Here is a 101,977-nt window from a genome sequence, read left to right as displayed (position 1 = left end):
CTTAAAATTACAAACTAATCCCATTTGAAACACCATAGTCTCTAATATTCGAAAAAAACACACACACCAAGATCCAATCTCCCAAAAATAAAAATAAAAAATTTACATCAAAATAGTTTTTATTTTTTTCGTATTCAATTTTTGTGGGTTTTCATGGTTTGGGGAAAACGAAAAAGAGGGTAAGAGTTAAAGAAATTTCAGTTTTCAGAAACATCTTCAATGAAAAATATTTATATATATATATATATGTGTGTGTGTGTGTGTGTGTGTATCAGTTTGTCTTTTTCTTTCCAAATGTATATAAATGAACCCAGAAATTTGAAGCTTTTAAAATCCCCTTGCAAAAATAATCCTTCACTGCTCTGAACAGGTTAAAAAATAAAATAAAATAAATGCAGGCTTAATGAAGAGAAAAAATGGAAGAGAGAAGTACCGTAAAAAGACTTAAAATGCCCTCCAAAACGGGCTCAAGTGCAATAGGTATGCGTTTATGGGGTAAAAAATGATAGAAATGAACAAAAAGATAAACGGTGAACATTTTAATGAATTAGGGATGAATTTGAGGAAAAAAAATTTTAATTTGTAAATTTTATTATAGTTTAATGACCTAAAGTGATAATAACTCTATTATTATTATCATGATTTAAGAAAAAAAAAATATTAAATATGAGCATGAGTAATTTAGTAGAGTAATTAAAAGTAGGTAAAATCTAGGGAAGGGGGGAACTAGTAAAAAAAAGGGAGGGTAAAAGGGTAAGTGGGAATTATTTTTAATTTTTAAGAGTATAAGTAAAGATAATAATAAATAAATAAAATAGAAAGTAAGGGTTTCTTTGCTTCTCATTCACTCGTTAGTGGTCAGAAGTCAGTAAAGAATCCTGACCTGACAGCCTATGATAACATAAAATTTATAAAAGTTAAAAAAAAAAAAAAAAAAAGAAATAGAAAGGAACAATTTATTGTATTTAATTAGTGACGTATGCAAGTTTAAATAGGAAATGTCAGAATTGGGCCCCTCGTAAATTGGGCTTTCTTCTTCATCGACTCAGAACTCTGAAGGGTCGTACTTCCAAATAATTGCTCCCGGGTCACTCGCCGAGACTTATATTTGGTTGAAATTACCATGATACCCTTTCGCTTTCCGCCAAAAATTTATATGGGCGGGTAGGTTTTTCTATTTTGCCACCATGCGCATTTATATTATTGCGTAATCACAACAAACTGGTCCAAAGATTAATTACCCAAAAAAACAAACTAGTCCAAAGATTACGCAAATAAATTACTTAAGAGAACAAAAAAAAAAAAAAAAGTCCAAAGTTGCTTCTTCTATTTTTGAACATCAACCAACAAAGTTATGACTTTGGCTGGTAATAAATTAGCAATATAACTTTTTTATTTTTTATTTATTTTTTATTTTTTAGTGAATGAACAATTTAACAATATGATAATAGTTTACAAAAAGACATTTTTATTTTTTTCCTTTTGATTTGGAACTGAAAATTCAAACCTTAGATCATTTTAAAAAAAAAAAAATTATTAGGCTGTTTCCCAAAAAAAAGGGACAAAACTGTATTTTTATAACAACTGTAATTAAATAAATACAATTGTCGATTTGGTATTAGGAATGTCGAAAATATTTTCATGATTTTTGTTTTTCCCAGGAAAAAGGACCATGTAGATTTTACAAAATGAAGTCTAGATTTTACAAAATGAAGTCCTGAAGTGAAATAAAATACAGTGTTTGGTTTTGGAAAAGGAAACAAGGTGGAGGTAGGAAGGGTGAGTTTTGAGTTGGTTTTATATTTTATTATTATTATTATTTGAGTTATCTATGCAAAGTGAATATATATATATATATATATAAAATTAGGATGATTTAATGCTTGATATTAGATTTTTTTCATTTGTTTTGGATCATATCAAAATTATCATTTTAAAATTAAAATAATAAAAAAATTTTAAAATATATTAAAATTTATTTTTTTAAAAATTATTAATTAATAAATATAATTTTAATTTTAAATTTTTGATAAATTTGACAATATCCCTAATTTTAAAATCATGATGATTTTGCTTTCAAATTCAAGTCCACTTATGGGAACTTGAGCTGCTGATCAAAGAAAAACTGTTGGCAATTTGGTGAAGGTGTTTTGAGTTGGAGATACAGACGAATTAGCATTCAGAACCACCAGTAAACACCACCTTTCCTTGTATCTCGTGAACTCCTGTAGCGACACTCCATTTATTTATTTGTGGCCGGTTGGTTGTAATTTACTATCACACCCTCTACCTTTCTAAATTTTAATTACTCTTTTCTATAATATATTTTAAAAATATATATAAAAATTATACTTTTCTTGGCTGCTTCCACTGTTTTCTAACATTGCCTTATCCTACTTTGCTCATATCCCAAAGTCAACTTAAGAACCCCCAAGCCAAATCGAAAATAAAATTGGTGATAGAGTGGGCCAGTGCCCTTATTTACCTAAGCCCAAACACTGCCAACCATGGATTGGGCTAGTAGACACCAAAACGGGTCTGGGCTGGCATTTGTTGAAGAGACACCAACCTCTGCCAATACAAATCCTGTTGTTGTTAAGGCATGGTTTTCAAAATTAAAGCTTTTGCCTATTGGTAACCTTTTCGTGTCAACCTGACCCAAACCCACTTCGAAAATTTCCCCAAGAAACTCATGCATCAAACGTCAATGGTCAGTCAAGTTATGTATGGGAATGAAAAGAAAGTCATTTTTGCTTGCTGCCAATTCATAACAAAAACTCTCAAAAGTCCGATTAATCAAAGATAAGCCAAACTCAAGATGAAAAGGCAGGGCATTAAAGTGCCATAATACCTTTTTTTGGGTCCTCTCTGTAGGACACTTGGCATCAAACAAGTTTTTAACTAAATGAATTTTATTTTTGAATTCAAATTTTTGCATTAAATGCAAGTATAAAAAATGAAGAATGAATTTCATATAAACAATACAATGAGGGATTTGGGTAACTAATTACATCCTAACTTCCTATTTCAAAAAGTTAAATTAGTTGAGAACCTTTTTCTGGTCATTGACATAGAGTAACCCAGTAAATGCTTCCATCCAAAGTTAAAAACGTCTTATTATTGAACCTGCTCCAATTGAGCATTTCATTTTATTTTATTTTCCCCTCTTCTTTTCCCCCAAGTTATGGAGTAGCTGTCCTGAGCCAATCACACTAATTGTTGGATGAAGAGGTGAGGGCATCCACTCTGTTAGTTTTCCTAAATTTAAAGTTGAGTTGAAACAGCATCTGTTTGCTGAGAATGATGCTTCTCATATAAGTTAAATTGCCCCAGCATCGATATATCTTCAGGGGACAACATCAGTTTACCAGTACTCAAGTAGTGTCGAGCAACACGCTTCCTGTATTCAAACATCCCGAAACTACATTAAGTATTTGCAACATGATTTCCATTTGAAACAATGCAAACAGATCAACTTAAAGCCAAATACATACCTCCTTGTATTGTCGATGTTTTCTGATAAACGAGAAGCCTCAGATCTTGAAATGTTGCGCAGGGAAGAAAGATATTCATTAAATGCAACACCTTTCAGTGTCATGTATGATTTTGAAGGAACAGTGGACTGAATAATATCAAAAAGGCATGATTTGGCTTTACTGCAACGCAGACACATAAAGCATGACTTAGCAAATCATAAAGCAGCTGGAAACGCAAATTTAGGTTTATATAGGTTAAAAAAAAATTAAAAAAATAGTTGTATAACAAGGCAGTCAAGGCCTTACCTTTTCAATGAAATATCACTTTTTGGCAGGCTAGACTCTGAATTTCTTCCATTGCATGAACTTCGACTTCTTGGATGCTCTCCAACTACTTTACCCCATGCCATCATATCAGTTGTAGAACCCATCATTTCTGAGGCTAAATTCACCGTGCTTTCATAACCCATGATTGATCCCACAGCAAAAATGTCTTTTATGTAGAAGCAAAATCCATGTTGTGCAATTGTTGATGCCAACAACAATCGCTCATCATACAACCTATATGCATCTGACTCAGGCAGGATCACTGATGTTTCTAAAGAATCCTGCAGTCACATGTAATCCCATCATGAACTAAACATGCATCATATAATTAGCAAATGGGACCATAAGCTCCAACAACAAAATAGATGACACTTACAGTCGTTAATAGCTGGCAATTAGAGAGCAACAAGTCTGTGTCTGAGATTAGATCAGTCATACTCCAAGTTAACTGGACAAGTTGGGAGGCATGTTGCAGTTCTGATTCTGCATACCGTCGTAGATCTGTGTGACAGCTACGGAGCTTGTTCCATGATTTTTGTACTAAATCAGTTGCCACCAAGGATATTGGCTTCATAACTTTGAACCTTGAATTAGAACCCATGCGACTGAACTCATCCATCACCTGATACTCACTTGCAACAACCTCAACAAGGTCATTTTGAGAATCTTCCACCTTCTCTTGATGACAAAGTTGTCCAACTTCATGAGGAGTACTCGCCAATGTATCTGAATTTTCATCCATTCCTGGTTCAGATATAACATAGCTGATAGTTTCAACTGGTAACCAGTCACTCACAGAAACTCCATCAACTTTCATATCAACATGGCCAGATGATACTGTTCCTGATTGTAGCTCAATGCCATCATTAATTTCTGTCTCAGGAACAAATGATGATTCTGGCACACAGGATATATTGGCTGATCTGTTTGTGTCAGTTAAAAGTAAATCTGCAGTTTCTGAAAGTTCATAATTCTTTCCGTCAATATTAGCTTCTTCAAAACAAGGTAGCTTCACTTCAAAAAGTGCTTCATTATTAGTGTGTTTGTCTGAAACTTTAAAATTTTTATTTATGAAAAACTCATCTTCAGAGCCAGAAGATAGTACTACATCATACTTTCTTCGCACATTCCGCTTGCATGAAAATGGAGTGTCTGAATTATCGCAAAAGTCACTAGGCATATCAAATTGAGCTGCGAAGTCATCATGGTCATGAACAGAACCATTCCTGCTCAACATTGCTACCTTCTTGGCTTCTATACTCTCTGCCTCATTATTATGTATAACCAAACTGTGTTTTAATTCCTTATTGTCAGGGTATCGTTCCCGAACTACCTCCGTTAAGGTGTTTTCTTTCCTGGATAATGATTCAGTGATCTCCTTCGCAACTAGCTCCGATAATCTAGAAGGTGAATCCCAGGGTATCAATTTCGGCAGTATCTGGTGACTAGCTTCAAGATCAAAGAGCAGCAAGCCATATGTCTTTTCAATTTTCCTTGCTGCACAGTTAAATAGATTAATCTTTAGAAATTTTTTAAAAAATATTGACAGACAGGTAAGGATAAAAGAAAAAAAGAGGAACACATGCAAATAACAAACTTCAACTGAAAGTAGAACTTCTAGTGAGTTTTCATGCACTATGCATGTTTCAATTACTTCCTAAAAGTATTTGAAGACAAATAATTTCAAACTCCTGAAAGAAAGGAGAAGGCATTACGATGTGAAGCATCAGATTTAATTAATTAAATCATCATACTCAAAACAACTACACTGCCCCACATAAATATGAACAATAATAAGAATAAGAAAATAATAGGGGGAAAAAACATTATCCAAGATGAATAGATCACTATCCTGGTTCTTGAAAATCCCATTAATGAAACCTTTGACTGGAAGGAAGTAGATATATCATGAAAGATGACAAAGCAGAGAATAAGACACAAGGATACATGCGTACAACAATTACCTACTGCAAACCCAGGTGTCTCAATTTTCAACTAAATAGAGAAAGCAACTTCACTGGTTTTAGCATTGCCTGAGAAAACAGCTTGCACCTTTGCTTTCCTCCTTTAGCATTTATGTTACACTAGAAAATGCATCATTATAAATGTGCAGGTTGTGTATGCTAGTCCCTAAGGGCCAGTTTGGGTGGTAGAATGTAATCCCAAAATTCAATTCACCCATAATGCGGCTTCAGGAGCTACTTACTATGCAACAGAAAAGAAAACTAGAAAATATAATATCATGTAGTATTAGAACCAGTAACTCAAATACGGGCATTGGCTTGTGGTGAACCACATCTAACTTACCTTTCCTAGATCTTCTACCCTGACACCAGAACTGAAGCTGCATAAGAATTTTCCGAATATCACCCTGACAACATCCAATTAATTGCTCTAACAAATGAGGTTGAATCTTTATTCTCTCAGTAGCACAAACCTGCAGTGCAATAACAGAGTGAATTTGAAGGGCATACAGATTTCTCCATTGAACCAGTTGAGCAAAAACAAAATCATGCATTGCAAACACATACCATATATACATGGCAAAGCAGCTCCTCTGATGATGGCAGTGAAAAAGACACCTGTACTCTGTCTAAGTTATCAGGCAGGAGAGGTTTGGGACCTGGGATTTACCACAATAATAATGATGACTACTAACAAAGGAAAAAATTCAAAACACATAATTGCAAGTAAGAGCAGCCATTAAAATCAGAAAGCCTCTTACAATTGCTTGTCAATATAATGGGCTGTTTTGCTTTCTCAGCAATCTTCTTTACTGCAGCAATAAAACCATGATCTTCAACAAAAGTGACATCCACATCCTCTAACAGAATTAAATTTTTAACTTCCCGCTGACAACAGGAATTTCTACCCTCCTTATGACCAGAATTTTCAGATGCTCCAATCATATTATGAAGATTTTCATCTATCGAAGTTATCAGTTCAACCATCTCCTCATCCAACTCCTGGGGAGTCGAACCATTAGTGAAAGCTGAGGGGAATTTTGCAACATGCTTGTTCTGTGAACTCGAAGGATTAGATGGTAGCCTGAAGAAACATATTACTTTGTAAGGAATTATACGATTGATTTACAAGGTTTGGTCTTTACTGTGTGAAAACTCCTAAGCAGCAAGCAGAAATTTACTTAATAACTTCTAATAGCAGAGAAAAAGCACACTTGTAACCACAGAAAAAGAAGCTTGCACAAGAAAGCTAGAAAATATCCCAAAATCAATGAAGTATATCACATATGAAAGAAAATCTCCTAAAAAACACAATACCATTATTGACAACCATATTACTATAATTATCTAAATTAACTAATTTCACCAACTTAGTTAAATTGAGCCAACTAAAATTTAAGGCCAAAAAGCCCTTCTCCATTTCTGCCCCCTAGGGCAGGCAATGGATGTATTTCCTTTTCAATGACAATCATTAACACTATCAGCATCATGATAGTGATGTGCAACAATAGCATGTATTTCTTTAAACAAAGAGTCCTTAACATAGAATTTCTGTTTCAGAAATGCATGTGCACTTGGTAAGCGTATAGACACAGAAAACCACTCAGCCGTAGAATGTAGCAAAAGAAAGTGTAGCTGTTACTCCTAAGGATAAGTTGAAAAACCTTTCATATTGATATAATCCTGAATCCTCATTGATTTCACTCTTCAAAGCAGCTGCACTTCGCCAGTTTGATGTATTGACCTTGTACAAATATTTGAAAAAAAAAAAGTTCAATTTTAACATTACAGATAATTCTTCAAGTCCATCAATTAAAACCTAAAGCAGAGAATGGCTAAAATGACTCAAAAACCATTTAGCTAAGGCTTAAAGAATGAGTTTTCAATACTTTACAGGATAAGATCAAAAAATTTTAATACCGACAGAGTATTGCCTTCATCATAGAGAATATCATAATTTGATTACCTCTTTAACCTTATATCCTTGCTCTCGTGCACAAGCATAAATAGCGGCGGATTTTCCACTCTGCAACATGTGAGACATAGATCTAAGCCTCATAAATGAACTGGAAGCATTTGCATGATAAAATATGGAGAATGGATTAAACAAAACAAAGCCTATAACTATGTAACATGGATGGTTCAATAAGGAGCTATATATATCTGGGTATTGGTACTTCTCAAATAACCCCATTACATGTTTAATAGTTTCATAAACATATGAAAAAATACGTTTTTCTTGGATATCAAAACCTATTCAATACTTCCTTGGATGTTTATGGATACGTGTCAAATAAACCCAATGCTTTCTGATCTGATCATTTTTATTATTGAGAAGGGCTTGTAAGTCAAGACATAAAACAGGTTCATGAAAGACATGGTCACCATTGTGTGAACAAAAACTGCTTTTGTAAATATTCAATGAACTACGATGATAGAAAAATTAAGAGGAAACAAAGAAATCCAGAAACCTGCTCTATTTCAATGTTTCTTGCTTCCCATCTATGTCCAAATCTGATATTGTATTTTTTTCCCAGAAGATCTTATCAGCAGCTTTAGATTTTCTAGATCTTTGTTTAATTTGAATATTTTGTAATTTCCACACTAGTTGTGCTTAATTATAAAAGCAGCTCATGAGTCAAACTATACTTGGCATCCAATAGTCTACAGCATAAATTTTCTAAATTTCATTAGTCATTTTCCTTGTTAAGGAATTACACATACACCAGGAAAAGAAGGATCAGCAACTCAAAAAGAGATTGCTTAACCTAATTATCATTGCTGAAGATAATTAGGGATTTGACATTGCTCTTTACCAATTGATTGAATAAGAAACCTAGGATGTTCCTTTTTGAGGTTGTTTTGCCTTCCTTGTCATGATTGATCAGGAAACCTATCTTTTATCTCTTCCAAGGTATAACATGAATTGCTCAAGCATTAGATGAAAAATTTGTTCAGTACCCTACTAAAGACAAGAAAATAAAATGAAATAAACATGTATCCTCCTATGCATAGCAGAAATTTACACTGGAAATTCTAGAATATCACATATATATGTATATATATATATATATATATATACATACAAATAGATAGATGTTACATAAATGGAGCTTCCAACAAAACACCACTGACCATGAATGGTGCTACGTACTTCTAGATAAATATTTGCCATTTAGATAGAATATATTTGCACTTACCCCGGCTGGACCAGTAATTAAGAGGACATTCTTCATGCTAACCGCTTCATTTTTGCCCTCTGAATCGGAGTCATTTTCAGAACAGCTATAATCCTTATCTTGCATCTCATCTGAATGAGGAGCAGTATGATCCTTTCTGATTCGAAAACCTCTTACACGCCAAAGTCGTAGCCACTCATTCAAAAACTTCACAGATTCATCATTACCACATACCTGCATGTTACCAGGGAAAAGAAGGTTGCATATCTATAGGAAAGAAAGAGTGCAGAGATTTCAAAATGCATAAATTGTCATCCAAGATGCAATGAACACAAGATTTCAGACCTCAACAGCCTTCGTTGGCTGGTACTTAGCAGTCCATAGTCTATTCCCAGGCTGATTACCACAAACAAAATAGTACAACTTCATCCTGCAATAATGCAGCAATAAGCAAACAATCACGATGACAGCCAAAAGATATTGTGTATTAAGAATATAACATGCATATTGAGGGTGCAACTGCATGATAGCCCCACCACAAGAAAAAATCAGAAAACAAGATGCCAAAAATTATCTTATTTTAAACCTTCAACCTTTCATCAAGAAATCTACTTTGCTGCTCAATGTCTGACTTTCTTTTGCAACCAGTATGCCCATAGAAGGAATCAACTTTATTCACCTTGGACTCCTGGCAACAATCAATTTGCACAGCTTGAGAACCACATTAAATTTAAACTTACTATTAGAAAGAAAGGAAAATCGTGAGAGCATACTGCCACAGGGATAAGTTTCTTAGATGGAGAAAAATCTATATTCAGATAAACAACACATAACATACATCTGCTTCCTTCAAAGGTTGACAGCAGATCAATTGCTCATCATCTGACACATCTGAATCGATCGGTATTGTTGCAGATTGAGATTCTTCTTGGACAGAACACTGTTCTGAAGAAGTCTCATTCTGAAAATTTGATAAGGTAGAGGGATATGAAACAAAGGGAAGTTTATCAAAACTTAAGCATTGGACAGAGCCCTCAAAAATTGATGTGCACATGCTTTCTGGACCTTGGATGCGTTTCTCAAATCCTTCCTCACGAAAGTTCCAGGTTCCCCAATCAGGAGACACATCATCTTCCTGCATTGTGGAATTTTAATTTTAACCTAAGATGACAAACTTAAACATAAAGGTCAAAATTCAGTAACTACCAATGCATTGGCCATCCATGTGTAATCTATTGAAGCAGAGACGAAAGAAGCTTACCTGAATCCTTTCATATACATGAATTGGGCCACAGGTAATGTTTTTACCCTTTCTACCACCTGAGAATCTACTACCTTCATTTTTATTGCCTGATTTGCAAGATGATAAATAGGAAAACATTTGCCATCCTGCAAACTTCTGTGAATTTTCCTGATCAGAAAAGAAAGTTAGTTAGCGTTAAGAGACAAATATCAAGAGGCTAGCACAACTTAATCAAGTGTGTTTTCTAATTTGTTCACATACACAAAGTTTACGCACGAGCGACTGAAAAAAAAAAAAAAAAAAAAAACACAAAAAAACAAAAAGTGTTTCCGTAACAGAATCAAAAGCAACAATATGCATTGGGAGAACCTAATTAATAGTAGAAAGTAGGAAATCTCATTGACGGACCTGACTGTTCAGTTTTGCCTCTAACCCCAAAGTGGGCACTTCTACAGGAGCTGCAACTTCACTATCCATGTATATCAATTTTTTCTTCGGAGTGGTTTTCTTTGCACTAATTTTCTTCTTCGGAGTTGTTTTCTTTGGGGTAGTTGGAGTAGTTTTACCAGATCGCCTTTGTCGTATCTGCTATACGAAAAATTATAGAATTGATCCTTGAAACGGTTTCTCGGGAAACAAAAAAAAAAAAACACCCACAGCTCACTTAAACCAATTTGCTTATGAATTCAATCGAAACCAAAAAAAAAAGGGGTAAAAATTGACCTTCTTAGGAGCTCTTTCTAAAGGCATTGCTTTTCCTTTGGCCTTCCTTTTACTCTTGCTCTGACTCCCACAGCATTCTTCGTTTTCACCATTCTCGTCCCGATCGCAATCTCTCTCATCTCCCTCCTTATGGACCTTCTTCTCTTCGCGGTCTAACGGTGGTTTATGCGGGAAAAGCGTCGACTGCACCCATCTCCGGCGAATACCTTTCTGTTCCGGCGGCCGGAGTTCACTGGGACTGAGCTCCGGCTCGGGCTGTTCGATCTGTGCTGAATTATCCATTTAGAATTCGAATGGAATTTTTTATTTTTTATTTTTTTGTTTTTTAAGCTTTTGAAGAACTAGGGTTTTGAGAATTATAAAGGGGTTTTGGGTTTGGGGGTGATTTGGAGAGATTTTGATTTTCTTGTTCTGGAGTAATAAGGGGATTTTAAGAAAGTGAGAGAAGTCTGGAGGGAACTACGACTTTGTTCCCGCCTTTTTACAACTTCGGATTTTAAGGAACGAGGATTTTTCGTTTTCAGGGTCACCCGAAAATTAAAATAAAGTTAAAATCATTAATATTTATTTATTTATTTTTATATGGAGTCTTCGTTATTGGTTGCAACTCTATTTTTTTTTACCGATGCAATCGGTGGCCGGTGTTTCATAATATAAATTAAAAAAAAAAAAAGGATTTGTTTTTCAAATTATAATTTGTCTTGCACATTGTCGAAATAAAAAAACTATTTTAGATGGATTTTTTAATCTATTTGTCAGAAATATAATTTGAGAAGTATTCGTATATATAGCCAAAATGGTAAAACTTCTAAAAATATAAATATAAATATATATATATATTCAATTATAATGAGCTTCACATTGATAAAAAAAATATATATATATATATATATTTTTTCTTGTAGTTACTTTGAGCTCTTAAATTTATCAAAACTACCAAATTCCTTTCTTAAAAAAAAAAAAAAAAAAACTTGAGCCATATTTTTTTTCCTTTATTTGGGTGAATAACCGGAATCATATTTGTTATACTCAAACTCAATTTTCTAGCTTATTTTAATCGTATTTGAGTTTAACTATAAGATGGATTCCTACTCAAATTGGATTTTTTTTTTTAATTACAGTTAATGCTAGAATTTAAATAGAAAAGTTCAATCATTGTTTTGTACATTATATATATATATATATATATATTATATTGATTTAGTATTTAAGAACCAACTACTTATGTTAAATTTAATTATTTAATCAATTACCAAATAATTTAATTTATTTTTAAACATTAAATTTTACGTTCCAATGAATATTAGTAAGCAAATAATTATAAGTCAAAAATTTTGAGTATATATAGAAAGATATTTATCAATTTTTCAGTAACAAACAACGATCTGATATTATTTTATTGACTTTATCACATATATTTTTGCTCACATGTTAATTATTGGAATTTTTTTCATATTCGAGATTTCTTATTTTTCGGTGCTAAATTTGATTTCATTAAAAAAACTACAGAGAAGGTTTACAACCTTCTTTTAACAACAAAGAGCACAAAAGATTGGCAATTGATTAACATTTTCTTGGAACCTATTGTACATTATACGTATAATAACAACTAATTTTTATTTATTTGTTTATATATTTATTATTTATTTTTTATTTTTAGATACCATGCACCGCATAAATACATTCCTAGTGAGGATGGTCATTAACTTATAAGATTGCATTAATCACCAAGTTTCGTCCCCTTCAAAACCCATCTTCTTTCAATTTTTGAAAAACTGCAATATCGGCAATCCACTTTAAAAGCATAAAATTATGCAAATACACCATAAAAGTTTGAAATTTGATTGGACCACAATTAAAATGCATTTCTCTAACAGTCCCTGAGACCACTCCAGTAGCAGAAACATCTTCTTTAACAAAAGCGTCAGAGTTTAATTTAATGAAAACATGTTGAAAGGGAGCACCATTTCAACGTACATGTCACTTGAGACTTAGGAGACAACTTTTTGTCTTAAACTATTACTTAATAAAATTTATTTACACTACAATGTAGTAGAATATTTATGTCATGAACCAATCACGAGTATCATCCTTGAAAGCCACTTGGTTTCTGCTTCTACAAACTAATTCCATAGCTAAGGTGCCAAAAATGGTGAATGCCTTCTTCTTCTCTATTCCAAGAGAAAAGTACGGTGGCTCAAGAATGACACCAAAAAGAAAATCCATAAAAGAATTTAACTCCAATCCATCTAGCCTAGGAACCGTTTACTTCAAAACCATAGCATTTTCTCATAATCCCATCTAATATATTAATGCTATTAAGTTTCAAAATTCTGAAAAAGAATAGGGGCATTCATCGTTTAGATTAATGGTACACCTATTCAATGAAGTAGCCAAATCACCACATCAGAATGGAACTCATTTGGAGACAAAAATCTAGAGAAATTTGGTTACAAGCCGGTGATAGAAATTCAAAATTTTTTCACGCATTGACCATAGCCAATCGCAGGAAGCTACATATTGCAGCTTTGAAGAATGATTTAGGGGAGTGGATGATAACCAGGGAAGATATTGGTTATTTTCTTGTGACTAAATTCTCCAAGCTTTACAAAGATGATGGAGTGGAACATTGTCCTAATTTGGGCGATTTTTTTCAACCGTTGTGTCACCGATTGAGAACCAGACCATTTCGGCCCTTCCATCGGAGTTTGAAATCCTACAGACTTTAAAAAGCTTGAACCCCTTTAAAGCCCCAGGACTAGAAGAGATGCCAGCCATATTCTTCCAACAATTTTGGAATATTGTAGGGGGAGACGTTGTAAAAACCATTCAGGATATTTTTATTTATGGGCGCATCCTGGCTGCTTTAAATCGAACCACTGTCGTGCTCATTTCGAAAACACAGTCTGCGTTCCTTTTTAATCAACTACGCCCTATCAGTCTATGTAATATTGTTTATAAAATCTTTGCCAAAATTCTGGTTTCCCATATTCGACCTCTTCTTCTGAAGCTCATATCCCCAAACCAGGCAGCTTTCTCTCGAGGTCGATAGATTGGAGAGAACTCAATCCTCGTTAATGAAATAGTGCGTCACTTGAAGAACAAAAAAGGAGATACTGGTTATATTAGAATTAAGTTTGATTTACATAAAGCTTATGATAGGGTTAATTGGGCAGTTCTCAACGAGATTCTTATCCATTATGGGTTTTTTAGATAGGGTGGTCTCTCAATGAGATTCTTATACATGTAAGCTAAGCGTTATAGTTTGCTTTACTAGAAAAAAATATATATATATATATTTATATGTATAATAAAATGAATGTAATAAATATTAATTTGTTCGTTATTTTAAATTGTAATAGAAGAGAGATTTTGTTTGCATATACAATAACACCCAATATAAAATAACACAGTTTCTAATATATTTGCACACATAAAATAAATCATCTTTGTTTTTTCTTTATATATACATAAATATATATATATTTGGACTGTAAGTTATATCTTCTAATAATTTAAAATTCTATAAATGGATAGTTGAAAATGAAAAATATATACAACATTTGCATGATTGTAAGGGGAAAATGTTATATGGGGATCATATAGCTTAATGCAAATTTCTATCGATCCATAATTTTTGTTTCCATGCATTCCAAGGATTACAAATTTTTTTCTTTGTTTCTCTTGTGTTTAAAGATTAAAATTGTTAGAAAGATTGTTATGGTATATTAATAACTGTTAGTTTTATGTGGAGAATGATTCAATAGTTTGATATTTGATAGTTTTTGTTATTCAATTTTTCTATGGAAAAAGATATTTAACATATGTGATTATTACATGTTTCCCTTGGAAAGTTACTAATTGATCTTATTAATCTCTTTAATTATACTACTTTTTTTTTTTAAATAAAATTATATGAATGCATGTATAAAAATACATCATAATAATAATAAAAAAATTGAAGTCAAAATTAGATGTTAATGGTTTATATAGTAATTTAAACTGTAATTTGAAATGTATCATAAATAAGTATATGTGGTTATGAGTAAATAAATTTATTTTAAACATGATTACTATCAAATACGAGTTATGTCTAATGAATAAAGATGATAAATTCTGTTATTTTATTATATTTGTATCAAGCTGTTTATTAATTATGTTGAAATTATTAAATTTAAATCCATTCAATATATTAATTATGTTAGAAATTTTTATTCGAATACAATCAATTTAATAAACAAATAATCTAATATAATCTGTGTAACCCATTTACTGTGTCATTATCTAAATTGCAGTCTACTCTAAAACTGCAGGGAAATTTGTATAATTTACTCTCTAATAATGGACGAGGGTCGTCTAGCTGTGTGTCAAGCAAAATCGTTCAATTCGGCTATGTTAGCGTTGCTACTCTCTAGCTCCAATTGTTAAATCCACACGCGACAGACTAAGGTAAACAAAAAAATTAAAAACAAATTATTTATCCAATGAAGTAAAAGCGTGTACCACACATTCAAAAACTTGGCGTGGGGAAAAAAAAACGAAGAAGAAGAAAATCTCATTCCATATCCAACCAGCAAGAAAACCGGAAATACTTTCCCGCATGTCCGAAAAGCAGACGATAAAAGCCCCATAAAAGAGTCCAACGTGGGGTACACTTGGATGCCCCATGATTCTCAAAAAAGCAAAAAAGCACAATTACCAAAAAACACCTCCATCTGGACCATCCACAACAGTCTAAAAAGCCAGTAAAACCCAAGGGCAAGCCGGTAAAAATAGAGAGCATCGTCGATTCTTATGCCAAAGGGAAGATTCCAACGACGCCGTTTTATACTCGGAAACAATAAAACATCGCTTTCCCAGAGGCAAGTAAAATGTAGGTTTGACGAGGACAAATTAGTCCAACGGAAAGTTGTTGTTCTAGACTCGAAGCTCAAGGATCTGACCAGTGTCTGTTCACTCTCTATGCAATACAATTTTCTGCTATTTCTTCAGCTTTTTTATTTTACTTTATTTTATTTTTTGGCTTTTCCTGAAGCTTTCTTTTCCTTTCCTCTCTTCTCTGTCTCTTTCAGTTTTCTTGATCTCTCTGTGAAGAGCTTCAGCGAGCTTCCCCTCTCCTTCGAAATTTTGAATAATAGTGTTATTTTCTATGGCGCCCAAATTCATTCATTAATTTTTGGATCCATTTTTGCTATTTTTTTGTCTAGTTAGGTGGGGAAAATCAGTGGAGAAGCTAAACAACAGACAAAAAAACCAGAAATAAACCCTAAAACCCCACTACAGTCTGTTCCATTACCAAAGCAGAGACACATTTTCTAAAGACTTAAAAGCTTCATTATTGTTACCCATTTGATCCTCTTTCTCTTTCTTTTTTCTCTGAAAGTTTTGAGCTTCTTCTCAGTGTGGGTTGCAAAAACCCACATTGCTACCACTCTGTTTGAGAGAGAGAAAAAAGGAGCAGAAACCCAGACATGCCAAATCAAAAACCCTTTTGGAACAAAATCCTGTTCTTCTTCTTCTTCTTCGTGCTATCTGTCTATGTCAATGTAGCTCCAGTGAGCTCCAAATCCACGATCGAGCCCTGTTCCAACTCCGACTCGTGCAACGCTCTGCTGGGTTACACCGTTTACACCGAGCTCAAGGTCTCCGAGGTGGCTTCCCTCTTTCAAATCGACCCCATTGGTATCCTCACCGCCAATGCTATCGACATTTCGTACCCCGACGTTGAGAATCACATCCTCCCCTCCCAGCTCTTCTTGAAAATACCCATTACCTGCTCCTGTGTTGACGGAATTCGGAAATCGGTTTCGACCCATTACAAGACCCGGCCTTCCGATACACTTGCATCCATCGCCGACTCGATATATTCGGGTTTGGTGTCCGCGGATCAAATCCGGGAGGCGAATTCGATATCCGACCCAACGGTTCTCGATGTGGGTCAGACCCTCGTTGTGCCTCTTCCTTGTACCTGCTTCAATGGGACCGATAATTCGCTGCCTGCTATCTACTTGTCGTACGTGGTGCAGCCGGTGGATTCCTTAACCGCGATTGCGGGAAGATATTCGACGACCATTACTGATTTGATGAATGTTAATGCCATGGGGAGTACGGCTATTAAGGCTGGTGATATCCTTGCGGTTCCATTGCCAGGTAATCTTTACTTAGTGTTTTTTGTATATGAAGTTTTTGAATATCTTATTTTGAGAATCTTTGAGCCAAGTGTTAATTGTGGATTTCGTCTCAGTATGTTAACTTCTTTTGGGTTTATTTCATATAGTCTTATGTTGAGCTGGATGACATTGTGTTTTTAATCTTTAAGCAGAATGATAATGTGGTTGCTTAGTGAAATATTCTTTAATTTGACTGTCAGTTTATGAAGTTTGGATTTCTAGTGTAGCAGTCTGTGTAGTTTTATGACCTTCTTCATATTTACAAATTATTTGAATTATTTGTGGGGCTTCTAATTTGAATTAATTTACACTAGTGATAATTGTAGCTCGTATTGTGTGCTTTCAGATAAAAGTAAACGTGGGCTTTGCTAATGAATTGTTATTTAACATCTTTAACTGTTCTTGAGTCTTGATTCATGTACTAATCTGCTTGATCGACAGACAAGCTTTATTTTTACATGGCCATAGTTTTTACTTCGTTATTCATTGCCTTGCAGCCTGTGCGTCGAATTTCCCTCGATATGCCTCAGATTTTGGCTTAATTGTGCCTAATGGGAGCTATGCCATTACAGCAAGTCACTGTGTGCAATGCAGTTGTGGGCCAGGAAATCTCAAGTAATAGAAGAACTTATTTCTATTTCTTTTGCTGTTAATGTTTATCTTGTTGAATTTGAATGTCTTTCAGGGATAAGTAAACCAGCTTCATTGTGTATTTTGCACAGTTTGTACTGCATGCCTGCTTCTTTAGCAGTTTCCTGTTCGAGCATGCAATGCAAAAACAGTAATCTCATGGTGGGGAATACTACGGCACAGAAGAGTGGTGGTGGTTGCAACGTCACTACTTGTAGCTATGGTGGCTTTGTGAATGGCACCATAATCACAGCGTATGGTTATCCTTCCTTTTAATGTTTTTCAGTCATTTAATATTGTATGGATTTCAATCTGCGAGATTAAACTCATTAAGACCTACTCTCCAGGTTGTCAACATCCCTTCAACCCCGCTGCCCAGGTAAAAATTCCTTAGATGCTATTTACTTGTGATGATTTCAAACGTGCTTGAATAAGTTTTCTGACATTAGCTTGTGAATGTTATGTGGTTTTCTTACTTTCCCAAAATAAATCTCTTGTTCATTTTCCCTGTAAAGATTTGCTGCATGCTTCATATCCTACCTTTTTTATGCTGATGTCGGTGTTGCTAAATTGCTAAATTGCTAATTTGCAAAACGGAGTGGTTTGTTCATAATTATTGTGTTAGATGGTTGTCATGTTTCAAAGTATTTCGCATATCATGTCAATTGTTTCAATGAAATATTGAAATTAATGAATTGAAAAGAATTAACAAGCAGCTACTTCACTTTATGTTGCTCTTTGATTATGGATCTAGATGCCATAGTTGAGTAGTTGTATTTTCATTTGATATCTGGACATAATTTAGTGATATAAGCTATAAAGCTTTACTGTCTTCATTCTGTAACTGGTAATAACTTCGTGGGTTTCATGCGTTTCAAATTATGATGCAGGGGCACAGCAATTTCCTCCGCTTATAGCCCCACCATCTTCAGTAATCAGGGAGTCTATTTATGCACCAGCACCTTCACCTCGGTCAGATGGTGCTGGCACACTAAGTCCCAAATCTCCTCTTGTGCCTACAACATCTGGATCGCATCCTGGATTGCCCTTGCCCCCTGAAAGTGGCCCTAGTGGAAGTGCTTCTGATGCTTCCCCGGTGAATCCTTTAGCTACTTTGACAAGTGCATCTTTGTTATTTTGCTTTGTTAAGTTCATAATGGCTATATTGTAATAGTTTTGCTTATCAACTGTGCGCGGTGCGCTTAAGAGGTAGGGTTTTGCCATGGGGGGTTTGTTTTGTTTTTTTGACAGGTTCTTCTACTTGTCTATTGTATTTAACCTTATATTTATTTGGACTGTTAAACTGATTTATGGTTGTGGCAAACCATGAGCTGTGAAGTTGTTATTAGTATTTTGTTTAGTCAAATGTCCTTTCTGCAATCTATTCCTGATACTATTCCCCGGAAGCTTTGAGATATATTGCCGGGGTGATTTAACTGCCTTTGCTGGATTTCTGTGATAGCAGTCTAGCAGGTGTTGCATTTTCTTCTCTTCTTTGACAGTTTTATTTTGTTCTTTTTTCTGATATTCTCGTTATTGTTTTCTTGCTTTCTTCTGGTTTGATGGCTCCAATTACAAATTGCTCTGGCTTATTAGCATGGCCTCATTTGTCAGCGGTTCGATCAAACATCGCTGCAAAGCCGTTAGCCTGAGCTGGGGAACCTGACTTGCTCTATCTGAATTTTCTTGTCCTTCTCTTATCCTTCTTAATGTTCTATCATCATTCAGATTGCTTCAAAGGTGGAAATGAATACGTGCAAGTTGGCAATCGTATAATGGGAAAAAAGAGATAAAGGAAGAAGCAAACTAACGAGTGCCCGCCATTAAAATTAAAAAAATGCAACTGCTTTATTCTGTATTTGTTGAAAAGGGGAAACGACTGCATTTGTGTTTAGCTACAGAATTTCAGAACTTGGGTTGGAATGTTAAGAAATAATTAAAAATTTCTACCAAAAAGAAAATACAAATAAAATGAACATTGTAATTTTGTAATAAACCAAGCGATTTTACCAATGTGTATGTCGTTTTCATTTCAAGTAACATAAATCTGTAAAATGCTCAGATTATACCACAATATAATCCATCAAATTAAGATTGACGCCAAACAATATTTCAAATAGTAATATGGTGATTTTTCAAACTTACTAACAAAATGACATGCTAGTTTTAATGTAATATATTTCTCAAACTATATATATATATATATAATGGATATTAGTTTCTCTTTTTGATATTTTCTCTTTTTGATATTTTCTCTTTCATTTAAATATAATCTATTTAACGGAAATGCTATTTCTTCATATTTATAAAGAAAAACTCATTCTGGAAATTATTAAAAAAAAAAAAAAGAACCAAAAAAACTAATTATGGAATTTTATAAAAATTAATTGAAATTATTTTAGAATTTTAATTTTTACTAAGAGAGGCTTGGGGGTGGGGGCTTACTTGGACAAGCTCGGTGATGTGGTCGTCTGGTCCAAATGAACGTTGCCTCCAAAAATAGAGCGCAAATTGAGAGGTGAAACCGAGGAGCAATGAATTCTGTAGCTCCGAAGCTGTATGCCGATGATGTCAGCCTTGTCATGGTAGTGTTGGACACCAATCCATTCTTCTGGACCACCTCCTCTCTTCCATTCTCCAAGTTCCTCTCCCATGTAATCTCTCTTTCTTTCTCTACTCCAAAACCCTAAATTTGTTTTTTCAACAAAATCCTAGCAAATAGCATTTCTGGACTTTTTTTTTTTTCTTTTTTCTTTTTTGGATTTTATCTTGTGGTTTTTTATGTACAGGTACTTTCGTTTTTGAACTCGATAATGTTGCTCAATCAGTTCAATCAAGTGGTGGTTATTGCTACCGGATATAATTCCTGCGACTACATCTACGATTCTTCTCTGGCTACCGACCATGGCTCTGAGAATGGAAAAATGCCCGCGCTTTGCTCCAACTTGTTGCAGAAACTGGAGGAATTCGTGATCAGAGACCAGCAACTGCGCAAGGATGGCTCGGGTGAAGGGCTTCCTTCTTCACTGGTTTCGGGCTCCTTGTCCATGGCTCTTTGTTGTATCCTTCCTTTTTGTTCTGTATGTTAACAGTTTTTGGTGATCTTGATCTTATTCTGGAAAAAAGCTCAATTGGGTTTTAATAATACTTTGCCAACAAAAACATGGTATACATGTACAAGTAGTGTCTTTCAAGGTTTGAATGACGTATTGGCACAATTTTGGATGTGGGAAATGTTTGGAACATTTATAAATCAAACTGGAGCTGTCTGATCTTCGAGGGACACTGAAATGGAACATTTGAAAGTTTGTTTGACTTGATTTATTGCGTAGATATACAGAAGGTTTTTCGATCAGGACCACTCCATCCGCAACCACGGGTGAGGTTTCACTATTTTATTCTCTGTTTGTTCACTGTTTTATCCTATAATTACATGAATGATGAACCTTGGTATGCATTATGGATTCATGAGTTGGTATTGCTAAATCTACCTTCAATCTTTCCTGAATGAGTTACAAACAGTTACATGCTATAAGTTTGTAGCTGCGTCACTGTATTTGAAATGCTTTTGTATAATGGAGTTGTGACTACTTTTCCCTTGTGTATATAATTTGGCTTGCCGTGGTCGGTGTCAATACACAAGCAATATTCAAGAATTTTGTTGCCAAAAATCTTTATGTGCAATTTGATAAATCGTGCTTTAGGAGCGGGATTATTTGCTGTAAGGGCTACTCGTTAGCATGCAAGATGATATGGCTTTTAGCTATTGTTATTTTTCAATCAACACGTGTCTGTTTTTTTTGTTTGTTGTCTATAGAACCTGTCTAGCGCCTAACATTGGATTTTAGAGAATTTTCTTTCTGTTTGCTTCTGTTTCATCATGTTCCATGTTGTCTTTTCACTATTTGGACTGGAATATATTTTAATAGCTTTACTAATACATGTGCAGATTTTATGCTTGCAAGGATCCCCAGATGGACCTGAACAGTATGTTTCCATAATCTTTCTCATTTTTTTTTTTTTTTTTTTTAATTAGTGAATCTTTTGTATTTCTTATTTTCTTTTCTGTCAAGCTCTTTGATTATAAACTTTTCTGATTACCTTCCAGGTATGTTGCAATCATGAATGCAATATTCTCTGCACAACGTTTGATGGTATGCTTTTACATTTTCTTCGTTTCTTTTCCAGTTAAATTTGAATAGATCTTTGTATTTGTCCGCTATCCTCAATGCATGTGGTATAATTATTGTTCTCATATTAGTCATTTCCAAACAAATGATTATTGGCTTTATATGGTAAGAATCTTTATTGGAAGTTAATATTTGAATGCCATATGCTTCAGTTTTCTTAACTATTTTGAGGGTAGATGAGAATGAGTTACCCATCATTACAACTTATTAAATTGGGCCCCCTTTTTTACTACTTCTTGTATGTCAAAGTTAACTATTTTCAATCAGCATGTTTAGGATGGCATTACCATAGTTATTAACCAATACTATTTCTTAATTAGAAATAAAAGGTGTAATGTCTCCTTTTTGGAAGTGGTGCTATTTATTTTCTTCCTTGATGTATCTGCCTCCTATAAACATACGATTCATGATTTGAAGATTAAAAAACTTTTCTGTGCCACTGATTTGATCCTTTCTTCAGGTTCCTATAGATTCATGCTATATAGGTTCTAATAATTCTGCATTTCTGCAGCAGGTAATATAACTGTCCCTGTCTGAGCAATATATATTTGTTGCAGATATGATGTTTCAATAGAATTGTGTTTTAAGGGTTTCTAATGGATGTGTGACAGGCATCGTACATAACAGGCGGTGTGTATCTGAAGCCTCAACAACTTGATGGTTTGTTTCAATATCTATCCGTAAGTTGAGAACTTAATTGGGTTTTTATCATATATATGATATATCCTAATTATGTGATTTATAATTTGTATTTTAAGCCACTTATTTTGATTTAATATATCTTCAAGCCTGTTTAATCATTTATGTTTTAACTTGTTGATGCTAATATGATGTTTTCCCTATTTGCAGACAGTTTTTGCAACTGATTTACACTCTCGAAGATTTTTACAGCTTCCTAAGTCTGTTGGTGTGGATTTTCGTGCCTCGTATGTCAACTATTCATGTTTTTTCTATCAGTTTAAGTTTAGTTTTCATGACATATATATTTTTTTCCTGTTCTGTATAATATATGTTTAATTACCAATTTTGTATTGTATACATTGAGCTTATGCCTGTCATAGGAAGCATGGATAAAGGGGGAAGGAGAGGTTGTCTTTAAATTGCCCCTTTATATTGAGCTACATAAATATTTCAGAGAAAATGTAATTTCACTTTCGAATACATCAGCTTTCACAATATTGTGATTAGATTAGAGTCTAGGTCTACTCATATATTTTAAAGAAAATTGCCCTTGGACAACCTTCAATACTTCAACCACTTTCTTCGAAGGGTCTAAAAATTTTGTGTAAAGTATCAACATGAAACTCAGAGTCAAGGCTGTAACTTTCTTAGCAGACTGTAATGTTTTTCTGCATCTTCTTGGAAAGGATCACTTTAACTTCCATTCAATTGATAAGTGCGATATGCTGCATGAATGCTTGTTTGTCAAAATAGGCATTTATTGATAATTGTCTTCAGCACTAGTATTTGCGATCTATTTCCTTGTGAAATCAGGTTTTCTAAATCAAGCATAACTTTGATTTGTTCCTCTGTCTTTTGTCAACATATATGTATTATCTCTTAACTTCTATATTTTTCCTCTAATTCTCTACATCATGCATGATCTGTTTATGTACTGCAAACTTATATAGATATAAACTTATGAGATATTCAAACCCTACTAACTAACATAGAATTTCATTTGAATAAGTATTGGCATCAATATATTCATTCATATCTTTAGTCTAGTAATTATGTTTTTGTTAAATTTAAATTGCCTATGCACTTTATAAGAAGTTTGAATTTTCAGGTGTTTTTGCCATAAAAAAACAATCGACATGGGCTATGTGTGTTCTGTTTGCTTGTCCATATTCTGCAAGCATCACAAGAAATGTTCCACTTGTGGGTAAGTAGAATTTTATTTAATTTATTTTTTATTATTAATTATGTTATTTATTGTAGTGGAAGTGTTGAGAAAATTTCCCTCTTCTGAATTCACCTTTAATCTGTTTGTCACTGAGGATGGATATGGCTTTTCAATAGAAATATGAAAGCTTGAGCAAAGCTGATTGCCATTTACGGGGTCATCTAAATGGTTGTGTTCTTTCAAAGTGTGAGAAGAAGAGGAAGCCTTTTTTCTCGTGGTCAATAATCTAATTCAACTTCCTTTCCCTGAAGAGGAGAATAGACTAGGGACTAACAAAAGCAAACATCTTTTGTCTTATTGGTGAGTGAGGTTAAAAAATTTAATGTAAGAAAGCTGTCGTTGGTCCGATGTTTATAAGAGTAGATCTGAACCGGTATTTTGCTTGCCATTTTAAGGGGCAAAGGATGGCATAATTCTTTGTACATCTTTTGTGGTTGTTAGGCAATATATAAACATCATGCAGGGTTCAAGACGGTAGGAGGCCTAAGATTCTTTAGATTTCTGAAGGGAAGTCCAGAAAAAGGTATTGAGAAGTACTGTGATAGGATGACAAAGATATGCGTCAATTGAGTATGACATCGATACTAGGTTTTTAAAACTTGGGATCATGGAAAAGTTGTTCAACCTTATTTAATTGTCTGTCATTGAAAGCTAAGGAATTTCAGTTGCTGCTAATTTTGTCCTTTATAATTAACTTTGTGATTTTATTATTGCAAATTATCAGTTAACTAATATAAAGTGCTAAGAGTAAAATTTTCATTAAATGGGCGTGCATTTTGTATGGCACTGCTCTTCTCTTCTATTTTAGCTGTAGCTGTGGCTTTGGCATCATGCAGGTCAGTATTTGGTCAGGCCCAGGCAGATGCATCTGGATCTAGTCGAAAGAGAAAGATTTCAGAGACATGATCTAACTTTTTGTTAGATGCAAGATCTGGTATGTTTAATTAACTGCTTTTTATACTCTTTTCATGCTGTTGTTCGATATGATTGTTGTTCGATATGATTGTGCTTTTAATTTTTCTTTTTTTGTATTATGCCAGTAGGTTATTTATATCTTCTGGTCTCTCTTGTAGCTGTTCTGCAACATATTTCTTTGGAGACAATCTACAACCCATACTGAAGAGTTTGATTCACTTAGTCCACTGTTGGGGCCGCACAAGAATTTTTTCATTGTGAAGTAATATTTCAAATGTTATCTTCAAAGCTTTAGCTGTTTTGTTGAGGAGAAATAGATCATGTGCACATGAGCAGGCTGATTGAACGGTGTGAGATCTGGTAGTATTTGGTCTTCCTTTCTGCCCATGGTCTTCCTTTGTAACCATTGTCATATTCCCTTTCTGAAGGAGAGCGTTTGGTTGTCCCCAAGGGATGCCTCTGTTCAGTGTTCAAACAATTTTCGCCCTTTTTTTTTTTTTTTGGGGGGGGGGGTCTTTCTTTAAACCCTAACTTGAGTTAACTGGATATATTATTTTTGTGCTTGGTTAGATTTTTGTATCCCTTTTGATGATTTCAACATTTTTGCTGCTTGAAAGTTTTGCTTATTTTGGCATTTTGCCAAAATCATTCATGTTGTATAGCTCTTAAACTTTGCCTCATTAGGTGAGGGGGTTGGGTAGGGTGATGTTTTCATAGGGCTTTACTATTGTTCTCACCGAAGAAAACAAGAGTCAAAAGAAAATAAAACACGAATTAAAGATTTAATCTCTAATCAATCATAAAGGTCATTTGAAATAGGTATGATTGTTTTTGGTTTATAGGATTTAGAGAAAATAATATGCTCCCTGTAATAAATACAGAATCTCATATTTTTCTTGTTATGGATATAATAGCATCAATGATATCCAATCCAAGTGTGCTCGGAGTGTGGTCTGATAATTTTCAGAAGGAAACTTTCAAGCGATGAGATGTACTAGGTTGAAAAATTCAGGCCGATTATCATCATTTTCTTGAGTACGTGCGCCTGCATTTGTAGCTTTTACATTTCTCTTGCATGCAAAGTTAGCATTCTATCAACAAGATAATGAAATCAATCAAACAATTTATTGATAAACGTACTGTAAATACAAATGCAAGCGCTATTTACAAATTACAATCATTTACATGAATTATGAGCCGGCGATAGAGTTTTTGGGCTTTGGAAAAGCACATTAAATGTAGTTCCATAGCAATTCAAATCGTTGACAGTAGAAAGGAACATCAATCTTTATAGTGCCCTCAAAACCACTTTGCTAGTTTTGTGAACACCCCTTGCAGCAAGTTTCAATGCAGCACGGCTCTTATACAACCTGCAAAATCCAAAAGTCAAAAATTTCAAACAATAATCATCCATTTTGTTTTTGTTCTTATTGTGTTATTGGGGGCATAGCAGTTGAATTGGGCAAAACGACTTATATCAATAATATTAGTTTGCAAGTGCTTCCTGCTTAGGACAGATTTTTATAATTATATGTATATTAGCTAATCAGAGTATATATGCAGTTGCAAACAGAATAACTCCAATTCCAAAGAAGAACATATGTTTTTTACCATACTCGCATTCAATACTTCAACCTCTAAACGAAAGGGAAGCAAATCCTTAAACGTTGAGTCATTATAAATCATGCTGTATTCAAACCAGTGGATATAATAAAAACTAGTAATGTTAGATCAGTCAAAGTGCCAATTTATTAAATAGTGCTAGTTAGACCTAAAATGGAAATAGAATTGTTTATATTGTGTATTTTCATGGCCAAGAAAGCAGCAGATGATTGTGGTTAATATTCTAAAGAGATTCAACAAAAAGCAAGTTGGCTTAGAAAAACTCACCCAACCAGAGCAAGTCCCCAAGTGGACAGAGTATAAAACATCATCCCAGCATGCCATAAATCTAACGTCTTCTCCAATTTACTCACACCATCCAAGGCTTTCACCATAGCTGCATATTTTTTAACATTCCCAAATAAGTGATAAAGACTATTAATCTCTACCCCCAAAAGGTAATAAAACAAAGGGACTATACAGCTCATGATCCATTAAACCAGAGAAGCATATGGTTGTTTAAAAAGTCACCCACAATAGATCATAACTACAAGTATCAAAATGTACCGATATCAAAAAATCAAACTCAGAAACAAACATCACAAAAATGATTGAATTTACTAGTTCATTTTATCTCACCAAGCATAAGATCTGAACGAAATCTAATTACAATGCTGTTAATATATGGTTATTCCCAGATATAACAAAACTTATTAATGACAATGTAATAAACAATCAGCTCCATAAGCTTACCCAATCAAGTGAGCAAATATAGCAAAACTTAACAAGCTTTTGGCTCGAAAAAGAATTCAAAATATGTAAAGATTATGCCAGAAACTTACTCTTTTGCATCTCCTCAGGGGTCAATTTCTGCAATTTCAGGAAAAAAGCAAATCACATGAGACAAACGAAAATATAAATAATAATAATAATATAAGCCGAATATTCCATTAGATGTTAACCTGAGCTTTAGGGTTTGACACAATGCACTTAGCCATGAAGTTTGCAATACCATCCACGACATGCTCCTCGCTAACAACCACATAACTATCATCATCAATTCCACTCCACTCCTCAACATTGCTAGGAACCATTTCTTCAGTCACCCATACCCACCAACTTGGTTCTTCTTGGTTAACATTGATTAGAAGTTCAGCCGTCCGCAAATCAGCTACTAATAAATAAAAAAAAAGAAAAAAAAGAAAAAAAAAGAAAAATCAAATAAATAATAATAATATGACAGAAGATAGCAGCATTGAATTATACATAGTAAACACCAGTTTAATGGGATTATTAGATTATCAACCTTCAGCTTCCTTGAAAGGAAATTGATTGCCAGTTCCATCTACCGATGCCTGCTGGAGAGATTTGATTCGGGGCAAAAAGTTCTTGGAATCGACAGTGGCAACTAGACGAGCACACAACTTTATTTGGGGGGGAAAAAAGGCACAAAAATTCCAACTTCAGCTTAAAATTCATGCTTGAAAAAAAAAAAAAAAAAAAAAACTCCAAAAATACCTATACTTAAAGTTGCCTCTTTTTCACATAATAACAAACAAATCGCTATAGAAACAATAACACGATGAGATAAAAATACAGGAGATAGACTTTGATTAGGTCACGATTGTGCATCTAAACCTTTCAATTACTCGCACTAAGGTCGAAATTTTGTTCCCAAATTACATGATAATTCTGGTTAAATTTGATAAAATTGTTAGAGAGAAATCCTTGTACCCGAAATTCCAAAGGTGTTGGAATAAACGTAAGGCGGAACACAAGGTTTCGTGTCGATGAAAGAACATGGAACAGAGAGAGAACCAAAAAAAAAAAAAAAAAAGGAAAAAAGCGTACGCACATCAGGAGGGCAATCTTTCAAAAAAGCAGGGGACTCGGAGAGATTGTGGAGAAGCTTGAGGTTGTTCTGGAGCAAGTTCCGGAGACGCTGATTCTCCAATCGTAAGGACTCTAATTCCTCATCGGGGGACGTGAAATTGGGGGAGTCGTGGTCCTCCTGATCGTGTTGTTGTTGGTGGTGGTGGTGGCATTCCACGGCGGTCCAAGCCACATCGGCGACCTCCATTACCGTCTTGGCCACCTCCAAAGCGCCGCGACCGCCCATGTTTCTCTTGTCTCTCCGGACCTGGTTGCGTTTGGTTTGGAACACTGATTAGGCTGAGGCCTCAGGGTCTGCTTTTTCTCGCCGTTGACGGTTTTTGGCGTTCGCGTAGTTCACCAATCAGGATCACCACGGGCCCTCCCAATTTTTTTTGCTCCTTCCTGGGCCTGATTCTTTATTTTACCAAAATACCCTTCATTCTATATAATATATATATATATATATATTGTTTTTGATTTGAAAAAAAAAAAAAAAAAAGTTATCCCAAAATCCTACTTATTTTTTCTCAAATTAAAAAAAAAAATAAAAAAAATAAATGAGCCCTCCTTATTTTAGTCTCCTTATGAAGAAAAAGAAGGAAATCTCATCGGGATGGCCGTGCGTTTTCGTCAAACTCATGGATCAAACCCTCTCAACAAGAAAAGAAGAATCAAGAAGCAGAAGAAAGATTACACCACGATTTCTAGGTGAACTTGTTCGGTCATTATACTCCAGATTAACAGTTTTTTTTATATTTTTTTATTGTTTTTTTTCGCTTTCAAACGCTTTATTGGGTCTGTGTCTAATCCTAACCTGATCAGTTTTGTGAAACAAACAAATTCGCCAAAAAAATCTTCAATGCAATGGGTGTATATACACCCTCACTCACGTAGATTATACGATTATAAAATATAGGATGCTATAACGTCCTACATTCTATACGAATGAAGTATTTTACTTTCTATACGAATGTAGGTGTATATATATATATATATTTATAATGGGACGATTCCATGTGGATCAATATTAAAATTAATATTTATTTTAAAAATTAGTATTAAAATTGATGTTTTAAAAAATCATCGATTTTATTGTTATACAATAAAATTAATATATACATATATTTTTTTAAATATTGACTTTGGTGTTGGTTTGTAATCTCGCCTTTTATATATATATATGTTGTACTAAAATTTCTCTTATGGTTTTTTAAAACTTTTGGTTTTTAAAATGTTATGATTCAAAAAATTTTGTTGTTGATTGGGGGTTATAGGAATATTGATTCATTTGCTTCCTTGGTCTGGTATTTTGGAAGGTTGGTAAGGAAGCTGTAAGTAGAGATTGGAAAGTTATTGTTAATTATGTTTACAGGGAGAGTAACAAATTAATTGATTTTCTTACTTATTTGTAGTCTGCATTTTAGTATAGTAGTCCATTATTTTTTTAAAAAAGCTGCTGTTGGTTTGGTGTATTGATGCTTGCTGATTGTATAAGCGTTTGTAATGATGTAGTTGTTTTGGTTTGGGATTTATCCCCTGTTATTAACTAAACAAAATATATATATATATATATAAATATTTGATTTTTTTAAAAAAATATTTCAATACACGATATAGAAAGCAAACATTTAATTTTAAACCATCCAGAAGCTATATTTCACTACGTCTACTATATCAAAACGTTGCTTTTACTATATTTTCAATACTATTTTTTTTTTTTTGTCTCATAATTCATTTCATATTTTAAATTTAATATATATATATATTTGTTTTCAATAAATAATTTTTTTTAACCATGGGAAAACAAATATGTTACATATGTATATTTGACAAAAGTGGCTAATATGATTTATTTTTTTTCTTCCCTTTTGAAAGGCTAATGTAATTTATTGACTGAATAAAACATTTAAGGTATCACTAAAAAAAAAATATTATATGAGAAAAAAATATAAAGGCGAAATTTAAAAAAAAAAAAAGAAAAAGAAAAAAAAAACCTTGTGTACAACCATATTGTGTGCAAATAATTTATTTTAATTTTTTTTGTTATGAAAAATTTGATATCACAGTTTTTTATTTTTATTTTTTTTTAATGAATGAAAATATGATGTCACAGTTGTACTCAAGTGTTTTTGACTTTTTCGTAATTGGAAAGAGAAATGCGGTGGGTATCGGGTACAATGATAATTTTATTTTATTTTATTATTTTTTTTGGATAACAATAATCCATATACCATGTAGTATTAAAATAAACAAAAAAAACAAACGAAGATCATGGTTTCTATGTTAGCAGAATGGATTTTATCATTTATGTTATGGGAGCATAACTAGGATATTAGGGATTCGAGGTAATATATAATTTTAAAAAATATATTATAAAAAAAAAAACTATGTACGTATAGTTTTTTTTTTATTTATTTTTTTATAAGAAAATATACGTATGAGGTTAAAGTCCGAAATTCTGTTTGATGATAAAATTAATAAATATCGACGGTCCACGATCAACATTAAAATTATTGAAAAAGGTTAATAATTAAAATACGAGGAAATACACCCTAAAAAAACCCTTTCACACTCACTCCGTTTTCTCACAGGTATTTTATAGACTTCAAAAGAGAGAGCACAAATTTGGAAAAGGAAAAAACCAGCAACAAGAAGAAGAAGAAGTAGACAGCGACTTCCGCAAGTTCGAACTCACCAAAAAAAACAAAAAAAAAAAAATAAATAAAAAAAAAATGGCGGAGCAAGAGGCGCAAGATAGCGAGAGCCTTCCAAAAGATGTGAAAGAAGAGGCGCAAGATATCGAGTCGCAGATTAACTCCGCTATGCTCTCCCGTGTCGGCCATTTCAAGGAACAAGCAGAGTACTGCCCTATCTCTCTCTCTCTCTCTCTCTCTCTCTTTCTCTCTCTATGTATATATATATGTATGTATATATTCCGTATAATTAGCTTCTATTTTTGATATTTTTTTCAATATTCAAATTCGTTTTTTGGGAGGGAAACACTTTGTTGTTATGATCTGCAAAATACGTGACTGGATATTTGGAGAAAAACGCCATCTAGTTGTTAATTTGAATTTAAAATCTGTACTTGGTTCTAATTCCGTGCGTTTTCCAGGAAAAATTCGCTATATAGATGAAATTTTGGTAGTGTATAATTTGTAGTATACAGTACCTCTGAATGTGTTCTTTTAATACGTCTCCTAGAAATTTTCTGACTTCTGGTCTTTCCGGGCTTAGTTTGGGTAGAAGAAGAAGTGACTTCCCACCAAAAAAAAAAAAAAAAAAAAAAAAGGAAGGAAAAAAAGTTAGAAACTGTTTTTGCTACCAAAGGTGTTAATGGTGATTTTACAAATGCATTAACCAAATTCGCTAGTTGTCCCACGTCCATGTTTTATGAAACTGGAAGTGATTATTTAGTTCAAGTTACCCTGTTAGTTAAAACTGACGATTTGGCTCTAGTTAACTCGCAGTGGTAGCTTGAATTTGGGTACACAGCTTAACGACTATGATTTCGTGTTTTAATCTGCAATTACATGCTGCTTGTTTTTCTGTTGGTGGGTTTGAGTGCCTGGGTTTACTAAGAGCTCCATTATGAAAATCAGAAAGAAAAAGAATACCCTTATTGAATAATTGATCATAATGTGCTTGTATTTGCAGTTCGTTGACTTTTGAAGGGGTTCGAAGATTGTTGGAGAAGGATTTGGGGATGGAAATTTATACATTGGATGTGCACAAGAGATTTATCAAGCAGCTTTTGCTGAAGGTATATATGCACATATGCATGTATAGTTTGGTGCAAAATATGTTACATCCAATTTACTCTTCCTTTGAATTATACTTTCTTGATTTTCATGAGATAACATTTCATTTGATTTTTGTGGTTATTTACCTGGCAGCTATCTTTTTCTTATGGGTTGTATTGCAGAGCATTGTTGTCAAAAATATATTGGAACAATTGTTTTGTGAAAAAGCGTATTGTGTGTCCTAATACATTGCATCTAAGATTCCCTTTGTAACTCTAATATATTAAAATATGTATTTATGTGTACATATATGCTGTACATACTTTTGTGTCTTTATGATGTGTATATATATGTTATATATAGTTATGTGTTCATGGTATTTCCAAAACATGCTACTGTATACTTTTTAAACATAAATAAAAGCATTGATAATGTAAACTTAGAATTTATTTTCTAATTCAATATGTTATATATAGTTATGTGTTCATGGTATTTCCAAAACATGGTATTGTATACTTTTTAAACATAAATAAAAGCATTGATAATGTAAACTTAGAATTTATTTTCTAATTCAATATAAAAGTTCCAAAAACTTCCTCAACAATCAATCAATCGTATTTCAACCATTAATTTGATTTTTGGTGGCATTATCTTTAGATGGCAATAAATTTCCACTTGCTATTTTTGACAAACAGTGTGGATCTGTCTTACTCAGATTCTCCACTTTATTATACCATACCCATGTCAGAAACTCGGACACCAATAATTGTACAGTTGTTGGACACTCTTAATACATGGAAAAAACTTTGGAAAACAAATAGATTCAACACTTAAACATGTAACCACACCTGAAGCTTGTACACGAGTCCAAACAACATAGATGTAGATTTATAATAATAAACCTACTGTATTTACACAAAAAGACATTCTTCTCATAAACTTTTGCATATTGTATGCTTTAGGTATTGTATGTTACATGAAGCATTTCATGTTAGATGATATGTTGCAATTTCCAATACACTTATGTTACATTTGGTTTCCCATATGAAACAATATTATCATGTATTCTATGATTCTAACAAGCATGTTGTAGGGTCCCATGTCATTTATAGATTATGTCCTTCCGTGATACCTTTATTGGTTTGAATACCTTATGTATGATCATGTCATTTAGTTTTCTTATTATATGAAATCTTCATTTTCTCGTATAATTTTGTAATTTTTACTGTTGAAAGTTTAAAGAAGTCTTTATGAGCGAATATGCTTGGTTCTTGTTGCTGTTTGAGCATTTATTATAATTAATTCATTTTGATTTTGGTGAAAAGTTCTCACTCGTTATCATTTTCCACTAATTTTTTTAAATCAATTACTGCATTAACTTTGTTTTAATGCTAGTGCATAGAAGGTGCCAATGATGAAGATGACTCCAAGAATTCTGGGGAGGCTAAGGAAGAAAGTGTAAGAGGAAATGCAGCAGAGTTACCTGAAGGACATCAACCAAAGAAAGATGTGAAGGAATCTTTCTCTGAAGATGAGGACAAAATGGAAGACTCCCCTGTATTGGGCCTTCTGACAGGACATAAAACAAATAAATCTGAAACTGATGGCTCTAAAGGGAACACTAAAAGAAAAGCTCCAAGTGAGAGCACAATAAAGTCAGCCCTTGTAAAGAGAGCTCCGTACATCACAGCTAATTCCGAGTATGTGACTTTATTCTTAGAATTGCTTATCATTTTGTTGCTTTCTGTAACACTGTTATAGTGTCCAATCATTGTATATTCTTTCCCATTTTGCTTATTATATTTATTGATATCTGGTTGATATGTTCCTTTGATGTTTATTTTCATGTGATTGAGGCCAAAGGAACTAGAACCTATCATTTACTTGGTTTTTTATATGTTTTTTACTGCATCCAGTAAAGTTACTATGGCTGACCTTCGGCGTCTACTGGAGGAAGATCTTGGACTTAAAAAAAATACCCTTGATCCTTATAAGAAGTTCATTAGTCAGCAATTAGATCGGGTGAGTAGAATTGTTTAGACATTATCAACTTCTATAAGTACCATTTACTATTCAAGTAATGATTTTCTCCATTATTAGGTATTAAATTCTAGTGAAGTTTCAGAACCTGCTTCTAATGCCAAAAAAAGTGTTGTTAAGAAAAACTCTCAAAAAACTGTACCTAAAAAGGCTCGCATTGTAGAGAGTTCTGATTCTTCAGATACTGAGAGTGATGAGGAAGAAGATGAACTGAAAATTAGGAAGAAAAGAGCTCCAAAGGGAAAGATGCAGAACTTTGATGGGGTTAAAAAGCGGAAAACCCCTTCAAAGGATCTGAACATCTCTGGGAAGAAGAGGATTAAGTCTGCAGAAGCAATGAAGGAGAACCATAGTGATGCAGAAGATGGTGGAAGTGTCTCTGAAGATGGGAACTCTCAATCATCCGCTGAAAAACCTACGAAGGTAAATTTAAATTTATTAACATTTGCAATTTCTAGAAGTTCTTCAAGTGAATATATCTCTTCGTATCATATGCTTATTTGAAATTTAGAAGAAAGAGGTTTCAGCTCCTGCATATGGCAAACGTGTAGAGAGTCTAAAATCAGTCATTAAAGCTTGTGGGATGAGGTATTATTTCTTAGAATCTCTACTTATGAGCTCAAATCTTTGTTAAAGCTGTCAGCTTTGGAGTTAATTTTCTTTTTTCAGTGTCCCCCCTGCAATTTACAAGAAAGTCAAGCAGGTGCCTGAGAACAAACGTGAAGACCAACTGATAAAGGAGTTAGAGGAGATACTGGCCAAAGAAGGATTATCTGCAAATCCCTCTGAAAAAGGTAAAACCGTGAAGCATAACCTCTGTCTGGTATTGGTTGTTGGAGTATTGATTATTGACAAAGAGTTTATTTGGTTTAAGCATAAAGATATTATATGAGGTAGGAAATTATTGGTTATACATAAGTATTTTGGGTGGAAAAAAGGAGTAGTATAACAAAACAGCATCCCTTAATTCTAGCATTGATCCAATACTTTTTTCCTCTCTCTCTCTCTCTCTCTCTCTCTCTCTCCCCCCCTCTCCCCCCCGGCATTATGCTCCAATAACATAGGTTAACCCCCCGCTGGAGTAAGGGAAACTTTGCCGACTGTTTACAAGTGAGCAGGTTGTTTATTAAATTGTCACTGGGTTTTTAGTTTTTGAGGTTGTGGATATTTCCTTGTTTCCTTCATCTGTGATTTTTCTGGGCTAAGGATTGAACCGTCTTATAAATGACTTATCCATTGTGTCCCTCCAACTGGTTGAGTAAATTTTTGCCTTGGATTTAGTAAGGACTCATATGTAAGGTTTGAGCTCTAGATTTTTACAGTTGCTTTCTATATAGATTATGGAATAATAATAATGAGTGTGCTTTTTTTTTTTTTTTTTTTCTTTCTTTTATCTTCCTTAGAGTAAGGTCTTATAGTCCAACATGCAGGGTGTGTTTAACGATTAATGTATTTTAATTTCTTGTGTTTAGAAATCAAAGAAGTTAGAAAGAAAAAGGAACGAGCAAAAGAACTTGAGGGTATTGACACAAGCAATATTGTATCAAGTTCACGTAGAAGGTCAACAACCGGTTTTGTCGCTCCTCCAAAGCCCAAAATACCAATTGAGAGTGATGATGGAGACACTGATGATGATGAAGATGATGACGATGATGATGATGAAGATGATGACGATGATGATGATGATGATGATGACAATGATCATAATGAGGATAATGGTAACAGTGATGACAGCCAGAGCGAAGAGTCTAATGAAGGTATGTGTTAATGTCAGATATGTTTGTTTTCAAGTTGCTCATATTGTTAGGTATGTTATAGAATTGGAGTTGGATGTTATGAATACGATAACATAGGTTCTGATGTATTTGCTTCTGCTTGGTAACTTCGGTTTTTTGTTGTTTATGCTATGCCTTTGGTTCCATTGAAGGTACCCTGTCAGATTTTGTTTTTGGGTCTCTACAAGGGGAAAACAAAATTGTTGCTGGACTTTTACATTGCCCTAATGATTGATATAAAACATAAATCTATCCTCTGTCAATTTGTAGATATGGTTTTGCTGTGCCAATATACTGTGAAAATTTAGCAACGTCGAAAACCCATATGGATATTCATAAAGATCAATTGAAGATGCTGGACTTCATATTCTAATTTGATAATACACAAGATGAGATTATTTCACTTCCTGCTATTATGACATTTCTTATCAATTGAAGTATGTTCGGTGCTACATTTTTGCTTCTTCTCTGTGTTGGTGGAATTGCTGAATTGTCTATGTTGTTGCTTCTTCAGTAGCTGTTGTTAAATCTTTTAGTCTGATTCTTTTAACTACCATTTCATTTCCCTGACAAGATCCTCTTTTTATGCAGATGATGATGACAGTGAATGAATCCATAAGTAGACTGCCGAGATTACTGATCTGGAAACTTCAATAATTTATCATCATGGTGTAAAATGTAGCTTAGTTTCCGCTTTCATCGTTTTATGTATTATTATTAGTTTATCATGGCTAAATTTTCTTCTCGGTGTGCGAACAGAACATGATGCAGAATTTCTTGCGTCGAGCAGTTTTAAGTACATCAGTATACCTCTTCTGAAGGGAAATAGATTTAGTTACCTGCAGCTTGATTTATGTTGTCTTTAATGTAACATGTGAAAATGTAAAGTCTAGGTAAAACTACAATAACACCCCTGTTTTGCTAGTTTTGTAGAAATGCCTTTGTTATTATTTTGGAAATTACAAAAACATCTCTCACATTTCATTTTTGTTGCAAATATTACCCTTTTCTTGTATGCATTTTTTGAATCTTCACCTTTAAACTGTCAAAAGTATCATGTATATACAATTATTAAATTCGAAATTTACATTTGTGCATTCTTCTTCACTCAAATTTACAAGTAAAATTCAAAAAGGTTGTATCAGTAAAGGTGATATTATAATAAAAATGAAATGTGAGATGATGTATTGAATTTAAAAAAAAAAAAAAAAAAAAAAAAAAAACAAAAAACAAAGACATGCCTAATATATTGTTAAAACAACGGAGTATTATTGTAATTTTTCCCATGTATCCACTGTTGTGGCCCTGTCTTGGCTGGTCTTAAATTCACCAAAACAGATCCCTACACACCAGTTAGCAGAGCCATTGTTGCTCTCATTAAACTAATTTACTGGTTCTTTATCGTCTATTCAATTTCACTCTTCAATCTTCATATTAGGTGCTTAAACATCGACGGTAAAACTTTTTTGGTTGCATTGAATGGTTAAAACTTAGCATGCAAACTTTCTAATCCAAAAGATGTATCTCTTTAAAGTTTGTTAGTTTGTTTGCCTCCTAACAGGAATTTTTTTTTTTTTTTTGAACTTCTGATTTATTTAAAGTAATTAAGATGTGGCATGTCACTTGACATCTAGAAAATTTTTCATTAAATAAATAGTTTAGAAACCAAAGCCACTGGATTCATAGGGAAGTTTGAATCTTATGGTGCTGTAATTCAGTGTAACATGCTCGAGACGTCTTTATGTTCGTCAGCGGATATACTTTTCCCAACCAGGACCAAAACAAGATTCCGAAAAGGATGGACTTAATATTTCAAAGACCAATAAATATTTAGATAGATATTATTCAAAGTCATGAAAAATATTCAGTCTACAAATTTGCACGTATATATTTCAATAGTTAAGACTTTCTACTTCCAAGTCTACTTTGATTTTTATACTGACTTGGAAAAAATTCCTACCAGCAGATACATTTTTCAGTCCATAGATAAGGGATGGTGAACCTTACAGAAAACAAAAATAAAAGACAAGAAAGGAAAATGTCCATCCCTAAAATAATTTTCCTGGAGTCTATTCTTGCTAGCTGACACGTCTTGCTACGAGCAAGAATGCCCTTAAAATTTAACAGAAAAGGCTTGCATCACCTAGTTCCACAATTGTTTCTCAAAACCCAATAACTTTCAAAAGTTTTGAGAACTTGTCAAAATAGTTTGCCTGCTTTGCATAGGATTATGAGGAAGTCAGCTCCGTCTCCGCAAGTATACGTCTCACTTCACCAGCAAGATCTATTACATGTTTGTCTTTGCAACCTGGACAAAGAAAAGAAATAAAATGAAAGAAGAATGTTTTCAATAAGAAAAAAGAAAGAGAAGAGAGTGAAGAACAACTTGAAATTTATTAATTCAAGAGGACTTGAAAGAACTTGCCAAATTGGAGAAGAGCTTTTTCAAGCTGAAAAAGGTAGTCCCTATTGGGTCCTGAGGGGCCTTCAGCTTGAACAATTTGTCTACAGAATGGCAGAAATGAAAATATCAGGATCGACTTATAACTTTTCAAAAAGATACACATTTAGCAGAGGCTATATATATGCTCACTTTTTTATAATCCAGCAAGAAATGGGAAAATAACAAGCTGATGCCAAAATCATCAGGACTTTAGGATACATAAATTTAATTGTCTATGATAAGAAAGTAATTTAAAAGCATAATCCTGATTTGCCAGATTTTTAAATGCATTCATTAACTAGGGGTGACTATAAAATCATGTCTCTCTTCCTAGCATATCAGTGGCAAATTATAACAAGGTGCTCCATATATTTCTATAGCGTCTATAGGTCTTAGAGTACTGACATGTCAGAATGCAAAAGAGATATGTACAGAATGAACAATGAAGAATCATACTTAGCGATCTCCTCGATGGATGCGGGCCCCAAATAGTTCACGTTGGTTTTCTTGTCTGGAGAGGCAATGTATCTAAAAGTGAAACTGTCAGTTCTAAACTGATTGGATTACAGAATAGAACATGAATGAAAATTGTAGGAACTTCCTTGGTGGTTTCTCCAACTTACACCATTACTCCTGAAATAGCTGGAGTAGTAGCCATAGATTCCTGAATAAAAATTAAAATGAATTAACTTGCAGAATTGATAAACCTACAACATTTTTGGTACATCATACACATACAGGGTTCTTTAGCTAAAAAACTTACAGTGAAAAAATCAAGGTAAGCCTTCTTGTCATATTGCTTCTCCCTTACTTCTAAATGCTGTAACATAACACCAAAAAATGAGTTAGAAGACAATTTGGAAGCTCTAACTGATAATTGGTTGCGATGTTGCACTAGAGGCTTTAAATTTACAGATGCAAAATTTGGCAAAGAATGTCCTTTCAGTGCCATTGGCTTGACATATCTTCATGCTAAGGAGGGCAAGATGCAATCCAATATGTTGCACCAACAAACCACGGTGCAATGATAATTAAGCAGGACTGAAAAAAATGGAAGAATTCCAAGAAGAAAACCACTCATATCAGGGGTCAACAAGAAAGGAATTTTGGTTTGATGTGCATCTTTGTAAGCACATCAGGTAATGGAGTTTGAAAATACAGTGAAGTGTTCCTACAGAGTGTGCTTACAGAAGCATTGTCAAGAGAGTAAATATCAAGGGGGTTAATTTTGATGATTGTAAACTTTAGTTACTGAAAATTAAAAGAAAAATAAAAGAGGTTGCAGAAACACGCTTTTATGCATAGAATTTTGTAGATGTCGAGAAACAAAGTGAATGGGCAATCAGTATGCATTTCCACATAAAAAGTTGGTATAAAGAATTTTAGACATGACAGTTTAACATGCCACATAAAGAGAATCATGTAATAATTTCAGGTGACGAGGTCAACTTCAGTTTTTATGCTCCAACAAATTAAGTTATAACTATAAGTTATAACTTCAGTTTTTATGCTCCAACAAATTAAGTTATACTAAGGCTGTGAAAGATGACATTTTAAACCAAAAGAAATAAAAACAGACGTTTTAAAAAAGCGAGGACAGGCGATGTTTGAGTTTGCATGTGATGCCTCATAAATCATACTATTAGCATTTCATAGACTTCCTGGTTTCTATAAGAGCTCCTAGTCTACTACCATATTTTGCTATCCAGTTTTTAGGACATAACTCAGAACCGCAAGCCTTGAATCCTCATGTAAAAGAAACAAGGTATTGTCACTATGTCATGGTTAGGACCTATGATTTAGGAAATAGGAACTTTACCGTTAGTGCAATTTCTTCATCTTCCTTCTTGGAGATTTTGTAGGCAACCCCCCACTATTACCTCACAAAAAAATAAAGAATTGTCTTATAAACTCTAATATGATGATTATTTCAAAATCATAACAAAGTATTCAAACCAACTTGATTAGTAGCAGACCCTAAAGAGAGAAAAATGAACAAGATAAAAAATATTGTGATATGCAACAACATTGACAATGCCATTCTCTCTCTTCACCATTCAACTCCAATTATGCATCGCTATCGAGAAAAACCTGACACTCTGTGCCGTAATTTCCTATACAAACTTGAAAACAGCTAGCATCTACAAACTTTTCATTAAAATGTCATAAGCTCTAAGTCAAAATGTGCTTGTTAATACAAATTAATATAACTGAAATGAAAAAAAAAATTAAACCAATTACAAAGTTGACTAATTTAACGAAGTGGGTTCTTGAAAATTTTAAAGAGCAAACTTACACAGACTTCCCCATCTGCAGGCTCCAATGTCACCGTACGTCCTGGGTACTCTGGTGTTCCTCTGTGGTCGGTACTGCCTAGTAACAGAATACCCGACGAATACAAATCAGAAACGAATCGTTGCAACAAGAAAAATCAAAACAAACACGCCTAAAAGAGTAAAAGCCAGAGAGACGACCTTGATAGAAGACACGGCGATAGCCTTTGATGAAACCCACAAGGCTTTCATCGTACTTAAAGCCGGTTTTCCATATAAGAGAGCCATACCCAAATACCCACATCACCATTTTCGAAATCCTTCCCGCACGGAATCTCTCTTTTCCCTCTCTACTTATACCTGAAGGATGCAAACTAGAGAGAGAGAGAGAGAGAGAGCTGTGCGATAGGCTAGCAGTGAACAGAGGAGCCAGAGGAATAGAATGATAACCCAAATCCGCGGCAGAAATTAAATCACAAAGACGGCAGTCGGACCACCACTAGCCACCGAGCTGACGTTGTAGGCCGAACCAATAGAATCAGGTCAACCATTATATGTTGACATTGACATCAATTCCGAGGATGAAAGGCCGAGCATTTTGTTTGACTTCCAATATTAACATGCCACGTCAGCACTGGTCCTTATGCTGGATCAACTGTGTTTTCACTTTTTTTTTTTTTTGGGGTTTATGGTTAATTTTTGCATAATTTGATTCTAGGTATAATTTTTGATTTGGAAATAGTTACAAAAATAACCATCATGCATATGTGTATTATATTATGTATATATATATATGTGAACTCAATTTCATTGCACTCTTAACATAAATATTTATTCAATACCATGATGTAATTCGAGGGCAATATATTTCTTAGTAGTAAAAACCGAATTAGTATATGACTCAAAGTACAATGGTGACTTCATTCATCAAAGAAGTACAATGGTGATTTTTGTATTACTCTTTACCTTGTTTCACAATTTCTTTCTTTTTTTTTTTTTAAATAAAAAAAGAAAGAAAAGTAATTCAACAATTTCTTAAAAATCCAAAAAGAGATTCTTCCATTTATTAAAAAAGAAAACTAAAAACTTTAAAGACCTACAGGAGAGAATTAATACTTTCATCAAATAGCCCAAAAAAAAAAAAAAAAAAGATAAGTAAGATCATTATCCAAACTAGTGTCACATTAAACAATAATATTGACTCGAAGTTTACGTAGTATTAGAAACAAGTTAATTGGCTGCCTCTCCAAATTTGGAAATCTTAAATGAGATTTTTAATAATTGGATCATTCAGATTAGGACAAAAGTTTATCTTAAAAATTAAGCATACCAAAAAGGAAAGTAACCCAAAATGAGTAAGGCATTAGGAATTGTTGATTAGAAAGTGATTGTTAATCAAGCAAGAATTAAGACTTTTTTTGCCTTTTTTTTTTGTTTTGGGCGAAAAGTAAGGATTAACACTCGAGAGCTCATTTTTACTATTATCATTTCAATTTTAATTTTAGTTCCTTTCCATTTTATTTTAAATTCAAGCAGTTACATTTTCATTTAATTTTTCAGTCTCTATTTCAATTCTGGTAATAAGCTTTTTTATTTTATGTCATTTGTCGTTCTCTATTTCTACTCCTTGAATAGAAAAAAACAACTTCCCAATTATATATGAGATTGACATCAATATGCAATTAATCTTTTTTTTTTTTGGGACTTTACTCTTAATTTAGAGAATATGCATTATTAAATTTAATTTGGGAAATACTAAACACCATATAATTATAACGTATTACCCAAAAAAAAAAAAAAAAAAGAAAAAGAAAAAGAAAAAGAAAAAGAAAAAGAAAAAGAAAAAAATAATACAATGGGAAATGGAGTAAACAAAGAGAAAATTGAAGTGGTTGAATTCCATTTCAGTATGACAATGGTAAACAGTAAACCAACCGAGACGAACATCTCAACTTTTTTCAAGAAGGACGCACACAAGCGGTAAAATACTTTACCCCTCCGAATTCTCAAAGCTACATAAAAAGAAAGAAAAGGAAACAAAAAGAAAAACTCTTAAAAGAAAGTTACTTAATAGCCACTATCAAGGTATGTGCATAAAACTTTTCCCAAGCCCTTTGGAATTTAATGATAAAACCTCCACTAAAATCTTTGTTCATGAGTGGAATATGTTTCATTACTCCTGAGGCATAGGAGTATCCATGGTACACACATCTTCATTAGGCCCAGTTGATATGATGGTCAGCATTCAGTAATTTTGGTGGATGATTTAGTACTACTAGTGATTGTGACAGGCAATTCCAGACTCACACTACTAGTTGTCTCATCAAGTGGATCCTCCGAGGCTGCCAAACCTTTTGGATCTTTGCTTTTGCCCCACACCAGAGAATAAAGACCAAACACTATGATAATGGCTCCAATCAGGCTGAGGAAAAAAAAAAAAAAAATTCAAACTATGTGAGCATAAATAGGTCATTTTTTGTTTTTGGGCATTATAAATTTTAGATAACCAAAGATGGCAATTTATAGCAGTGTTTAACATTGAGTGTATTATCTAATATACATGCAATTAATATTACACAACAACTTGGAGTAAAAACTTGGAGAGGAGAACCAAAAAGAATATTAGTGAATAATCTTGTTTTTAGTATTTAGTTAGGAATTAATTTTAATTTTGTACCTTCCAAGGTGGACTTGCTCGGCTAAAACTATGGCACCGAGCGCCGCCGTGATGATCATGCATAGAGGACTGAAAGCGGTAACAAAAACTGGACCTCTCTCCTTCATCACCTTGCCTTGCATATAATATGCTATTCCAGAACAAACCACACCCTGTTTTTTACCAACACATAAAAACTTTGCAAATCAATTTCATTTTCCAAAAATACCCTTTTTGGAATATATCTCTCTAATAAACCTTATATATATATATATATATACTTTTACAATGATAGAAAACTATTTAATACTCACAGAGTAAGCAGCGGCGAGAAGCCTCGAGTCCAAGCCTATGGCCCAGACTCCGGTGTCACGTTCCATGACAAGTGTGACAACTGCACCTTCCAATGCACCCATGAAGCATATCCACGCTGTTAGAGAAAGCTCCGCCGGATATTTCTTCAATGTAAATGACTGAGACCCACATGGTTATACATATAAATTTTAGGGATAACAAATAATAATAATAATAATCTACCAAACTTTGTAATTAAGTTGTAATATATAAAAATATATAGGTAGTGACCTGCAAAACAAAGAAGCTGGACCAACCGCCGCATCTGGCAAGGAGCATTAAGGTGCCGGTGACCCAGTGCTCGTCGGAGGAGGTGGTGGTGGTGGTGTGGTGGAGTTGTCGTCCTTGTCCATGGAATTGGAATATGTCCAGGCTCGGACCTTTGTACATAGTTGTCACTACTGCTCCTGCCACGGTCACCGTGGTTCCAATAACCTTTGCTACGCTGTGTATGTTCTTGAAGTTGACACTTTCTAACCTGATTAATTAATTAAATTAATCACACAAATATATTAATTACATCATTAATTATAAATTTTATTTGTCTTCTCTAATACTTAAAAAAGTGTATGCCGTTATTATTATACGAAAAGTGAAAAACATGTATACTCGAAAACGCACTCTATAGATGTATATATATATATATATATATATTTGTAAAATGATTGTGGAAATGAGCTCGTCTCTGAGCATGACGTGACATGGCACATAATTAATCTCTGGATTAGTGGAACTGATAAATTAAGTACCCTTCAATTGGATAACAACTTACAACAATTTAACACTATTTATTTATTTATTTTATTTAAAAAATTAAAATGTATAGATCAATTATAATTGGTAATTATAAAATGATTAATCAAACATTTAATCAATTAAATACCTGAAAATAAGAGCCAATATGAAGGTAATGGCAGGAAGGATATTAACAGTGGCTGACGCAAATGTTGCTGAGGTGTACTTCATTCCCACATTGTATAAATTCTGAGCAAACACTGGCCTGATAAAACAAATATTAGAATATACTATTAATACATTTAAAATAATATATTTACCCAAAAATATAAAACCACATACATTAATATCATGGGACTAGGAGTGGGCCTCTCAATTTGTCCTTTTTTTTTTTTTTGGGGCCCGTAACCAACTTAATTTGCCCTTATTGATAAAAAAAAAAAAAAGGTAAAAAACACTCAATTTGTCCTTAGTACAGAATTATTTTTTGTGGATTGAGTACGGAATCAATACTATATATGATAGTGATCATATATGTATATGTATGTATGTATAAAACCGGTAACCATGAAGTACCATTAAATATTTGATAATCATGGCTAGCTAATACATATGTAATATATAATAAGTGACATTAATTTTTTATATACGTCATGTGAATTGGGTTTGTTTAATATCCTTAAAATATTAGAGGGTAAGATTAAACCCTAAATTGCACCTTCTTTTCTATATACAGAAATAGCTTTCTGTATTATGAAATTTAGGAAAATTAATGATGTAAGAAAATACAATTATAAAGGAGAGTGAGAAGGGATCAGAAGAAAGAAACTGAAAGTATGGATTAGAGAGGAGCTAGCAATGGGATAGAGAAATTAAGGTGTAGGAATTAATAATTAACTTGTTAAATATCTAATTTCCCATGAACTTAATTAAAATATATCCCAATGTAATTATCAGCAGAGGCAAGTGGTTATTAAATTGGTTTATATTTTGAGTAGCATGCCTGCGTAGAAGAAAGAAGAGAACTGAATTATGATAATTTATGTGCTATTTGTTTCAATCAAAGGATGGGCCTACTCATGGTCATGCATGCATGCCATCTTCAACTAATTAATTCATCATATATTATCGAATAACATAACCCCATGCATGCATAAGAGTAGTGCTCACAACGAGTACTTGTTATATGGATGTATCTGATATAAATATATACGTGCACGCTAATACATACAAAAGCACATGTACATACATACATACATACATACATACATACATACATACATACATACATACATACATACACTTATACATGATATAAATGCATGCATATGCACGCTTAGTTTAGAGCATTACTCTAGAAAACCAAGCAGCATTATTCTCAGGAAGATTGGTAGAGTCATCTTTGGCCTTATTTTCCTGCAAAAAGAGTAGGAAAAGCAGACAGTAGAGTATGATTAATTAGTAGGCGACGTAAAAGGGATAATGATAGTAGGCAAAGTAAAAGGGATAATGATACATAAAAGAATACAGAGAGAGAAATGGAAATGGATATGTAAATGTAGCAACCTTTCTAGAACGAAGGCAAAGGGAGCGATGACGAGAACCGCAATGATATGGCGGTACACAGAGAGTACATAGTGATTCATGCCATGATTCAAGGAGACTAAGCTGATGACATACATCCCAGCATATCCAAATTGCAGGGAGACCATAGCCAAGTAAGGTTTCATTTTGTTCATTCCCTGAATCAACTTGTCACATGGACTTTTTGGGTCTTCCATTTTCCTTCCCAAAGATTTTCTATAACCTCTCTCAATCACCACTCTATTAGCTACCTCAAATATTACTCCTTTTTCTGCCTGTCCTTGCCTTGTCTAAGGTGAGAAACTGATCACCTTCTTATATACATGTTATGACTTGCATACACTTGCATATTTCTTACGATTTGGTCCCTCGATTTAACTCGATATACATATTGAACCCCCCAAACTTCATTAATATATTGAAAGTGACCCGTTTCTATATACATTATTCTTACATGAATTAAAGTTTTATGTGAAAATAAAAAAATATATATATATATATATATATATTCCTATTCACCAAAGGAGAACGTACATATTCCATATCATCCTAATAAATATACATGGAATTTTTGTTTTTTTACCTTTTTTACTTTTTAATTATATATATATATATATATATATTTGCAAAAGAGAACATATACTTGCTAACAAAGTTGAATTATCATTCCTTCCAATTGAAGTAATTTATTAGGAGGTGAATTATCATTATGCTTATGTTAAAATAGCACTCTTTCATAGGTAAGTCCAAAAATCTTTTTATGCTCAAATATAGCCCATTTATCTCTTGGGCGAAACCAAACATTACTTGTGTTTTTGGTATACTAGTTTTCAAATTTTGAACACATGGTTTGTTATATCAATTTTTTGTTGATACAAGTTAAATTATCATTTCTTTTTTACAAAAATTATGTAAGTCATAAATTTTTTTATATTATCTTTAACAAGGTAACAATTCAAATGGATTATAATAACTATTTTTGTGTGATATCTTATCAGGATTCGATAAAACTTATTTAAATAACTTTCACACCTAACTTGACTAATACATGTCAAAAAAAGAAAAGAAGAACATATATAACTACAAATCTTACTCATATTCATAACTCTCATAGTAATTTTTTCGATAGTATAATTGCTTGTACGCGTTGTACTGACTTGATATGCATATAAAATAGTCTTCTCTTTAACAATTAAAAGCTCTATATACGTCATCAACAGTGATATATATAATTAATCGAAGAACATAGCAAGTCATAGAAAGAAGCATGAACAGTATTTGCTTATCTTCTAACAAAGAGACTATATGCACCCATAATCCAATCAAGTATCATCGTCATTTAAGTGTCAGAATCGATTACATGAACATTTTCAGAGGAGAGAAAGAGTTTTCGTGTATCACTTTGAAAACAATATTTTCCTTCTTTTCTGTTATATGTTTTATGGGAAGTGGGGATTCGATTCATTGAGGTTTTCCAATAACATTTAGGTTTAGTGGTGAGGAATGACATATGCGTGGCTCTTGTGTCCTAAGATTAGGTGCTATGAAGACTAGTGGACACCACTTAAAGTAAATATAAATTAAATAAAAAAAGGAAAGAAAGAGGCAAAGTTAATTCAATCACTCATATTATTCATTAATTGTGGATTTTACATGTGGTTTACTTCAATGATCTCCAATCGACCAAGTAAATTAAAGCTAGCTTGCTACTTGATTATGATGGTGCATTTAATTAAGTGAATATAACCGAGTTAGATAAAAGGAGTAGTAAGTAAATATGATTAAGTACATTGAAACCGTGAATCTATATTTGCATATAATGAATTTAATTTATTCTCTCAGTTTTCTTGTTGAATTTTATTTTAGCTTTCTTGATCAGTAGACAAGTAGATTTTTTTTTTCTTTTTTTTTTTTTTAAATGGAAACTTTAGTAGTGGACTTGTTTGATGAATTAAACATATATATAATTTTTTTCAAAACTTTCACAAATATTCATTCTCATGTGGTCTATTGCCAAATGTATTAGGAAAAATGTAAATAGATTTATTTTTTAGCGTACAATCTTTATGATTACTGTATGGAATACACTAAAAGAAAAGAAAATAAAAACTAAAATCTTAGTTTATCATGAAAATATAAATTTTATTATGTATAGATGTTCTCTGTAATTTTGTTTTAACCAAATAATGGAAAACTAATTTCTTTCTCCTTTTCTACTCCGCATTCCAAACAGTAGTATTAGTACCAATTATAAGAACATGCACATGGTATTAGCTTCCAATGTTGACCAATATGTGTATATATATATATATATATACAGAGAAGAATTCGCTAATTTTTTCATTTTAACTTTTCTTATTAATTTTTGAATTGTTATAAAAATTGAGATTTTGATGATTATCTTATCAGGATTTTCTAATAAAAGATTGACTGTTGGTATATATATATATATATCTGTTAGCATTTTTTTATTTGTGAGAAAATATTACATATAATTGTTATATCATATTATATTTTTAATGTTCAAAATTATGTGCAATGTAAATGGAACAATTTATAACTTTAGTACAATATTAAAATAAAATACATGGATCCTATAGAAATACAATAATGAAGTTTTTGTTATAAATGGCTTGGTATAAACAATTAAGATTGACCCAGTAGCATATCTCTCACCACACCATTTAAATCGTGAATTTGAATAATGCTTCCTAGGCTTTGGATTAAATAATTATGATTTGTTATAGCACATAATGATTGCACATAAAACTTTTTTGCTATATATAACACCAAATCCTTACCACATAAATATATACGTGCCACAACTACTCTAATATCTAGGGCAAGAAATAAAATGAAGAATTTAAAATTTTCAAAGGACTTGGAAAATTTCCGTTCGGTACGGATTGGTGCAAAACACATACGGTTTTCACCTGTTTGTCCTTAGCTTGTCAGACAATTACAAACCGGGGTTTAATTTATGCAACTCTCAAATTTTCTTTATGATTTGCTAATCTATTACAATTTTAATGATATAATACAATCAAATTTTCTTTCTTATTTGCTAATCTATTACAATTTAATGATATAATACAAACATCCCCGTCGTTAGTTGTATACAGCCCATTCATGATACATATAGAATGCCTATGTATCATAAATTATAAATTCACAATGATTTTTCCTATTTACAACTTTATGTGTTGTGTGATTCCTATTTATTATCCAATAAACCAAACCATGGTAGCAGACCTGTGGGTGGCTTTGTTTTGATAAGACATGCCTTCACTTATAGTTACATACTATACCATGGGCTGTTAATTAACAAAATAATATATAATTTATAAATAAGAAAAAAAATAGCTAGGTTTGTTGTTTTATGCAATAAAAATAGTAATATTTGGTATCTAGAATAAAACACATGGTGCAACAAAAAGTCCAAACCCCAATAATAAAGTTGGTGCTTTCCTGTATGGAATCCAACGAATATTCAGGTGCAGGTGGAATCCACGTTAAAGAAAAATGGGGTGCACTAAAAAGAAATAAGCTTGGTAGGTATGAAGCAAGCATAAGAAAGTTAAATCCTTTTTTTTTTTTTTAATTTTTTTTTTATACTTTTGGGAAATATTGTGGTCTATAATTATTGAGGTTATTATTGTTTTTGGGAAAGAATACGAAATTAGGTTAGATTAGGAATATTATCATAGATTGTTTGTTCGATTATATACTAACTAAAAAATCTTTGTTTTTGTTTTAAAAATTAAAAAATTTGTTTTACTGTACGTTGAATATATTTTTTTATTTTTATTTTTATATATATCAAATAGGAACTAATCGTTATTTTGGATTTATAATTATTAATTTTAAGATAATTAATTACTTTTATTGCACTATATATAGATAAATTGAATTTCATAGAAGTGGATATTTATATGTATTAAAATTGAGAGGCGAGTCTTTTTTTTTTTTTTTTTTTTTTTTTTGTCCTTGTGTGAGAACAAAGGGAAGTTAGATAAAAACTAGTTGAAAGTAAGGTGAGATATAAAGCTCCCATCCAATATGAACAAGGTGTCAAAGTAGGAGGAAAAAAAGTTGATGGGAGTTGGGTGATGATGGATTATCGAGATATAGATATAGATATATATATATATATATAGATGTTATAATTTACAAAATTAATTAATTATTCTGTCTTTCTTTCTTCGGCATCAGCTTTCCACCGCATATTCAAATATATAAGTGGAAATCAAGAACAAAGTGGTGGTGACGCACATAAATGAGGCATCACGTCTTGGTCGTCCTTGATGTGTACTTGAAATAAAAAAAATTGGAATACAAAGAAAGAAATGGCAACACCACCTATATAGCTTATCCCCAAGCATGCATTCTTCATGTGCACGTATACATAATTCATTTCAATTCAAACTCCATAAGAAAGTATTTATTTTTAGTTTCTTCTATAGTTATCTACTCCTTCCTAATCAATCCATTTCTCTTCCTAATCAAACTCCATAATAAGTGTTTCCTTCCTCACTATCCTACTAAAAATTTTAGAAGTAATATAGATGCCATATGTGTCAATTGTTGAATTAACCCACAAGGCACGGCATGCATTGGAATTTGATAGATTAAGGAGTATTTAAAGGGATTTTTGTTTTGTTTTTATATTGTTAAGTAAAGCTATTTTTCATTATCCATCATAGTCTTATGCAGATATAAAAGTACTTGAACATATCTGTTTAATTCACAAAAGATTGAGCACGAGGTGAGTAATTTTCTAAAATATTGGTATATATGCTAAAGTTAGGCTGACAGGGGAAAGGGATGGATTGGGGTTTAAGCTAGCTAATAACACTTTTCACCTAACTAATCGTATGAATATTGATCACATGATAAGTTAAAAGATTGATGCTAATTAATTAAAGAATAAGAAACAGTATACAAATATAATTCTACTAGAAGTATTATATAAAAAATATATAATTGTGGCATAGTGAGAGAATACCAAATTATAGTTCCATTGGAAGGAAAACGAAGCAAAAGATAAGAGGTTGTAAGTTGAAACACAACAACAACAACAACAACAATCATAATGTTGTAGTAATTGGATAAAATGTAGGATGACACTTTTATTTGTTGTGGACCACAGACCACATTGCAGTTACGTCAGAAATTGGTATTTGGCAACAGCCTATCCTCTTTCTACAACTTCCTTGGAAAAAATGTGAGCCACACCCTTCCTCCAACTCCCACTACTTCCTTACCACTTCACTTATCACGACAAAAACATTGAAGATTTTTTATTTTTTAATTTTCGTGGCACTCTTTTTCTTTTCTATTCTTTACTTTCTTATGCTGTCAAGCACAATAATTATACTAGAGTGAATGTTCCTCGTATTTTTTTTTTTCTTGTTGGTTTTCATTTATTTATTCGGCTTAAAAATCCAATTTCATTTTTTTTTAACTTTTTCTATTTTTAATTTGTTCGACGTTTTTCAAATGCAAGAAACAGATATGAAATATTAGCGCAAATTTTCCATTGTTTCTCGCCTCAAGATAAGGTTTTGATCAGTAAATATATTGGAAAGTCATATATATTTATATATATTAAAAAAAATATTTATCATTGGTGATGTGGTAGTTAGCTGATTTATAGATTTTATTTTTAAAAAGTTGTATATAAAAGATTTAATTAAAAACTTTTTCCTTTTGGGTTTAACCAAATATATATGCTATGGTATTTACAATTAAGATTTTTTAAAAATTAGAAAAGTAAGGTGCATTCAAATAAAATTAACTTTTATAGATTTTTGTGAATATTGGACTTTTACAGACTTTTAAATTAAAAATAAAATATTTGTTTTAAAATTTCTCCGGCCTTCACCTCCAAAATTGTTGTAGACTTTTGAATTTTTTTTAAAATAAATTCAATTGAAATTAATTATATATTATTTTTAAAACCTCCTCTCTCCTGTTACCCTTAACCACCATAAAAGGCTCTGATGATTATATTCAATTTTTTAACCTCGTCTTCTTTATCTCATGTGAAAGAAAATGACATAAAATGAACAATTTTTCCTATACTTTTTTTCTTGGTCTTGGTATGCTATTATTATAGCATGATTTCTTTCATGCTACCTATCAAATTTTAATAAACTAGTAATAAAAAATATATATATTAAAATAAAAGTAATTCAAATATATCATAAGAAATCATTATGAATTTTCAGTAGTGCTAGTTTTTGTAGATAAATTTTCCTTTTTGATGTAATTTATTTATTTTTTTGCTTTTTTTAAAAAATAATTATTGATATGAGTTTTAAAAAATATGAAAATTTATAAAAACTCATAAAAATCTTTTCTAATTTTGTAAGCTCTATAAAAATTCATTAAAAACTAGGAAGATAAATTCTATAAAAATCTTTGCTAATCTAAAATGTCTGTTTAAAAATTCCTTATTTTTAGTCGAAGATATGGATTTTATGTTGTTATTGTTTATTTATATAGATTTAATTAATTAATTGAATTATTATTGCCTTTTGACTTTCCACTCATCAATTGATATAGCCAATATTAGAAGTTGTTTGCTAATATGATTAGTGGTTCGTGGGGTGAATGATAGTTTTGATTTTTGATTTTACTTATATTTAATGAAAAGTTTAATCTCAAAGTTGCTAAAAAGTTTTGTAGTTGGTCTAAATCAGTATGGAGTTTGGAGTTCATCTTTAACTAATTGGCTGTATTTGAAGTTTGCAAGAAAATCACCAATCATGCGTGCATTTACATCTTGGTAGACGGTAAACTTCTTATAAAGCAAAGGAAATACTAAAAAAGAAAAGCAAAAGATGAAAAGAGGTTGAGCAAGTACCACCTGGACTTATTACGAAACAAAAAGTACTTCCTGGATTCCTGACTTTTAACAGAAACACAGCAGCAATACGTAACCATTCAATTGGCCTAGAATGGATATAAATGAACCTAGTATTATGTTGTTGTTGTTGTTGTTTTTTTTTTTTTTTTTTACTTGTGTTCAAATAACTGGACCTGACAGAACACAAAAGCAATACGTAACCATTCAATTGGCCTGGCATAATTCAATAAAGTGAAAAATTAGTTACCCGTAGTTCTTTTAGGAACAGTCTCAAAAGATAATCATGCTCCCACTTTTAGATTAAAAAAAATGTAGTTACCCTTACGAAGATATTCATACCAAAATAAAAATGTTCAAACTAAAAAAAAAAAAAAAGGCACTTTTACCATGATATGTTTGTTTCCATGTAGGAGAAAGTACCTCATGTATCATGCATATTGAAAAGTCAACATATCCCACATGTTAATTACTAATTAGAGCATCTAGACTAAGATGAGTATTGTGAAAAAATAACATGCCATATAAGTAGTTATGGATATTGTTTATAAAAAAAATAAATAAATAAAATTCATCTTCAATGTTAAGGTGTGAAATAAATATGAAAATGATGTGACATAAACATTATTAAAGTAAATATGAGTAACTATATCAGACATTGTAAATTTATACAAATTTTTTTTTTAAAATAATACATGTAATTGATTAATGGTTTTTTATTATTATTTATTTTTAATACATAATAGCATTGGAGAATAAATTTTAAATTGGCAATCAACATTAAACATCATGCCACCAAATATTAACACCATAAAATTTTGTCATTGACAATAATCCAACGTCTTGTACTGGCCGTCCTCTAGAAATAAAAAAAAGTGGCATCACTTGGCAATATAATTGTTACATAAGATATATTGTTCTCTAAATAGACCATAATATCTAACAAGAAGGAGCCACTAGATAAAGCATAAGTAATTTGAACACCATATAAAATGAACAATATATACGTTTTCAACTCTATATAATTCTCTAATCTCTAGATAAAATTTTGTTGGGGAAAAAAAAAAAAAATTCTCTAGAAAAAATATTAGTAATGCGTGCAAGAGGGAAAGAAAGCTAACGCCGAGTCTACGAGAGAATACAGTAAAAAGAACAAGCCCAAACTTTGTTGGTTTGAAATATTGGGCTTTAGCAGTGGGGGCCTATATAAAAGGGAGGAGAATAAGGAAATGGCCGGGGTCTGGCCCTGAGATCAGCTTTCCCTAATTTTTTGTTTTGTTTTGTAATTTTTTTTTTTCCCCTCCTTCTTGGCAAGAGAGATCAGCTTTCCTTGATGAAGAGAATTACAACGACCACGGCAAGTCAAATTATAAGGAAATATAGTAACCAAAAAAAAGAAAAAAAAAAAAAGAAAAGAGAATCATAGGGAAAATGTATTTTTACCAAAAAAGTTTATTGGGAGATATCATCGTGGGAAAGATAAATCAATAGTTGGCATGACTTATTTACACCGGTACTATACTACTTTCCCATGATTTAAAAAAAAAAAAAAAAGTACTTTGATTTTATGATATAGAATTTAATCAAGAGATTCTTTTAACTTGTCTTGCAACGATAATTAAACATACAGTGTTATGAAAGTCAGAAAGGAAAAAAAAAAATATATATATATATATATATATGAAGTGTTATGGTTGGTTGAGAATGTGTTCCAAATATAAAGTAGAAACGCGCTCACAAGTTAAATGCATAAGGCCACCATATGTTATTTAGATGGTTTATTCATATATATATATATATATATACCCTCCTATATACCATAAGGAGGTTTAAGTAGTAATATATTTGGAAATGTCCTTTGGTTTCTAAATCGTAGATAGCTTCTTAATTACTAGTCGTTTGTGCCACCTTTCATTTTAGCAATATTAATTTTGCCATTAATTGATAATATAACCAAATTAGACAACAAGTTACATGTATTTTAAAATTAATTAAAAATTAGAGTTAGCTAACCAAGAGTTGGGGGGGGGGAGGGAATTGTGGGGGAGGGGAATGAAAACAGCTTTAATCCCTATGTGAATTACTATCTTTGTGATAAGTTGGAGGGACTTCTAGTTTATGATACATGACTGTTTACTTGATACTTAACACAAAAAATGCATTTCAACAATTCTGTTTAAATTTTAATTAAGCAATGATGTGCATATATAATATATCCATCTATGAATTCTTTTAAAAAAAATTATTGACAAGGATTGTTTTGCAATGGTCACTTTAAGAGTGTCAATTATTTTTTTACCAGATCAACTTAATAGAATTTTTTAATAGAGCCATTTGAGATTTTTTTTTTTTAATAAATCTATATTTCTAATGTAGTAAAAAATTAGCGATCAATAAATTTATTAGAAATACTCTAAGATTCTATGCTTACCTTTGTGTTGTCTTCTTCAATTTATTTAATTGGCAAAACAATGTTGATTATAAAATATCAATCATGATATATATATATATAATTGAGAATTTTTCAATGCAGACATCTTCATTTTATTTAAATGTAAACGTCACTTTACACGATAATTTTTCTTAAAAATCTTTGTTTGAAATGCTATTATGATGACAGTTTTTCTGAAAATAGTTGCCTAAAACCATGTCTGCAATGTGTATATATTTATTTATTTATTTATTTTTGGACAAAAATGAGAGTTTTTTTTTTTTTTCAAAAAAATGGAAATAATAAATTTTGGGAAGGGATATATGGGTTAACACAATGACCATTGCCATCTAAAACAATTTTAGAAATGATTCAAAATATTGGCTGGTGGTCATTCAACTAATTTTTTTTTTTTTTTTTTTTTTAAAGTCAAAACTTGGGAAAGTGGGGATTTTCATGTAAACTATCAAAAAGATATTAATAATGATGATTCGATGATAGAAACATATCTGTTTATATATATAAATTGTTGGGGCTTATAGTTATACATTTCGGCATTAAAAGTACATAATATTTATTTGGGTGTGATTATTGGGCTTTAGAATGAGGAGAATTTGGCCTATTGTTCCTGTTGGAGCCCTCTCAAGGACGTATGCCTACTCGTTCAGGAATATTTTTGTTTTGTCCTCTTTTTTTTAAATATTCCTAAACTACCCTTCATATAAAAAACAAATTAAATGAAAAGCGTTTGCTTTTTTTTTTTTTTTTTTTTTTCACTTCCCTTCAAATTCCACACCTTCAAAATCTTCGCCAGCTCTCCCCTTCTCCTTCCTCACCCTTCCACTAGCAAACACATAGCAAAAAATAAAAAAAAATAAAAAAATAAGAAATAAAAAAAGCTTACTAGAGGATGCTTTTTGAGAGAGAAGATTGAAAGCCAAGAGTAAAAACAGAGGGAAGAAATGAATGATTTTCACTTGTATTGAATAAAAAAGGAACGGATGAATATTGGATGAAAAATTGGATTTTTGTTTTTTTGAGTGGAAAAGTTTCAAAAAAATATGGTGGCATTTTTGTGGAAATGGGACCAAAGGAAAAGTAAAATAAAAGGATGTGTATGTCTTTTATAAGTTTTTTTTAAGGTATAATCGATATTAAAATATAAAATAAAAAAAAAACCAAAATTGTGGGTAGATTTCCTTAAAAGGGCTCCAACAGGGGTAATGGGCCAAATTCCCCAAATACACGGGGTGTAACACCCCGTCCCAAAGTACAACGGAAATTTTTCAACTTTGACCGAGGTTGACCGTTGACCGTTGTTTTTGACTTTGGCCGTTGACCGAAGGGTTAAAAGTTGATTTTTTGACTCGGATGGAATTCTAGGTTGACTGAGGTACCGTTACGAAGTACACATTGGCACGAGTTCGTAGACGAGTAGCACGTCGAAAACGGAGCTACAATTTGAAAGTTATGGGCAAAACAAGTTGAGATTCAAACTGTCCAAAAGGTGCCGGGAGTTGACTTTTTATGGTTGTAGAATTTTTCTTTGAATTTTGTATGGTTGTAAAGTGCTCGTCGATACGAGTTCATAGACTAGCGGCACGCTTAAATTGGACATCTGGCTAAAAAGTTATGGACGTGTGAAGTTTTCCGACTACCGTAATATTTTAATATTTTTGAATTGGTGAACAGTGAAATGCCATGTGTCGACATCTGAGAGGTCCATGTGGGTGAACAGTGTCACCCACGGTGGCTTTTATTTTGGCGAAACGAGGGAGAGGAGAGAGGAAGAGAGAGAGGAGAGAGAGAGAGAGAGAGAGAGCTAGAGAGAGAAACACCGGCCACCACCGGTTGGCCATCGTCCGGCCATCGGAGGGCCACACGCGCCACCCCACTGCCTCCGCCTCCTCAATTCCGACCGGCCACCCAAATCTCGCGGCCAACCGACCGGTAACGCGCCGGGATCGGAGCGTTTTCCGGCGATGGCAATTTTTCCCCTCCACCACCGGCCACCTCAAGCCACACGTGCCTGACCGGTCTCTCACCCGTGGGAATTTCGGCCTACCCACCAAATTTCACGGCCACTGGACCTTCGACGGGCTGGGATCGGAGTATTTCCGACGAGGGGCCGAAAATCTTCAAATCCAGATCTCTTCACCGTCCGGCCTCCGTTTGCCTCACCGCTGGTCCCGTTGGAACCCTCTCCTCTTGATCTACAAAACCCCCAAAAATCTCAGCCATCGGCCACCGGACGCGCTGCCGGCAACGACGGTTGCCGGTGACCGCGGCGGCTAGTCGGAAAATCCAGTTCCGGCGAGTATCTAGTTGCACCGCCGGTCCCTCCCCACTAATTCCAACCCCCTAAATCCAATCCGGTATCCTTTTTCTCCAATTTGAGACGGTTTGGGAGAATCGAAGAGTTGAATCCCGAAAGCTTTCCGGCGAGATTCTGACCACCTTGGATCCGATCTCCGGGAAGTAAGACCGGATTCGTAATCCTCGTCACTCAAGCTTCGATTCGGTATATTACTCGTCAATTTTGGTTAACGTTTGTGTTTAACCCCCCGGGTACCGGGTATTATTTATTCGAATAAAATATTATTTTATTTGAGTTGTGTAATATTGTTGTTTTAGGAGCACGGATGCGTCGTGGAATTGATCCCATAGAAGATCTTGGTTTAATTGCATGCTCCAGGTGAGTAACCCACCTTTAAAACTATTTTGGGATGATCAATTATATTTATGCTGTGTTAAATTGATATCTGGAATTATGCTCATGTGGTGGAAATTTAATTATAATTTTAGAAAAATATTATTTTATAAGTACGTATATGTTTATTGCTGCTAAATGAAAATTTGGTTTATTAATGGATTTTCGAATATTATTATGATTTAATTGTATTTATTACACATGAGTAAGGTATTTTTATTAATTAATTGTGTCTGGATTTTAATATTATTTTTGGGCATAATTGATTTAAATATTTTAAGGAAAATATTTGTTTAAATTGGTGGTTTCAAATTTGGTAATTATGCCCGTGGAATATTATTTGATGGACTTTGTGATAAGAGAAAATTATTGGTATATCGTTATCGATGGTTTCGTACCGGAAATGTTAAAGGAAAATGTGGGATGGTGAATTTGAAAATTGGTATATTTTCTACGGTAATTTTTGAAAAATCGGTATGGTAATAAGAAATTTAATAATTGGTTTTAGACGCACTCATACAGTATTGGTGTTCTGGTTGTATATATGGATTAGCGTGCAAGTTATTATGTCTCCTGTGAGTTGCCATTGGACCGAGGGCAGGCAAGTTTGATATTGGCCATAGCCGCCCCCCTCCATGGCCGGGATGACGGTTTTAGCAGCGGCACTGTCGGGACGCCGAAGCGTCGTATGCAAGTTTCTCTCTTTAACCTCCCCACCAGTCGATGCTCGGGACGCTGCGTATCGGAGGGCATCACTGGTATATGGTGTGGTGCGCCAAGTATAAACTTTCAGATAGAAATTTCAAACCCCAAAGTGGTCAAAAATTATTTATTGTATTTTATTATAATTTATTTATATTTGGGTGATTTAATTATTATTTATTAAATTAATTGATTCTTTGTTTTTCTGGAAATACGAATAACGGGTTTTGTGAAAATGTTTTAAAATGGGAACATTTCCAACGGAGTGAATAGTGAGGGTTTTGAGAGAAAATATTACTTTCAAATGTTTATTATTTATTTATTTATTTAATTGTTGGTATTAATTAAGTTCCTCTATTTGTTATATTATTAATATTAAAAGTGTACAGTAGATAGGGTCACTCACTGAGATGATTAGCATCTCACGTTTTTAAATTCCGTTCTCCTAGGTCCAAGTTGGGAGACGTTGATCATCCGGGGCGAGCCCGACGTCTCAGCTCATTGCCGAAAGTCCAAGGAGCATTTTCTTCCCTTTATCCTCTTCATCTTGTATTGCTTCCTTACCTGTTATTGTATTAATTTTCACATTTATTTGTATGACGCTCTGTATACTGTATTGAACGCATTTTATTAAATACTGCATTAATTCCCTGTTATTCTTTTGGAGTGCTGCAAATTTGTGGAATTATATTTATTAACGTGGGAGTAATAAGGGGATGTTTATAGAAGTATGTTTTCAGTGCAGGAAATTGTGGTAAGTCCAATCCTTAGGGGAGGTTCTGCCGGATTTTCCATTGGAGGGTCCGATAGAATTTCCCTAGGATCAGGACTTGTCTAGGGTTCCGGTGAGGAATTTTGGACGGGTCCTGACACGGGGAATTTGGCTCATTGCCAAAGTTGGAGCTCTGTTAAGGATATATATCCACTCGTTTAGGAATTTTTTTATTTTGTCATTTCTTTTTTTAAATATTCCTAAAGTACCATTGATATCAAAAACAAATTAAATGGAAAGGGTCTTTTTTTTTTTTTTTCCCCCTTTCTTTCACTTCCCTGAGAAGTTCACCCTTTCAAAATCTTCGCCGGCTCTTCTTTCTCCTTCCTCACCCTTCCCCTTAAAGCCCCAAAACTGACTATTCTCTTCTCTTTCCTCATCCTTCTGTCAGGACCTGTCCAAAATCCCTCATCGGAACCCTGGACAAGCCCTGATTCTAGGAAAATACCACCGAACCTTCCAATGGAAAATCCGACAGCATATCCCCTAAGGGAAAGACTTACCACAAAATTTACCTGCACAAAGATACACTCCTATATGGTACCACCTTATCCCTCCCACATTACTACAATAATTTCCACAATGATAGCACTTTGATAACAATTACATATATAAAACACATACGTATATATATATATATATATATATGCAATAGGAATAATCAACTAAATAAACAACCAATTATACCTTTAATCATTCACATCCACCCATACCACCCACTGATTGCCGTACATTTCAAATATTGTGTTACAAAATATACCGATGCGTAATATAAGAAGAAAAATAACACAATCATCACATCAACAACAATAATAATAATAGCAATCGTTTTCATGATAAAAATAGTACTAATATCATCTGTCATATTTATTCGAAGATAATTACTTGTCTAAGAACTATCATATAATCACAGCCGTCCCAAGGACTATCTGACCTGTCCAAAGACTACCACTTGTCCAAGGACTATTATACTTGCCCAATGCTATCTTTCTTGCCCGTAGGCTGTGATACCTGTTCGGATATATCATATGCTAATAATAATAATAGAAATAATAAAAATAAAAATAAATAATGGCAATAATAAAAAATAATAATAATAATCATAATGATGATGATAATATTAGTAATAATGAAAATAATTGTAAACAAAATTCTGATAAATAATAATTGTAATATTAATAATGAGAATAATATTAATAATAATAATGACAATAAAAGCAATTAAATATAATGCTAGAAAATCAGGTTATGAATAGATAGAATAATACGAAATCAAATAATAATTTAAAATTCAAAAAAATTTATTATCAAATATACACTTGTATCAGGGGTACAAACGATACCCTCCAACATGTTGCGCAATCCATAATTCCAGATGTCGCCAGTACCCTACTATCAATACAGTCCGGAATGGTTACCTAGATTGGCCGTTCAATCTCTTGGACTCGTAGGTAACATAAATACGAGGCTAGTTCTTCATAGACCACATTGGATCGCTGTCCCTGTACGATGTGATACATACAAATATAATATATATATATATATATACAAAAGATACTTGATGTACATACTATATACCAGTGGTGTCCTATGGTGCCCAGTGTCCCAAAGCATCATCTGACGGGAAGGTTAAAGAGAAAAACTGGCATACGGTCGCGTGGCGTCCTATCGCGCCGCTGCTTAAACCGTCATCCAGGGCGATGGAGGGGGGCGACTATGGCCAATATCAAACTTCCCTGCCCTCGGGCCAATGACAACAAACGAGAGACATTACAACCTTCGTGCTAATCACATCCACATCCATTTGCACACTAATCACATCCACAACTACAGAACACCGGTACGTGTATGGTGCATCGTAAACAATTAAAAAATATTTTACAATATTATATATATATTTTTTAAATATAATATAATATTATAAAATTTGAATTTTTATATGATACACTTAAATTTATGCACTTTTACCAAATTCACAAAATTTCATGCATAAATAAATAATTAAACACATAAGTATAGTTTCGATCACAATAATTCAATATAATCAATTCCGCAAACCTTCAAATTAATTCATACTAAATGTCAATAGAACCACATACAATTCCACAAATAATTAAGCATACAAAGATACATTCTAATAGCTGTCATAATTTCACAGTAACCTCACAGTAAAGGTAATTATAATTTAACAACAGTTTAAAATCTACAGCTTTCCAAATTTAAGAAACTTTAATTGAACCCATATTTATGCAATTCAACACAATTGGACATCATCGATATAAATAGCAATTATTTAAACATCAAACATACATTTTTCAGATTACCACATTAAAATAATATTATTTTATCAAAAAATGGCATCTTTCAAAATACTCAATCACAATTCACAAATGAGGTGCCAAATGAAAGCTAAGGAGACGATGAGTGTAAAACCAACCTTCATTTGGCTTGGAATCGTTGAAGTCGGTCGGAAAATGGCCGGCAAATTTCGGCCGGACTCTCCCTCCACTCATCTCACCAATGGCTTGGAATATGGGCAAATGGATGTCATTTTTGGAATCACGGAGTCGAAAACTAAGGGGAGGGACCAACCTCGGGACCGGTGGCTGCTAGAAAACCGACCACCTACCACCTCACCGACTGTTGGCTTTGGTGTCCATCCCGACACGTTTTCTGGCCAACCAACGGGTGACTCGACGTCCGGGCTCGTCCATCCGTGGGCCACCACGTCATCCGGTGCGTGTGGCCGTGCAACGATCGAAAGAGGTGCAGCAGAGAGAGAGAGGGACCAGCGAGAGTGAGAGGGAAGGAAGAAAGAAGAAGGAATCGGAGGGGGAGGGGGGTTGTGTCTTTTTTCTTCCCACGTGGGGAAGAAGAAAAAAGAGAAAAACAAAAAGAAAATAAATAAATAAATATATAAAATAATAATAATATAATATAATAAAACAATAATAATAATAATAAAATAATATAATATTTAATTGTCTGAAATGTGGCATTTCCTTGTCGTGACACATGGCACCTTTTTATAATGCTACACGTGGCGTCGCTGTTCACGCACACTTACATATCGATGAATAGTAATAGCTGTCTCGGAAAAACTTCATAGGTCCGTAACTTTCCAACCATATGTTCAAATCGGTCATGCCGCTAGTCTACAAGCTCATATCTACGAGTACTTCACAACCATATATAAGTTAAAGCTCAATTTTACAAGAATAAAAAGTCAACTCTAGCTCCCTCGGACAGTTCGGACCTTAACTTGTTTTACTCATAACTTTCAAACTGTAGCTTCGTTTTTTATGTTCTACTAGTCTACAGACTCGGGTTGAAGCGTACTTCGCAATGGTATCTCGGTTAACTTAGAATTCTTATTGAGTCAAAAAGTCAAAATTTGACACCTCTCGGTCAATGACGGTCAACTTAAGAAATTTTCGATGTACTTCGGGACGGGGTGTTACACTTCTCCCAGCAAACACACAGCCTAAAAAAAAAAAAAAAAAAACTTACCTAAAGATGCTTTTTGAGGGAGAAGACTGAAAGCTAAGAGTAAAAACAAAAGGAAGAAATGAATGACTTTTACTTGTATTGAATAAAAAAGGAATGAGGAATACTGGATGAAAAAGTGCATTTTTGTTTTTTAAGTGGAAAAGTTTCAAAAAAATACGGTGATGTTTTTGTAGAAATTGGACTAAGGGAAAAGTAAAATAAAAGGATATGCATGTCTTTTGTAAGTTTTTTAAAAGTATAATCGATATTAAAAGGTAAAATAAAAAAATTCCAAAATTATGGTTAGATTTCCTTAAAAGGGTTCCAACATTGGCAATGGGCCAAATTCCCCAAATTGCCAATGTTGGAGCTTTGTTAAGGATATATACCCACTTGTTCAGAAATTTTTTTATTTTGCCCTCTATTTTTTGAATATTCCTAAAGTACCATTGATATAAAATACAAATTAAATGAAAATGGTTTACTTTTTTTTTTTTTTTTATTTCTTTCACTTCCTTTCGAAGTCCACTCATTCAAAATCTTCGCTGGCTCTTCTCTTCTTCTTCCTCACCCTTCCCCCAAAAACCCAAGAGCTAGCCGTCTCTTCTCTTCTCATTCCTTACCTTTCCCCTAGAAAACACATTGTAAAAAAATAAAAAAAAGCTTACTTGAGAATGCTTTTTGAGGGAGAAGACTGAAAGCCAAGAGTAAAAACAGAGGGAAGAAATGAATGATTTTTACTTGTATTGAATAAAAAAGGAATGAGGATTATTGGATGAAAAAGTGGATTTTTGTTTTTTTGGGTAGAAAAGTTTCAAAAAAAAATATGGTGGTGTTTTTATGGAAATTGGACCAAGGAAAAAGTAAAATAAAAGGATATGCATGTCCTTTGTAAGTTTTTTAAAGATATAATCGATATGAAATGGTAAAATAAAAAGCATCATAAAATTATGGGTAAATATATCCTTAAAATGGCTCCAACAGAGGCAATGGGTCAAATTCCCCTTAGGGGAAGGGTAATTAAAGCCCAATGTTTGATCGATTTATGATAGAAATTAAATCGCTAGCTAGCTTCTGTAATAATTCCCTTGTCTTGGTCAAGCTTCTAAATTTCATGTTTTTCATTGCAACCTATCCTTCTTCTAAGCACCAATCTCTTTCTTGATAGGGTGAGGTCGGTTGGATTTAGACGTTTCTACTTTCTTCTTCCCTGCTATATCCTCCGGGCTATATATGGACCTGATTTTTAAATTATTAGCTTACTAATATATTTCTGTCTACGTTTAGTTCAAAAGTATTTTGCATATGTACTTTCTTTAGAAAATACTTGGAAAAATACTATATACAAACTTTTGATATATTTATAGGTGCATAGTACCAATAACTTGTAATCAATAAAAAGCTCCTCACAAAGTCCTGGACGATTAGCTTCTTTTCTATTGCGCCAATTACTACTTTAAGAAACCCTCCAAGCGAATTAGACAAATTCCCATTTATATTTTTCAACATTCAAATTGCAACTTTAATATTGTTAAAATATATAATTCAATCTGATCTAATTATCTTTCAAAAGTTTGAGCTTTTAAAAATAATAGTTCTGTTAAAGAGTATTTTTAACCGACACATGAAAAAAATGTTAAAAGTGCAATTATAGTCCACCTTTCACCCATTTTTTTGATAATCATATTTCCAATTATCTTATAGACTTTGTTTAGTCATATCAAAGTTTGAATATGGTTTGGGAATAGTTTGGTTTTTAATTTGGCAAAATACCAAATCAAACTAAACTAATTCAGTTCAAACCATTCATCAAATAATAACCAATCCAATATAAATTAAATTAGTTCAGTTTGTTTTGGTTTGGTAGGTTGGAACTTACATCTTAGTATATTATTGTATTTATTAAAAGGTAAAAAATTGAATCTCAACTTTAAAATTCTATTAGCATAGGCTTTGAAAATTATTTTAGATTTAAAATAATTAAAACATTTTCATATTTAAGCCTTTTAATGACTTTGAACTTCTATATTACATCTCAAAATTGAACAATTAAATATGTATTATATATTAAATATGTATTTATTCACCAGAAAAAAAATATATCAAATACATATGTTTATATTTAAGCTAATATATTTATATTTAAGCAAACATAAAATATAAATATTGTATTAATAAAATAAAATATAAATATCAGAAAATGGCAATATAAACAAAAAATATATAGTTAATTCTTTTAAAAAATATTTTTAAAAATTTTAATTAATAATTCGATGGATTGGGTTGGAAAAGTCTTAACACCGACCAAACCGATCTGTTATGGGTTATTTATTTATTTAGTTTTATTTTTAATTCCTTATATACCAAATTGCTTCATGTAAGAAAGCCAATCTAAATCGAACAAATTGGTTCGATTTGGACGATTTTTAAATTTGGTTAGGTTTTTGCCTATCCATTGTAATTAGTTTTTTTATTATTATATTGTATAGTTTTTAAATTTAAAATTATTATTTAATCAAGAATTGCTTCGTAATAAAATTAATGAAAGAATAATATTCAGTACATGAACAAACAAATTCTTAATAAATTATTCTTTGAATATTATTCTTATGGCTGACATCAATAGGTGATGAGATGCAATATTCTTTCCTTTTCTAAACACATATATGAATATTTCATATTTAATTAAGTTGAAATTTGATCCTTTAATTTGTGCTGTACGTAGTGGAACAACTTTTTAATTAGCTAATTTCTTCAATTCTAGTTTACAAAGATCGAGCGAATGTGAAGTCAAAATCCATAGACAAGTCGAGAACCAAAATAATTAGTCACATTTCATATTTTCAATTCAACCCCCAATCAAGCATCTCAAATAAAGTGGGAGAAGAATATAAAACAAATCTTAAACAAAGGGACAGGGCTATAGTACTGAATAATGATATATTACTTTTTTTTTTCTTATTTTTTATTTTGAGAATAACTGGTAACGATTGAAGTTTTCCTTTTTTTCTTAATATATATATATATATATATATATTTTAGGAACGTGTCCAATATTACCAAGTATTTGATTCTTTTTTTTTTTTTTTTCCCCCTTTTCGGATGCCTTGTTAAATTAGTCAGATCGTTCTTTTTTTTATCAACCTGGCCACTGAATGTGATACATATCCTTGACGCAAACCAAACACATAATTATCAATGTATATGCATATGTAAATATATTTATAGAATATTCGATATAGTGACATTGACGCCATATGGATAGTAACAAATAACGTGACATTGCTAAGCTTGGTCGGTATTTATTCTAGTCTTTTTTTTTCTTTTTTTCTTGGTTGCTTTTCAGGTGTACTCAGTCGGTTCACTAGGTATAATATAAATCCTTGTCATAAAAGGAAACTAATTAATTTAATATATATAAAACCAAAAGAACATTTTTGAAAAACATAAATAAGCAACAAAAAAGGAAAATGGCAAAATATATTTTAATTTATCCGAATTAACTCTAAAAGGAACATCAAAAAAGGTAACTTTCAAACAGTCGATCAGGATTTGGAGAGAGATAAATCCTTTTAAGCTAGGAGATGATCATGTATATATGTATATACATAATCTTTAATTCCCAGCCTCATTTTTTTTTTCTTGGTTTTGAAAGGAAAAAGTAAATCAGCAACACCCCTCAAGTGGGAATTTTAGATAGTTAGAGGGATATCTTTTTTCATGGAATTTGAGACGTAGGAATTTTGGACATCTCTGTAGTTCCATTGGTGGTGGTAGCAGTGACTTTAGCAGCAGTGATTGGCAATTGATCATGGGCCCCACTTTTCTCATCTACCAACAATGGTGATGTTGAACCAACTGGATCTTTGCTTTTTCCCCACACGACTGTGTAGAGACCCATTACTATGAGAATTGCTCCAACCACACTGTCAAATACAAAACCCAAAAACAATATTAGCCATAAGAATATACATATAACACAAGGTCCTAACTTGAGAATATATATATATATATATATATTCAGCAAAAAAAAAAAAAAAAAGAGAATATATATATATATATGTACCTTCCAAGGTGGACTTGCTCCGCCAAGACGATAGCACCGAGAGCGGCGGTGATGATCATGCAGAGAGGGCTGAAGGAAGTGACAAAAACGGGGCCTCGTTCCCTATTCACCATACCTTGTACGTAATATGCCATTCCAGAACAAACCACTCCCTGTTAATTACAACATTAACTTAATTAATTCATTAATTAATCAACCATATAATAATGACACGCACATGGATTCATGTGCAAAAAGTACTTTTCTAAGAGCTATTTAAAAAAAAAAAAAAAAAAAAAAAAAAAAAAAGAAGACAAATCTTCTAAACCCCATTAAAAAAAAGGGTCTAATGGATTTCCATTATATATATATATATAAAAGAAACAAATATCGGGTGGGATATCAAAAAGTTGATAGCAACGTAAACTCACAGAGTAAACAGCAGCGAGGAGCCTGGAATCCCAGCCAATAACCCAGACGCTCATTTTCCTCTCCATAGCGAGTGTGACAACTCCACCTTCCAATATACCAAGTAAGCATATCCAAGCTGTGAGAGAGAGCTCTGCTGGGTACATCTTCAAAGTGAATGACTGACAGACACCCATTTCACCAAGATTATGTTAGACAATTAAAATACAAACATTTTAATTAATTAATGAATCATTAGAATGGAATGGATGGTCATTTAAATGGAATTACTTGCAAAATGAAGAAACCAGCCCAGCCACCGCAACTGGCAATGAGCATAATGGTGCCGGTGACCCAGTGCTGTTCGGAGGGGGTGGAAATGGTGGATTCGTCGTGGGAATTGTGGTGATGTCCGTTTACACGCAGAAATTCAAGGATTGGACCTTTGTAAAGTGTCATCACCATTGCCCCTGTTACTGTGATTCCCGTTCCTATCACCTTTGCTAGGCTCTGAAACTTCCTCACGTTCACCTTCTCTAACCTATATATTAAATTATTTGCCCCCCACCAAAAAAAAATAAATAAATAAATAAATAATTAATTAATTAATTAATCAACAATATTATATGATATAATTTGATGGGGATTTTTTTTTTTTTTTTTTTTTATTCTTTCTTGTACAAATATCAACGTCCAATTATATAATATTATTACATCATCATTCCCATGACATTAAAGTTTCGATTAAGAAAATAATGTCCCACTAAAGTTGAGACAGGTATAACTCTTAGGAATCGCACTTGGGTTGTCATGTCGTAACAAAACTATGACGTGGAATTATATGATTGGCAATCATATATGTAATAATTATTTTGTGGCTGCAAGTGCCTTTCCATTTGATTCCACTTTATATATGTATATATCAATACAGTACGGAACTTGAAGAAATCATGCTAAAATAAAAGTTTTTAATTTAATTAATTAATTACCTGAAAATTAGAGCCATTACGAAGGTAATGGCAGGAAGAACATTGACCATGGCGGCACCAAATGTTGCTGACGTAGCCTTCATTCCCATATTATATAAGTTCTGATCAAGCACTGGCCTGCAAAGTAATTTCACACTAATTTATTAATTCATATTTGTACATATGATTGGTTTAAGGGTTTATGTAGGATGTAACTAAAATTAATTAATCAATTAAAGTTCTGACATAAATTAATTTTTTTTCTAAACATAATTAATTAGTAGGAGGAAACCATGCATGCATATAAGTTTGTAACAATTAACTAATAGAACTATCGGACAGGCTGCTTTTTGATAAAGTACTCTAAATATCCGAGAATATTAAAATTAATTTCCTGATTTTGCTCCAACTTCCCTTACAATTTAAAAGTTACGTACGTCAGAATTGAGACATGACCGTGATTTAGGAGATAGGACACAAATTAGGGGGCATTTAACTTTGTTGTCAGAGAAAGTTACCAATTGACCTTTATTCTCTAAAGCTTAAAATTTAAGCTTCTTATTTATTTTTATCGTTATAATAAAATTATAAATCCTGAATAATAATTTTTTTGCAGAAGCTTCTTATTTATTTTTGTCGTTATAATAAAATTATAAATCCTGAATAATAATTTTTTTGCAGAAGTTAACTCACTCCTAAGTTGGGGGATGGTTCTGCAAAAAGTTATAAGAAATTATATATTGCCCATAAATATATTAGTCATACTCATATACATATATATATATGGAAGAATGAAACAAAAGTATAAGATATATAAATGATGGGCTTCATGGATTTTCAGTCATTGATAAACCTAGTTAGAGCTAGCAATGATGAAGAACATATGTGTAGTGTAGGTGGTGTATCCGAATATGCATTACTACGTAGTTAGGGATATACAAAATTTGGAACTCCATAAAGACTCACATATATGATACTAGATAAAAATTTTAATTTTTACATATATGTCGTAGCTAGTCAAAATATATAATATTCCAAAGTATATATATATATTATAAAGAAGGGATGCTAGCTAGCTAGCACGCAGAACAAAAGTTATAGGACATTACTCAAGAAAACCAAGCGCCAACAATCTCAAGAAGACAGGGAGTGTCATCTTTGGCCTTATTTTCCTGCCAAAAAAAAAAAAAGAAAAAAAAAAAGGAACAATCTCAACAAATTTTCCGGGAAAAGCAATGTTGAAAGAGAAAATAGCTAGGTAGGTATGGACCTTTCAAGAACAAGGGCAAAGGGAGCGATGAGGACCAGAGCAACAACATGGCGGTAGACAGAAAGAACATAATGACTCATACCATGTTTAAAAGAGACCATGCTTATGATGTACATCCCTGAATACCCAAATTGCAGGGAGACCATGGCCAAGTAAGGTTTCATCTTGTTCATTACCTTACTAAATGTCCCAAGTGGACTACTATGGTCTCCCATTTCTCTCTCTTTCTCTCTCTCTCTCTCTCTCTGATCTCTACCACAAACTTACACACTCTCTCTCTAAATATTCACTTCTCTCTTGGGTTGCCGTCACTAAATTGAGAAATAGCCCTTCTTATAGGCATAGAAAAGCTAAAAAAGCTAAAAAAACTAAAAAAAGACAAGCACATTTTTAAGTAATACACGTCCAAGGCACTCATTCTCTCTCTCTCTCTCTCTCTCTCTCTCTCTCTCTTCTATGTCTCAATATGATTCTCTTATCCATTAGCTCAAAATACCATACATATTCACAATAGCAACTAGAATCCCCCACTTATTAGAATTATTACACAAATCAAATTTTTTTTTTTTTAAAAAAAAAAAGAAAGACGAGAGTTTATGTTCGTTGATCTCTTTCAAGAAAGAAAAAAAGTAAAATCATGCTTTTATTTTTTTAATTAAAAAAGTAAATTAATTTATTTGATTTGTTTTATGAGGAAGTGGGGATTTGATTCATTGACTATCGAATGTCTTTTAGGTTTAGTGCTCTAGCATGATATATGCATGGCTTATGTGGTGTTTATAAAAAGTGGGTGCAATGAAGAGTGGCCACCACTTGAAAAAAAAAAAAAAAAAGAAAAAAAAAAAAAACAAATCTAAGGTGAATTTACTGATTAATTTAGTTGCGAGATTTTTTTACTTTTGTTTACTTCAATCATACGGCAATCATGATCAAGTTAAAGCTAGTGCGAATGACATGGATCTTAGTAATTTTCCAAGCTCTTTTTTTATTTTATTTTAAAAGGATATTCACATGTTCAACTTTGTCTAAATGCATCCAAAACAATGTAGACAGTATCCACAATTAATTTACTTCCATTTATGCCTTTTATATATATGGTGCTTACTTTGTTGTGAATAATATTTGTAGCCACTACTCTAATCCTTTAGGTCGGAAAAAAAAAGTGAAAATAAATATTGAGATTTTTATCAAGAATTAAGATTTTTCAGCTCTGAGGTGATAGTGATATAACCAGACCGTTAATTTATTTTAAATAATTGACAAGTTGTGTATAAAAATAGTAATAATTAAGGACAGAGTAACTGATTTTGTATGTCAATTGCAAAATCCATTCAGCAGGCAATTTTATATATTACTCATTTTATCCATTATCCATATGAATGATTCTCAACCAAGCGATCGAGTTTTATCTTTCTCTGACCAAATTAATTTCTTAAGTAATTTCCTTCTGAGCATCCTAAACCCTTTATCGATTTAATTTTGCTACCCTTAGATACTATTGAAAATATTATCTTTGGATCCTATAAAATTTGCATTAATTACAATTTAATTTTTAAAGTTTTAAAAATTACAATTAGCACTTTTGAAAAGGTGTGAATAATGTTATTTCAGAGAATGTAAATAAAAAAATTGAAGAAAGATGATAACTTCTTTGAATTTAAAAGAAAATTGATCATCTTTTTAAAACTAAAAAAAATTAATTTAATAATTTCCATTTATGCATGCCTGTTATATGCTTACTTTGTTAATAGTAATAATAATAATAATAAATTGTTGCAAATTATAAATTAATATTATAGTCACTTCACTAATCCCTTACGTCCCCCAAAAAATTAAAAATAATAATAATAAAATAAAATAACAAAATAAAGGTGAAATTTTTATTATACTATGTCATTTAGATTTTTTATGTTTATAGTGATGTAACAAGAATGTTATTTATTACATGTTTAATTTATTTTAATTAGTTATTTGACAAGTTATCTGTAAAAATAGCAATAAAGACTGTGTAAATAATTTTGTATGTTTAATTGGACATCCACTCTGCAGGCAATATTTTTATATATCATTCATACTACATATCCGTATGGATATGATTCTCAACCCACCGAGGTTTTACTTTTCTCTCCAAAATGCAAGAAAATTACCATAATTTCTTAATTAATATTTCCTTCTGATTCTCAAAAATGTCTAGTTTTCTATTTAATTTCCTGATACTATTCAACGAATCAACATCGCCTACGTAGCCTCAACTAGCACACAATTAAATAGCTGCTTTAATTTATTCAAATTTTTTTTTTTCGGTGGAAAAATGTCGTCTAATGTAATTACTATGTCCCTCAGCATTTTAATGCTCTGTATACTTCCTACTTATACAAAAACAACATTTTATATCTCTGCAACCCTACTTGTATACTTATTGCTGTATATATTATATTTGTGTATAGCCATAAAAACAAATTAAACGTTTCTAAGCTTGTATTAAGTCTAATATACACTCAATGATAGAATTTATTTTTTCTCCTAATGAGCATAAAACACATGGGGGACAAAATTGAAAGAAATAAAGTTGGTGCTTTCGTGTTTGGATTCCATCGAAAAAAAAAATCATCAGGCTGGTGGAATCCCACCCTTAAAATGGGGTACACTAAAAAAGACATGTATCAAAGCCAATTTGCTAGCAACTGCTAGTAGTAGTATAGGTATAACCATTAAAAATTAATTTTTGTTGCTGTATATTTTGGGAATAATGTGGCCTAGGAATTTCTTCTGAAAAAAAAGAAGAGAATATATATAAATATCTATATATATATATTGAAGAAAAGCAAAACAACATATATTCATGTTGGATCCTTTCATATGCTATAATATCATCATGTTTAATTTTTATTTTCGTTATATATATATATATATATATTTCTTTTTATTGTTTTTCTTATAATGGCACACATCAGCAAAAAGATGTCGATTAATAATTAGGAGGCACTCCATTAACTTTCTCGTATTCAATTTTTCATTAGCTTAAATGTTTTTTTTTTTTTTCCCCCTTTTCTTCTAGGAAGAATGGTAATTCATCTAATGTTGGAACAAATATAAAAAGCCTAATCAAATCCACGCGGTCCAATATAATTAATCGTTTATCCAGTGTTGACAGATATAGCTAAAAGGAATGCTGAGTTAATTCTTATCCCTTCTATAAAGAAAGTACTTTCTTCCATCAATGAGCTTTGATAGTCATGATAAAATTTAGTTTGATGAAGATGTACATCGATCTTATTCAATTTATGTAGAAAATGGAAGGATGAGAGAAAAGAAAAGAAAGGAAAAGAAAAGAAAAGAAAGTTTTGATTATGAGACTTACAATATTATGTCACGCCATTAAAGCTCAAAAGCGTGCACCAATGGCCATTGCATGCATGCATCGAGCTTTCTGTGATTTGGTTGCAACATGGACAATTTTATTCATATTCTTCAGGCTATAACCAAATTAAAGACAAAGCCAAGAAATTCATAGATATTGATAAGCCATGTCAAATCAGGGTTGACATTTACCAACACTCTACTCTCTTTGTTCTTTCCGGTCCAATATAAGCACTTCAAATTGCATCTGAATTCTTTTTTTCTTTTTTTCTTTTTTTTTGGGTTTTTGTTTTTAGTGCTGATTACAAAAATGGCATAAATCTTGTTGTTTAATCATCTTTGCTCACTTTTATTGGAATAAGCTACTCTTAAATTTTTAAGTAGATAAGAAACTGATTGAAAAAACAAGTTCCTTTATTCGGACAACATGCATATATGTTTTGAGAACATAAAATTTCAGCTCATGGAAGGGCAGAGAATCATGTTCACCTGCCATTTCATCAATTATTTTCATCTTTTTTTATTTTATTTTATTTTTTTTTTCAACATAGTGAAATATGATGACTATATATAAAGTTAATTCTTTTAAGTTACAAAGAATGTCTTGGCATGAAAACTTAAATTCAAAGATAGACACTCATATATTCTTAACTATCCATAAGGAAACTCCAGCCGTAATTTAATTAAGAATATGATGACATCTTTTTGTTCTCATTAGAATACGATTACTTTTGACATCTAAACTAACAATGAATTATGATTAATAAATTACTCATTTTACAAAGCTAATTAACGATATTTTTCATCTGAAAGTTAATGTTAGAGTACTCTAAAACGTAATGAAAAGAGAAAAAGTGGGAAAAAAACGGAAAGTGATGTTGTTTACAGGTCTGTGAGTTGCTTGCAAGACTTAAAAAATTGTGTCGTGAACGGAATATTTATAAATTCTCCTTTAATAAGAGAACTAAAGAAAAAGATACATATTGCTGACTAAATGTAAAAGAATTTGAACCAAAAAAAAGAAAAAAGAAAAAAGAAGATATAGATTACAAGCTATGACAGATCAAATTTTTATCTATTCTCTGTTTTGGAAAGAAATTGATGGCTCACTTTACAGGGCATTTATTATCAACTTAAAGTGAATTAATTATTGAGCGCAGATGGCACACATTATAAGGTTTCAGACGCTGCACGTCTAACCTTTTGAACCAATTAATAACGTTAAGCTTTTTTCTGGCTTTTATTCAAGAGCACAGTTCAATGTTCTCACCCCAAGTTCAATCGCTGATGGTGTAATTGAACATCTAATCGTTAGCCACAAAGATATGGTTTTTGCTGATGTAGGCAAAATATAAATATATAAATAAATAAGCCAAAATAGAAATTGTTGGAAAACATCAAGCACTAGCTATCTAGCAATTCAACCAGGTGAGGGCCCTGCTTGATATTTTCTAGCAAAGCAGACACTTTTTCTGCCTCGACCAAATTGGAATTGGTTGTCATACTCGCACACACGGCAATGCAGCTATCTATCAATGATCTATGACGTCATTGCCATTGAAAAAATTACTTCTTTTTTTTTTTTTTTCAATTTATTTTAATTTCTCGATTGACATTAATTTTCATCCATGATTGGCCAAAAAGACTAATATTATTTATTGGAATACCAAATAAGAGAAACAAGTGGGTTTGATGTTAAGATAGTTTTTAAGCACAAAATGAAAAGAAAAGAGTAGCAGTGGGGAACAAACATATCAGCCACTTCTTTTCCTTTATGATTTGAGCACTATATTTGGAACATTTACTGATTTTTCAGTTTGCTGCTGGTCGCTATTGTTTCCGGCAAAATCTACAATTTTAGCTCCATTTGGTGAAGTGAGTGGAAGTTCTTGAGGTTCACCACCCTTTGGAATGGTTGTTGTTGATGACGATGATGGTGGAGGTGGTACTGAATCAGAATAATCTTTGCTTTTACCCCACACGACAGAATAAAGACCCACTGCGATTATAATGGCTCCAATAATACTAAATTTCACAAAAAAGGACAAAAAATAATTAGCATTTTTAAGAGTTAGTAAAGATAAAGTTTAAGCATCAATGGTAATATATTATAATTTAGGTAAGATTTCCTAATAAATTGTTAATACCTTGTAATTACAAGTTTGTTCTGTGGTAGGAGGGGAAAAAAAAAATGAATATTACATAAAAATGTTCCCCCAAAATGTAACTGGACTTATGTACAAAAAAGCTAGCTAGCTAGGTGGGATATTCTTCATTATCACTTTTTATTTTTATTTATTTATTTATTTATGTATTTATTTTTTTGATGAATTCTTCATTATCACTTGAGAATGAGAATTTTGTCAGGTGGGGGATCAATAGAATGTGATCCTTCTGTCTCCTAGGCATACCAAAGTGAAAGTTATATCTATTTTAATTGGTTTTCATTTTAGATTACAAAATTATGAAAAGCTGCTTTATATATTAGAAAAAAATAATGAAAAGAAAAATTAAAAAACACCTCTTTTTTATAGATTAGATTTACCGATTAAATTAAAATTATTTGCTGAAATGAAGTATATAAATGTCATACTAATATAATGCATCTACTCTATACTTCTTTTTAAAACATACTTAGGCTGCTATTGGGCCCGTATTTATTTGAGCTTACGAATCTAATTGCAAGAATATTTGAAGCCCATGAAAATCGCGATTATTATTATTATTATTATTATTATGTTTCTGAATCTAAAAATTTATTTAATTAAATTTGATATAGAAAGAATTATTCTCCCCCTTTTATGCAAAGAATCTAATTTTACTTTACTATCGCCTAATTGATAGACAGAACTTTAGCTTATGTAACATTATATTATCTGTTTGGATTTAATTTTGAAACTTTAATATTACATATGAGCTTCATTATTAAATTTAAAAATACTACTGGTATGTGGGTATATTACTTTGAAATAATTTAACGAAAAGGCATAAAATAAAAGCAGAAAAAAAGAAAAAAAAAAGAAAAAAAGAATTACCTTCCCAGGTGGATTGTCTCAGCTAGAATGCAAGATCCCAAGACAGCGACAATGACCATGCAAAGAGGATTAAATGCCGTAACGAACACTGGGCCTCTGCTTTTCATTACTGCGCCTTGCACGTAATATGCAATTCCGGAGTTAACTACTCCCTAACACGTTCAATTAAACAAAAAAAAAAACTATTCAGTACATATGGTCGGTCCATTGTAGACCCATTTTACCAAACACATCTGGGATAATTGGATTAAGCAAGCAAGCACACAATGTGTTTGTGAATAGGTCTAAGTGAGTAATTTTTTTTAAAAGTTAATAGTAATTAATTACCGCATAGACAGCCGCAAGTAGCTTAGAGTCCCAGCCAAGTTTCCAAGCACTGGCATTATGCTCTACAGCTACTGCTAGTACTCCACCTTGCACCGTCGCCGCCGCGCATATCAACGCCGACAGTGACAGCGCCGCTGGGTATTTCTTCAACATTATCGACTGCTCAAACGCACAAAGTCAGATTTACGATGTTATATAATTAACCACAACTTTGCTTTATCACGCACAAACACATAATACATATCGTAAAATAAATTTCAAAGATTTAGTAGTAATACTTACTTGCATGACATAGAAACTGGACCAAGCAGTGCAGGAAATGAGGATAAAAATTGTACCCAAGAGCCAGTGTTTGCCGGTTTCGTCGCCGCTGCTACTTCCATTATAATTTGATTTGCTTGAGGTAAAGAGATCGACAACAGGGCCTTTGTAGATGGTCATCAGCAAAGTCCCTGAAAAGGTTACCATTGTGCCTATAATCTTGGCTTGACTGCGTCTTTCCTTCATCTTTACCTTTTCTAACCTGAAAAATAAAAATAAAAATAATATATAAATAAAAAATAATATTATTGCTTCCATTTTCAATTTAATTGTTCAAAAAAGTGATGATTTTTTTTTTTTCGTTTACTATTTTCTGCTTTAGTACTACTACAGCTACAGCGATTTTAACTAATATAATAATAAGTTTAGACGTGTAGACGAATTTGCTTAACATAGGCCAAACATTTGTTTAGAAAGCGACTTGGCATAGTTTTTTCATATATTTATTGCCCACCATGGATGATGAGGTAAATAATTCAATCTTTTTTATTATTATTATCATTATTATTTATGTATCTAAGTTTTAAATCAACGTGACATGGCTTTGATGCATGTATTTAATTATTGATAAGATATATGAGAAAGGGGTATCGGGTCTATTCCAATGAGAACTAAAGTAGTAAGGTAGTGCTAATCTGAATAAGATAATTAATAATTAATTATATATTTATATATATATATATATATATGGAAATTTTATGGTGAGGACGGTCCGTATGAGGACCACAGTATTAGTGATAGTTTTTTATAATATTAACGACGATTTTTTAGAAAATCGTCACCAATACTATGAAAAACCGTCACCAATACTGTGGTCCGCATGAGAACCGTCCGCACCATAGACAGACTGTATATATATATATACACACAAAATTATCTATAAAAGTGGAAAATGTAATTACCGAAAAATAAGAGCGATTACGAAAGTGATAGATGGAACGGCATTCATAAGAGCTGACGTAAATGATGTGGATGTGTATTTCATTCCCAAGTATGAGAAGCCTTGATCGAGGATTGGCCTGGCAATATTTATATCATATTGATCAAATGTGAATTATCAAGAAATTAAATAACCAACCCAAAAAAAAAAGGTGTATATGCACCTTAATTCGATTAGTCGAACTAATATAGTTAAAAACTTCAAATTACTTTTTATTTTATTAAGTAGTGGGTAATTGGGCAAATAAACTAATGAAGATTATCTTGTTTTGCAAACAACAAGGAATTTAAAGAAACTAGCTGTAGCTTATTATAGCTTTCTGATATTTTGCATGGCCTAAACAGACACATAACTAGTATGGTAATTTCATTTGCGTGGAACATTAATCAACGAGTATATGAATACAGAGATCGTTACTCTGTAAATCCAAGGACCATTATCTGCAAAAAGATCGGGATTGTCATCTTCGGTCTTGTTTTCCTGTAAAAACAACGTGGAAATGAATATTAAAAAAAATAATAATAATTATAAAAAATTAAATAAAAACAAAGCACAAAAGGGCTAGTTCTTAATTCCACATCTTTACCAAATGCTACTACGATACTGATCGATTAGTTACCATCCAACATTTTGAACAAATTAAAAAGATTTTAGATGTGGAACCCAGTTTTGCATTTCCACTTTTTAACCTTTTTTTTTTTTTTTTTTGGACGAAAAGTTTGCCTTGTATTGAATGCTATATATATATATATATATATATATAGCTATTGGAAAATGGAACATCATTAATTATGTCCAACTCATTGCTTAAAATATTTAATTAATAATGTTATAACATAGTTTTATAATATCCTGAATTAAAGAAAGAGTTTAAAGTAAGCATCGTTTAGCTATAATTATTAGTTTTTTTCTTTATTTATTTATGAACATATGGAATTAGCTTATCAACTAGCCTAGGGCTGTATATATATACACATTATATATTTATATAAAAAAGAGTAGACCTTTCGAGTAAAAGGGCAAAAGGAGCAAGTGATAGAGCAGCGAAAGCATTGCGATACACAACGAGAACGTATTGATTCATGCCATGGTTAAGAGTACTCTTGCTGACGATATACATCCCTGCAAATCCAAACTGCAAACCCACCATTAAAAGATAAGGCTTTGCACTTTTCATCACTTTTACCACCTTTCCATGACTGCTGCTTTCTTCATCTGCCATGGCTATAATATCTCTCTCTCTCTCTCTCTCTCTCTCTCTCTCTAAATTAGATTCCCCACCTGTTTATCTCCACGTTTTTATTTTTTTCCTGTGTTTGATATGAAATGTGTATGCCTTGATTCGTATTTATACACATATAATTAAACAGAGCGAAAAGTGACGATTACATATTATATAACACGCACTTCAAGAAAACGTACCAGCAGGCTTAGCTCGAAGTCTTTATCGTTAGGGCCTTGTAATGTTCCATTATGTATTAAATATTCCTTTTTTAAGGTTTTTATTTTTATTTTTTATTTCTTTGCTTTTCATTGTTTCAGTGGGAGACAATTTCATTAATTAAGCACCATATTAGAAGTCAAGGGTTAGGTAGCTCGCTCCTGATTCTTCTATGCTGTATTAAAGGAAAATATTGCTTGCATAGCTTAGATGTTACATACATTTTGAACCAGCTCTATATATCCAAATATATAATATTTATATATTTTGATAATGACCGTTCACTTGCCATCAATATCCCAAATATTTAAGCTATTGAGATATCTTAATGGTTTGCAATATTAACTAGTTATAGTAAGTGTATTCACATAAACCGATCGAATTAATCCTTAATTTGGTAGGAGGGAAGGTCTTAATCTTTAATTTTCATATGCTATGATTAGTTACTACATTTTAAGTGGCTTACTGCGTACCTCCACAACGGTTTACTCAAAAAGTTGTACGGAATTGCCATAATGAGTCAGATTATCACATTGCTCAAATACGAAGTACTAAGCACACAATTTATCGAAGCTGAAAAGAAGATGCAAAAAATTGCACCTGAGTAGCATCATTTGCTTGTAAAGGACATTATTGAGAAGAAAAAAAATGATAATTACGCACAGATTTGTTTAACGTGTCGTCTAAGAAATCAAACTCTCTTTTTTTCTTGGCGGGGGAATGTTGGAGGCAGCTATTAGCATACAAGCAGAGCACAAATAATAAATTAATCAAAATGCAAGCTGTTGAGACTTCCATGAAGATTATTGGATGTTGTGGAAGCAATTAAATATAATTAATAATATCATATGCTATCAGGGTTTGTGATTTTTCCTTATTAATTTTCATTTTGCGTGGTCTATAATTTTCATGGTATGAGACATTGAAACGTGTGGCTAGCTTTTTCTCACTCCTTGTTTTCTTCTTTTAATTTCATACCGCGGATTTGGTTAAAAGATCTCATCTTAAGCAACTTTATAAAGAGTCAAAAACAAAAATATGCATAAGATGGAAAATGGATTTTCTAGTGCACGAAATTTGGCAGAAAGCAATTCCAAAATAATGTTATACGAAATGGTAATGGAGTCACTAAACCATTTTAGTAATATAAGAAAACAAAAGCAAAAGCCAAAATAGAGATGGTGGTGGTATATTGTATCGTCATTGTTGCTTAATTAATGATTAATTAGAAAATGCCATCCTTTATCAACTACATGAGCAGCCAGGGCACTCAATGTTCTTTTTTTCTTTTCTTTTTTTCCCTTTATTTCTGTGAACTTCATGTTCAATTTTGTTGCTTCTAAGCTTGATAATAATTTCGTGGTCAATAACTCACTCAATAAAAGATTTAATTAAGGACACAAAAATTCTAGAGATCTTGAAATGAACTTAATTTGCCCATATAAAGAATAGTAAAGTGCATTTAACCCTTAATTTTAATTTTACTTATATTTTTAATTATTAGGTGAACTGAATTCAGTATAAATCTTATACGAGGAAGGAAGGGAGGTCGCCATCATAGACTTGATTACTCATATAGTTTGTAGTACAAAGCTGATTCGAAGCTGATTAGAAGCTGATTAGATGAGTTGTTTCAAGTCTCTAAAATAATGATGGTTCTGGCTAATAAATCATTAAATTATTAATGTCACAGCTTCATAATTTATATGCCGATATAGTTGCTTTCCATTCAGCAAGCATAATGAGCGTATTGGTCATAGACCTGGAATGTAAATCCTATCCTTCCTTACGTACTTTAATTTTTGATGTATTACCTTACTCTTTAATTAGTCCAGACATTACACAACTTTATATACAATTATATATATAATTTGATTCCTATAATGTTGATTTGATAGTTTTACCATTAGAATTTTTATTTTAGCTCTTGAATCATTTTAATGATTAATATTAAAAAATCCACTTTTAATTATTATTATTATCTAGCTTCATATATGGCTTACTTTACTCAATAAAATTTTAGTATATCAGTAAATTTATATTTGGTCGATCATTTAATTTTAAATTTTAATCTTTCACATTATCTAAGGCTAATAATAGAAAATTTAATGTTAAAACTATCATATCAATTTGATGTGGACCTAACTTATATATATATATATATATATGAATTACCAAAAGATAAACTAATCAATAAATTACATCAAAGAGGAAATAATGGTAGTAATAATAATAATCTATATTGTTTGGTTAACTTCATGATTATTTATTATGCATGAGAATTATGAATTACAATATACTAAAACTAATCAAAATGTTCACCAAATTTATTGATCAAATGACGTGGCAGATTATGTGTTAATATTTAATTAGTTTATTTTTTAATTCACTTTTCTATTTAAGGGTTCGCTCATATATATTTATCAGGTTATATGAATATAACAACTAATAACATTTTAATATATATTATTTGGTAAACAAATTTGATAAATATTTTGGTATCTATAGAATTATTGACCATTGTTTACATTCTAAAATATAAATTAATTACAGATAAGTGCAAAAGCAAAGTGTTGTTGGAGGTTAGAAAACACTTGAGAAGAAAATATCTTTCAAAAAGAATGACTCAAGGTGTTATTCAATAAATAAATAAGATTATAATGGCTAAATACAAACCTAAGAACTAAAACTATTCTGTGTGATGGAAGTCCACGAAAGCTAAAAAAATGCATACACTAGGATTAAAAGCCTAAGTTAACTAACAAACTCTCTTGTAAACTAATCACACATGTAATTAGTCGGCTAAGGTTCTATTAATTAAACATGACTTTTAAAAAGTTGCCCCTTTTTAGCTTTTCAAGTTTAAAGTAGCTTGAAGGAATGTTTGAACAATTTTGATTGAGTTTGAACCTCTGGAAGAGTTTCTAGCCAAAACTAGTCACTAGCAAAATATGATTTTTTAGGTTAATTGCATTTTAATATTTTGATTTTTAGAATTTTTGCAATTTGATCTTAACTTTTCGATTTAGCAATTTAGGTCGATTTTTCATTTTATTACAATTTAAGCCTTTTGTGACTTTTAACTAGCAAGGCTTAGTAGTTGTTTTATCACAATTGATATTAAACTGTATCAAATTTTAAATTAAATATACTAAAGTGCAAAATTTTAAAACTAGTTTTAAAAATCTATATTTTCAATATCTTATTGTTTGAAATTTAATATAGTTTGATACTCATCAAAAGACCTATATCAACTTCTTTTTAATAATAAAGATACTAAAGTGCAAATTTAAAAAATACTTTTAATATTATGTATTTAAGTATCATTAAGTTTGAAATTTGATATAGTTTAATACCAATCATGCAAAATAGTCATTAAACCTTGTAGTTAAAATTAAATAAGACCCAAATTATAACAAAATGAAAAAAAAAAAAAGGTAATAGTCTAAATTGCAGAATGGAATAGTTAAAGACTTAAATTATAAAATTTTGAAAATTAAAAATACTTAAATTCAGTTAACCCTTCTTGGTAGACAAGAAAAAAAAATTTTTTTTTTTTTTAATTTTAATGAAACTTTCATATAATTTCAATTTTACCCTTTTATTACTTAAGAACAAAAGTAAATACCATATAATTATTCTTCTTAAACATGACCATAAAGTATTCCATTAAAGCTCTTTTTACAAAAATTTATATATCAAACACTAGCTATTAGCTACAAAATTCTAGTTTTACTTCCCTTTTACAAGATAGAAGGGGGTTTTAACACTAAATCCGAAACAAACCAACCTACTTAAATAGTTAAGACTTTATCACCAATGATCATTGTCAAATTAAGCTGTCATCAAGGTGACTTTCAAAGTCCTGACACTCTTCTACCTTAATAAACAAATAAAGAAAACAATTAATTACATTTTGGTACTTTTAATTTTCAGGATTTTATAATTAAGGGCATTAACTTTTTTACTCAGGAATTTCGGCATTTGATTTTGTAATTTATTACAATTTGGGCCTTTCTAACTTTTGACTAATAATACTTAATAGCCATTTTAAGTGATTGATAATAAATTATTTCAAATTTCAAACTAGAAAATATTAAAGTGTAAAATTTTAAAATTAGTTTTAAAAATATGCATTTTTAGTATCTTTTAGTTTAAAATCTGATATAATTTAATACCAAACGTGTAACTTTTCCTCTTTTTTTATATAATAAAGGGTACTAAATTCAAAATTTTAAAAATAATTGTAATATTTTGCTCTTTAATATCTTTTAATTTGAAAATTATTACCTTTTAATATTAGTTATATGGGATAGCTGTTAAACCCTTTAATTAAACGTCAAATAAGGCTTAAATTGCAACAAATTGAAAAAGGACCTAAATTATAAAATTTTGAAAGTTGAACATATCAAAATGCAATTAATCTTAAATAAAATCAAAGTTTACTTAGGATTCTGTTGAGAATATTTTTTAATAAAAGTGGTTTTTACATTGTAACATTCTTTATCTTTAATATTTTAATTAACTAGGACTTCACTAAGAAATAGTTAGATGCTTTTTTAAAATTAGTAATAAGTGTAATTAGAAATATCTCTCAGCGGAAAAAAAGAAAAAAAGAAAAAAGTGAAAGTAGAAATATCAGTGGCCTTCCATAATTTAAATTAAAGAATAAACCACACCGATTAGGTGTTATCATATTTAAAACTTTTCCTAATATCTCATAAACACCATATATTATATATTATTTTCCAATAAATTCTCTAGTTAGAGATTTATCGACATTAGTAAAGGATGATTATGCAGTAAGTGTTGAGTGTTACCATATTGGATATGAGACTTTAAATTTAAATTCAAATATTAATTATTATTTTATTTAATGGTTAAGTTTTTGCCACATAATTGTAATTTATTTAACAAAGTCAAATGCACTCTGATAAGAACTAGTATAGCTGATAAAAATAAAAATTTTGTTTGTAGAGCTTTCATAATATATTTTTTTAAAAAAAAGAAAAAAAGAGGTTCATTAAAAAGTTGATTACTATTTGGTTGTTAGTTAAAAAAGTATTGTGAATATTCAATTGAGTTGTTTGACAACAAAACTATAAAAGTGATTTCGTCTTCAAATATGTACAAATATTGTTTTTTTTATTATACATTCAATATTTTTTATATGAGTAGTGATAATTAAAAAATATATAACATCAATAAAAATTAAGAAGAATAAAATTCATGTGGCAAATATTATTGTTTATAAATTATATTATTTTAATTTTAGTTTTTAGATTTTAGCTTATATATTTAGGTCTTTAAATATATATGTATATATATATATACGAAGTAAAAAACAAAAAATAATATTTAGAAAGCAAAAGAAAATAAATTTTAACAATTGAATCTTTATATAGGGTTTAATTAGAATATCTATTGGTATTTTATTAAAATAACCAAGGAAAAATGTTAATTAATAAAAGTTTTTGGCAATTATGTTACGTAACAAAGTGGTAATTGGTTTCTTGAATCTTATAGTAGAGCATTTTTAGAAAAATTTAAAATTTAGATTTCTTTAAAACAATTTAAAAAAACTAGAATTGATCATCAAAGAATTTAAATATATTTTAATAGGGTGTTTGGTAAAAGAAAAATTATTGAAGGAAACTGATTCTTGGAAATCAGTTTTTTAGAATTCAATTTCCTGAAAATGAGTTTTCTTGGAATTTTTTTTTTATAGTGTTTGGTTAATTATAGAAGAAAATAGAAATTACAAGTAATTAAATAAATTTATATATTAAAAGTAAAAGATAAAATTGTATTGAAAAAAATATGTAAAATCAGTTTTTCAAAAAATTTTCAAATGACATATTTTTAATAGGATCCATTTTCCTTGTCAGTTTTCCATATTATGATATTTATTTTCCATTCGAAACCACAAATTTATTCTCTTAAAAAATTTTCAAACAAAAAAAAAATTACTTTCTTAAAAAATTTTAGATTCCCACTAACTTTACCATTACCCAAACATCCCATAAGTATTTGATAAAATTTAAAAAATTTGATTTTACAAAAATCTATATTCTTTAGCAGCTGTTTTTTAAAAACAATAACATATTAATTTTTGAGATTCTAATTTTAGCTTCTCTAAACATCCATAATTAATATACCAATTTTAACCTTTATTAAAAAGTTAATATCTTTTTTGTTCTAGATTTATTGATATTCTACTAAATAGAATTATCATCAATATTATTTATTATTTATTATCATTATTATTTTACTATAGTCTTTTTTGGATCAATATTTATTATAGTTGTAGTAAAAAAAAATTGTGTTGATATTTAGTAATATATTTTACATATAATAATAAAAATATTATATTACAAATAAAAAGATGATAATAAATAATGTACTTTTTAATATTTATTTATTATAACAACAATTAAATACTATTATTTATCAAATATTCAAATATTTATTTTAAATTATACAATAATTATGAAATAATAATATATTAAATATTTAACTAATTATTTATGCAACTGATTTTTCTGTAGCATATTTAAAATTGATTTTCTTATAAGTTATAGCAATATCCAACTAAGCATACTTTTTTATAAAAAAAAAAAAAAAAAGAGATTTTGACTTTCAATTAGAACTTTTTGACTTTAAAAAAAAAAAAAAAAAAAAAAAAAGAGGGAAAACTTTACCTAACACATGCATAATCTTATTTTTCATACCATGGACCCTTTAGTTTTACAAAAAAAATTAAGCACTCTCAATTAATGGGCTTAGATCAAATAGCACTTCACTAAGAATTTTGACTGTGGCACCGTCGGCATGAATCATTGGCGAACAAATAATAATAATAATAAGAATAATAGTTAAATAAGATATCGATATCCGATGGTAGAATGTGTACGCAAATACACGTGTCACCAATGTGGCATCCAGATAAGGAATGATCAGTATCAAATTTGATTTGACATCTTTGACCCTCCAGATGTTACATTTTTATTTCATTTCCTAATTAATTAAATATGTAAAATGGTTTCGTAAACCACAATTATAAACATTCATCTACAACTTGCTTCATTCTCCTTCCGCATAAAATCCTGGTTTTGATACTGAATTAATGGATTATTACAAGTATCACGTTTCAATATTGTTCATATATCCTATAACAATAAAGTGAACGATTATTTTCTTTTATTTTATGTTTGATAAAATGGAAGTGAAGGAATTTTTTTTTTTTTTGGTTTCCTCATCACATTTCAATATTTTTTTGGGGCAAATATCACGTTTCAATATTGTTCAATATTACCCTATATATATATATATATATTATATTGTTCAGTTGTATAGATGGGCATATAAACAATGCACCCCATACTGTGATTAATTAATTAAGAACAATTAAGTGAACAATTATTCTATTTTATATTGATGAAATGAAAGTGATGGAATTTATTTATTTATTTATTTATTTTATTATTATTATTATTATTATTTTTCACTAAAAGGAAGTGGAGGAAGTTAAACATATATTGGCAACCCAAACCTTATCCAGACCAGTGTGACGGACCTACATAAGGCCCAAGGAGGTCATGTGGCCCCCTCAAAATTAAAAGATGTGCCCCTCTCATTTTTCTCACACACACACGCTAATGCAGTTTCACCCCACTTTTTTTTTTTTTTTTCCTACTTTTTGTCAGTTTTAATACTTTTTTTTTTCTTATTTATCTTATTTTTATTCTTCTCCTATCATTTAAAGTCATAATTACTTAATAATAGTTATAATATATATATATATATCTACTCTTTTTTTGCTGTATAATATTTATAATTACAATTTTAAAAGTAATAATTGTTTAGAGTTACATTGATTTAATACAATTAGTTAATAACACAAGAATTATATAATTACAACAAAAAAATATACTTGTTTATAAAATAATTTTCATTTAATTATTATTTCGTTTTGTTCTAATAGAGCTTTTTTTTCCTGATAAATTTAGTCATAGAGTTATCAATTATTCATTTTAATTACTGTTTTTTGCTTTTTTTTTTAATAGTTTTATATTTATTTCAGTTGATTAAAATCTAACAAAAACTGAAAATAATTTTCCTTTTTTGCTTAATTACAATGTATTTATTATGAATGTAAAATCATTGCCAAAATATTGAAATCGTATACCTTTCCAAAAAGAATTATAGAAAAAACATTTATTTAATTTAGTAAAATAGTATACTTAGTGGGATTAGATGCAATATAACAAAATTTGTTATATTTATATATATATATATATATATAAAGAGTGTTCAATGTATTACAATATTTAAAAAATCATACAAAAAAATGTCTAAACAATTTCAAAAAGAAAAAAATTGTCAATATATAACAATGCCCCCGCCCCTTTGGAAAAAATTCCGCCACTCACTTACTATTAGTATTGTTTAATTTAGTTACTATTTTGGATAATGATTTAATTTAGTAATTCCTTGAGTGTATATATATATATATTGTAGTACAAAAAAACAAAAAGCACAATCAGCCTAATCTAATAATATCTCATTAGATTATTTTATCCATCAAAATTATGTGTTTCTTCATGCGTTATAAAGTTATAGTGCATTAATATATGCATATACTAATTAAAATTAATTTGTTTTCAAGTTCATTTCTTGTTCATATGTATTTATAAGTTTAGTTTAATGTAAAATCATTGAAAATATGCTTCCAACTTTACGGTTTAAAACTCAAATACATGAAAATCCTTCCTTCCCAAATTGTACAAAAAACAAAAAATAAAAAATAAAAAAAAAAAATTAATGGACTGACGTATTGGCAATTCCATATATAATATAAAGCACTTAATCATGTGAAGTGACTAAGACACTTTAAATGAGCAGCTCATGAAAAATATTAGTCATGGCGAAGTTAATTTGACCCTTATAATTATCAGAAAACTATATAATTAAAATAAAAAGATATACTTCCAATGAAATTGATATAAAGTAAGTTATTAAAGTGATAAAAATCTGTCTCCTTTGTGGAAAAGAGAGAGGGATCCTTAAAGTGGAGAAAACTTTAACGTATATAAAATACTCTCCATTTTTTTATTTTTTTTTTTCATGAACAATTGAAAGTGAAAGATCAATTTAATTTTGGGACCATTTTACTTAAAGATCTGCTTTTCCTTTTCGTTTTGTAGTGAAACAAAGTGTGTCTGGCACGTCGCTTTTTGTAATTAAAAACCCACAAATTATTATTCCAACACGTTCAACGGAGAAGATCAAAGAGAAAAAAAAAGGAAACAAAATTATAAATAATTGATCTGAGAGTGGCTTTAGTTTAATTCCGTGTTTGATTAACCAAATAAACATCTGGAGCTGACAGAAACGCAACCATCTCTACCAAATCAGCGCATCGCAAATTAAAGTGAAAAAGCTTTTTATTTTTTAATTGTTTCAGAAAAGCAATTTGCATAATCAAATTGATTAATTAATTAATTATGTGGTCAAAGTAGATCAAAATGCACCAAGATTTGCATTTCCTCAGTAATTAATAGATGTATTTTATAGATGGGACTTTTCAGATGGAAAGCCTCTATGTATGATTTGTAGCAGGTAAGGCCACATAACTGGTGGGCCTTCTGACCAACTACACCCTAGCTAAATGCATATAGTGGTGTTTTATTCTTATAATACACAAGGGTCTGTCTTCTTGATCATGTTAGCTTTGCCATGCATTAATGATAAATAAAAAACCAAATAACCATTATCTGATCTTTTTCTCTTTTGGTTAAGAGCCTATGAGCTATATCAAAGATCAATTAATCACTATTATTTAGAGAAAAAGCAAGTAATCTTAATTGTTTTTCCTTCTTTTTTTTTGTTTTTTTGTCTCTTACCAAAACAAAAAACACAATTCTTCTCCTTGATAAGTAATGCTGTTATTTTAGTGTTGAAGATATATAAGAGCACGCTCTATGTAATGCTTTTTTTTTTTTTTTTATGGAAGTTGTGCAACTTATTCCATGAAGCTGGGGATGCAAATGAAAAATAATTTAAGCTATCTTCTTCAACTGCATTAAAAGTGTTTTAAAGCATGCATGCATGTTTGTGGGGACTGAAAGTATTTTGGTACAGAGATGGAGCAATATGACCAATCACCCAAACACGTTGCCTTATTTTACAGGAACAAAAAGTACTGTTTTTGGTCAATCTGACAGAACTATTCCACCAAGTTAGAAATCAAACAGATTGCTGCTGCTTTTATTGTTTGCTGACCACATGATATGCAATTTATGTGCATTATAGCTAGAAAGTGCATGCCATGCAGGCTTCACTCTCATGCTGTTCAAACTGAGCAGCATATCTGCCTATCTACCACCAAAATTATATTATTCGATTACCACTTGTATTCCATTGTTGTACGAGTAATGTGATGCAACAGGATACTTATAATCAAATAAATAACAATTGTATTTTTTAACAATTATTGGTATATAAGATTTACATGTTTTATTTTAGAAAGTATTTACTATGAAATCAGTTTTATGGTAAGATCGATAATAATGATATATAAAATGTAAAACATAGTTTATAAATTTGGTAATATTAAAGCATAAAATGAGTAATATTTAGAATATTAATTATTTTATGGTTAAAAGTTATAAATATTTCACTGTAGAAATTTCCTTTATTTTACTGCTATGAATGATTAGTATGCCGCTTATGATTATTAAGCGTTCAACAAATGATGTGATGTTGACTAATAGTAAGTTTACGTAAATGGTTAGAGGATTAAACATGTGAAATGGAGTACTGGTACCACGGGGACTAGGAAACTCCTTTCCCTTATAACATTTTCTATGGGATGTCATCGTGGCTTTACATTGTCAAATTATACCATATAAGCATCTTTTTTTTGCTTTTTCAATTGAAAGTGGCAAATTTTATCAATGCAATTATTGGTGTCAATACAATTCGTCAAATTTACCATTGGGCTCCATTTTCATAAAATATGTATGTCCTATGCCATTTAATGAATTAATTAATATTATTTTTGTTTTTAATTGTTAAAAAGTAATGAAATGTAAACCCCATTACTATTTGACAGAATTTAAAATATGACATTGCTATTTTTTAGCACTTACAATTTGAGCATAAATAATAAAATTTATTATTGATATTTATTATTAAAGAACTCATATCAATACCAAATTATAAAATTGACAATACTAAAATGATATTTACCATTAAAAATGCTCTTATTTTTTGAAATTTGCAACCCACCAAAATAAAGAAAAAACGATATTCATGCCTGTTTTCCACTGCTTGTCATTTCTCACAATGAATTAACCATGTTAAGAATTTTTTTTTTCTTTTCTTTTTTTGGTGAATGAATTAATCATATTAAGATAAAAACAAGAATTGGTAACCTGTTTCCCTCTTTTGATTGAATTGGGAACTTTTTCCACCTTTTGATCTTTAAGCCACTTTGCAAGTGTCTCCAAATGGTCAATTATTGTAAAGAAACAAGAGAAAAAGGCAACGAAAAACTGTCCAACTTATACACGTTGATCAATGTCAATCAAAATTTTTCTATTGGAAATGACACTGTCAAATGTTGTAGAAACACATGGCAGAACCAGAAAAAAACAAGGCTGTAGGAAAAAAGAACATTAATTAAGTTGCTGTCTAATCATAATTATACATTATATTTACTCTTCAGGTTTAAGAAATCTATTCAATCTGACCTAAAAATAAAAGGAGGCTCTATAACTCATTATTTCTGAGGGCCGTAGCTATTTTCTTCTGTATGCGCTCCACACCGAGTCGAGGAGATAATCTAGGTAAGGTTTCCTGAAACACATACAAATATTGTGTAGAGAAAAAGAAAACTTAAAAATGTGATCTGTACCAAAACCATTATTCAAATTTTAAATTTTTTCATTTGTAAAAGTGATGGACCAAACATATTGAGGGGAAACGAAAAGCAGATCAGTCTTGCAATACTTGAAAATAATCCAGCCTTGCACGAAAGAAACAGAACCAAAAAGGTTGGAAAATGAAAAAGTTTCCAGTATGATAGGCTGCTTTTATGCAATGTAAACAAATTGTTGAATAAAGCTAGTACGTGATTCAATTGTCAACTGGAGTTCCAACTTTTTAAGCAAATTTTTTCATCAATAAGGATCCATCTTGATCAATCACTAAAAGCAAACTTTGACCAAAGACCACCAATTGAAACCAGATCCAACAATAATAGACAACAAAAAAATGTATCTTTACAATTATGGACAGACTGGAATCTTTGAATAGAAAAAGGAATGAACATGCTTGAATTATTCATCGAAAAGGGAATCTGGATCTGTTCAAAGATACTGTTAAAAGAGCTTTCATAAAAAAGATACTCTTACAAGAGAGTACTTTAACATGGCAGATACAATCAGCATAGATTATCATATTACAGTTTACATAAGCCAGAGCTTTTCCAATTTTAGTCTGTGATAATAGAGTATATACAAGAATTGCATGATCAGCATGACCTAGAGCAAAAACATTTGTTGGACCAGTCACACGACACAAATAGAAGTTATGGGCCGTACTTAAGCATTCCTAGGCAGCATTGAGTCATTCACCACTGGCCATAACCTCAGCCCAACTCAAACTTAATAAAGTCCTCGTTGCTTAACTATCTGGGCCAGGCTACGTTGAAACCCATGACATCATTGTCTCCAATTCAACATGGCTTTTCTAAAAAACTTCCCATGCAATTCTTTCATTAGAGAACTTAACAAGCCCACAATCCTAACGTTTATCATTTTTACATGGTACTAAACATTGATATACTCATTATGTCTACAAACTCCATCATGTACAACATGCAAGTGTGTTTTAGCAAGATGAAGAAGGCACCAGCATCCTATCTGACTTTCAAAAGTTATTAGCATTTCATTTAAGCCTTCTCTAATCAGGTAGCTCATCGTTAAGCCAATCAAGCAAGCAAGCAAGGCTATTCAAAACAGTTCATTCGTGCTATATGTACTTAAACTATTTCCAAATGTACAACCACTCAAGCTAATTTATAGTGATGGTCATCAAATGCTTGAAACTTAAGCCTTCTTATTGGAAATATATGGTAGCAGAACCTACATTTTTCTGTTGTCTCTAACCTTGAACTGCAAGAGCAGTGGCTACGATTAAGAAAAGGAAACCTAGAACCAGAAAGAAAATTATTCAATTTCAAATATTCTTCGCAATTTATGACAGAGATGATTTATAATTTCAAGAAGAAATGTATAAATGTCCAACACAACCTTGTTCAGATTAACAAACCTTGGCCACACTATAGCTATTTACTTGATATTGGTTAAATGATGAAATATAGAAATCATCTAATAATTCTAAAGAAACATAAAACTGAGCTCTATAAATTCCTACTGGTAATGATGGGATTCATATATCCCTAGATGTGGAACCAAGTCGTGACACATACATGGGAAAAATTGTAGATGTGTCCTAGAACTGCAAACTTTATTCCTCTTCTTTTTTTCTTTTTTTTTCTTTCTTTTTTTTTTTTTTTTTTTTTTTTTTTTTTTTTTTTTTTTTTTTTGGGCAGTGAAATCTTATACCTCTTTTACCCTCAAAATGGAAATGTTCATTTATGACCGGCCATGAAATCACTATTAAGTAGCTCATCCAAACAATCAGAATAAAAATTTCTAAGGATCAACGATAAACATAATATATGATAACTAATGAAAACCATATTTATCAAAAGATATTAAGTTTATAATAATTCCTTTCAGAAAATTCAACTTTAAGCTCAAATTATAAGCTTTGCAACATTAAGTAATTATTTAACTTCACATGGGCTCAGAGTCATGAATGTAACAGATCACATAGCAAAGAATTGAAGGACATTTTTCTAGACAGAAACAAATTTTCAAACTGAATGTATGCAGTAAACGAAAAAGTAATTTTTCAATTACTGACGTGTATTATCCATATTCCATACACCAATACAATCTATATATCGAAACCTTTAAGATGAAACTAACAAAGCTTTTTTAAGTGAGCCTTCTATAACTTTTTAAATCTTTAATTTTTGGCTGCTGGTATCTAGCTTTAGAAGAAATATTTCATCCTCCAAACATAACAAAATCCTCTTTACATATTTTTCACAGAATCCTATACCTATCATTTTCCCCAAACTAGCCTATACTTATTTTTCTGATGTTCTGCAAAAAAACTAAGATATGATCTGTCCTTGGTCAATAGTTGCTACACTGATCATCAAATGTAGCAGATTCATCTGATCAGAGATGTAGACCGGAAACTAGTAGTTAAGGTGGTAACTTTTCTCTGTAAGCAAACTCGATTGATTATCAAGATTTCCCAAATAAAATGCACATGATCTATGCAGTAAAGTTGACAACATCAGAATGTGGACCAACAGAGAAATAAGTAACTTCTTCTAGTGTAGATCCTCTAGTATAATCCTAAAGCAAATGCAGCTGAATATAGGGAGTGAGACAGATTAGCAACCATTGCGCACAGCAAGGAAATCAATCCAAATTAATCTATCCGTTATCCATGAAAAGCAAATTCAATATCAGCAAAACCGAAGGATTCAAGTCAGAGAGTGAGAAAGTATGATCTTTTTTAGCAAACTAAGTTCTACATTGCATATATGTTCAAGAAAGAAAAAATTTCAATTAGACAATGGGAGCACAAATTAAGAACCACTGTGAAAGAAAATGAATTGTGTCAATTACATTCCAGATGAACAAAACAGAACTACAGGGTTTTAAGGTAGTGGCTGTAGTGGCTGCCATATTCAACGCATATAGAAAGGCTAGAGGCTGCTATAGTTTATTATAATTTTGGTTTGTTTGCCAGAACTACAAAATGCCTATCAAATGGAAGGGGAGAGTGAAGTAGTGAACTTCCCATTGCTTGTGGGAGCTGACAACAAACCTACATGCTTGTTCAATATCTATGATAACTTGTCCTTGATTGGTCAAAAGATGCACTAGTATTCCTGAAATGAATCCTTGTGATTAAATCATCAAACCAGATGAAACTATTTATGTGTTAGGTGCGCCTGTTTAACCAAAAACTGCAATGGGCCAAACAACCATCAAAAGCATTAAAGTTTGATCCATTTTTGACATAAAAATATAGTGCAGAAATGCCCATAATCTAATACAGGAAAACAGTGTCTCAGATTCACCCTTTGATCAACAGAAAAGCTAACAAAAACCTACAAATGCACTACCTATAGGCTCATTGCAATTGCAATAACTATAGCAATAACAATAAACTAACTCTGCATTAGATTGCAACACAAGAAACTAGGGGTTTTTTCATTTACTTTGCTAAGATTTTCCAAATTGTTGAAGTTATTATTTTGGTGAACAGCTTGCCACCGGTTCTTCTCTTGCTTTTGGATTACAGGCTTCGCAGCAAATTGGCTAACGGTGTTTCTTCAATGGAAGCTAAATATGGGAATACAATGTCAAAACAGAATGTTCAGGCTGAGTGGTTTACAGGCATTTATTAACATGTGAATTTCTTAGTCATAGATTCATAGGACCCCTCATAATGTACCTCAACAATAAGATACTAAAATTCTCAAGGCTCTTGATACGGTTCTAAATTACTCAAAACTGTAGCCTTTTTCCCAATTCCCAATAGAAAAGTATCACATAAATCGAATAAGAGTTGAAATTTATGAAAACCCAAAAACCCAGAATGGATTCTAACCTCTGTGCCATCGGAAAGCACTTTCGCCAACACTGGTATCTCATATTGGTAAGCTCTTTCCCACTCAGGATTGCTGGTAATATCCCTTATCTGTGTGAGAGAGAGAGAGAGAGAGAGAGAGAGAGAGAGAGAGAGAGAGAACAACGCCACAAATTGAAGTTACACAAACAAACATCCAAAGACATAAGGAAACAAAGAAGATAGAAGGGAAAGGGTACCTGTAGATCAACGTCGTGAAGGGAATCAGGGCCAGAGAGCAAAAAAGCAGCCTGAAGTTTCTCTTTGAGGCCATCGCACAAACAGCAACCGGGCTTTGAGTAAAGGACGAGCTTTCTTGATGGCAAAGCAGAGGAAGAAGAAGAAAAAGCCAAAGGAGTAAAAACCCACCGAGATTTTTGTGTGGTGAGAAGTATTCGCGATGTTGGCCTTGCCACGGCCGCTGCAGCCGCCATTGCCATTGCCATTCTATTTCTTCCTACCGCTACTCTGCCACCTCCACCTCTCTCTCAGCTACTCTTCATTCTAGCGTATCTAATCAACGATTTTTGGAAGATCCCGATCTGATCTCGCCACGTCGTTGGACCCACTCTTTGATGTCCATTTCTCGTGACGTGTTGAAAGATGAACATAATCCTACCAAATTATTTTGGCGCTCGATCTATGTTGTCATTTTTTATTTTTTATTTTATGGATTCGGACCGGTTTATCCTAGTTACAATTGAAATTTCAAAATGAATAATTTTTCTGAAGTAAAATTATTGGTTTATCACGAAAAAATGATCGCCCTCATAGTTTTTTCTTTGTATAATTATTATTATTATTTTTTTTTGCAAACAATGTCATTATGATATCTCTCATAAGTTTCAAACAATCTTAACCAGTTTCATATAATTTTTCATGTCATTGCTTTGAAGGAGACCAACATTCTTTTTTTTTTTTTTTTTTTTTTCCTGAAATACATGGGACTATAGTCTACCACCACTTTCGTTCAAAAAAAAAAAAAAAAAGGCGAAAAGTCCACCACCACTATTTATCTTTGTTCATTCCATGTGCACCAGATAATTCACTGTACCCATAAAAAATTATAAAAAATTAAAAATTATAAAAAAAAAAAAAAAAAAAGAGTAAAAAAAGCCTATTCATTATAAAGGATGGATTTATTAGCCAACCACTGCTCCATCCTCACATACTGTTTCCAACTTTCCACATGGGATCATGAGCCAATTAGTTAATGATACATGGTTTATTTGATGCTTAAAAGATAATATTGAAAAGTGAAGCGTTCAAGGCGTCATAAGTAATGGGTAAAGTGACACCACATAGCAATATGACTATTATAAAGATACTTTTTTTTTCATCCTGAAAAGGAATGAGAATGGGAAACGGGAGAAACACTGTTTCTCTTAGTGTGTCCAAGACATGAAAGACCAGGGTAGTTTAGTACAATCTGAAGTAAGAAACAAATCTGTAAGAAAGAGTAATTTCCTTGAGACCTCAAAATTAAGGATGTGGATTCTCGTCCAGTCGTAAGAAATCAGTATTTTGGCTAACATTTGTTTTTGGAGAAAAAATCCCACCCCTCAAAATATGGAATAAAAAGCTAGGATACAAGTAGCATTTGTTTCTCTTCTCCAAAACTCACCCCAACACCTAATAAAATAAAAAAATAGAAAATAAAAACAACAGCTGTATATGGCACAACAAGAAAACATGAGCTCCAGCATTTCCCTTCATCAGACAAAGGGTAAGATCTGTGTACCAGGAAATACGAGGACTATAATCTTAGATAAGCTTCTTCTTTTGGAAGTACCGCGTCAAGTGCCACAACTGCAAACTTGAAACCACGATGCAAACACCGAGGGACATGATACTGAACCATGCAACTCTTGCGTTGGTTCTTTCACTCACTTCCCTCATCTCTGCTTCTCTATGTGAATATCAGAAATAAAAAAGAATTATTAGTTCTAATTGCAACTATGTTTGTTCTTCCTCATCAACCTAATCTTCTAGAATAATAAGAAGAAACACAATGAAGCAAATACAATCATTACATTACAAGTTGAACTTGCTCCACTAAAGAAAAAGGAACTATGAAATTACCTTGTCTTCAAATAAAGTAGGTTCTCATGGATAGCTTGTACAGCTCCTTCGAGTTTCCTTAGCTCAAGTTCAACACCCTATAAACCACACGCACCTCTAAAATTAGAACACAAAGAAAATGGAAACATACAGTGCAACAATATGAAGAAGATTTAACAATCAAGGCTAGCAAGCATCAACGGATCTTACCTCAATTTTTTCCTTCTTTGCAACTGACTCCCAGTCCCGGGCCGCAATTCCTGTTCTCCAGTCTAGGCTAACACTTAGGGACGATCCTTCTCGAGGGTTTCCATCCACCCAGAAACACGCTAAGTAGTTTCCAGTCTCCGTGGTGGTAAATGCAAACTGACCATGAGTTACATTCTCAGTGTGGTGAAGATTGTTTCCATATGGGGATGTTACCTGCAACATGAAAAGAAATTAAAGTTTGAGGGAGAAGAGAAAACAAGATTTCCAGCTTAAAGGCTTTGCACATCAAATTGCATTACATTTGTCTCTGTGTTTGCGCGAATGGAGGAACTATTTGCACCCAAGACAAAGTCATCTTATACTCCCCCTTCAGAACTTACTTTTTTTTCTCTTTTTTTTTTTTTTTTTTTCAATTAATAAAATCACCCCCTAATTAACAGAATCACCTTAAAAAATAAATATGTTGTGATTTTTAAAAACTTTCATATATTTCTCTGTTTTTCTTTTTCTTTTTTTGACTACTAATCCCTATATTTCCAGTTAACACAAACCTCTCTCTTAACACCAAGATTTGACGATTTCCCACCAATTGCATCAATGATAATTGCAAATTTGTATTAAATGTTTAATAAGCCATGATTCACACCGCAATGAGCAATTCATAATCACTGATAATTTGTTCTCAAAACAAACCTGTCCTTTCTTCTTTTAGAATCCAAAGTTTTGAACCCATATAACCCCTTTTACAAGATAGACCTAAAGTAAAGAAAGATAAACAACAATGGGATTTTATTAAATTAAGAAAATTAGAGAATAAACCCAAAAAAAAAAAATCATTTTTAAAGGAAAAATAAGGTAATTCATGAAATTAACCTAATTGTTCAATTAGAGTACTAATTTCAATGGGTTTAACAGCTACAAAGCGAAATCAATTACTCTCTACAAATCCTAATTGAAATTTCTTTTCTTTAGGCAATAATTACGATCTAAAAATTCGGCTCCTACTACAATTATCTCCAAAGATTAACATCCCAACAACTACGTTAAATCTTTCTTCTTTTCATTTGACATTTCAAAAGTGAAACAGGACCAGGAAGTTCTAATCTTACTTCTTAAAAGTTAGAAAGTTAAATGATTTATCTGGGTTTCCTTAGAACTACCAAAATCGACTAGTTCGTTGTGCATTATTCAAAAAAAAAAAAAAAAAGGAGAGAGCAGAAAAGCAGAATTGAAAAATAAGCACAAAACCCCAGGAGGAAGAAGAAGAAGAAGAATTGGAAATACACGCACCCGAACAGAGATGGTGGGGATGTGTTGGTGATTGTCTACAGAATCATCTATGACGTAGTAATCAGCCAATACGACGACGTTGGTCTGAATTTCCTCAGAGACGCACTTGGTTCCGGAGCTTGGAAGGGTTAACCATATGGCGTTTGCCGAAGGAACAAGAAAACCCATAAACGAAAACAGCACGACTAACAACAACAACAACAACATCTCCGATCGAGCGCTTCGGAAAATTTTCTGCGACATCTTCTGAGTTCCCAAACAGAGTCAGATTTCGGCGGCGGCAGATCTCGGTCCCGTTCTCTTCTACTCTCCCAACTCTAATTTCTATTTCTACCTCGTTTCCTTCGCGTTGAATCGGCCAAAAGAAATCTTGAAAAAAAAAAAAAAAAAAACAATAATAATAAATAACTTTTTACAATTCTGCGTGGATTCAAAGGCGCGTGATGTTATGAAATCTGTGACGCATTTTTACTACAGGTGTCTATCGTTTATCCAATCAAAATTGAGAGAGAATTCCAACTAGGACTAGAATGGCCAAGTCTCAAGTGATTTACCCACGCTCACCTCTCTCGTGTGATAATTCGCTTATCTACCCGGCGACTATTAAATGCTGGTATGGAAAATTGAAAATCAACACGCGTCACGAATCCAATAAGTTTTTCATGGAAATTTAAAGAAATATAAAGTTTCAATTTTTTTTTTTTTTTAAATTGATACAAAGTTTCAATTTATTAATGGAAATTTCGCCCAAAAAAATTTATTAATGGATGTTTAGCATCAGCCACCCTTCAATTATTAAGCTTTTATACCTTCTTAAATTTATTTTTCACTCCTTTAACTCTCTAAATTATATTTTTTGTTACATTTTTAATCCTTAAACCATTTTTCATATATATATATATATATATATATATTTGTCCAAAATTTGTATTTCTATAACATCTTTTGTTGAACTTTTTTTTTTTTTTCTTTTTGGTCCCTTTTTTGTTAGAACATTTCCTTTTCTACAACTAATTCCTCTTCCTTTTTTAAGGTTGCACAAGTACGACAATTGAATCCAATTTACTTTTCTTCATTTTCTCTTCCTTATCAAACCAGATTTCATCCTCTCTTTCATACCTACATAAGGATCTTTGGATGGCGTATGGGTTGAAAAAAGTTGTTATAGGAATACAAGGTTTTAGGCGAAAGTGTTATGAGAGTTTATAAAAATGGGATGCATATAGGGAGATGATATTATGGAATTGAAGAGATTTGAAAAAGTTTGATATGATATTTATTATATGTATCATTTTTTATAATATTTATTACATATATTCATTAAAAATCCAATCAAATAATTTATGGGATGTGAATTCTCCATTTATCATTTTCTATCACATTTTTTTTTCTTTTTTTATAAAAATTTTCCATCGCATTTGTTGATTGAGAAGGATTACCTACATTTTTAGACATCTTCTACCAAAAAAACATAAGTGAGAATAGCATGTATCAATTATTTAACTCACCAATTTAAAAGTTCTAATAATATATAAAAAAATAAGTAAGCAGTCATTAGCAACCAGTTTTTGTTGTTCTTTCTTCTATACCAATCTATTACTCGAACCTAATTATTGGAACTTGTGAAAAGTGACCAATGCTAAAGAGTTGAGCAATTTATCTATCATTAGTAATCAGTTTGCAATGTGCACATTGAGCTTTTATTTTCTTTAATATTTCCATGATAGTACGCATTATTATATATTGTCGTAATCAATTAATGTATATAAACTATTGTCAATTAAGATCTAACAGAAAACTAAATGCCAAGAATAACAAAACATTGTTGTCAAACAAAAAAGGATTGCACTTAATCATTTATGCACATACTTAAGAAAAAAGACTATTTATATTGCCCAATAAAAAAAGACCATACAACAAAATATTTTATATGAGAAGAAGAAAAAATATATAAAAAGTAAAATAAAAAAAATGAAAATGATAGACAAAGAATAAAAAAATGAAGCCACCAGATCTTGGAGAAGCGGTCCAAATTGTAGAAACCATCCAAATGGGATACGTTCGATATAAAAATTAAACCTAATTGGAATAACCTAGAGTAATTATAAAATAAAATAGGGTTGTTTTAGATATTTCAATATTTAATTAATGCATTGATGCTTTCCTAATTTTTTTTTTTTAATCAAAAGTATTTATTTGAAAAAGTATCAATATCAGATGGCGAAAAAATATTTTTCATATTTATATCAAACATAATTACATATGTTTATTTTCTATTGGCAACATTTATTAAGTACGAAAAGCACCTCCAAATGAATCCAGACCGATGAAAAAAAATTCAAAACCATGCCCCAAAAAAAAAAAAAAAAAAACATATATGAAAAGCGAAAATTTTCAAAAAATATTAATAATCATAAAAGATTATCAGAATGATTAGTTAAATAGGACATCCTATCTAGATGCCAAACCAATTTATCAAAAAGAAAAAATTTGACACAAGAATAATAAATAAAAAGAAGATAGAAAAACAGCTTGAAACAACTCGACGACCAACAAAAAAAAAAAAAAAAAAAACTGTGTAAAAAAGACATTTTAAAATTAGAAATAATAATAAAACCTAGCTTCTAAACTATTAAAAATTACAAAGTAATAATAATAATAAAAATTCTTCAGCCCATCAAAATCACCGCATTCTCCAACTGTTATCATTTTTCTTCTTCTCCTCTTCAGGTATCTTAACTTTCTCTGTAAGAGTTAAGAAAGCTAGTCTAAATTTTTCCTCTTGTCTCTACCACTTTGGTGGCTTTTAAATAACATTTCCCAGTGCCTCACGCTTAGGGAGGAGAAGTTGCTAATCTAATTAAGAAACGGAATTCTTTATACCAAAAAGCATCTTAATTTGTCATATACGTTGAGCAAAACTTTCACAAGCAACCCACATAAAACGCTTGTAAGCAGCTCAGGCTTTTTTATGAATGATATTTTTTAATGACAATAATAATATAGCACTTAAACATGTCTCTAAAGACAAAATTTATGTCTTCACAAGTCCAAATTGCCTTCTTCTTTTTTTTGTGTAAGTGGGAATGCCATAAATTTTAAGGAAGTTGTTTATGGTTTAAAAATTACCCGTGCTTATGAGATGGGAGAGATGTATTAGAGCATTCTAAGAAAATTCTTTCAAAATAAAGAGTAACTTTTGTCTAATAAAAAATATTTTTATGTTTAAAGAGTTAAATTTTAAAATTTCCTCCAACAACATTTTTTATATTATATTTTTTATTTTTATTTTTTCAAAAAATATTTATTGTTATGTTTTTTTCTTTTTCTTTTTTTTGAGATTTTTTACCAGAATTCCCTCTTAATTATTTTATTATTTCCTTTAATTTTTCTTCATATATATACAACCAAATCATTATATATATCAATATAGTGATTTTAGAATTTGATAATCATTAAATAATAAAGAATATTTTTAACTTTACAAATTTAAAGAGTTAAATCCATTCTGTATTTTAACTTTTTAAAATACAAAATGGATTATAAATTGTTTTTACATATTGGCTCTTTAAAATAAAAATATAAAAAATCTCTTGGGATACTTTTATGGGCATTTATAATTCCGAATTATGAAAGATGATGACTTAATGCGGTAGAATTTAAAATTATTGGTAGTAAAGTATAATTATTCTTAATGTTGCACTTCTTAGTTATTTTAATTTTTACATAATGCAATT

At 31.6% G+C, this 101,977-nt stretch overlaps 11 protein-coding genes and 1 long non-coding RNA gene across 28 annotated transcripts; 3 read left to right on the top strand and 9 right to left on the bottom strand.

Annotated features, from left to right (window-relative positions):
• Positions 1-2,950: 2,950 nt before the first annotated feature.
• Positions 2,951-11,455, bottom strand: LOC107421034 (uncharacterized). 2 transcript variants are annotated; one of them, XM_048476160.2, is made up of 16 exons: positions 10,913-11,455; positions 10,598-10,774; positions 10,208-10,357; positions 9,785-10,081; positions 9,540-9,634; positions 9,292-9,376; positions 8,968-9,180; positions 7,734-7,793; positions 7,432-7,511; positions 6,529-6,851; positions 6,335-6,426; positions 6,111-6,240; positions 4,180-5,300; positions 3,783-4,084; positions 3,495-3,656; positions 2,951-3,400 (listed from the first exon to the last, which is right to left on the bottom strand). In XM_048476160.2, exons 1-16 carry the CDS (start codon positions 11,192-11,194, stop codon positions 3,265-3,267), a joined length of 3,705 nt encoding a protein of 1,234 aa, XP_048332117.2. In that variant the 5' UTR covers positions 11,195-11,455; the 3' UTR covers positions 2,951-3,264. The 2 variants fall into 2 exon arrangements, with proteins under 2 accessions (XP_048332117.2, XP_048332118.2); XM_048476161.2 differs by lacking the exon at positions 10,913-11,455 and having other exon boundaries at positions 9,785-9,907; positions 10,012-10,081; positions 10,598-10,737.
• Positions 11,456-15,865: 4,410 nt separating this feature from the next.
• LOC107404630 (lysM domain-containing GPI-anchored protein 1) lies at positions 15,866-19,118 on the top strand. Its single transcript, XM_016030177.4, has 5 exons — positions 15,866-17,062; positions 17,580-17,697; positions 17,805-17,966; positions 18,060-18,091; positions 18,603-19,118. The coding sequence occupies exons 1-5, from the start codon at positions 16,384-16,386 to the stop codon at positions 18,881-18,883; spliced, it is 1,272 nt and encodes a 423-aa protein (XP_015885663.2). The 5' UTR covers positions 15,866-16,383; the 3' UTR covers positions 18,884-19,118.
• A 1,019-nt stretch (positions 19,119-20,137) lies between these two features.
• On the top strand, positions 20,138-25,379 carry LOC107404633 (general transcription and DNA repair factor IIH subunit TFB4). 6 transcript variants are annotated; one of them, XR_003054037.3, is made up of 11 exons: positions 20,138-20,366; positions 20,502-20,772; positions 21,045-21,091; positions 21,662-21,699; positions 21,821-21,866; positions 22,363-22,416; positions 22,514-22,582; positions 22,752-22,828; positions 23,692-23,787; positions 24,617-24,742; positions 24,882-25,379. XR_003054037.3 is itself a non-coding variant. In XM_016011610.4 (11 exons), exons 1-10 carry the CDS (start codon positions 20,247-20,249, stop codon positions 24,712-24,714), a joined length of 888 nt encoding a protein of 295 aa, XP_015867096.3. In that variant the 5' UTR covers positions 20,139-20,246; the 3' UTR covers positions 24,715-24,742; positions 24,882-25,379. The 6 variants fall into 6 exon arrangements, 3 of the variants coding, with proteins under 3 accessions (XP_015867096.3, XP_015867095.3, XP_015867094.3); XR_003054036.3 differs by having other exon boundaries at positions 24,852-25,379; XR_003054035.3 differs by having other exon boundaries at positions 24,849-25,379.
• A 450-nt stretch (positions 25,380-25,829) lies between these two features.
• LOC107404634 (uncharacterized) lies at positions 25,830-28,583 on the bottom strand. Of its 2 annotated transcripts, none has more exons than XM_016011611.4 (6): positions 28,181-28,583; positions 27,632-27,749; positions 27,288-27,499; positions 27,168-27,195; positions 26,614-26,722; positions 25,830-26,093 (listed from the first exon to the last, which is right to left on the bottom strand). In XM_016011611.4, exons 1-6 carry the CDS (start codon positions 28,442-28,444, stop codon positions 26,012-26,014), a joined length of 813 nt encoding a protein of 270 aa, XP_015867097.2. In that variant the 5' UTR covers positions 28,445-28,583; the 3' UTR covers positions 25,830-26,011. The 2 variants fall into 2 exon arrangements, with proteins under 2 accessions (XP_015867097.2, XP_015867098.2); XM_016011612.4 differs by having other exon boundaries at positions 27,288-27,496.
• Positions 28,584-28,738: 155 nt separating this feature from the next.
• On the top strand, positions 28,739-36,742 carry LOC107404639 (uncharacterized). 3 transcript variants are annotated; one of them, XM_060816947.1, is made up of 11 exons: positions 28,739-28,908; positions 30,792-31,060; positions 31,858-31,963; positions 33,339-33,643; positions 33,860-33,965; positions 34,044-34,406; positions 34,495-34,571; positions 34,653-34,777; positions 35,456-35,645; positions 35,676-35,740; positions 36,350-36,742. In XM_060816947.1, the coding sequence occupies exons 2-11, from the start codon at positions 30,933-30,935 to the stop codon at positions 36,367-36,369; spliced, it is 1,485 nt and encodes a 494-aa protein (XP_060672930.1). In that variant the 5' UTR covers positions 28,739-28,908; positions 30,792-30,932; the 3' UTR covers positions 36,370-36,742. The 3 variants fall into 3 exon arrangements, with proteins under 3 accessions (XP_060672930.1, XP_015867105.2, XP_015867103.2); XM_016011619.4 differs by having other exon boundaries at positions 34,498-34,571; positions 35,456-35,740; XM_016011617.4 differs by having other exon boundaries at positions 35,456-35,740.
• Positions 36,743-37,568: 826 nt separating this feature from the next.
• Positions 37,569-40,932, bottom strand: LOC107404632 (gamma-glutamylcyclotransferase 2-3). Of its 3 annotated transcripts, none has more exons than XM_060816909.1 (8): positions 40,676-40,930; positions 40,498-40,574; positions 40,021-40,074; positions 38,965-39,021; positions 38,825-38,865; positions 38,658-38,729; positions 38,145-38,263; positions 37,569-38,066 (listed from the first exon to the last, which is right to left on the bottom strand). In XM_060816909.1, the coding sequence occupies exons 1-7, from the start codon at positions 40,782-40,784 to the stop codon at positions 38,155-38,157; spliced, it is 519 nt and encodes a 172-aa protein (XP_060672892.1). In that variant the 5' UTR covers positions 40,785-40,930; the 3' UTR covers positions 37,569-38,066; positions 38,145-38,154. The 3 variants fall into 3 exon arrangements, with proteins under 3 accessions (XP_060672892.1, XP_015867092.2, XP_048330940.1); XM_016011606.4 differs by having other exon boundaries at positions 38,184-38,263; XM_048474983.2 differs by lacking the exon at positions 40,021-40,074 and having other exon boundaries at positions 38,184-38,263; positions 40,676-40,932.
• Positions 40,933-42,337: 1,405 nt separating this feature from the next.
• LOC107404635 (WAT1-related protein At1g21890) lies at positions 42,338-46,079 on the bottom strand. Its single transcript, XM_016011614.4, has 7 exons — positions 45,786-46,079; positions 45,573-45,635; positions 44,368-44,484; positions 43,716-43,962; positions 43,445-43,603; positions 43,152-43,303; positions 42,338-42,896 (listed from the first exon to the last, which is right to left on the bottom strand). Exons 1-7 carry the CDS (start codon positions 45,998-46,000, stop codon positions 42,713-42,715), a joined length of 1,137 nt encoding a protein of 378 aa, XP_015867100.2. The 5' UTR covers positions 46,001-46,079; the 3' UTR covers positions 42,338-42,712.
• A 14,464-nt stretch (positions 46,080-60,543) lies between these two features.
• LOC125423115 (uncharacterized) lies at positions 60,544-61,788 on the bottom strand. The gene is made up of 3 exons (XR_007241774.2): positions 61,724-61,788; positions 60,865-61,113; positions 60,544-60,788 (listed from the first exon to the last, which is right to left on the bottom strand). It is a non-coding gene; the product is annotated as an uncharacterized LOC125423115 (long non-coding RNA).
• Positions 61,789-66,246: 4,458 nt separating this feature from the next.
• Positions 66,247-69,786, bottom strand: LOC125418115 (WAT1-related protein At4g08300). The gene is made up of 7 exons (XM_016011613.4): positions 69,467-69,786; positions 69,306-69,368; positions 68,218-68,334; positions 67,520-67,769; positions 67,252-67,410; positions 66,842-66,993; positions 66,247-66,701 (listed from the first exon to the last, which is right to left on the bottom strand). Exons 1-7 carry the CDS (start codon positions 69,679-69,681, stop codon positions 66,494-66,496), a joined length of 1,164 nt encoding a protein of 387 aa, XP_015867099.1. The 5' UTR covers positions 69,682-69,786; the 3' UTR covers positions 66,247-66,493.
• Positions 69,787-74,458: 4,672 nt separating this feature from the next.
• On the bottom strand, positions 74,459-78,926 carry LOC107404631 (WAT1-related protein At4g08290). The gene is made up of 7 exons (XM_016011605.4): positions 78,454-78,926; positions 77,867-77,929; positions 77,412-77,528; positions 76,471-76,711; positions 76,189-76,347; positions 75,862-76,013; positions 74,459-74,851 (listed from the first exon to the last, which is right to left on the bottom strand). The coding sequence occupies exons 1-7, from the start codon at positions 78,669-78,671 to the stop codon at positions 74,599-74,601; spliced, it is 1,203 nt and encodes a 400-aa protein (XP_015867091.1). The 5' UTR covers positions 78,672-78,926; the 3' UTR covers positions 74,459-74,598.
• Positions 78,927-90,472: 11,546 nt separating this feature from the next.
• On the bottom strand, positions 90,473-95,274 carry LOC107406027 (uncharacterized). Of its 4 annotated transcripts, none has more exons than XM_016013112.4 (3): positions 94,880-95,229; positions 94,662-94,751; positions 90,473-90,752 (listed from the first exon to the last, which is right to left on the bottom strand). In XM_016013112.4, exons 1-3 carry the CDS (start codon positions 95,123-95,125, stop codon positions 90,666-90,668), a joined length of 423 nt encoding a protein of 140 aa, XP_015868598.1. In that variant the 5' UTR covers positions 95,126-95,229; the 3' UTR covers positions 90,473-90,665. The 4 variants fall into 4 exon arrangements, with proteins under 4 accessions (XP_015868598.1, XP_015868599.1, XP_024925071.1 ...); XM_016013113.4 differs by lacking the exon at positions 90,473-90,752 and adding an exon at positions 93,644-94,014 and having other exon boundaries at positions 94,880-95,274; XM_025069303.3 differs by lacking the exon at positions 90,473-90,752 and adding an exon at positions 93,644-93,936 and having other exon boundaries at positions 94,880-95,246.
• A 311-nt stretch (positions 95,275-95,585) lies between these two features.
• On the bottom strand, positions 95,586-98,609 carry LOC107404637 (transmembrane emp24 domain-containing protein p24delta3). Of its 3 annotated transcripts, none has more exons than XM_060817216.1 (5): positions 98,241-98,609; positions 96,951-97,163; positions 96,762-96,838; positions 96,421-96,588; positions 95,586-95,727 (listed from the first exon to the last, which is right to left on the bottom strand). In XM_060817216.1, the coding sequence occupies exons 1-4, from the start codon at positions 98,481-98,483 to the stop codon at positions 96,444-96,446; spliced, it is 678 nt and encodes a 225-aa protein (XP_060673199.1). In that variant the 5' UTR covers positions 98,484-98,609; the 3' UTR covers positions 95,586-95,727; positions 96,421-96,443. The 3 variants fall into 3 exon arrangements, with proteins under 3 accessions (XP_060673199.1, XP_015868605.3, XP_015868604.3); XM_016013119.4 differs by lacking the exon at positions 95,586-95,727 and adding an exon at positions 95,960-96,311; XM_016013118.4 differs by lacking the exon at positions 95,586-95,727 and having other exon boundaries at positions 95,960-96,588.
• Between the last annotated feature and the right edge of the window lie 3,368 nt (positions 98,610-101,977).

Source organism: Ziziphus jujuba, chromosome 5, assembly GCF_031755915.1.
Source record: "Ziziphus jujuba cultivar Dongzao chromosome 5, ASM3175591v1".
In the NCBI taxonomy this organism is placed as follows: Eukaryota; Viridiplantae; Streptophyta; class Magnoliopsida; order Rosales; family Rhamnaceae; genus Ziziphus; species Ziziphus jujuba.
Note: the sequence above shows the minus strand (reverse complement) of the source record. Positions and strands in the feature narration are given on the sequence as shown.

Excerpts from the sequence above, each read along its gene's own strand:
- LOC107421034 (XM_048476160.2), bottom strand. The coding sequence starts at position 11,194 with ATGGATAATTCAGCACAGATCGAACAGCCCGAGCCGGAGCTCAGTCCC. Across the intron at positions 6,852-7,431 it reads GGATTATATCAATATGAAAG|GCTACCATCTAATCCTTCGA; the intron begins GTTTTTCAACTT and ends ATGTTTCTTCAG. Across the intron at positions 6,427-6,528 it reads CATTATATTGACAAGCAATT|GTCCCAAACCTCTCCTGCCT; the intron begins GTAAGAGGCTTT and ends GGTAAATCCCAG.
- LOC107404630 (XM_016030177.4), top strand. The coding sequence starts at position 16,384 with ATGCCAAATCAAAAACCCTTTTGGAACAAAATCCTGTTCTTCTTCTTC. Across the intron at positions 17,063-17,579 it reads CCTTGCGGTTCCATTGCCAG|CCTGTGCGTCGAATTTCCCT; the intron begins GTAATCTTTACT and ends ATTGCCTTGCAG. Across the intron at positions 17,967-18,059 it reads AATGGCACCATAATCACAGC|GTTGTCAACATCCCTTCAAC; the intron begins GTATGGTTATCC and ends CCTACTCTCCAG.
- LOC107404633 (XM_016011610.4), top strand. The coding sequence starts at position 20,247 with ATGAATTCTGTAGCTCCGAAGCTGTATGCCGATGATGTCAGCCTTGTC. Across the intron at positions 21,867-22,362 it reads TCTCTGCACAACGTTTGATG|GTTCCTATAGATTCATGCTA; the intron begins GTATGCTTTTAC and ends TCCTTTCTTCAG. Across the intron at positions 23,788-24,644 it reads AAGAAATGTTCCACTTGTGG|GTCAGTATTTGGTCAGGCCC; the intron begins GTAAGTAGAATT and ends GGCATCATGCAG.
- LOC107404634 (XM_016011611.4), bottom strand. The coding sequence starts at position 28,444 with ATGGGCGGTCGCGGCGCTTTGGAGGTGGCCAAGACGGTAATGGAGGTC. Across the intron at positions 26,723-27,167 it reads CCCTGAGGAGATGCAAAAGA|CTATGGTGAAAGCCTTGGAT; the intron begins GTAAGTTTCTGG and ends AAAAATATGCAG. Across the intron at positions 26,094-26,613 it reads TGGGGACTTGCTCTGGTTGG|GTTGTATAAGAGCCGTGCTG; the intron begins GTGAGTTTTTCT and ends TGGATTTTGCAG.
- LOC107404639 (XM_016011617.4), top strand. The coding sequence starts at position 30,933 with ATGGCGGAGCAAGAGGCGCAAGATAGCGAGAGCCTTCCAAAAGATGTG. Across the intron at positions 33,966-34,043 it reads TTAGTCAGCAATTAGATCGG|GTATTAAATTCTAGTGAAGT; the intron begins GTGAGTAGAATT and ends CTCCATTATTAG. Across the intron at positions 34,407-34,494 it reads CCGCTGAAAAACCTACGAAG|AAGAAAGAGGTTTCAGCTCC; the intron begins GTAAATTTAAAT and ends TTTGAAATTTAG.
- LOC107404632 (XM_016011606.4), bottom strand. The coding sequence starts at position 40,784 with ATGGTGATGTGGGTATTTGGGTATGGCTCTCTTATATGGAAAACCGGC. Across the intron at positions 38,264-38,657 it reads TCCATCGAGGAGATCGCTAA|ACAAATTGTTCAAGCTGAAG; the intron begins GTATGATTCTTC and ends GCCATTCTGTAG. Across the intron at positions 38,067-38,183 it reads AAAAGCTCTTCTCCAATTTG|GTTGCAAAGACAAACATGTA; the intron begins GCAAGTTCTTTC and ends TTCTTTGTCCAG.
- LOC107404635 (XM_016011614.4), bottom strand. The coding sequence starts at position 46,000 with ATGGAAGACCCAAAAAGTCCATGTGACAAGTTGATTCAGGGAATGAAC. Across the intron at positions 45,636-45,785 it reads TTTGCCTTCGTTCTAGAAAG|GAAAATAAGGCCAAAGATGA; the intron begins GTTGCTACATTT and ends CTCTTTTTGCAG. Across the intron at positions 42,897-43,151 it reads GAGCAAGTCCACCTTGGAAG|CCTGATTGGAGCCATTATCA; the intron begins GTACAAAATTAA and ends TTTTTTCCTCAG.
- LOC125418115 (XM_016011613.4), bottom strand. The coding sequence starts at position 69,681 with ATGGGAGACCATAGTAGTCCACTTGGGACATTTAGTAAGGTAATGAAC. Across the intron at positions 67,411-67,519 it reads CTGGTTTCTTCATTTTGCAA|TCATTCACTTTGAAGATGTA; the intron begins GTAATTCCATTT and ends GGTGTCTGTCAG. Across the intron at positions 66,702-66,841 it reads GAGCAAGTCCACCTTGGAAG|TGTGGTTGGAGCAATTCTCA; the intron begins GTACATATATAT and ends TGTATTTGACAG.
- LOC107404631 (XM_016011605.4), bottom strand. The coding sequence starts at position 78,671 with ATGGCAGATGAAGAAAGCAGCAGTCATGGAAAGGTGGTAAAAGTGATG. Across the intron at positions 76,712-77,411 it reads GTAATCGCTCTTATTTTTCG|GTTAGAAAAGGTAAAGATGA; the intron begins GTAATTACATTT and ends TTTATTTTTCAG. Across the intron at positions 76,014-76,188 it reads TACTTGCGGCTGTCTATGCG|GGAGTAGTTAACTCCGGAAT; the intron begins GTAATTAATTAC and ends TGAACGTGTTAG.
- LOC107406027 (XM_016013112.4), bottom strand. The coding sequence starts at position 95,125 with ATGGCAATGGCAATGGCGGCTGCAGCGGCCGTGGCAAGGCCAACATCG. Across the intron at positions 94,752-94,879 it reads TTCACGACGTTGATCTACAG|ATAAGGGATATTACCAGCAA; the intron begins GTACCCTTTCCC and ends TCTCTCACACAG. Across the intron at positions 90,753-94,661 it reads TGCTTTCCGATGGCACAGAG|GAAACCTTACCTAGATTATC; the intron begins GTTAGAATCCAT and ends TATGTGTTTCAG.
- LOC107404637 (XM_060817216.1), bottom strand. The coding sequence starts at position 98,483 with ATGTCGCAGAAAATTTTCCGAAGCGCTCGATCGGAGATGTTGTTGTTG. Across the intron at positions 97,164-98,240 it reads TCCCCACCATCTCTGTTCGG|GTAACATCCCCATATGGAAA; the intron begins GTGCGTGTATTT and ends TTCATGTTGCAG. Across the intron at positions 96,589-96,761 it reads CTACTTTATTTGAAGACAAG|AGAAGCAGAGATGAGGGAAG; the intron begins GTAATTTCATAG and ends ATATTCACATAG.